This window comes from Rhinichthys klamathensis, unplaced genomic scaffold, assembly GCF_029890125.1.
Source record: "Rhinichthys klamathensis goyatoka isolate OS25496 unplaced genomic scaffold, OSU_Roscu_1.1 h1tg000220l_1, whole genome shotgun sequence".
In the NCBI taxonomy this organism is placed as follows: domain Eukaryota; kingdom Metazoa; phylum Chordata; class Actinopteri; order Cypriniformes; family Leuciscidae; genus Rhinichthys; species Rhinichthys klamathensis.
This window is the reverse complement of record NW_026606744.1, coordinates 1,559,042-1,703,220: the sequence shown is the minus strand read 5'-3', so window position 1 is coordinate 1,703,220 and position 144,179 is coordinate 1,559,042. Positions and strand designations below refer to the sequence as shown.

At 40.2% G+C, this 144,179-nt stretch overlaps 5 protein-coding genes and 1 long non-coding RNA gene across 7 annotated transcripts; 1 reads left to right on the top strand and 5 right to left on the bottom strand.

Moving 5' to 3' along the window:
• Window positions 1–62,945: 62,945 nt before the first annotated feature.
• On the bottom strand, window positions 62,946–65,095 carry LOC130097490 (gap junction beta-3 protein-like). The gene has a single exon (XM_056264353.1). The coding sequence runs from the start codon at window positions 64,991–64,993 to the stop codon at window positions 64,061–64,063; it is 933 nt and encodes a 310-aa protein (XP_056120328.1). The 5' UTR covers window positions 64,994–65,095; the 3' UTR covers window positions 62,946–64,060.
• Window positions 65,096–69,803: 4,708 nt separating this feature from the next.
• Window positions 69,804–72,130, bottom strand: gjb10 (gap junction protein beta 10). Its single transcript, XM_056264352.1, has 2 exons — window positions 72,050–72,130; window positions 69,804–71,249 (listed from the first exon to the last, which is right to left on the bottom strand). Exon 2 carries the CDS (start codon window positions 71,210–71,212, stop codon window positions 70,415–70,417), a length of 798 nt encoding a protein of 265 aa, XP_056120327.1. The 5' UTR covers window positions 71,213–71,249; window positions 72,050–72,130; the 3' UTR covers window positions 69,804–70,414.
• Window positions 72,131–74,171: 2,041 nt separating this feature from the next.
• Window positions 74,172–98,680, bottom strand: wdr43 (WD repeat domain 43). The gene is made up of 18 exons (XM_056264351.1): window positions 98,432–98,680; window positions 96,780–96,914; window positions 89,635–89,756; window positions 89,415–89,535; window positions 89,210–89,328; window positions 84,296–84,398; window positions 84,150–84,214; window positions 83,898–84,060; window positions 83,730–83,816; window positions 78,356–78,481; window positions 78,103–78,246; window positions 77,926–78,012; window positions 77,765–77,796; window positions 77,618–77,681; window positions 77,343–77,456; window positions 77,172–77,238; window positions 75,139–75,197; window positions 74,172–75,052 (listed from the first exon to the last, which is right to left on the bottom strand). The coding sequence occupies exons 1-18, from the start codon at window positions 98,630–98,632 to the stop codon at window positions 74,906–74,908; spliced, it is 1,956 nt and encodes a 651-aa protein (XP_056120326.1). The 5' UTR covers window positions 98,633–98,680; the 3' UTR covers window positions 74,172–74,905.
• A 1,269-nt stretch (window positions 98,681–99,949) lies between these two features.
• On the top strand, window positions 99,950–102,993 carry trmt61b (tRNA methyltransferase 61B). The gene is made up of 7 exons (XM_056264350.1): window positions 99,950–101,035; window positions 101,167–101,269; window positions 101,407–101,597; window positions 101,690–101,781; window positions 102,342–102,526; window positions 102,661–102,744; window positions 102,860–102,993. The coding sequence occupies exons 1-7, from the start codon at window positions 100,367–100,369 to the stop codon at window positions 102,892–102,894; spliced, it is 1,359 nt and encodes a 452-aa protein (XP_056120325.1). The 5' UTR covers window positions 99,950–100,366; the 3' UTR covers window positions 102,895–102,993.
• Window positions 102,994–103,183: 190 nt separating this feature from the next.
• On the bottom strand, window positions 103,184–106,203 carry spdya (speedy/RINGO cell cycle regulator family member A). 2 transcript variants are annotated; one of them, XM_056264253.1, is made up of 7 exons: window positions 106,106–106,203; window positions 105,580–105,826; window positions 105,366–105,424; window positions 105,151–105,236; window positions 104,047–104,218; window positions 103,671–103,956; window positions 103,184–103,490 (listed from the first exon to the last, which is right to left on the bottom strand). In XM_056264253.1, exons 2-7 carry the CDS (start codon window positions 105,785–105,787, stop codon window positions 103,429–103,431), a joined length of 873 nt encoding a protein of 290 aa, XP_056120228.1. In that variant the 5' UTR covers window positions 105,788–105,826; window positions 106,106–106,203; the 3' UTR covers window positions 103,184–103,428. The 2 variants fall into 2 exon arrangements, with proteins under 2 accessions (XP_056120228.1, XP_056120229.1); XM_056264254.1 differs by lacking the exon at window positions 106,106–106,203 and having other exon boundaries at window positions 105,580–105,865.
• Window positions 106,204–120,758: 14,555 nt separating this feature from the next.
• On the bottom strand, window positions 120,759–122,579 carry LOC130097421 (uncharacterized). The gene is made up of 4 exons (XR_008808303.1): window positions 122,421–122,579; window positions 122,182–122,291; window positions 121,981–122,067; window positions 120,759–121,637 (listed from the first exon to the last, which is right to left on the bottom strand). It is a non-coding gene; the product is annotated as an uncharacterized LOC130097421 (long non-coding RNA).
• Window positions 122,580–144,179: the final 21,600 nt, after the last annotated feature.

Below are 144,179 nucleotides of genomic sequence, written 5' to 3'. Positions count from 1 at the left end.
GAAGACTGTGATTGGTTGGTTGTCCAAGAAGGAGAAAAAAAGAGCCATTTTAAGTACTTTACTCACACACACACACACACACACACACACACACGCACATTATATTTATGTATATAAATCCTTTTTTTTACCTTGCTGTTAATTTCCTAAGGTATTTGATTGGCTTAGAATGATAAAAATTGCTCCAATCTTTCCAATTACACTGATTGCTATATTTACAGACTGATCTCATAAAATCGAGTATGACGCGCCAATTCGTATTTCCATTTTTGGCGTGCTATCAACACGCATAATCGCTTTTTAGCGTGTTTATCAATGCCTTGACTTAACGTTACATTACTGTATATATAAATATATGACCTACCCCAACCCTGTCCCTAAACCTACCTGTCACTGGGGTTAATACCATTTATGAGTCTTCCCCTACCATCCTAGGAAAAAAAATATTGCTCCACAGATGTAAATATACATTTTTCTTCGTTTCGCTCGTACATTTAACGGCGTACACATACACACGGAATCACTCGGACATTTAATGGCGTAGACATACACGCAAAAGATGACGGTTCATTTCGGCGTGGACATACACGCGGATAGCTCAAAATGCGTAGGCCTATAGATAACACGCCACTTGACTTGAAAGTGGCGTGTATGTTTACGCAAAGTCATGATGTCATGTTGCTATTTAAGTGGTGGTTTGAATGTTTGTTTTAATATAGCAAACATGAATTAAAAAACAAGAAAGACGAGAAAGCCCAACTGGTCAGAAGAACCGTGTTTACTGTTAGCCCAGTTAGTGGATGAACACTAGGCCATCATTAAAGGAAAATTCGGGCCGGGTGTCACAGCATGGAGCGAGAAGCGGACGTGGGAGCTTATAGCGCAAATGATTAACGGTTCATTCCCCTGCTTGTGCGCACCAGGGAAGCCTGCTATTCATAACTGCAGTTTTTTTGAGCCTGCAAGGTGGGAATGTCCAGTGGAAACTAAATGAACTGCGACACAATAAGAGGTTCTGAAAGTGCTGTTTGTGTGATCACTGCTTACAGAAGGTTGTGACAGACCCAAATCACTGCTGCTTTATTGCATTTTCCCATTTGCCAAATATCTTAATGTAGTGATTATTTTCATTTCTGGCGTTATGGCATTCCTGCGCTGTGTCGGAGATATTAGCGTGTCTCTAATAAGATCAGTCACAAACATGATCTCTGCACGATCTCATCTATAGCGTCTTATTAACTCACTGTCATCTATTGTCTGCATCACATTTCTTCTCCCTCTTCATCGTTCTGTCATTTTCTCCTCTGCTAAAGAAACTCTTAAGCCTCTTAAAAGTCCTCATCCGTACTCCTAACAATTTTGACCTTAAGACCTCTTTTAAGGGTTAAGATGCTTTCTGAATTACTTTTTTCTTTACTAGGATTTTTTCTTTAATTTTAAGAGTAAACGCTCACATTTCGAAGAATTTTCTTAGAGTTGTGTCACTAGGAGCTACTCTTTGCATTAAGATTCTTTATGAATACGGGCCCTGATCTACTTGGTTGGTTAGAAATACAATGGCATGATGGTTTCTATGAGCCCCCCTTCTCTCTGGGCTTTTCTATCCTCAATAAAACCAGTTTGGTTGATTAGAAACACAATGGCATGATGGTTCCTCTGAGCCCCCTTTCTCTCTGGGCGTTGCTATTCTCACACCTGTGAGGTCAAAAGGCTGGATAGCCCCCTGTGTCTCACCTGATTACCCATGCTAACGAGTTCAGAGGCTCTTCCTGACCATTTGCCATGTGGTGTGTGTGCCTTTGTTCCTGCCAGGTATATGCAAATATTCCAGGAGAGAAAATACATGATTGAATAAAAAGAAAACCCACACTATGTCAAAATGAAAAACTAAAATATTAATTTTTCCACAACATAGCCCAGTTGGAAAATTCGGGCCGGGTGTCAATCTATAGCGTCTTATTAACTCACTGTCATCCATTGTCTGCAACACATTTCTTCTCCCTCTTCGTCTTTCTGCCATTTTCTCCTCTGCTAAAGAAACTCTTAAGCCTCTTTAAAGTCCTCATCCGTACTCCTAACAATTTTGACCTTAAGACCTCTTTTAAGGGTTAAGATGCTTTCTGAATTACTTTTTTCTTTACTAGGATTTTTTCTTTAATTTTAAGAGTAAACGCCCACATTTCTAAGAATTTTCTTAGAATTTTGTCACTAGGAGCTACTCTTTGCATTAAGATTCTTTATGAATACGGGCCCTGGAGTTTATAGCGCTTTCTAAATCATATTCCTTTCTCCCGGGTGTCTGCCTTCTGCATTTTTGTTTTGCTTTACCCCCCAAGACTTCTGTGTTTCCACCCCTAATATATATATATATATATAAAAGAGGGTCGCTCTTAAAAAAAAGTTTGAAAACCACTGATGTACATCCTACCACCCACTGTCCAAACAGAAACAAAAATTTCACATATCTTACCAAGCACTCCTTGATAAAGTCGCTATCCTTGAGGTAGTCTCAGCCTCAGACGTCGCGCCCACGGAACGTTGGCTAAACGTCTGATGCATGGAAACACTTCAGGAATGTCGAAGTCGTCATCTGATTGGTTGAATTTTATCGGATTTCCGGGGGGCGCGAGTGTCGCGTTTATTTTCGGTCCACTGGGAAACAAAGCGCAGACGTGTGATTGCGGAAGAAAAACTGTTGTGTTTACATGAGTGACAATGAGCATTTATCAAGATCAGCTGAACGTAGGATTCTCAAAAGTATGCGAGGTTCACGGCATAGACTCTTGAAGTTTTCTTCTCCTTCTTTGATTTTCTATGCTGACTGACTTGTTGCACGCCGGTCTGTTGTTGTGGGGACATTTCCACGCCCCGAAACGTGACGCTGAACGAAACGAACTGTAATTGGTTGTTTGACATGTCGGTCAAACGGCCTTGGGCGGGCCTTGGCCAAAGAAAGCTGCTATTCCAGACCTTCAGCCGTCAGTCTGAAGGTCTGGCTACGCGAGACTATCCTTGAGGTAATCACCAGTGGTGTAGTCTACGTGATACGCAGGTATACGCCGTATACCCACTAGAAAATGTCAAGGATTTCCGTATGCCCACTAGGAAATGTCAAAGATCTCCGTATACCCTCTTTAAAAAGCGTGAGGATTCGTAACAACATCGTTTTGTGAAAGAACTTTCATTCATAAATTCACCCCGCCGCCCGCCGTGACGTCTGTGTTTGCGCAGCGACACGGATCGAATCGCGGAATCCAGCAACAAAATAATGTAACTTAGCTGTAAAGCGTAACGTCACGCAATTTGGCCATTTTTGAATGAACAAATCAAAAGTAATGATACAATGAATCAAATCTCGATATGTACTAAGTGTCTATTAATACTAAAGCATGTTCTGCGTGTTTCGGTGAATGAGCGCTCAATGTGTGCTCTACTACACACTGAAGCGCGCGTGACACGTGACGCGTTGTGTTTTCAGCGTCTATGAGAAGGACATGCACACATTTGAACTTCATCGCAGAGCTTTTATGAGAGTCACATCACAAGAATTTTACCATTTCATTTGATAAAACTATCGTCATTCATTCGTATCATATACACACACTCACAAACTAGTCTTCATGACAACCTGTCAAAATCAAAGTTTTGTATAACTTGATGAAAATATAACAGAAATATATTACTATTGCACAGTAGAGTATACTTCAAGTAGGCCTAATAATAATAATAGTTTATTAAAACACACAGAAGCTCAAATGTCTTTAATTTACAACCCACCAAAATAAAAGTTTGGGCTGGTATATCACAGTATACTCACTACAAAAAACTAGACTACACCACTGGTAATCACACAGGCCTTTAAATCACCACTTCAATGCTGTTGCACTAAAAAAAAAAACATTTTGCTTTCTGCTCTATAGTATTGGAAAGAAAGTCACTGACAGAAAGAAAGGGAGGAGAGAATGAAAAATGTAATTCAGGGAAAAGAGGGCAATGTGGAAAATGTGGATGGAATTGTGGAATCCAGGTATAAAAATGGAATTTAGGAATGAAAGGAGTTTAAAGGGTATGAAACAGTTAAATCTAATATTAGATCAAATTGTCACGGATATGAAGAGAGGACCCAAACGCGAAAGCAGGTAATTGTCTCTTTAATATAACTCAGGGATGCCGCGTGCGTGGGCAATAACAAACAAAAGTATCTCAGACGATACACTTCAACAGAGAACTACAGGCTGGATACAGGTGGTCCAGGTAGAGAGGAGAGAAAACGAGACCAAGGGCGGCTGGCGGTAACACCGGACCGTAGTCAGCTCACATCAGCGGGAAGCTGGGCAAAGCACAAGTTTAGCAACAAACAGCCAGAGTCGACACGTACCAGACAGGACAAGATAGGACAGGAAACCTTGAGGATAGACCGTGGTCGATAACATACATGACTACAAACAATAATCTGGCAGAGGAGAAAGGGAAGAAGGTGACTAGAAACTAGAGAGCCTAATCAGAGGGAATAAGGAACAGGTGAGGGAAAGAGAGGATGATGTGATGGAAGAATGAGGAACAGCTGGGAGTGAATGAGCGAGTGTAATGATGTGTGTGTGTGTGTGTGGGTGTGTGGAAGAGGGTGTGAGCGAGTGTGTGTGAAAAATGACCAGACGGGGGTGAAAAGGAGACAGAGGAAGATACCAGGTTCATTATTAATATATACTGTTAAAAAAATACACAAAAGTTATGAAACAGCTGTTCATGTGTAGAAATTGGATATGCATACTTACATGTGTTTCAGCATAGCTTAAATATAACCTCATCCAACACAGCCAAAATGTTGTGTATTTTTTTTTGAACAACTCCTTTGGCACTGCGGAAGACTTTGGTGAGCCTGTCAGAATGCTGGTCGAGATGCGCAAAGAATGTTGACAGAAGTGGAACTGTAGTAATCCGAGTCAATTCTGCATTTATCTGTAAAGACATGAAAAGACATACAGTTCAAGACAGAGAGATATCTAATGCACCCTATTTACCTCTGTGTGGTACTAACTTCATTCCCCTGGAACAGGGCTGACCATCTTCTTTTGAAATCTGCTATGGTAGGCTCTTGTACCACCTCTTCTATTCTGTAAGAAAATGTGCGCTCCAGTTGTTGCCTTATTACTGCCTCTGTATTTTTCTTTGTCAGGTCACTCAGCATTGAAACCCTGTCCTCTTCAAGACTTTCCTTGGTAATTCCCTTTGGGTGGCATGGAATATAATTGACCTCTGCCCTCCTAGGTTTTTTAATATTTGCAGCAGGCTTGCCTTTGCCACGTTTTTTGTTTTCTGGGAGTTGACAAGGGCCACTGGACATCCAAGTTGAACAAGCTTAGTGCGATAGTTTGCTATCTTCATTTTAAGAGTTTTTCCATCCCCAATGGCCCGAGGAGGATCCTTGCTCTGTCAAACAGGGGTGGGTTAAGATTAACGCTATAGCTGCTTTTTTCAGTTGGGAGTTACTGGGGTAAGCTGAGTACTTCATTCTTCTGCCATGTAGTCCAGGATGACAGATTTGAGCTTGTAGCCAGGAACTAGACAAGTTCCATTTGCTATAAACTCTGTTCCTCTTCTCCAGTTCAACTTCCGCATCATATGAAAATGTAGGTATCAAAAAAGGATCTGGGCAGGAGGTTCTATGAAATGAAGATGGGACTTGTGAGGAAGATGAGGAAAACTGTGTTGATGTGTCATTGCTGTAAAGTGTGGCCAGTGCTGCATTATCTGAGCACTGGTTTGAAACGAGGGAGACTGTCTGTGTGTCTTCCATTTCTTGCACTATAGGAAATAAAGTCTCACTTGGCAAGATAATCACTCTCAAAGTGCTCTTGTCTTTGATCTCATTCATTGAACTCAAATTAATGAATTCATTAAAATCAGGATCAAAATACTGAAGTCTGAACTCCTCTGTAAAATTAAAGCATGTCCTCCAATACGTTGCGCAGTTCATTGACAGACGCAGGAAGTCCTGAGTCAAGGGTAAACTTTCGTGAGTCTTCCGGTCCTCCAAACAGGATACGAAGAGTAACAGGAGATCCCATTGCACTGCTCCTTTAATCTAAAATACAGAAAGAGTTAATAAAATAAACATCCATCATTTTGTTGAGAAACATTCATTGTAGACATTCATGAGACAAAGTAATTAACAATCATATTGACTATGGACAATTTAAGAAACAATAACCGACTGGCATGCTGCAGACTATTTAACCTTTGGGTGGTGGGGACAATTTGTTAAGTGTATTTAAAAGTATTTGAAATTCTATTAAAAAATGTATGACAGTTGAAACTGCCTTGGTTCAACAAACTGGTTGTCATATGTGAACACAGGATTAAATAAGATTAAACATTGTTCATTTATATATACTACAGACACTGAAACAATACAAAGTTGGTTGAAAATCTGCAAACTTACCCTTTCATATTGAGACTGATCTGAATCCATACAGAGTCAACATTAGAATGCAACATGTTAAAGGTGCTAAATGTAACTTTTCTTCTAAAATGAATTGGCTGTGTGTGAAGGGGTTGTAATCACACATTATGATCCACTTGTCGGGTTTTGCTATTACCTCTGAAGGCCAGTATTCCTATTTCTATGTGAAGTCTCCGGGTCGGATTTTCTGCGAAATCCATCGGATGTGACGTGCATGCGCGCTCCCGAACCTCTCTCCTTTTTATATACAGTCTATGCGACGGCACTGCAGCTGACGACATGGAGTCTGATAACACCGAAAAACGACCTGCCTCCAGCACAACACACACTCCAACACAAACTCCGCAAAAATATAAAAACAATACAAAAAATGTATCTGCTGAAGCTCGTCAGGCCAAACGTGAATCGGATCGACTTAGGACGAAAACACGGATCAACATCGGCAGAGCGTTTGAATTATGGAGAGACCTCCGCTATTTTTATTGTGATAAATTACAAGTTTTCAGATATGCTGAAATAATGGTAAACTGTAATAAAATAGCAAGGTAAACTACAAAATATATGAGACATGAAATGAATACAAAAGCATGTTCCAGGATAACAAAAAGTAGGTGCTTTAGGATGTTACTTTTATTTTATGTACTAGATCTACTGTAACGTCACTCATCCCACATCCCATCATATTGTTTATAATACACATTTCCAGACACGTTCAGTACAGTATAATGTTACTTCCTACGATCTTACTGTTACACTGAATTTGTTCAGTCTAGTTCACTAAACGTTTTCCGTTATCATATTATACATTCACCTATGTTGACATTGCTGATTGTGAAAGATACACGAATAGTGAAATGCCTTATTATGCTAACACCACATGTCGGCTAAATGCAGTCAATGTAACGTTATCATGGTACGAGCATGGAGCATTAGTTCAACGTCAAGCTGATAAAAGTAGCCTATTATTGTAACGTTGCAGTGGGAGTTTACATGAGTTTCCAGCATGTGTGATGCTTTCTCCGGTGTGTTGAAAGTGTGGCCGGTACCATGAGTGCTCGCTCTTGTGTTCGAAATTGGTTGCAATCTGAAACATCACCGATAGAGGCCGCTAAAAAATACATATAGCACCTTTAAGTAGGGCTTAGCCTAGAAATCTAGACTCCCCCTAGCGGCTGCAAAAATTATTTTTATCCTGTTTTTTATTAAATTTTTATATTTCTATTAAATATAAATTAAATTAATTATATTTGTATTAAATTATATTTATTTGTATTGATAAAAAATTATTATTATCCTGATGTGGGTCTGGCATGCCAGGCTAGGACTGCACGATATATTGTTTCAACTGCATTTAAATGCGGGAGTGAATCTGTTAAATTATAATTCTGTGTGAGTCACTGCCAAAACGGCAATTTTTTCATTGCTTTTATACTGCTTTTAATATATAATATATATAATAATAATAATAATAATAATATATATATGTGTGTATATATATATATATATATTAGGGCTGTCACTTTACGTTCGAAAATCGATGGCACAATCGATCGGACCAACCAACACAGGGAATGTGAAGGTACGTCACGCAGTGTTGCATTATGGGACGTGGGCGCCATCTTTACAGGCACGATCTCTGTTTACCTTTTGGCGGGCCGTTGCTAATAGTGGGTATGTTTGGCTAAAACGAGGTGAAATTGAAGAAGAACGGAAGAAATGGACAAGTTGAAAGAAAAAAAGAAGGGACCCTACCGGGAGAAACTAAATGCCACTGCCAATAAACGTTATTTGGACAAAATGTCCGCGATAAACAACGTTGATCCACATGATTTAGTTTTGGTGTTCGTTTTAGTAGCCTAGGCTAAGTTGATTACCATTGTGCAGAGCCGGACAGTAACGGAGTACATTTACTTGAGTACAGTACTTAAGTACAATTTTGAGGGATCTGTACTTTACTCGAGTATCATTTTTGGGGAGTACTCATGACTTTACTCAAGTACATTTGAGAGGCAAATATTGTACTCTTTACTCCAATACATTTCTATCCATAACCGTGAGTACCCGAGTAAAAAAAAAAAAAATTCTCGGAAACCCTCAATTTGTTGTTTCCCTCTCAAACGTGATTGGATTGTGCAGGCGCCACTGATTGGGACAGCCTATCAGCAATCACTTTCAGCTTTCCGCCAAAGTCAACTCCATGGTCAGATTTTATATTCCACATTAATGTAAGCCAAGCATTTGGTTTGATGTTCTTGAGTATGTGGTGTGTTTAACACAGTCAGGTTCAAATGTGGCAGTGGCGTAGCCACGAGGGATTTCTGATTTCTTAAAAAAAAAAACTTTAGGAGGCAAAATATATTTTTACTGATTATGTGAATTACACTGCGCAAACCAAAGTAGGCTACTACCCAGCGAATGAAGAAGGGTTGGCGCTCAGTCTCCACAGTACATAAAATATTCTTTTTGTTTTATTTTATTTTTCCGGTTTGTATTTATGAGGAAAAAACAATGTTATGGACGTGTTCTCCGTTACGGACGTGAGCGCTCTGAAAGCGGCATAAAAAATGCTTTAAAACTTTCACAGAGACCTCAAACAGAAAACACAAAACCTTTCTTTAACCTGAATTTCGTTTTGCATTAATTGTATCTTAATTTTAATCAATGTTTCATCAACCAATTGGCTGGGTTTAATAAATTAGAAGTAAATAGCAGACGATAGATAAGAAACGGAGGCGCCGGCCTGTGAACTGGATCTCGTCTCATAAATGAACCGAAACTCAGTGTATAAGGTAGCCTACTTGCCTCTCACAGACATGTCTACTTTTAAACAGAAAAAATCAAAACGAAAGAAAACAGACTACAGACTGCTCTCTGCTTATGTAATCCGTATGAAATGTGCATTTCTCTCTGGCGTGTTCACTACTGAAGATCGCGAGTCAGCATCGTCAACTTCATCTAGCCGACACTGACAAAGAAAACACTTGTTTATTAACAAGTGTTTATTAATAAACAATTAAAATATCTCCTTGCTATATTTTACATATTCATAATCATTCCTTTTGCCGGTTCTATGTGACAGCTTTTAGGTGCTTTATTGGCAGCGCCACCCTTACGTGTGTGTGTGTGTGTGTGTGTGTGTGTGTGTGTGTGTGTGTGTGTTGTCCCCGCATTTAAAGATGGGACCCCCAAAAAATTTAATTAAATTAAATAAAGCAACATGGTAAAAAGATGAAAATGACTTGATTTTACTTTCAATTCCTTTTACATTCTCCAAGGTATTAACATTAACATTTTTCATAACTCCATGTAGGACGTTTCTGTGCATAAATGTAAGCACTGTGGCAGTAGATTAGTAATGCAATATTTAGAAAATCTACTCTTGTACTCTTGATACTCAAGTACTTTTAAAAACAAGTACTTTAGTACTTTTACTTAAGTAGACATCTGAATGTAGTACTTTTACTTGTACTTGAGTAAAATTTAGCAAGGGGTATCTGTACTTTTACTCAAGTAACAAAGCTCTGTACTCTGTCCGCCTCTGCCATTGTGCATAATGTTCTAGCTATTTAACCTGAGAAGCAGCTCTCATAGTTAATGTTAGCTTGCTATTTTCAGCATATGTTAAGTTTTCATAGGTTGTGCAAAAAAAAAAAATTGTTGTTGTACATCACTTTATAATGCCACAAGATGGGGTAACTTGTTCAAAATAACTGTGCCTTATTGTCATCAGTTAATGTTGACATGTAAAAATGAGGGTATTTGGTAGTTGTTACCAGTTGTTGAAATAGTTTGATGTATCTTTGCCTATCCCAGTTTATGTGTACTTAAAGGGTCTTTGTGGATGCAATCAGTACAGAAACAGATAAAAGTCACTTAATGTATTTATTAAGCAGTTATATAAAAACTTGATTTACAAACATTTTAAAAAGGCATGTAAAAAGATGTACAGAATATCAAAGCAAATTGTTCATTGTAAACAAAACAATATATAATTTGATTCATGCAATGTGGCATGGCTTTATCATCTGCTAACATGAACCACAAATTCAACATCATTTATCAACTATCCTACTAACTTAGTCATCAAGGAATATACAATACACAACCCTTTGTACCAACTTTTAACAAATGTAGTAGTGGAGGACAGTAACTAAGTAAAGTTTTTCCTCCTAAATTGCGGCAACCACGCGGTGTCTTCTCGTCAGCTCCTCGACCTGCTTCCCTTGTTGTTTTTTCCAAGAAGGAAAGCTGAAAAACGTATTCCGTTGTTCAGTTTCCTCCCTGAACAATCGTGTGACCTGCTATGGCAGTTCTTGATCTAGCAGCACTGACCAACCATATCGACGTTTATTAAAATCTCGACAGAAAATCCGAACACAACCTCCAACACACGAATTCAAATACAGCGGCAGCGGGGTAGAGCGCGATCGATAGACAGTAAAAGAAATGGACACAGCGACCCCATAGACTTCAACGGAGAAAAGTGAAGTCAATTAGAAGCACTCACTTCCTGATTGCCAAGCGCACTGCGCAGGCTCACACTGAGCTTGATGACGTAGATGTGACGTGAGCAACCTGTCTCACAGTTGTACGTCTTCTAGTAGCTGTGCCAAGAGGAATCTGAATCATTCCCTTCCGAATCTTGCAAAGCCGGAGAGCGTGAGTATTAGCTAGCAGCAGGAGCAACTTTAGGACTCTCTATGGGCTTCTCCCTTGACTTTATGCCTCCACGTCCCCCCGATTGCGCGCAAGCTTCTACTTCTGTCTATATGGTAATTTCTCTACTGTGTGACAGAGAGTCGCGTGTTATGACGCAATCGTTAGCCTATTTTTACAAAAACTGCTTCTACGGGGCCATAACGTAAGATACAAGGTAATGGAGCCTTTTATGCACTGTCGTGTTTCTTTAGAAATAAACAATGGACAAATGGAGTCTTTAAACGCCTCAGATGTAAAGTTATTCACTGTCAATGTGACGCCAAAATGAATGGGAGTCAATGGAATGCTAACACCAGGTGAAGGCTTGTTAGCCAATGGCGGCCCCCGGGGAGACTTCAGTTTCCGGCTGGTGGATTACCCCCTTGGGTGTGACGACCACCATTTGCCTCACGCAGTGCAACACATCTCCTTCGCATAGAGTTGATCAGGTTGTTGATTGTGGCCTGTGGAATGGTGGTCCACTCCTCTTCAATGGCTGTGCGAAGTTGCTGTCTATTGGCAGGACCTGGAACACGCTGTCGTATACACCGATCCAGAGCATCCCAAACATGCTCAATTGGTGACATGTATGGTGAGTATGCTGGCCATGCAAGAACTGGGATGTTTTCAGCTTCCAGGAATTGTGTACAGATCCTTGCAACATGGGGCTGTGCATTATCATGCTGCATCATGAGGTGATGGTAGTGGATGAATGGCACAACAATGGGCCTCAGGATCTCGTCCCGGTATCTCTGTGCATTCAAAATGCCATCAATAAAATGCACCTGTGTTAGTTGTCCATAACATACGCCTGCCCATACCATAACCCCACAGCCACCATGGGCCACTCGATCCACAACGTTGACATCAGCAATCCGCTCACACACACGCCATACACGCTGTCTGCCATCTGCCCTGTACAGCGAAAACCGGGATTCATCCGTGAAGAGAACACCTCTCCAAAGTGCCAGACGACATCGAATGTAAGCATTTGGCGCGATCCTGTAAATTTCGCGGCGGACCCACAATGCAACACGGCGTGCCGTCACCTTCACAGGGAATCGATTTTAACAGCCTTTTTTTTTCTTTTCTTTTTTTTTACCAAAAATTTGTTTTAGTTGGACAGATCAATACAGTACACAGAACATGTAGGATGTTGGAAAATAACAAATGTCTTTTTTGTTAACCAAATGCTTTTTAATAGTAACTATTACCAGAGATATTTATATAGAGACATGCCACTTCCTCAATCCTTAATACAACTATATAGGGAAAACCCGTAACGCCAAAGATGGCGGTTGTATGCACATGTCCCGCCCCTCCCGCTGGAAAGCCAATCGTCTGCTTTTATCAGTCAAGCCGGGAAACATTTAAGCCTATCGTCTGGTTCCACTGACGCATGCGCACAGTTGAGGTTTGGAACAGCGGAAAATACTGTTTGAAAAGGCGGCAGATTTGATATGCAGTGTATGTGTGAGTTGTGTAAATATCAGACATCCCAAGTCTCCCGGAAGTTCCGGGAGTCTCCCGCAGATTGATAGCGGCTCCCTGATGCCTGCAAATTAGTTAAAATCTCCCGGAATCTAGAGCGAGCGAGCAAGAGCGCATACTGTGCTTCAAACTGAGTAGCGCGCGCACGAGAGAGGGAGAGAACCCTTGCGCATGCGTAGTAAAAGTATAACCTGTGGGGAAAAAGGCGATTTAAACCTTATTTTGGGGCAAAGTCATCAAACTTTTTCAGCAATTTTTATCATATTTTACTGCTGTTTCTATACATGCAGTTTTTATGTCCCGGTGACCAGTGAAAGTGCAGTTCTGACTCTCTGCCCATTCATTTAGATAGGAGCCTGGTCTTGTAAGCTGCCCGGAGGCGTTGCCAAGATGGCGGCCGAGTGGCATGACTTGCCTAAAAGGACTTTGCTATTACTTAAATGCAAGTGAACAAGCGTGCCGTTATTTGTTGCTTAGTGACGTGTGTGTTCAAGTAAGCCAGAAATGCGCAGATTCTGCGCAATACGCTGTAATATATCATGAGAACTATTTGTGCTAAATCCGCGAAGATTTGGCTTGCACGAACTTCCAAAGTTCATTTTTACCCGCATTTGGCGGGTTGGAGGGTGTTAATTTCAATCTCTGAATGTTGCACTCCTGTTTGTCATTGTGCACGAAACTTCACGACAATAAATCATGAGAAATATTGCTGACTTGTGCGCGTCTCAAGCGCCTTTACGTTCTTTACGTTCATCCTAATGCCTGTTAGTTGTCCGTGGATTTGCGTATATATTTGGTGTTGAAAATGGAAACGTCTTTAGACATGGAAAATCGATTTTACAATCGATTCAATGAACACTTATTTCTCAAAAATCTAACAGGATTTTTCCACAAAAGTGACAGCCCTAAATATATATATATATATATATATATATAGCAGAAAAGCAAAATATAACAGTGTTTGTTTATTCCAATATTGTGCAGCCCTAATGAAAAATACAAAATGATAATTTGATAATCAAAAACCCAACCTTCGATGATGATGCGTCTCTTCAAGGTAACCATGCGCACTGGGCCAACCATGTAGTCTGCAAGTGGATACACATCAGGTAACTCTCCAAGTTCAACAATGGAAATCTCTCTAGTGTGTGATGCTTTCAATTCAAATGCTCTAAAATGTTCATACCATGCACACCACCCCTTCACAATAAAATACAGCTTGCTACAATGCACATCTGAATGATTTCAGCTAAATCTGGAAGCCCTCCAGTGGACCCATGTGCAAGTACCATTCCATTTCGATAATTCATTCCATTGCTTGTCACATTTTTAGCTAAATGCACTTTTGGGACATTTGGGAATTTTTCCTTGAGGGCTGAAACTACATCCTGGACATCAACAGGAATTTCAGAGACTTTTGTGACCTCTAGTATGGGTTTAGTGACGCTTGAAAAATGCATGTAATATACAATCATCAGTTGATGTTTTGCTGCAAGTGAAAGTGCGATGTTTTTAAAGCAATTTGTGTGTCCAGCAATTTGTTTTAAAAAAGCTATGTTTTGACTCAAAACGCATAGTCCATAATCTAACCAGAGGCCCAAAGCAACAAATCATCTGAGGGTAGTGCTCTAGGTAGTGATGTTTTGGTAAGACACATCCAGGAAACAGTTCAAGGTACTTTTGTCTGTGGTCAGACTGAGATTTTGAAATCTAAAAATGCAAGTGTCTCCTCAGTGTGGACAGGAGCAACTACTAACTCGACAATGTCTTTTAGTTCTAAAATGACTTGCCATGCAAGCTCATCCTCTGGTACGGACAAACCAACCATAAATGGAATTAGTCTCAGCAGGTTCCAATTTTCATGAGCATTTCTGCCGATTGTTTTTTTGGAGGAAAATGTGTGTTGAATAACATTTGGTCTATTGGTTTTGTCACCCTGCTTGTATGGGAAATTCTGGATTAAGGAATTTAGGGAGTCAAGAGTGAAATACCTCATTGAAATAAGAAGATTTAAGCACTTCGCTAGCTCCACCGGAACAATACCCTCAAACAAATCGTGAGCAATATCAGGAGGAAAACCTGTGCTTACATCAAAATGGGCAAGGCTTTCAGAAAGAATACACCTTCTTTTAACTCCACAGTAGTTACTATTGCTCTCCTCTGCAAAGTCAACATGTGCTTTGTGAATATCTCTTGTTCGAAGGGGATAATTACCCGATTTGACATCTTTACACTGAATCTCGGATTTTTGTGCTGTACAAAATCTACATATGTAATGCCCAGAAAACCTCTCAACAAAGCCAGCTAAGCCATGGGCTCCAAGATTGTCTCTACCACAGACTGGACTGTGCCTTTGACAGAGTGACCGAGCTGGGAGATGAAAACACCGAAGTGTTCCAATGTAGCCAAAATCATCCACATAAAGTGTAATTGAAATTCGCAATTCGTCACTACAGAGAAAACTATTCTCTTTAAAGTACTGACCGTCCCTATAAGACTTGTACTGCTGTTGATGGTTTGTGAGATATCCCTCTCTGTCTGTTTTTTGGCCTTTTACAATGTTTTCAAGAATGCAAGTGTTAGACAAAATCTGCAGCAAGGACTGGAGTAAAGGAACGTACTGAAAGGGCCTTTTCTTTTTTGCATCCAGAATAAACTCAACAGGCTCCACAACACGGAAATGTTCTTTGTAATATTGCTTTCACTTGAAGGCTGTAGCCAGAGGACCTTTCTTACCTATAGCTTTACCTAATGGATTTAATTCGCACACAACAGCAGCTCACCAATTGTCACATCATCAATCTGCAAATTGTGTTTAGAGAATACACCAGAAATAATACCTTTGGTCACAGGTACAGATGCAGAGCTCAGTATTTAATTTCATCCAAAACTTCATCAACAGCCACAGATGGAACATGTGAAATATTTTCGAGTCTTAATAAGATGGAAGCAACTCTCTGCTCTATTAATTTGGGCAGGTCCTCAACAATTTCACTATAATTTGCTGTATCTGAAAGTGTATCATAGTCTAAATTTTCTAATTCTTCTGTAAAAACAGCAACCTCATCAGTAGCACAACTTTCTGAGGGCTCTGTCAAGTTATCAGTAAACGTAATAACGTTTAAGGTTTAACTGCTGTGTTTCCTGTTTCTGTGTGAGTTATAAGTGCCGTACACATTAGTTTGAAATGTACATCCTGCAAATGCACAAGGCACAGTCTCATGTCGCTTCAGAAGAGCACGAATATGACGGAAATACTCTCTTTCTGTTGATAATTCCTTACATTTACAAAGCTGACACTGGAAATTAGATAAATCAGATGACTTTCGAGTAGCTTTTTTTGCATGGGCTTTATAAGTGTGATTAGACTCTTCCATGATGTGAACGTACATGGGCAGTCTGTGTATGTACAAGGATATCTACATTTGCGCCCATAATGACCATGAATTAATCTCAAATGTTTTAGTAACTCGTACCTACTTCCCACTGATATATCGCAATCTGTGCAGGTCCACATTCACATATCTGCAAAACAAGGAAAAAAACGTTTATACAAATAAAGGAAATAACAAAAATAATTAATATTCTAGTAATCAATGAGTGTCAAAACCTGAACACTAAGGCCTTGTCCACACGGACACGGGTATTTTTATAACCGTGACTTTTTTTTACGCGGTTTGGCTGTTCGTCCAAACGGAAACGCAGTATCAGGACACTGAAACCGAACATTTTTGAAAACCCCTGCCAGGGTGAGGATTTTCAGAAACGCCGGTTACAGTGTTGTCGTGTAGACAGCAAAACCAGGGTTTTAGCCTTGTGTCCGCCCGCGCTGCGCTGTTATCCGCCTACCGGAACCTGTAATAACTTTTTGTTAGGCTTCTGATTGGCCAACGTGGCTTTACGGTTAGGGTTATATCGCTGCCTGCTGGTGTGGCATGCTCTTGACAGCGCTTGATAGCGTGTTTTTGCGTTTTCATGTGGACGGCATTTTTTTTTTTAAATGCAGGAGGAAAAACGTACTCTGTTACTAACGTAACCTAGGTTCTCTCTAGAAGAGGAAACGAGTACTGCGTAATATCTTACGCTAGGGGTAAACCTCTTTTCCACGAGATATTGATGCCAGAAAAATTATCCTTAATTTTGAATTAATGTAAAACGCGTTGCGGCAGCATACAGACATAGGCAAAGGTGGCTTGCGTGCCTATTGGCTGTCCTGCGGCAACTGCAGCAGACTATCGAGAGAGGCCCTTTGGTGACGGTCCAATGGGGGCGCTTTGCGCCCACTGCGTCACCTTCCCGTCGAAGTAGGCGTGGCCTAGCCCTATAAATATAGCTCGATGGGCTGATATCACTGGTTTTTCATCGCCGAAGCGAACCAGAGTGTGTTGCAGGCACGGCAAGATACGCAGTACTCGTTTCCTCTTCTAGAGAGAACCGAGGTTACGTTAGTAACCGAGTACGTTCTCTTATGAGAGGTTCTCTCGTACTGCGTAATATCTTACGCTAGGGGAACACAGTGTAAAACGCCGTGCGGGCTGGGATCCAACACCAAAGTCCCAAGGGCAGGTGCCCGGGGCTCATATAGTGCACAATCACCAGGGACTCACAGAGAGTCTGAGAAGAGAGGCTAACAGCGTCATTCCCAATAAGCTAGCATCCAAAGGGAGCTAATCACTGTTGCAGTGTTTCACACAGTCAGGGTGAAAACAATCGGCCTGAACTGTGTAACAGTATGGGTCTTACTTTTGCCCATGGGGTAATTTTAATATCTTGTAAGGTAATCCCGCTAGACCAAGCCCACGACGAGGCCATGCCTCTTGTGGAGTGCGCTCTAACACCTAAAGGGCATTTAAGGCCTTTCGACGTGTATGCCAGCGCTATGGTGTCAACTATCCATCTGGATAGGCTCTGTTTCGACACGGCTAGTCCCTTAGCACGGCCGCTGAACGAAACGAAAAGCTGCTCAGTCTGTCTGAAAACGGACGAGCGAGACACATAAGCTCTTAATGCTCTGACTGGGCAAAGGAAGCTCGCGTCCATCTCCTCGTTATAAACCAGCAGGGCGGACAGGGAAATAACCTGGGCCCTAAACGGTGTGTTGAGGGATTTAGGCACATATCCGTGTCTTGGTTTGTGTATGACTTTCGAGTCATTTGGCCCAAATTCCAAACACGTCGCCCTCACTGAGAGCGCTTGCAAATCCCCTATGCACTTCACTGAAGCGAGAGCCATAAGAAACGCTGTCTTGAACGACAGGTGTTTCATGTCCGACGGATGGATCGGCTCAAACGGGGGACATTTCATGGCTTCCAGAACCGTGGAAAGGTCCCACATGGGGATTGGAGGATTTAGTCTCTTAGCTCCTTTTAGGAAGCGGATGACCAGATCATTTTTCCCAAGTGACTGGCCAGTCGCGGGTTTTGTAAACGCAGCTATAGCCGCCACATAAACTTTGAGCGTGGATGGGGTTCTACCCTTATCCAGCAGCTCCTGAAGGAAGGAAAGCACTTCCGTAATCCCGCAGTCTGGGGGTGAAAAGCCTCAGGCTCTGCACCAGCCAGCAAACACTGACCATTTCGAGGCATAGAGTCGTCTAGTAGACGGCGCCCTAGCCTGTGTGATCGTGTTTAATACTCCCTCTGGGAGGTTTGCGGGTACCCGTTGATGGCCCATGCCTGAGAGAGGAGGTCTTTCCTCTTCGGTATTGGCCATGGGGCAGTGCTCGTCAACTGCATCAGGACTGGGAACCAAGCTTGGTTCGTCCAGAGCGGAGCCACAAGGAGCACTGAGCATCCGTTTTCCCTGATTCGTTCCAGCACCTGAGGCAGGAGCAAAACTTGGGGAAAAGCATAGAGCGGGCAGTGGGGCCAGACGTGGGCCAACGGATCCCTGCTCTTGGAGAAAAACTTCGGACAGTGAGCGTTCTCTCAGGACGCAAATAGGTCTACCTGCACTCTGCCGAATGTCTCCCACAGCAGAAGGACCGTCTGCGGGTGCAGAGACCATTCTCCTGCTGGAACATTGTTTCTGGACAGTCTGTCTGGCCCCAAATTCAGGCGACCAGGCACATATGCTGCTCTCAGTGGCCCTCATTTATCAAAAGTGCGTACACCAAATTTCCAGCGTACACCTGGCGTACACCCAAAACCACGGTGACTTTGAGATTTATCAATATGGACGGTGGCGTAGGGCACACTCAAATCCTACACCAGCTCAGGAGGTGGTGTACGCACGTTTTGAGTTAGTGCGGAAATGCGCAGAAAAACAATTCCTAACACCACAAAACGCACTGACAAACTTAGGGGCGGTTTCCCGGACAGAGATTAAGCCTAGTCCTAGAATAAAATGGCCCTTTAAACCAGATTAACAGAAATCTGCTTTCTCTGTCATGGCTTTAAATAGTCCTAGATTTAGTTTAGTCCAGAGTTTAATAAACTGATTTCCTGAAGGAAGACTACAGTTACTCCAGGACTAAATTGAGTCTTAAATTAAACCTACCAAGAGGCAGGTTTAACTTCAGATTAACTTTGTGTTTCAAAGAAGACACCTGCATTACTTGGATACACACATACAGTACATATATTAATATATAATTTAAACATGTAATTTTGTTTTAACACCATTGTATCGGGTTTCTTGTTCAAATGTGATTAGTTCATGTTAAACTGACTTGAAATGGTCACTCTTTGACTTCACTTGATGTTTTCATTTTGAAATCTGTTTCAATCTAATAACCCAGTCATACAGGATATTGACTTCCCATCATGCTTTGCACAGGGCTGAAATGTAAATTTTCAAATAAAGTGATATTTTATGCAATTATTTTAGTAAGATGAGAAAACGGAGAGACTTGTTAATGTTTAATGTTCTATTATTATGTTGATATTTAAACGTTTATGTTATGTTAGTATTTTGGGGGGTTACCATTGTGGTGAATTGTTGAGCCTGTGCTTGGACCGAGGACCTGCTACCAAGAATTCTAGTTGTATAATTAATAAAGCAACCATGGTAGTACTCTAGTTGAAAGTATTGCTTCTAGACTGTCAAATTTGAACACCACATGTGTAAAGAGATGTTTTAGTAAGTTTGTTGTGTACACCACAGGAATAAACAAGAAGCATTAATTATCGAGTTGTTTGAATAATTCATTTTAAATGAAAACCATTCATTTTTAAAGAACACCATTGATTCTAGTTGTACATTGTTGATTTTATTTGTATATATATATATATATATACAAACAAACAGATTTCCCGGCATTTCTTTTCTTTTATTCCATAGCTGGTGTGTGCAGATTATTTAGCTTGCTTAAAAATAATTGTCTCTTGTTAGTAAATGTTTTTTGATTGCCATTGTTTTCCTTGGATTTGCTTCTCAGTTCCATGCAATTTTAAGCTTTTCCTGGTTCATTCCATGTTTTATAGGCAACCTCTGTCATGCTAATTCAGATTAGCACAGTTGGTTTTAATTTAATCTGATTTATTTTAGTTCAGGACTCCATAGTCCAAGTGTAACTAATCTGTACTTAATCTGTGTTACAGAAAGCCATTTTTTAAGACACGATTAACTATTCTAGATTAAGGCCTACTCCAGGCTTAATTTAAACCCTGTCCGGGAAACCGCCCCTAAAAGATATTATATATTATGACCCACTGTAAAACAAAAAAACAACAACATAGTAATTATAAACTTCAGTGTTTATTTTTGTGCAACATGGACTTCAGTGTTTAATTTGTGTGACTTTACCAAAGCATTTGATTTGTAGCCATATGTATTCCTTCAGTTGCGAGCCTGTGCGCTTTACCATGACGTTTCAGGGTTTGGCCCGGCAGGTGCGCACGGACTGGGTTCGGTAAAAAAAGGCTTTCAATGACCAAAAAATAATTCAGACTGACAAAATAATAAAAAATACATTCTTCTTCTTTTAAATAATAATAATAATAATGTAAATAATAATAATGACATTCTTCTTCTAAATAACAATAAGCGTCATTAATAATACAAATCATACTAATAATAAGAAGAATATTACAAATTGTCATGCAATTATTAATGTGAATGAATAGTACTCCACATCACATCATCATCATCACTATTGTACACCCCAATACATGTAACGTGATTCGAAATTGAATGCTAATTCAAAAGACGTGCTGTAAAACAATGCATTGTGATAGGTCATTTCGGCTCCACGTCAGAGAAGTATCTCTTCTGTGCCGTCTTCCGTGTGTCCATGGCGTAAAATGAGGGCGTGGGGGAAGCGGAGACTTGAATATATAGGGGCGTGCTATTCTAATGACGATCGTTTTCAGCCGCGGGATTTATCAAGGGCAGGTATTGCGTACACCTGGATTTCAAAGGTACGCACAGCTTCATAAATCAGGCGGTGAGAGGAGTGTAAGCATAATCCAACGCCAACATATACACCCGTTTCTACGCAAGAATGATAAATGAGGGCCAGTGAGCGCAGATTGTGCTGAGCCCAGACCAGGAGGCGTTCTGTCAGCCTGGAAAAGTTTCAGGATCTGACGCCGCCCTGGTGATTTATGTAGGCCACCACCGACATGTTGTCCGAGCGGACTAAGACGTGGTTTCCTTTTATTCGGGGACAAAAGCACCTCAGCGCATTGTCGACTGCAATCATTTCCAGACAGTTTATGTGTAGGAGCTTCTCTCGTTCTGACCACAGGCCAAAGAACGGTCTGCCCTCGTGCAGCGCTCCCCATCCCGAGGTGGAGGCGTCCGTGGACACCACCTGCACACTCGTGGAAGTCCCCAGGCTTACACCTGACTGGTACCAGTCGGTCGCTCTCCAAGGTATCAGAGCTGTGACGCATTTCTGATCGACCTTGAGGCGAAACAGACCGGACGCCCAAGCTCGAGGCGGTACTCGTGCTATTAGCCATAACTGCAGTAGGCGCATGCAATTGACTGAGACCCAGATTCTCAGGGTGCTCGAGTAATATGGCCCTGTGTTCTATGAGCTCTGAATGAGATCGAGCTAGAATCAGCCAATCGTCCAAGTAGTTCAAAACTCACATGCCCCGAAGTCTCAGGGGTGCGAGAGCCGCGTCCATGCACATTGTAAATGTACGGGGTGCAAGAGACAGGCCGAACGTTAGGACTGTGTATTGACATGCCTGGCCCTCGAAGGCGAATCTCAAGAATCGCCTGTGACGTGACGCTACTTGTATCTGGAAGTAGGCATCCTTCAGATCTATTGACATAAACCAGTCCCCTTGGTGAATTTGCACGAGGATTTTCCTGGTTGTGAGCATTCTGAACTGGCGTTTCATAAGCACTTTGTTCAGCTGTCTTAGATCTAGAATGAGTCTGATACCCCCCTCTTTTTGCGGTACCAGAAAATATCTGCTGTACAGACACCCTTCACTCTGAGCTTGAGATAAAGGCTCTATTGCCCCTTTGCTCAATAGGGTCGCTTTTTCGGCTCGAAGTAGATGGGCTACTTCGGTTTTTACCGTAGATTCGACGCGCGCCGTGTAGCGGCGGGGGCGGCGAGCGAACTGTAGCAAATAGCCTCTTTTTATAGTGTTCAGCACCCATTCTGATACCCCGGGAAGCTGTGCCCACGCGTTTGCATGAATAGCTAGGGGTAGAAATTGTAGAATGAGATCTGGGCTCTGGTCGCGACATAGTGGCGACAAGGGAGCTCTGGTGTGCTGTGCTGTAAGGCAGGGGGCGCGCCGATCGCGGCGGGCAGCCTGGCTGTGCTCGTTTCCCTTATAGCAGTTTGCTGAGGGAGAGCGAGCGGGGCGAGCCCCGTGGGGCTTAATATGTCTGTGAGTGAATGTGGGCGCGGGACAGCGGGCACATTTACTGCACTGAAAACACCGTCGGCCAGAGCTGACTGTATGTGTGTTGGTTTCGTTTTTTCGTTCAGAAACCGTGGGACATGTGGTGTGTAGTGTTTGTGGGCACTGAGTCGTGGGCACGTTCACTACATTTAATGCACAATTGACATGAGTCGATTTTATTTGTGCAAGCCCTACACTGTGGCGGGCTGTGTTTGTGTGTAGAAATTAACACTGGGCTGTGGGCATTTTTATTACACTCATAACACCATCGGCTGTGGCCGGAATACCAGAAAATACACTGCTTCTGTGATTTATCTGGGTCACCGTGGAAACGGCATTTGTGTGCAGGCAAGCAGGCCGTGGTACCAGCTTGCTTACTGCAAAATACACTGGAACAGTTGCATTTTCTGGAACTGAACGAGCGAAAAGTTTCGGTGGGAGTCTGGCCACGGCGAGACTTAAACACCGTTGTTTTCCTAGGAGGCTAGGAAGACTTGTGTTGGTTTCGTTTTACAGAAACCGTGGTACATGCAGTGTGTAGTGTTTGTGGGCACATTCACTACATTTAATGCACAATTGATACTGTGTGTGTTTGTGTGTAGAAATGAACACCGTTGTTTCGCGCTGGGCGCGAAGCGCCCCCTGCGAACCGTCACCAAAGGCTGCTGCAGTTGCCGCAGGACAGCCAATAGGCACGCAAGCCACCTTTGCCTATGTCTGTATGCTGCCGCAACACGTTTTACATTAATTCAAAATTAAGGATAATTTTTCTGGCATCAATATCTCGTGGAAAAGAGGTTTTCCCCTAGCGTAAGATATTACGCAGTACGAGAGAACCTCTCGTAAGAGAACTCCGGTTATAAAAATTAGGGATGCAACGATACCGCTTTTTCAAAACCGATCCGATCCGATACCAAAATTCTGAGTATTGGCCGATACCGATACCAATCCGATACCAGTGCAGTTTTTTTTTTATATCAAGTAAAATTTCTATAACTCTGTGTTTAACAGACAAAAGAGTGATTATCAGTTCAACACACAATCTACTTAATATACAGACAACTTAATTTTATTAAAGAAAAACAACAAATCCAAAAAATATATGATCATAATCTGTGACAAAAATGCTATTATAAACTAGATTAGTGGATAATTCAGCAGTAAAATTTAGTCTAGAAAAATCACGAGTGCACAATAATTGTATAAAATCTGAACATTTAGTGAAAAAAAATTAGGGGAACAAATAAGAGACAATAAGTGTAACACTAAATCTGGTCAAACGTTACAAATTGCTCTTTGTATTGTTGTAAAATACATTCATGAAAAACAAGATAACAAAAATCTAAAAGATAAATTATTATATATAGCCTATATAGGCTACTATAAAATTGAGACATGTTTTAAATGTATAGCACAGCTGTTTAATGAGGCAGCAACATATGATAGATAGGACAGAACAAGAAAGGCTATTAATAATCTTTCATTGCGCAAAAGTAGTATGATATGATTATGAAAGACTCCAATACAGTGCGGCACACATCGCTTATGCGCATCCCGAGCGCAGAATGATGTGCTTGAAGCAACACGGAGTCACAGCGCGTCGAGTCCGCATTGAAAAGTTCAAAGCACAAAGGAAAGACAAATCGATGCGTAGTGTTTTTTTTTTTGTTTTTTTTTTTTTTTTTTTTTACAAAAATATCAACATACAAACTCTTGTAGGGAAAGGAAAATATACATGGGTATATACAAATGTTGTCAATATACAAAAGTATTAACCAAGCAGAAAACAATAAAAACAAACCAAAAAAGGGGGGAGCTATTTCAAAATACACAAGTCAAAAGCAAAAAAAGGCTAAAGAAAATAAAAATAACTTTTGGAGCGGCACACAAGGGGAGATTAATCAAAAAAGTAATTTCCTAGATATGTCTCTACACATTATTCTTGCGATTTTAGTAGATTTTATCTTTTTCAGTGAGGTAAAAAAACAATTTAAAATCATTTATAAACCAAACAAAGGAAGGCTTAGAACATCTCCACTTACTGCAATGAATATGATATTTACCCATAAGAATAATCATATTGACTAAATCTGATACTGATGAATCTACATTATCCATATAAAAGAGGATGTGTGGCAAGATGAGAGTAGGGATATTATCAATCTTAAGTGACAGCCAATTATGTAGCTCGGACCAAAAGCTGTTGGACACGGGGCAAAAAAAAAAAAGGTGTTCCAGAGTCTCATCAGCCATCTCACAAAATACACAAGGGTCTACATCAAATTTAAATCTTTTTCTAAGAAAGTCAGCGACCGGATATATTTTATATATTATTTTAAAGTGAGTCTCCTTGACTTTTGGGAAAATGGGCCATTTAATGAATTTAAAATGTTTTTTTTCTATGGACAATGCAGCCATATTTGGAATCTGTACACACAATCCTCTGTTATAATCAAAAAAAAATTTAGATTTTAAAGCATCATTAATATATTTATTATTACATTTTTTGTCAACTAAAGTACAATCATTAATAACTATATTTGGTAAAGTTGGTAAGGGTCTTATTGTTGTATATAACAATGTGTTCTGAATTAACTGTAATAAAGGTACAGGTATTGCTTTACAAATCTTATTGTATTCTCTATATGTGCAGTTTAAATTATATTTGTCTAAGAAAGCTTTATATTCCAAAAAGTTACCATTATCATCTATAACATCATTCACAAACACAATGCCCTTTTCATACCAATCAAACCTGAACAATGATTTCCTATTGATTATAATGACTCTGTTGTTCCATAAGGTGGATCCATGCGGAGAAAAGTTATGGGTGAATATCATTTTCCAATATTGGAGAATTTGTTTGTGGAATTTTGATAATTTAACCGGAATTTTGGTCACCTCAAAATCACATTGCAAAAGAAAATCAAGCCCCCCTACTTTTTTAAATAGATGCCTAGGTATGTGAAACCACATAGAATCTGGTTGTGATAGATATGTTTTCAACCAGTTAATCTTAAAGGTTCCAAACATTGATTCAAAGTCCAAGGCTTTGATACCACCCATATCATACTCTTTAACGAGCTGTGATTTCTTAATATAATGGGTTTTATTTTTCCACAGGAATTGGAAAATAATTGAGTTGGCTTTCTTAATATTACCAGAAGAAACATACAGGGAATGACATGGATAAATTACTTTGGAAATACCTTCTGTTTTAGATAGAGTAACTCTACCAAAAATAGTGAGGTCTCTGGTAAGCCAGCGACTCAGAGATTTCTTCATATCCATTAATCGGTCAGAAAAATTAACATCTTCCCTTCTGATGGCATTTTTAGATAAAACTATTCCTAGATATTTCACTTCAGATTTAACCTCGATTGAAGAGATGATGGAATCCGTTGATGAGTGAATGGGAAGTAGCTCACATTTTTTAATATTGAGGGTTAATCCTGAAGCTTTAGAGAAAATCGAGACTGAATCAAGGGCAACATCAACCATGAATTTATTCCTTAAAAGGATTGCTGTGTCATCTGCAAATTGACTAATTTTAAATTCCTTATCAAATATTGAGATCCCATGCAAATTGGGGTTGTGATTAATGAGCATGGGGTGGCTAGAATAAACAGTTTGGGAGAAATCGGGCACCCTTGTCTAATACCGCGGAGCACCTCAAATCTAGGAGTCATACCAGGATTCAGGGACACAGAACTATATATGTCAGTATAAAACATCTTAATTATTTTACAAAAATTGTTCCCAAAACCTAAAAAATCTAAGATTTCAAATAAAAAGGCATGTTCAACAGTGTCAAATGCCTTATAAAAATCGAGAAATAAAATTAAGGCATCCGTATCAATGAGATCTCGATAGTCAAGCATATCTAGTAACAATCTGGTATGATTATGTATATTTCTGCCCCTCATGAAAGCTGATTGACACTCATCAATAATATGTGATAATCCCTCATTCAGACGATTGGCATAGACAAGTGCCAGTAATTTATAATCGTTACATAACAAGGTAATTGGTCTCCAATTATCCAATAAAAGATTATCTTTGTTAGGTTTGGGAATTAGAGTGATGAGACCATGTTTCATAGTGGGAGAAAGATTCCCTTTTGAGATACAATCTAAATAGGCATTATAGAGCATTTCCCTGATATCACTCCAAAAAAAAGATAAAAACTCCACAGTTATCCCATCTATTCCAGGTGATTTCCCCTTAGACATCTGTCGAACTGCCAAGTCTAGCTCCTCAATTCTTAGCTCATCTTCCATAAGTTGTTTAAAGTTATCATCCATTGTCTTTTTAAACCCCTGAATCTCATTTAGGAATAAACAACAATCTTCTTTAGAAAAAAGGGATTTATACAAATTACTATAAAAAGCGTTAATTTTTTCGTTTACTTCTTCTTGATTTTCAACAATAATGTCATTGCAATTTAACTTCAATTTTTTTTTTTTCGTCTGTCTTTGTTTTTCCAGACTAAAAAAATAAGAAGAGTTTTTTTCCCCTTCTTCAATCCAACGAGCTCTTGAACGAATAAATGCTCCCTTGGCCTTTTCCAGATATATATTATCAAGATGGGACTGTAGATTGTTTAATTCAGTCTGCTCTTCCATTGTCAAATCATCTTTACAGCATAGCGTATTAATGTGACTGATGATGTCCCTTTGTCTTATCTTTTTAAGTGTTGATGCTTGCTTACTTGTCCTAATAGCAATTTGTCTAACTTTGAACTTGAACCATTCCCATTTACTCAGAAAACACATTTCCAATTCACCTACTTCTTTAACCAGTTGTTTAACTACATTACAAAACTCAGTATCTTCCAAAAGGGTATTGTTAAATTTCCATATGGAGTTAATGTTATTCTCTCTTCCATCCGGAGAAAGAGTCAAAAATATTACACAGTGATCAGTTAGGGGTGATGCTGAGATTTCACATCTATTTACCTCATTAATTAGATTGTCTGAGATTAACCAATAATCCAATCTTGAGCACTGGCCATTATTAGATGAGTTAAACCAGGTAAATTGTTTTCTGAGTGGGTTTTTCATTCTCCAATAATCTATTAGATTGGCCTTTGTGATCAATTCAACTATTGTTTCATCAAATGTGTGGCAGTGTCTCTTTGATGGAATACGGTCTAACCAAAGATCAGGGGCCAGGTTAAAATGTCCCCCAATTATTACTCTATCCGTTGAGAAAAGTATTTTCCATTCTTCTAAGCAATTACTTAAGGATGAGAAGAGATTTTTGTTCTGTGCTCTTTTGTTATAACCATACACACATAGTAAAATGTAGTTTATACCATTAATTTCTGTTGCGACCATTAACCAATAGCCGGTAGAGTCACTTTTATGGTCAATAATTTTCCCAGGAAATCTATTTAATAAAATCATAACTCCTGCCGAATGTGACGTTCCATGACTGAAAAAGATAGAGTCTCCCCATTGCAGTTTCCAAAATTTTGTGTCAGCCTCAGCTGAGTGGGTTTCTTGCAAAAAAACGACTCGGTTGCTAACGTAACCTCGGTTCCCTGAGAGGAGGGAACGAGTATTGCGTAAGCTTACGCTATGGGAAAACTCCTTTTCTCGAGAAATATTGAAGTCTTTATGTAAAACGCATTGCAGCTGCACAGCATACAGCAATGAGCGAGGCAGCTCGGTCATTGGCTGTGCTGCGGCAACTTGCACGAACCAATGACGGGGCGACTCTGAACCCGCTTCCAATGAGCGTGCTTCGCGCCCACGCGCGTCAGAACCCGCCGAGATGGGCGTGGCCAAGGGCTATATATTGGGCGCCCCGTCGTCTGAGTTCTTCAGGTTCAATTCGACTGAAGCAAACTGACCAAGCACAAGCACGGCAGATTACGCAATACTCGTTCCCTCCTCTCAGGGAACCGAGGTTACGTTAGTAACCGAGTCGTTCCCTTTCGAGAGGTTCCTCCTATTGCGTAAGCTTACGCAATGGGAACGCCATGTAAAACGCCGTGCGTGCTGACTTCGCTTCTATTAAGCCGGAGGCCGGAGCCTGAGCCTTTGAGCAAAGTAATTATCCAACGAGCCAGCCGAAGGCGGGTTTTATAAAGGACAACGTGGAACGGCCCGATGGGCGTCCAGAGACACACACAAGCACATTTTCATGTACTGTCATGTATGAAAAATCCTCCACATCAGTTTCAAGATGTGATTCTATGAGGGAGGAGACAATGCTCAGCATGTACACACCCCAGCCTATGATGGTTAGACCGACAGTATGTTAGAATGCAATGAGGGGACCTGTAGGTTATAAAACCTGATAAATGTGGACGGTGAGGCCCAGCCTGCAGCCGCACAAATATCTTGAATGGGTATCCCACTCGACCACGCCCACGAGGAGGCCATGCCTCTCGTAGAGTGAGCTCTGATGCCCAAGGGGCACTGAAGGCCCTTGGCTTCATAAGCCAGCGCTATAGCATCAACTATCCAGCGCGATATTCTTTGCTTTGACACAGCCAGACCTTTAGTGCGGCCGCCAAAGCATACGAACAACTGCTCTGTCTGTCTGAACAGGGCAGAGCGTTCCAAATATACTCTGAGTGCCCTGACCGGGCAGAGTAAATTAGCGTCACTTTCGTCTGCTGGGGACGATAGCGCGGCCAAAGATATCACCTGTGCTCTGAAAGGAGTAGAGAGCACCTTAGGAATATACCCGTGTTTTGGCCTGAGGACAACCCTGCTGTCGTTAGGTCCAAACTCCAGGCAGTTAGCGCTTGAAGACAGCGCGTGCAGATCGCCCACTCTCTTGACCGAGGCGAGAGCCAGCAAGAGAGCAGTTTTGAGCGAGAGCTGTTTAAGGTGCACAGTTCGGAGGGGTTCGAACGGGGCACGCTTAAGTGCGTCCAGGACCGTGGCCAGGTCCCAAATCGGCACCGAGGGGGGGCGTGGGGGATTCATCCTCCTGGCGCCCCTCAGGAAACGAACAACTAGGTAGTTTTTCCCTAGTGTGCGTCCTTCGACCGGTTCATGTGATGCCGCTATGGCAGCCACATATACTTTGAGCGTGGAGGGGGTGCGGCCTGCCTCCAACAGCTCTTGTAAGAAAACGAGCACACTCGGTACTTCGCATGTCTCAGGGTTCAGGTTCCTGGGTTTACACCAGTCACTGAACACCTTCCATTTCTGGGCATATAAGCGCCTCGTAGAGGGCGCTCGCGCCTCAGTGATGGTTCTCAACACTCCACTGGGGAGGTTCCCGGGAATCCGTTGAGGGGCCACGCATGGAGGGCCCACAGATCGGGGCGGGGATGGAGGATCATCCCGTCGGCCTGCCTGAGGAGATCTAGCCTCAGTGGAATCGGCCATGGGGCAGATTGCATCATCTGCATCAGTTCTGGAAACCACGTCTGGTTCTTCCAGAGTGGGGCTACCAGGAGCACTGCACATTTCTCCTCCCTGATCCGACTGATGACCTGAGGTAGCATCGCGACCGGAGGGAAGGCGTACAGCGGGCGGCTCGGCCAGACTTGGGCGAGCGCGTCTGTGCTCTTTGAAAAGAAGAGAGGGCAGTGCGCATTTTCCTTGGAGGCAAAGAGGTCGACCTCTGCTCTGCCAAAGGTTTGCCATAACCACTGAATCGTCAGGGGGTGGAGAGACCATTCTCCTGGGAGAACTTTGTCTCTGGACAGCATGTCCGCTCCCTGGTTCAGAACGCCTGGCACATGCGCTGCTCTCAGTGAGCGCAGGTTGCGCTGGGACCATAGGAGGAGCTCCCTGGCCATCGAGTGCAGGGAGCTCGATCTGAGTCCACCCTGACGATTTATATGCGAGACTACCGTCATGTTGTCCGTTCGGACTAGAACGTGCTCGTCCTTCAGGTACGGGAGCAGGGCTCTGAGAGCCAAAGCGACCGCTTTCAATTCCAGACAGTTTATATGTAGGCGCTTCTCCGGGTTTGACCACAAGCCGGAGACAGGCCTGCCCTCGTAAAGGGCCCCCCAGCCTATTTTGGAGGCATCTGTCGTGATCATTTTTCTCCTTGTGTTCACGCCCAAACTCACACCGGACTGATACCAGTCGACAGCTTTCCAGGGCGTCAGGGCTTTTATGCAGCCGTGATTTGCTCTGATTAAAAAGTGGCCTGAGCGCCACGTGTGAGTGGGGACACGGCTTTTGAGCCAGCGTTGGAGAGGACGCATGTGCAACAATCCTAGCTGGAGTACAGCTGATGCTGAGGCCATGAGACCGAGCATCCTCTGAAATCGCTTGACGGGGGCGCGCGCACCCGCTCTGAACGATGTTGCAAGGCGCCGGATAGTGAGCGCGCGCTCTGATGAGAGGCGCGCCGTCATCTGCACTGAGTCTAGCACTATTCCCAGAAAAGAAATATTCTGGCTGGGGGATAGCATGCTCTTTGCAAAATTTATTTTTAGACCCAGGCACTCTAGATGACTGATAATCCAAGACCTGTGTGTCACTAACTGGCTCTCTGATTGTGCTAGGATTAGCCAATCGTCGAGATAATTCAGTATTCGCACTCCCCGCTGTCTCAGGGGGGAAAGTGCTGCATCCATACATTTCGTAAATGTACGGGGTGCCAGTGACAGGCCGAATGGTAGTACTGTGTACTGGTATGACTGTCCCTCGAAAGCGAATCTCAGAAATGGCCTGTGATGAGGCGCTATTGGAATGTGAAAGTAAGCGTCTTTCAGATCCACTGACAGAAACCAATCCCCCGGGCGAACTTGCGCGAGGATATGCTTGGTTGTTAACATTCTGAACGAGCGAATCATTAAAGCTTTGTTCAGATGTCTGAGATCTAGGATGGGGCGGAGACCGCCATCCTTTTTCAGGACGAGAAAATAGCGGCTGTAAAAACCTGCCTCGCTCATAGAGGGGGGCACTGTTTCTATAGCGCCTTTCTCTATCAGTTTGAGCATCTCGGTGCGTAGAACATGTGAAACATCTTTTCTCACTTTCGTCTCTACCACTGCTGTGAAGCGGGGCGGTCTGCGAGCGAATTGGAGCGAGTAACCGTGTTTTATTATGTTCAAAACCCATTTCGGCATGTCGGGGATATTTTCCCAAGCTTTCGCTCGCACAGATATGGGCTGAATGCTGGCCGGGGGCGTGTCGCAGTGACGTATGGCTCCCGCCAGCGAATCGTTCTGTGTAAATACCGAGCTCACAGCTGTCAGCGGCGCGGGCGCGCGCTGAGCAGCTTTGTTGAATGCCGAGTGCAGGGGTGCGTGTGAGATTACAGGCACGCTCGCTGTAACGCTCACAGAGTGAGATGGGGAAATGTTTAACACTGTGTGTATAGTGCTTATGGGTGGGGGTGCATAGACTGTGGTAGGCACGCGCGCCACTTTCATAAAACTTCCCGCTCGTGGCGGGAGGTTTTTGGCCATATAAACAGTGTTTGTGAGATGGGGTGCGTGCATAACAGCGGGCACACGCGCTACTCTTATACAACTTCCCGCTTTTACTGGGGAAGTGTTTATAACTGTGGGAACAGTGCTTGTGTGTAGTGGTGCATACGTAACAGTTGGCACACAATCTACATTTATGGGGCGTCCAGCCTGAGCTGGGAAAACATTTGGCACTGAGTTTACAGTTTTGATATGTGGGAATGCGCACTTTGGTGTGGACACGTGACCCTTTAATGACACAGGCAGAAAATAGCTCTTTATGTGATTTCTGTGTGTCGCCGTAAAAACGGCGTTTGTTTGCAGGTGGGCGAGCTGTGTGGCTGGCACATTGGCTGCTGTATAGACATTTCCAGCCGCCTGTAAGGGGACTGGGTAATGCTTTAAACGTTTTGGAGAGAACGGTCCGGCTCTTGCGAGACACGCGCTCTCCCTTTTCCTCCCTGTAGCTAGGAGGACTTACGAGGCTCTGGGTTCAGCACAATCCTGGGCCGAGGTCCCCGTCGCTCGGGCGGCTGTTTCCTGTTGGCGGAGCGCGAGCGGCGTCGAAAATCCGTTTCAGGTTTGGGCTGAGAAACGGGGGGCGCCGTCTTAGCTCGCTGCTGCTGAGGCGGCCGTTGGCGGCTCTGCGATGAGCTAGATCGCTTGGGCAGGAAGTGACGCATAGCCTGTGAGTCCTTACGGGCTTCGGTGAAGCGCTCGGCGAACTCCTTCACCGCTGGTCCAAACAGGCCGCTTTGGGAGATAGGCGCGTCGAGAAATGACGCCTTATCTGCATCCTTCATTTCTGTTAGCGTCAGCCACAGATGGCTCTCAAGGACAGTCAGGTTAGCCATAGCACGGCCGATTGATTGGGCGGTGGCTTTTGTAGCTCGCAGCACTATGTCAGTGGCGCTGCGTAGGTCCTTAAATGCCTCAGGATCGGGTCCAGACTCGTCCATACTGCGGAGAAGTTTGGCTTGAAATACCTGGAGGACAGCCATAGAGTGAAGCGCTGATGCAGCTTGGCCGGCGGCGGCGTATGCGCGACCGGCGAGAGCTGAAGTAGATCGGCAAGGCTTCGAGGGATGAGAAGCTTTAGCTTTCCATCCAGCGTTGGAGGGTGGACACAGATGATTGGCCACAGCTTCCTCGAGGGGCGGAGTCCCCTCATAGCCTCTTTCTTTTGCGCCGTCCACAGAGGAGAGCGACAAAGAAAAAGAAGGTTTCAGGCGAGCGGAGTGCGGGGCTTTCCACGACTTCGTGAGTTCGTCGTGAACTTCCGGGAAGAAGGGGGAGGGTCTTTGTCGAGGGGCCTGTCGGCGCCCCTGCAGGAACCACTCGTCCAGTCGGCTGCGGGCGGGTTCTTCCGGGGAAGACCAATCGAGCCCGAGGTCTTCCACGGCCTTAGAGAGAATGCGGACGATCTCAGAGTCCATGCTGGAGCCCGCGCTCGTGCCCGCTAATGTCGATGGCGCGGGGTCGAAGGACGAGCCCGGCCAATCGTCGGATGCAGCATCACAGGAAAAACTGTCATCCTTATCATCGTCATCCCCTGACGCGCCAAACGAGACGAGCCCCATCGCTCCGCTGGAGGGGTGCTGGTCCGCCTGTGTGAACTGGACTGGCGGCGGGGAGTCTTCGGGTGGTGGTGAAGCACGCGGGGATTGGCCCGGCGTGACATCACTGTAAACCGCGTGCTCCGGCGGCCTCTGTGAGCGGCGTTTTTTCTTTCGCGGCTCGACTAGAGGAGATGGCAGCACGGAAGAGGTGGGCTCTTTCGCGGTGAAAACGGCGAAGCGAGCGCGCAGCTCGGTGAGGCCCAGGGCGTCACACTCTTGACATCCGCCTCGAGTAAGGGCAGCCTCTGCGTGGTCCGGTCCCAAGCAGCGGGCGCAGATGATGTGACGATCCCCGTCCTGAAGAGGGCCTCGACACGAGGCGCAGGAAGGCATTTGAAACAACGCCTTGAGAAATTTGACTCTTTTAGAAAAAGTGTCGCGGGGGCGAACACTGATAGCTTTGAAAAAGGATATAGATGGTGCGCGCCGGATGGCTTAGCAGAAGGGCGATCGAAGGCGGCGTCCTCAAAGCAGTCCTGCTGTAGGCTTGTCGACGGCGGCGGCGAAAAGACTCCAACAAATCCAGAGGATCCAGCGAAGAGAAGGTTCTTTGCTGAAGGAGATTAAATCTAAAGAACTCAGACGACGGGGCGCCCAATATATAGCCCTTGGCCACGCCCATCTCGGCGGGTTCTGACGCGCGTGGGCGCGAAGCACGCTCATTGGAAGCGGGTTCAGAGTCGCCCCGTCATTGGTTCGTGCAAGTTGCCGCAGCACAGCCAATGACCGAGCTGCCTCGCTCATTGCTGTATGCTGTGCAGCTGCAATGCGTTTTACATAAAGACTTCAATATTTCTCGAGAAAAGGAGTTTTCCCATAGCGTAAGCTTACGCAATAGGAGGAACCTCTCGAAAGGGAACACAATTAGCCCTTTGCTCCTTACAGAAAAGAAAAATAGCCTTACGTTTAACATTATCTTTCAACCCCCTAGTATTTAAAGAAATAAAGGACAACATTTAGGTGATAAGTAGATAACCAACAAACAATGCACAAAAGAGTGTAACGATGCGCAGGAATGAGTAATTAGTCCTAAATCTACATGTCTATAGTAACTAACCCTCTAACGTTATATAGGGAGAAAATGAAAACTCCAAAACGAACAGTAGCAAAGGTCTATTTAAACATGAAATCAACTTCACCTACTTTATTGTAATTTTCTTAATTTTGGCAGCCATAAAGCTATTATTAGCGGACCATAACAAGTATCATTAAAGGATAACACGTTTTAAAAGCATTTACACAGCTAAACAAAGTAAACATTCAGTATATGCCATATTCTGGCGTGCAAAAAATAAAAGTCATCAACATTATTGCTCCCAACATCAAAACATCGGATTATTTAACCCTGAATGTTCATTGATGCATTAACAAGCAAAGTGTCGGTGTTGATACTTACATATCAGAGCGTTTATGTCAAGCAAACAATAAAGGTAAAATTTCTCAGTCAAACGTGAATGCAGGCTGAAATTCTGACAGCCATTCAAATGCAAGCAAAACAAGTGTTCAATTAGGGTCTACTCTCCGGTTATCGATCAGAGCGTATCCTTCCTTTAAGAATGCCCTTTTACCTGTCTTTCTGGCTTCTTGGACCAGCGGCCACAGCTTTGCACGCGCCTCCCGGTCTTCTTTCGAGAAGTCTTCTTTGAAACGTATGTGCATGTCCCTACACACTCGCGCATCCTTCGACTTCTTCCACACATCATCCCGCACCGTTCTCATCCCGAACTGAATGATGATTGCTCTCGGTGTGTTGTTTGAGGTAGCGGCGTCGCCTTTCCTTCCCAGCCGGTGAACGGTGTCCACGGTGTCTCGCAGCCGCTCCACAGACATTGGCAAAACTCTGGTCAGTATCCCGATTACAACTTCTCTCGTGTCCTCTCCATCCTTTTCAGGTAGACCAATCATCCTCAAATTCCACCTTCTTTTGTATCGGGTTTGCTCTGCACATGCTTCTTTTAACAGGCTGTTTTCTCTCTGAAGGCCTCCTATTTTTTTCTGAAGCACGCCGATTTCTTCTCGATTTTCTTTAGTTGCGGTTGTGTTAGCTTCAATACGTCTGTCGAAACTTTTCAAAAGTTCCGTCTGCTCGTCCATTTTTCTGGTCAGAGCTTGTACTGTGTGTAAAATTGCAGCGCCAGTATTCACGTCCTCAACTTCTCTTTGGTGTCTCTGTTTCTTTGGATTCGGCTGTTTAATTGGTGTATGTTCTTTGTTAATTTTGTCTTCTTTGGATGAATGTTGCTCCGCTTCTATTTCTTCCTCAATGTCAAAATCTTCGCATGCCTCGTGGAGAGCAGCCAAGTTGTAGTTGTGATCGACGGACATGATTCCAAAAAAACCTCCAGAATGTTATGATAACTTATTTTTGTCCCTTAATTTAGACACTACGTTATATGTCTGTTTAGTAGAAGGGTTGTTACACTAGTTTATCACATTTCAAGGACAAAAAAAAAGCTTTTTACCGGAGCCTGCAAAAGTGCTACCACTCACTCCGCCATCTTAACAACTCCCTCCGATGCGTAGTGTAGTGTAGGCTACACAGTATCTATCTACGCAATCGTTTATTGAGCCTTTTCTTTTAACAGTTTTAAATGTCAGTTACTGTGCGCGTGAAGAACTATATAGTGCTCTGACTCTAGTGTTGCGATCTAACAGACGCCCGGTAGAAAGTAACATGATTTAGTTACAGCAATAAAGTCCAGCAATATAAAGTTGTTTTATGCAAAACCATAGACCTTTATCTACAGATCAAGCATAATAATAGTAACATTGAATCATCTGAAACTCTCCAAGAATCTTGGAGAGTTTCATGTTGACTCGAACGCGACGGGCGTTTGAATGCTGAATGAAGAATGACTGACAGCCGCAGCGGAGGGAAAAAGTTTACGTGGTCTTGAATTTAATGACTTAAATATTAATTTATATCTCACATTATACTATATAATGGCTTCAGAACACTTAGATACGGTGGCGCTGCAACTGAAGCAAACACATGCAAATAGAAAAAAACGCGTGCAAATAGAAAAAAACATCTTGCATCAGTTTCACAACACATGTGTGCTCCAAATCCAGAAACGCGCTGCAAAAGTTCACAACACAACCAAATACATAAACGCGCTGCAAATAACACAGACCACAACGGAAATGTTTCCAGGGGAACCAAATAAGTGACGAACCCGGCTGGGACGTGCTTGCGTGCTTACGCCGGTTTCACACTGCACGCGTTAGCAGAGCGTAAGCAGCGCAGGAGCAGTGCGTACGGTGAGCGGAAGCAGGACACACGCGTTTTGCTTTGACCCCTCATTTAAGGCCAATTTATACTTCTGCGTCGAGTGTACGCCGTAGTGTACGGCGTAGGCTACGCACGTAGGCAACGCCGTCATGAGCATTTATACTTCTGCGTTTAGGTCTGCGTTGCTCTGCAGTACAGCGCCGAAACGCTAGTTGGCGGCGGAGGGTTTTAATGTTCCACTGTGTTTAGATTCCTCGCGGCAAGAAGAAGAAGATTCCTCGCGGCTGTTTTGAGTTTAGGTTACTACAAGCAATGGCGACTGAAAGAGAGCAGATCATCTTGGAGTTGGAGCTTATCGAGGTGGAAAAGGTAAATTTTTAGTTTTTTTAACAGTTTCGCTGTACTTAGAATTGAAAAATGGCGGGCGGTGCAGAAGAACACGCCGGAAATGCATAGGAGGAAACGCGATGCTACCAAGCCGACCAATCACAGATCTTGCGGTCCGCGTCGTCGCGACGTGTAGTTACATTTTTGAGGAGGTGCGCGTCAGGTTACGGCGAAGGGTACGGCGAAGGGTACGGCGTATGGTACGCGTCTGTGCGTATGCTACGCCGTAACTACTGCGCGGACCCGACGCAGAAGTATAAATTGGCCTTTACACTGCACACGTCTGCAGCGCATTACGGCTGCGACACGGCTACCGGAGCTGATCGCGGCCATTCTAGTCAATGCGTGTGTTTACACCGGCCGCGAAGCGGCGCGTTTCAGAAGCTTCCCAGAAGCGGCTCTCCGCGCCGCTTCGCTAAATATAGGCGCCTAGTCTATTTTTGACGGACGCCGCGTTTAAGCCTCACGTCAATACAAAATAAAAGTCAAAAAACACTGTCAATTTCATAATAAACACCCTGTGCAGAATCCCAATTGTATTGCACACCAATATATCCTTGGTAAAATCCATAGACTGTAGGTAGACACACAAAAATCAAGAAAAACCACGCCGGACAGGCAAATCACGTGGTCTCGCGCATCCAGTCGCTTCGTGTCTGAAATGCTCCTGGTGTGAGTTGGCACTGTGTGAAGGACGGAATAAAACCGTGTCGCAGCCGTAATGCGCCGCAGACGTGTGCAGTGTAAATGAGGGGTCACTGCTCGTGAGGGTCTCTGTGCCCTACTCCCTTCGAAGGGCAGACGGCAGAGGCCTTAAAGTGGGACTTTGGAGTGAGCAGGGCTCTAGTGTGCCATTATAGCCGTGTGGAACGCACTTGATGAAGGAGCAACTAAAGACAACGTAATTCCTCATTATTCTCACCTGGGATGTTCCCATGACAACGCAGCACGGCGTCCATCAGCTGAAGAGCTGGGCTTACGACAGAAATATAATGCTGTTAACATAACGGTTGCAAATATTTGTATTTTTACTTTTTTTTTTAAATATGCGTTATATATCTGTGTGTCTCAACTTTAAAATTTTGGACCCTACATTACCTAACATTTCTTACGAAACTTTTCTTTATGAAAATGTAAACATAACATGAAACAATTTGTCCAGTGTAACTGATGTATAGATAAATATCTTTCCTTCATGTTTTTCTTCTTTATCTTTTTTATTTATTTATTTTAGTTTCCAATTCATTGTTCTTTTCTCATTTGTATTCTGATGACATTGAACATATTGTTAATACATTTTGTACATTGTATACAAGTTGTATGTCATAAAAAAATTAATCTCTGTATGTTTTGCACAAATAAATAAATAAAGTAGAATTTTAAGCTGTAAGCACCAGCACGCATAGATTTATGGATATCTATGCCACCACGTCCCAGCCGGGTTCGTCACTTATTTGGTTCCCCTGGAAACATTTCCGTTGTGGTCCGTGTTTTTTGCAGCGTGTTTATGTATTTCTGTTGTGAGCTTTTGCAGCGCGTTTCTGTATTTGGTGGTGTTGTGAGTATTTGGAGGCTGGAGCACACCTAGCTGTGTTGTGAAACTGATGTTTCAGATGTTTTCTTAATTTGTGGGTGTTTTTTTTATTTGCATGTGTTTTTTTCTATTTGCACACGTTTTTTTCTATTTGCATGCGTTTTTTTTCTATTTGTATGTGTTCTCTTCTGTTGCAGCGTGTTGAGCTCTCTCGGCCACCGTACCTTAGAAGATAGTGCATGAAAACTTTATGGTGCTTTATAATGTTTTTGTGTCTTTTGTGGGGCTTAACAATAACACAGAATAATATGCACAATATCGGATTTGGATCGGCCTCGTCTGACCGATACCCGATCCGGCAAAAATGGCTGTATCTGTATACTGAGTATCGGATCGATGCATCCCTAATAAAAATACCCGTGTCCGTGTGGACAAGGCCCAAAGGTGATGATACACAGGGCAACTTTTTGAGCAATGTTGCCGTCCACGGGCAAATTTTGTAAATCCTAAAAGATGTCTTTGACAATTATTTTGATATGTTTACCGACAGCCGATTAATGACCATTGCCAGAATTTCATCTGAGGTAAAATTTGATTGCAGTGTCAGAAGATTTGAAGCACAGTCCTGTAATGTGACGGTACGAAGATGGCGAGTTGAGCAGTCGTGTTTTCTGAAGCTCGTTATAGTTGTTCCCAAAAGTTTGCCTGAAGTAACTCCAACTGACTTGTCACGCGATGACTTCACAAAAACGAATTAAACCTGCCAAACTAAAACTAGACCCCAAAGGAAAAGATCTGTCGCCTAATATTGAAAAGAAAGTTGAGGCCAGAGGAACGGAGCACGACCACGCAATGGAGATCTCTGTAAACAGCAAAAGAGGACGCGGTGAGGCCTCTCTTCCTGCAACGTCAAGTAAAAATCCTGCAGAAAAAAGGGTCAAGGCAACAGCTGACAGTGAGAAGGTGGAAATCTGCAACGAAACCATTTTGGAGGCAATTTTAAAACTTGAAAGGAAGGTGGATGAGAAGCTGTCGGATTTAAGCGAACAAAGCAGCTCTTAACAAAGATTGCAAGCTTAACAAAGGCAATTCAGTTCAACACAGAATAGAGCAAGAAAAGAGTCAAGGACTTGGAGATACAAAATGAGCTTCTTCGCAAGGATAACGATGATCTTAAAGGAGAACTCCGGTGCAAAATGAACCTTTGGTCTAATAAAACATTGGTACCTTAGTCAACCGTTCTCTGAGATTTGTTTTCATGATAATCGAATGTAAAGAGTTTTATCTCTAAAAACTGTTTAGCGTATAACGCTAGTAATGGGGGCATATAATAAGCAAAAAGAAATCGCTAGTTTATACCACTAACAAGGCTCAAAATAGCCCCACACGAACACAGTAACATAATGAAGGTCCCTACATGCAAAACGAAGCATTGAGAACTTTGTAAGTGTACAGACCGTTTAATAAGAAGATAAAGATAAAGACATTCCACTTCGTGTATAGACCAATTTCCAGCCGACGTCACAGTTACGTCACAGCGCTAGCTGGTGGCAGAACAAAGGGAAAACTGGAGGCGGTGAATACAAACCAGCACAGATTCGGCTACAAAATAAGGATCTTAAATTATTCTTATTATTATTAAATGTCATCTTGTTGTGTTGTTGGGTGCAAGAATCAATGAAACATTAATATGCTTTATCTGCAATTTTTTATTTCTAGAAAATATTCACCTCATTAAAATTGCACCGTAATGTCACTCTTTACATTGTCGTCTTCATGGCGCTGGCTAGGCAGAACTGCGGATCGTACACACACGTCTTGCACATCACCATTCAGCACATAGTTATAGGCATCTAAAGATTTATTTGCCCTCCGTTTCTCTATCAGGTTGGTGTAGATGTCAGGCCACTCAACCGGAGGTAGCGTTAACGTTAATCCTGTCAGATCCTCAATGAGTGTACGGGTCAGCCAATCTGGTTCCGTCCGTTAAAATTAACTTTTGCAAATAACAATCGCGGTCCTGGACAGTGAGTGACCTTGCACATTAAGATAAAATCGGATTTTCTCCAGTCATTGTTAAAAACAAGCTAACAAAACTTGCAGACTTTACGTTAGTGAAGCGGCCAGAGGGATCGTTCTGCCACCACCTAAGCTCCGCCCACATAAAAACGTCACCATGTTTACCAACTGAAAATTGGTCTATACAGACAGGAGCCATCTTTGGAAAACAGTCTCGACTAATCAAACCACGAACGCCATTCATACAGTTCAGCTCACTTAGCACGTCGTTCGTGGTTTGATTAGTCGAGACTGTTTTCCAAAGATGGCTCCTGTCTGTTTACACGAAGTGGACTGTCTTTATCTTTATCTTCTTATTAAACGGTCTGTACACTTACAAAGTTCTCAATGCTTGCATGTAGGGACCCTCATTATGTTACTGTGTTCGTGTGGGGCTATTTTGAGCCTTGTTATTGGTATAAACTAGCGATTTCTTTTTACTTATTATATGCCCCCATTACTAGCGTTATACACTAAACAGTTTTTAGAGATAAAACTCTTTACATTCGATTATCATGAAAACAAATCTCAGAGAACGGTTGACTAGGTACCAATGTTTTATTAGACCAAAGGTTCATTTTGCGACGGAGTTCTCCTTTAAGCAGAGGGTGAGAGAACAGGAAAGATATAGAATGAGGTGGTGTCTTCGTATCAAAGGCATTGAAGAAAAAAAGATGAAGATATCAGATCACGTCATTCAGATTCTCAGCAAGTTTGCACCTGAGATGGAGGGAAAGATGGAATAGGCTGTTGACATTGTCCATAGGCTGGGAAGAAGGATAGACAATAAAAACAGGAATGTCATCGTGCTGTTCACTCAAAGACGGGTGAAGGATGGAATCTGGCGTCGAAGCAAAAATTCTCTTATTTGCAATACGGAAGGAGTTTGTTTCGCGGAGATGCTTCCTCGAGAGGATTTGGAAGACAGACGAAAGCTTTGCCCTCAAATTGATCAAGCAAGGAGGGCAGGAAAGGTCGCTTTCTTTCGCGGTCCATATGGCTTCATTGAAGGACGACGGATCGACGTTGACGGGTGAAATTATACATTTCTAAGTGTCAATCAGGTAACTTAGTTGGAAACTTTTCAATGGGACACTAGAGCTCTATTTGAAAGTCGCGGTTCATATAGTGACTGAGTGAGCTTACAAGTGGTGGTTCGATTTTTGGTTTTATCTATAGTTCTCTAATTTTCGTTTATGTTTTTTTTTTTTTTTAGCGTAATGATTAAGGACAAAAAAAATAATTTTTGGTTCTTTGAATGTTAGGGGCTTAAAGGACATTGTTAAAAGGAAAGCAGTTTTTTTTATTTTGTAAAGGGCAGAAAGCTAATTGTGTGTTTCTACAAGAGACTCATTCTTCGGACTCGGATGCATCTTTCTGGACTAATCAATGGGGGGAGAAGATTTTTTTCAGCCATGGGTCTAACCGTTCTGGAGGAGTGGCAATATATTTCAACAAAATAATGTCCTGGGGAAGTCATCGTTCATAAAGCTGATGGAAGTGGTCACTGGTTGATGGTGGTACTGAAAATTTATGGTATTTTTTTCATTCTAATTAATTTTTATGGATTTAACAATGCAGCACAAAACCAGAAATTATTAGGAGATATTTCTAATATGATCTCCGAAACTAAAGTGAGGTACCCATCTGATAATATTTTAATAGGAGGGGACTGGAATTTGGTTCCTGACGAGTGGAAAGATAGATGGCCTCCCAGACTTAACAAGGGGCGGCTTAATGTGTTGATTTTTTGATGACAGAAAATAATTTGAGTGATGTTTGGCGATATTTAAATCCTGAGGTTGAATGCTTTTCATGGTTTAAAACAAATGGGGAGAGCAAATCTAGAATTGATTATTGGATGGTCAGCGACAACATTCTAAAATATGCTTTAAAATCTACAATTTCTAAAGCTCCGTTAACGGATCATTGTTTCATAGATCTCGTTTTAGAACCCACCACTAAGCAATTTAGAAACAAAGGTTATTGGAAGTTCAATGCCTTCCTCTTACAAAATTAAGAATTTTGCAATAAAATTAAGGAATTAATAAGAGATATTAGAGATAAATGATTCTTTTGATTTTAATATAAGTAAATGGGAATTTCTAAAATTTAAAATTCGAGAATTTTCCATTGGTTTCTCTAAGAAACTAATAAAAGAAAAAAGAGAATATGAAAGGAATTTAATTTGTGAAATAAGTCAGTGTTGTAACAAACCTGTTTTAAATAATTATGAAAATGATAAGGTGATGGAGCTGCAAAGTAAATTAGATAATTTGTATCTTGAGAGGGCACAGGGTGCTTATATAAGATCGCGCGCCAAGTGGATTGAGGAAGGTGAAAAGAACTCTTCATACTTCAGTAATTTAGAAAAAAATAGACAGCAAAGGAACTCTGTCAGTAGTTTAATAAGGAGAGGAATGCAAAGATTCTAAAATAATTGAAAAAGAAGTGTTTCAGTTCTATTCTAAATTATATTCCTCAGATTTCTCCTCCTATGAGTCAGATCTTTTTTTTTGTTGCTCAAATTCAGAACAATATTCCACGTATTGAGGACTCTTTCAAAGTTTTATGTGATTCGGATCTTAAAATAGAAGAATTGGATTCAGTTGTTGAGAAGATGCCTTTAAACAAATCCCCAGGGACAGATGGGGTCACTAATAATTTTTTTTTAATTTTTTTGGGGAGATTTGAGAAATCTATTATTCTGTGCCCTGTAGGATTACAAATTTATTAAAATGTTTAATTTAAATTTATAGTATATAAACTGAGGAAGTTTATTAGTGTGAATTTTGTAACTAAGGTACAGTGCCTTGCGAAAGTATTCGCCCCCCTTGAACTTTTCGACCTTTTGCCACATTTCAGGCTTCGAACATAAAGATATAAAACTGTAATTTTTTGTGAAGAATCAACAACAAGTGGGACACAATCATGAAGTGGAAAGAAATTTATTGGATATTTCAAACTTTAACAAATAAAATACTGAAAAATTGGGCGTGCAAAATTATTCAGCCCCCTCAAGTTAATACTTTGTAGCGCCACCTTTTGCTGCGATTACAGCTGTAAGTCGCTTGGGGTATGTCTCTATCAGTTTTGCACATCGAGAGACTGAAATTTTTGCCCATTCCTCCTTGCAAAACAGCTCGAGCTCAGTGAGGTTGGATGGAGAGCGTTTGTGAACAGCAGTTTTCAGTTCTTTCCACAGATTCTCGATTGGATTCAGGTCTGGACTTTGACTTGGCCATTCTAACACCTGGATATGTTTATTTGTAAACCATTCCATTGTAGATTTTGCTTTATGTTTTGGATCATTGTCTTGTTGGAAGACAAATCTCTGTCCCAGTCTCAGGTCTTTTGCAGACTCCATCAGGTTTTCTTCCAGAATGGTCCTGTATTTGGCTCCATCCATCTTCCCATCAATTTTAACCATCTTCCTTGTCCCTGCTGAAGAAAAGCAGGCCCAAACCATGATGCTGCCACCACCATGTTTGACAGTGGGGATGGTGTGTTCAGCGTGATGAGCTGTGTTGCTTTTACGCCAAACATAACGTTTTGCATTGTTGCCAAAAAGTTTGATTTTGGTTTCATCTGACCAGAGCACCTTCTTCCACATGTTTGGTGTGTCTCCCAGGTGGCTTGTGGCAAACTTTAAACGACACTTTTTATGGATATCTTTAAGAAATGGCTTCCTTCTTGCCACTCTTCCATAAAGGCCAGATTTGTGCTGTATACGACGGATTGTTGTCCTATGGACAGAGTCTCCCACCTCAGCTGTAGATCTCTGCAGTTCATCCAGAGTGATCATGGGCCTCTTGGCTGCATCTCTGATCAGTCTTCTCCTTGTATGAGCTGAAAGTTTAGAGGGACGGCCGGGTCTTGGTAGATTTGCAGTGGTCTAATACTCCTTCCATTTCAACATTATCGCTTGCACAGTGCTCCTTGGGATGTTTAAAGCTTGGGAAATCTTTCTGTATCCAAATCCGGCTTTAAACTTCTCCACAACAGTATCCCGGACCTGCCTAGTGTGTTCCTTGTTCTTCATGATGCTCTCTGTGCTTTAAACGGACCTCTGAGACTATCACAGAGCAGGTGCATTTATACAGAGACTTGATTACACACAGGTTGATTCTATTTATCATCATTAGTCATTTAGGTCAACATTGGATCATTCAGAGATCCTCACTGAACTTCTGGAGAGCGTTTGCTGCACTGAAAGTAAAGAGGCTGAATAATTTTGCTCGCCCAATTTTTCAGTTTTGTATTTGTTAAAAATATCCAATAAATTTCGTTCCACTTCATGATTGTGTCCCACCAGTGGCGGCTCCAGACAATTTTGATTGGGGGGGCAATGGGGGGTCCTGGTCGTTTCAAGGGGGGTCTCATGAAAACCAACAAAAAATTCAGTGGACACGGCTAATAACTTCATATTACTGCTACTTAACAACAAAAACAACACAGCATATCAACTACTTTGTTTTTAATGAATTAATCAATTGCATTTTGCAAACAATATGCTTGAATTTTAATTGCCATAGCCACACCCATGACAGAAAACATATTTACAAAATAGTATCTATTATTGTCATGCTCTCACTACCTTTTGATTGCCCTACTTCTGTCCAGTCTCCTCCTGTCTTCTTCTCTGACATTTGCCATCACAGGAATAAATTACTTTTTTTAAATATATTAAAATATAATTATTTTAAATTTCGTTATAATATTTTATAATATTACAGTTTTTTATCAAATAAATGCATCCTTGGTGATACATACCCCAAACTTTTGAACGGTAATGTACCTACTACCTAACAGTGTTTAATCTGTGTCATAAAACAGATCATCTCTCATTCCTTTTTTCAAGCGTCTCTCTGTCTAATTGATGTCTCAGCCATTTCGTAAATTTTGTCTTGTGCCTGCTGAAGTTGTAGCTGTAATTACAGAATTGACTTGAATCAGGATTGAAATAGGCTACTTTTTGATAGCCTACTCACAAAAAAACTAAAGTTTAAAGGGGTTGGTATAATGCCCTTTTCATACGATGTAAAATAAGTCTTTGGTGTCCCCAGAGTGTGTATAGTTTTAGCTCAAAATAGGCTACGTAGCCGGTACCCCACAGATAATTTTATATAGCATGTTAAAATTAACACTTTTTGAGGAGACTGGATATAATGAGTGACCACCAGATCCATGCACACTGTGAAAAAAAATTACGACAGGCAAAACAAAAAGCCGCGTCTTTTTTGACACAGAATAGCCTATTCAAGCCACTGGTACTGTTTGAATCACAAGCAACTAAAACCCCTGGATGCTAGCTGCCCCTGCGATCCAAAAGAACGACGCGGGTATGATTTTAGTTGAGGCTGTCTTGGTTTCTTGGCTGGGCCATGGCTTAAATCCCCCGTTAAATCCACTCAGCCGCCAGGATTCCCACCATCCATGCCCGCTGTAGCGTAGCAGCTCTTGGGGCGTCGCAGTGATTCTATGTTTATATTTTTTTATATGTCGAATAAATTATTAATTTCTATTGTTCTGCGTAGTTTGAAGAGAAACATTTTAAAATCTTTATATATTTTTTAATCAGGAAGGGAGTGGGGGGTCAAAGCGTTTTTTGGGAGGGTCTTGAGACCCCCCAAGACCCCCCCTGGGGCCGCCACTGTGTCCCACCTGTTGTTGATTCTTCACAAAAAATTACAGTTTTATATCTTTATGTTTGAAGCCTGAAATGTGGCAAAAGGGCGAAAAGTTCAAGGGGGCCGAATACTTTCGCAAGGCACTGTAAATGTCACAAACCTGCCTTTTCCTGTCTGTCCTGATCTTTCTATTGCAAGTTAAATGCAAACCATTTGTTGTGGGATTCCTGTCTCAGTGCGGGAAGCCCTGCTGAGCAGGTATACGAGAAGGACAGCCTTTCCTGTTCTCGTGTCTCACCGGGTGAAGACAACATGCTGAGCAGGTTCCAAAACCTGTATACCTCATTTACATGTATTGTTACAGAGTGTCTCCACCTCTATGTAATCCCACCCCCTTGAAATGTATATAAACTACAATGTTTACTGCCTTAGTTAGACTTGGCTAAGATTTTTGAACGAAGCAGACTACAGCGATGCAACAGCAATAAAGAATCCTGCTTAGAAAAGATACACCGAGTCTCCTGGTCTTCGCTTCTGAGTTTCCTACACTTTAGAAGAAATAAGTTCTCTACAGTCCTAAAAGAAGGTATTGAAAAAAAAGAGTTGATTGAAAGTATGAAGCAAGGTTTGATTACATTGATTCCAAAAGCTGATAAAGATAAAAGAGTCTTAGACAATCTGTGTCACAGTCATCGTCTGCACCATCATGTCTTCGTCTTCACTACACTTCCCAGAATCCCTCGTGTCTCCACACCTGAACTCACTCCCTCATTATTACCCACCTGTTCATCGTCATCATCATCTGTGTCACCTGTCCTCACCTCGTTAGTGTTCATTTGTATCTGTATTTAGTTTCCCCAAAGCCTGTCTACGAAAAGCCTGGCCACTCCCTATTAAGTCCTATTGTACCGAATTTTGGTTGTAGTTCCACCAGAGTTCCACTGGGGGCGATCGTCCGAGTGCAAAATGAATAGGAGTCTATGGAGCTAGATGGCTAAATTTGTCTCTTTCACCCGATTGCCGTTGAGAAATCTCAGATTTGATTCTAGGTTTTGCAAGTTCAACGTGGGTTATAGGTCGAAAGTTGAATGAACGAGTATGTCCTTTCGATTTCTTACAGGTTGAGTTGTTGTTGCCCATAACACGCTAGCATTCTGCTAATGGACGCTGATTGGTCAGTGAAGGACTGATTACAACCAGAGACACCGCTTGATGGCATCGGAGCATCCGAAGCGGGACCAATGTTAAGGCGGACTTAACTCTTCTAACACATTTATTTATTTACCATGGTATTTACCTGTGTCAGCTGTGTTGTCGATGCCTCGAGAGAAAAGAAAGTGCAGAGCGCAAAAGCATAGACATAATAAATAGACGCCCTATTGGCCGCTTTGGAACGTTGCTGCGATAGTTTTCTTATTGTGGAAAAAGCATTTTCTGTGATTGACCCGATTTTAGCAATAACAAAGATAACTGATGGATCCTTTATCTATGGTAATATACGATATGGTACAACTACAGTGCAATGCAAATAGTAAATATAAGATAAAGTGAGAAGTAATAGTAAATAGTTTAGTCAAGAAAATAAACAAACAGTACACAGCAAATAAAATAGTAATGAAAAGGCTAGGCTATATAAAATATAGGCTATATAAAATAAAATGACACAACCCTGTCTATTTTTGTTAAAGGGGTCATATGTACAAGCTAATATGATTCTTTAGGGTCTAAATTAAAAGTTTGTAATATACTTTAATTAAAAATTCTCATTAGTATTGTAAGAAAACACTTATTTTACCTGGTCAAAAACAGCTCTATTTTCAGCGTGCCGTTTCAGTGCATATGACTTTAAATGATAATGAGCTTTGCTCACCCCGCCTCCTCGATTAAAAAAAAACACTGGATGGATTTTTATTTATGATGGTTGTGTACAGGCACTGCCAACACACATTTCAGTACAATCAACTTGTAAAAGTGCATGTACCATATATGACCCCTTTAAATTTCAGTTTTATTGATCAGTAATAGACATTATAACAGTATAAGAAGCCTAAAAGGTATAAGTTATACAAAACAAGAAATAAAGTAAACGATTCAGAAAAACATACAGCAGGATACAACGTTAAAATAGCCTAAATATTAAGTTATGAAACTTCACTTTGCCCTCAGCTAAAACGATTTGCCAGGGAACAAATGATAGATTAATGAGACCAAAGATCGCCCGTTAGATATAGCCTACACAAGACGAATTATATCTCATGTTTAACCACTACAGACATCAGAGCCCAGCGGCAAACGTCAGAAGCTCTAGGCGAGGTACGGCTGTTCCAGGCGGGGTGCAGAGCGCTGAGCGCCCGGTTACCGCCTGGATCACACAACTCCAAAAACGTCAGATAAAATTTTTAAATAGGCGCTATCTTTATAAATAAACCACAGATTTGAGCTTTAAACAACTACATTGTCGACTGAAAAAATATTAAAACTACATTTCGTGACACAATAACAGTAGTATTTTTAAATTTCGCGGCTTTCTCGTCTGTCTATGCGCGAAAGCTCCAAAGTGACTGAAGGATTGCCGTAAAGCAGGTCTCTGGTCGTAAGATGTGTGTGACGTCATTGACATTTTAAAAGACTTTTTAAAGCAAATAAGTGACTCTAAAAAATCTAACACACAGTAATGTGCAATTTCTTTGCATCTCCTTTCAAATACAACATTCAAATTACTAGACAAAAAATTATATCCTGAGAAAAGTGGATTTTTAGGGGTATAGCTATACCCCTAAACCCCTTAACTCCATAGACCTCCATTCATTCTGCACTCGTCCTGTGAGCGCCCTCATATGGAACCAGAGTGAAACTGCAACCAGTTCAGAACCCGGAAGTTTAATGTGAGTGGGAGTTCTCCCCATATTAGACTTTCTCTGGTTTCCCTCTGTTCAGTCAGTCCTTGTGATTGTTACCTTTGTGTGTGTACCCTCTGCCTGTCAGCCTGCCTGTACCTTTTTGTTATTAGTAAAAGTTTGTATTGGAGCCTTTTGACTTTTGAGTCTTCTTAAACCCACACCACACCGTGACAGAAGAATCGACCAAACAAGAAGCATGGAAGTTACCTGCTTCCTTCTAACCCCAGCCAATCGTCTGGTCCATTGTTTTCAGGATGGCCTCCCAATTGAGGAATATGTGGCCAAATTCCTCAATTTCCCACCTCACGGACTGGGCTAACAATGTTTTGAAGACCCTATTCTGGTGGGGACTGGATGAATTGTTGTACCAGCAAGCTCCAGCGGCGGCAACCCCAGGCTCGTTTGCCCGGTACCTGGATCATGTACTGGTTGAGTGGCTCAACCTTCACCGTTGGTGAGGCTGATGTTGGTGTCTTTTAATTTTGTAGTTCTGTGAAGCACTTTGGTCAGTCAGTGGCTGTTATAAAATGTGCTATATAAATAAAATGAACTTGAACTTGATGACATCGCCACTCAACCACCATCTCCAGCCATCACCACGCCTCCTGTCCTCATCCCCGGTCCTGAGTCTCATTCCGCTGAGACCTCCCGTCCAGTGTCTCTTGTTCCTGTCCTCGTCCAGAGTCCGGACGAGAAGGACTTAATTGACTTTTTCACAGAGTGCTTTCACCGGAAAAGAGTTTACCCTACTTCCGGTTTCGGCGGCCATTTTTTTTATTTTTTTTATTTTTTATTCTTCAACAACAAAAACAAACAAGGTAGATTAACAAATCTCTGAAAATAACCTCAATTGTTCAGGTTGAGCATAGCTAGTACAAAGAACAGAAAACACACTATAGAACAAACAAATAATTAAATAAAAAGCAATACAAAAATAAATAAAATGAAAAATAAATAAAAAGGGACTTTTAAATTAATTTAAACGTATCCAAAAGAGAAATCAATTTAAGGGCTTTCTGATTTTTAACTAATTTTAAAGATTTGCACAAGAGTTTAACCTCATTCATCCAGTGATTAAAGTTAGGTTTAGATTTAAACCATCTGCATAAATGTGAATGAAAAACTTTCCAAAACATAAGAAATTAATAACAAAATCACAATCTTTGTTATCCAGACAAACACCAAACCTAATCAACTTCAACGTGAGAGGTGGGAGTTCAACCGGCAAGCCGGTAGGGGCGGCAGTGGCTCAGTGGTTCATGTAGGTTGTCTACAAACCAGAAGATTGGTGGTTCCACCTGACCAAGTGTAGACACCTAACCCCAGCTGCTCCTGACGAGCTGGGTAGCGCCTTGCGTCCGCTATAAGATCATCATGTTTGTAGCATGATCCAGGGGATTAAAACGTACAAAATATATTTCAGGCCTATTGGAGTTGGTAACTAATAATAGTAGTAAATGTGTAAAGTTGCATGAAATGGAAATACTCACTAATGCAAGAATGTCTCGTTCCTTGCCTTTCAGGGAACCGAGGTTACGAAAGTAACCGGAGACGTTCCCTATCAAGGCTACGGAACTCGACATTACGGATGTCGTATATGGGAACTGTATAGAATCCCGCCGTGGCAGCAAACAACCACTGACAACAGACCCAATACCAAAACCGCCCCTCCCCAGTATGCAAGCGTCTGATAGGCCGAGATTGACCAATAGCGAACCTCTAACCTCTGATTGGCCCAAGGGGACCAATCACAAGCTCACAAACACTGCCAGAATTTGCATATCCCAAGCAGTATAACCGGGGGAAGTTTGCACTGTCGAAAAACAGGGCAATAACAACAGTAAGAGAAGGTCAACGCATAGCGGAGACAACAGTACAAACACACAAATAGCACACAGAACAACTCATAAGCAAAGCGCAGAGCAGCTCTATCCAGTGCTGTGTGCGCAATCAACTCACCGAAAGCACTTGAGACGCTACAGAGGGCAAATCCAACTTGTAAAACCTGGCAAACGTGTTCTGAGAAGACCAGCCAGCCGCAAGACAAATCCTGAATAGACATACCCTTAGTCCAAGCCCACGAGGAGGCAATCGCTCTAGTCGAATGGGCCTTGACGTTAAAGGAGAACTCCGGCGCAAAATGAACCTTTGGTCTAATTACACATTGGTACCTAGTCAACCGTTATCTGAGATTTGTTTTCATGATTATCGAATGTAAATAGTTTTATCTCTAAAAACAGTTTAGCCTATAAAGCTAGTATAACGCTAGTATATTGGGCATAGATCAATGAGTCAACCAGTCGATCTACGAACGCCGATCCAAGCCTGCTGTTCGCGCTCACCTTATCACAACTTATAGCTCGTTCACATCTCACCAGCGCACTTGGATCGGCGTTCGTAGATTGACTGGTAGAGACTGTATTTCAAAGATGGCTCCTGCCTGTATACGCGAAGTTGACTGTATGTATTAAATATCTTCTTATTAAACTGTCTGGACACTGACAAAGTTCTCAATGCTTCGGTTTGAAGGTAGGGACCCTCATTATGCTACCGTGTTAGTGTGGGGCTATTTTGAGCCTTGTTAGTGGTATTAACAAGCGATTTTTATTTGTCATTGATCTATGCCCAATATACTAGCGTTATACTAGCTTTATAGGCTAAACTGTTTTTAGAGATAAAACTATTTACATTCGATAATCATGAAAACAAATCTCAGATAACGGTTGACTAGGTAACAATGTGTAATTAGACCAAAGGTTCATTTTGCGCCGGAGTTCTCCTTTAAGGGGGCATTCCTGCCCCAGGCAATCATAAGCCAAAACAATAGCGTCCACAATCCAGTGAGCAAGCCTCTGTTTAGAGACCCCCCGTCCCTTGTTGCACCCACCAAAGCACACAAACAGCTGGTCCGATTGTCGAAAAGCTGCCGAGCGAGAAATGTATTCCCTGAGCGCTCTGACTGGGCAAATAGCACTCTGAGCAACCGGATCCTGAGAGGTTGATGGCTCAGTGGACAGGGCAGGCAGAGAAACAATCTGCGCTCTGAACGGGGTATCGTGCAGCGTGTCCTGTCCGCTCAGCGACCCTGCAGCGGCCACACATGGATGTTCCACAGCCCGGGGTTGGGATGCCAGATCGTTCCTCTTGCCTGAGACAGAAGGTCCTTCCTGAGCGGAATCTCCCATGGCTGTCCTGCCAGTAACTCTACCAGATCCGCGAACCAGGGCTGATTCGGCCAGTTCGGGGCTACCAGAGTGACAGCTGCCTTCTCCTCCCTGATTTTGCACAACACCATGGGCAAAATTTTCACCGGAGGAAAAGCATAGAGGCGGACTCTCGGCCATCGCGCGGTCAGCGCGTTTACCTCCCGGGGGGAACGAGACAGCGAGAAGAACATCTGACAATGCGCATTCTCGCTCGTCGCAAAGAGGTCGACCTCCGCTCTGCCGAAACGATTCTATATCAGCTGAATTATCCCGGGGTGAAGCCTCCACTCCGCTTGGGGAATCCCGCTTCTCGAGAGCATATCCGCCCCGCGATTCAGAACGCCGGGGATGTGAGCCGCTCTCAGCGAGAGGAAAAATCGGTCCGCCCACAGCAGAAGGGATTCCGCCTGCCTGAAAAGGGCTCTGGAATGTACCCCGCCTTGGCGATTTATGTACGAGACCACGGAAGTGTTGTCGGTCCGAATCAACACATGCTGATGCTTCAGCCGAAACCGGAAGGCTTTTAGAGCTAGAGAGACCGCTTCTAGTTCCAAACGATTTATGTGCCACTCCATCTGCTTCCCTAACCACCGACCCGAGGCGGGCTTTCCCAAGCAGACGGCTCTCCATCCGGTGGACAAAGCGTCCGTCAGGACCTCCACGCGCCGCGTCACTATGCCCATAGGGACGCCTGAGCTGAAGGGATCTGGATTCCTCCACGGGGCCAGGGCGCGGGCGCATCCGCGGGTGATTATAATGCGCTTGTGGCCAGAAAACCACTCGCTCGGGCGGACGCGCGCTTTCAGCCAGTGTTGCAGCGGTCTCATATGCAGCAGCCCCAGGTGACACACCGAAGAAGCCGCTGCCATCCGTCCCAGTAGCCTTTGAAACTCTTTCAGTGGGACGAGTCTGCCAGGTTTGAAGAGACCGAGAGAGGAGCTCAGAGTCTCCGCTCGCTAGGGGGAAAGGCGCGCTCTCATTCTCACTGAATCCAAGCACACTCCCAGGAATGTTGTAGTCTGGCTCGGTGTGAGCACACTTTTCTGGACGTTCACCCTCAAACCGAGCATCTCCAGGTGTCGAAGGAGGGCTTCCACATGGCTGACCAGCGTTTCTCTCGACTGCACGAGAACCAGCCAGTCGTCCAGATAATTCAAAACGCGCATCCCGCTCGATCTGAGGGGTGAAAGTGCCGCGTCCACGCATTTCGAAAACGTTCGGGGGGCTAGGGCTAGTCCAAACGGGAGCACCGTATATTGATACACCGAATTTTCGAACGCAAACCTCAGGAATCGCCTGTGATGCTTTACTATCTGGATATGAAAGTAAGCGTCCTTTAAATCCACTGAAGCGAACCAATCCCCGGGGCGAATTTGCGCCAGGATTTGCTTCAGAGTAGTCATCCTGAAGCCGCGCTTGTGAAGCGCTCTGTTGACCGGTCTCAGATCCAGAATGGGGCGGAGACCCCCTCCTTTCTTCGGTACAACGAAGTAGCGGCTGTAGAATCCGTCCTCCCACTCTTTCGGGGGAACCGGTTCTATAGCCTTTTTTTCGAGCAAGCTGCACACTTCTTGCCTCAGCACGTGAGCGTTTTGGGGCAAAGTTAATGACTGAATTACGCCGCAGAAGCGGGGTGGTCTGCGTTTGAACTGAAGTGTGTATCCGCGCCGAATTATATTCAACACCCACGGCGAAATGCCCGGAATAGCTTCCCACGCTGCCTGAAAACGACTGAGTGTGGGCTGATCTAAACCTGCGGTCATCGCCGCTGCGGTCATCGCCGCTATGTGAGGGCTGGGAATATTTATTGACCGTGACTCTGCGCTGCTCGAAGGCAGGGCGGTTAACACAGTGTGTGGTGCAAGAGGAGAAAAAAGCTCTGTTTGTGAAGTAGTGATCTGCTTTATTTTTGAACAAGAAACAACATTGACAACATTCACAAAACAACTGCACGCATCGCTCGCAGAACGCCGAGGGACCAAGTGCATTAGATCGCGCCGCTTGGACGCGGGGCCAACCTGGCGCTCTCTTCTCCTCTTGCCCGAGCGGTCAGGACGACTGCTTAGGCCTCGCAGGGGACGCGGTGGGCTTTCTGCGCGGGCTCCTCTGCGTCCTCTTGCTGCCCGCTCCATGCCACTGGCCGCTACGGCCTCTACGGGCATCCGGTCCCGGGCGGGGCGCTGCCTGTCTTCTAACCGCGGCCTGAGGTTGGCGGCCCGAGGCGGAAGACGAACGAGAGCGAGGCTGCGGCTGCGGCGGCGGCGCCCTCGAGGAATCACGTGGCTCATGGCTTTCGCTTTCTTCTGCGTCTCGGAGTAACGCTCAGTGACTTTCTCCACGGCGTCTCCGAACAGGCCTGCAGGGGAGATCGGTGCGTTCAGCAGCGTCTTCCTATCGGCCTCCTGTACGTCCGACAGGGTGAGCCACAGGTGTCTGTGGAGGACCACCAGGAACCCCATCGAACGGCCAATTGCTTGGGCCGAACGCTTCGTGGCCAGGAGCGCGAGGTCCGTGGCCGAACGGAGATCTCGGATGGCGTCAGCGTCGATAGAGGCGGCGTCATCCAGAGACTTGAGTTGCTTAGCCTGCAGCACTTGGAGAACGGCCATGGCATGCAACGCAGAAACCGCCTCCCCCGCGGCACCGTAGGCCTTGTTTGCTTGGTGGGCCGTAAATCTGCAGCCTCGGGACGGCAGGCTGCGGTCCGAGCCCAGGGCGGGAGCCGACGGGCAGAGGTGCGCGGCGACGGTCTCCTCGACGGGGGGGATGCGGAGGTAGCCGTGGTCCCCCGCCTCGTCCACAGGGGCAAACATGGTTTGGGTGGAAGTGAGGGTGCGCGCCGATTGCGGGGCCACCCACGACTTCACCACGTGCTCATGCACTTCAGGAAAAAACGGTGTTCCTCTTTTCGAAGCGGCCTGACGGCGGCTCGATTGGAGGAACCACGTATCCAGTTTGCTCTTTGAAGGTTCGTCGGGAGCCTTCCACGACAGGTCCAGTTCCTCGACGGCCTTCGAGAGGATACGGAAGAGCTCGTCCTGCAGGTCCGCCGGGGTCTCTTGCTCCGCGGCCGTCCGCGATGCGGCCTGCTCCGCACCCCAGTCGTTCCCGGAGGCAGACAGAGACATGGAGTCGTCTTCCTCACTCGCCCCGAAGGAAACGAAGTCAGCGACCTCGCGAGGGGGCTGAAAGGTGGGGTCGGGAAAGTTCACCGGGGGACGAACCTCGACTCCGCGGTTGGGGGGGGGCTACCAGCGGCTCAGTGGCGGCGGTAGGCCCGATCCCCGCTGCTGCGCGAGCCTCTTCCCTCCTAGCTTTGAGAGCTCGAAGAGACATGTACGCGCAGTGGTCGCAGGACCCTCCGTCCCTGAGGGCTGACTCGGCGTGGGCCAGCCCCATACACGCGACGCAGAATAGGTGCGTGTCGGGGGGCAAGATATGGCCCGAGCACAAGTTGCAGTTAGTTGCCATCGGATGCAGGAGACAGTGCAAGTATCTCGGCGCAACTTCAACGACGGCGAAATAATCCAAGTTGTAGTGTAGTATCAGCTTTCTAGCACACGATTTGAGCGTGAAGAGAGAGATTCTGAAGGGAATTGACGCTGCACTTGCTTATTACTGCTACGAAGTTCAGTATTTGCATAGTTGCGTCAATTGGCCAGCTCTGCTGGCGTTAGCCTATAAGATTTCAGCGGAAGTGAAGGATGAGAGGAGTTCCCATATACGACATCCGTAATGTCGAGTTCCGTAGCCTTGATAGGGAACTGTTATCTGTGCTGTCGTCCAGTAACTCCAGTTGGAATTTTCACCCCAAATGCACTTTTATTTATTATTATTAACTGTTGGCAAATTAAAATAGTTTGTAGAAGTTGTTTTCTGTAACTTTCTTTCCCTTTTTTCTTTTTACCTGGGTGCGTTTTGCCAGGCCTGCTGTTTACTTGTGCAAGCAAGGGCAGCTGGAACATTTATTAAACGTGTAGAATACTTTCCTAACCGTTACATAGCCTATAGTGTTATAAATTCAGACGTTCATGATATAAAAAAAATAAACATTAGAATAACTTTTAAAATTGAGTGAACAGTACACGGAGCAGTTTTTCCCGTGGGTTCACACCGGACGCTGAAGCGACGCGGAACGGAGGCCGCTTCCTTTCGGCGCCCATGTTAACCTATGGTGTCGCAGCAGGCACGCACCGTGAAGCGCCAGTTTCGGCGTCTGGTCTATTTTTTCCGCGAGCCGCGAGTGATCCGCGTCAATTCCGGCAGGAAGTTACACCAAGAAACACTCGACCATCCGGTCAATTGTCAAAATATAAGCAATTTTCAAATTAAAATACCCTATAATACCCTATAATCAAAAGATATAGGGCAAGGGCTCTCCTCCTGTCTACTCGCACTGGGAAACAGGAAGAGTAAAAATAGATTTAATAAATTTGAAGAGAGGATGTATATTTCAACGGTATATATATACACTACTGTCTCTCTCTCTGGCTGCGGTGTCTCGACAACGGATTAATAAAAGAAGTGTACAAACTTCTTGGTTACAGAAACATGGTGTATATTATGAGGTTATTTACTTACCCATGATGTAAAAAAATAGCTCTGAATAAATAACAACTGAGCAGAAGCGCTTGTCGACCTCCGCGAAGAATATACGTCTGGTGTGAACAGGCAGGCGCCGGACCGCGCGTGAATTTCCGTTCCGCGTCGCTTCCGCGTCCGGTGTGAACCCGGCGTGTCTGGAAGGGGCGTGATGACAGAACGCTAAGGCTGATTTATACTTCTGCGTCGGACCTACGCCATTACTTCTGCGTCGTTGTCCGCGTTGACGCGCAATTACACATGCAGAGGGAGCATGTGAAACCCGGGAGCGGTTCTAGCAGACCAATCACAGCGCATGCGTCCGCATAGAATTGACACGTTGTTACATTTTTGGAGAGGTGCAGGTCAGGGTAAGGCCCGCCCACAGAAAAGACTGGGCCCCTGAAAAGGTCTCTCTCTCTCTCTCTCTCTCTCTCTCTCTCTCTTTCTCCTACATTTAACATACATTTAACTGAGAGAGAGACTTACTCAGTGATCGGGACAACATAGGTACACACACACACACACACACACACACCAAGGTTAACAAACAACGATCTCCAACACATACACATTTCTCATAAGGAAATCCAGAAATGCAGTTTCTTACCTTATGGTATATTTGCCTCTTATACAGCCATCTTCCTTGTATTTCTGGATGCAAAGTCCTTTATAATGTCTATAAAGTCATTAGCTGTTACATTCGGCTCCTGGATATCGTTAGCCTGGGAGTGCAGCTTTCTGAGCTGACTTAAAAAAGTTGGTCAATACATTATTATTTGGGTCTAAAGCCCTTGCCAGCTCCCTCTTTTTCTTCTCCTTTTTTTTCTGGCACCCTGATTTATGTGCAGGCCCTGGCATAGCAAGTAAATTTACTCCAACATTAGCTATTTTTTTCAGGTCACTTGCGCTGCTGACCGCGAACCCGCGAATTGGCGCGATGCACTGGTGTTTTGACGTTGCATTACGTACAACAAAAAATAGCCTACTCAGACCATTTTCAGGAGAGGGGTGTTTCATTATGACACAGGCTACATTTTACTCAAGCAACATGAAATAAAAAGCATTTTTTTTCCTCACTTTCAACAATTAATGGTGCTATTTTGGTTCAAAATAAAATATGGTAGGCTAAGTTCTAACCTTTGCTTATTTAGGATGAACATAATTATTGCTGGACTGCATGGGCCCCCCCTAGCGGCTGGGCTCTAGAAAATGTTCCCCTTTATCCCCCCTTTATGGACGGTCTTGAGCATATAGACATAATAATACATAGACGCCCTATTGGCCGCTTTGGAACGTTGCTGCGATACGTCAACGGGTCCGCCATTTTGCGGAGGGCAAGACTGCACTGTAATCTAATGCAAGTAAACGGTGAGCTGCGTTTTTTCTGGATAAAAACAAAAACTGTTTTTACATTTATCAACCGATTTCAGTGGTTTGTATGTGGTGTACAAAAAGTTCCATCTCTAGTTATTTAAAATCTCGATAGTTGTAAAATATTTTTTTTTAATAAAGAATGGTCAAAGCTCAGGCTGACAATTGTCATGCATCTGGCTTTTTATTCATGGATAAGAATGGTGAAGACCCCCATACTGAGATATAATTTAAGTTTTCTTATTGTGGAAAAAGCATTATCTGTGATTGACCAGATTTTAGCAATAACAAAGATAACTGATGGATCCTTTATGATAATACATTATGTTATGGTACAGTACAACTACAGTGCAGTGCAAATAGTAAATATAACATAAAATGAGAAGTAATAGTAAATAGTTTAGTCAATAAAATAAACAAATAGTATACAGCAAATAAAATAGTAATGAATAGTATAATTATATAATATCATAAGTACAATAATACAATCATAAAAATATTGATAATAGCATATAGTTTATTAATAATAGCAATAGAATAATAAATATCAATTACAGAATATACACAGTAAAAAATAAGTTAAATAGTGACTTATATTTAATATTGAACTCTTTTTGTTAAATTTCAGTTTTATTGATCATTAAATAGCCATTATAACAGAAGTAGCTTCAGTCAAACATACAGCAGGATACAACGTTAAAATAGCCTAAATATAAAGTTATGAAACTTCACTTTGCCCTCAGCCAAAACGATTTACCAGGGAACCATTTATAGATTAATGAGACCAAAGATCGCCCGTTAGATATACACAAAACGAATTATATCTCACGTTTAACCACTAGACTAGAGACATCCGAGCCAGCTGCAAACTTCAGAAGCACTGGCCGAGGTAGGGCTGTTCCAGGCGGGGTGCAGAGCGCTGGGCGCCCGGTGAACGGATCTTACAACTCCGAAAACGTCAGATAAAATTTTTAAATAGGCGCTATCTTTATAAACAAACCACATATTTGAGCTTTAAACAACTACATTGTCGACTGAAAAATTATTAAAACTACATTTCGTGACACAATAACAGTAGTATTTTTAAATTTATCCTCTGAACGTTACTATTACTAATTAAATCATGACCAAATACAACAAAAAACAAACGTTCAGTCTTGCTTGTGAAAGGTAATTCCTCGAAAGCTGTTTTCAATAGTGTGGCGATGTGTACAGCCCCAAGCAGCGCACAAAACAGGCATTTTTCTCAATTCAGAGGTATGGGAAAGTTCCCATCCCCAATATGGCGGCGCCGTTGACGTACGCTCCAGCGGCCAATAGGGCGTCTATGTATTTATTATGTCTATGGCCTTGAGGGTACGCGCGCTACACACAGCCTACGACGTAGCTTTGGCGTGAGTTCGACGCAGAAGTATAAATTGGACTTTAGAGTGCAGAGAGGAACGTGCTTTTGCTCCACTCCAGGCTTTGATCACATCCCCCTAAGCAGGGTGAACACATCGTCCTTCCTTAATTTAAGACCCATTCAAACTAAAATTAAGACATTTATTACACTATTTGAGAAATGTAAGCATATTTACGGCCTTAAAATTATGAAAAGTAAATTTAAGACATAAGGACAGGGGGCAACCCTCATATTGACGGAAATCTGTCGTATACTCTCTCATAGCGATGGAGATCTTTAATCCCTGTATATATATGAAGTGTATTACTGAATATAAAATTACATACATTATATATTAGTAAATATATTGTCTCGCATTTTTAAATATATAAAAATACCTTATGTATACAATACATTGTAATTAACACCATATATTATTCTGTATATTTTCAAATACACTCACCTAAAGGATTATTAGGAACACCATACTTATACTGTGTTTGACCCCCTTTCGCCTTCAGAACTGCCTTAATTCTATGTGGCATTGATTCAACAAGGTGCTGAAAGCATTCTTTAGAAATGTTGGCCCATATTGATAGGATAGCATCTTGCAGTTGATGGAGATTTGTGGGATGCACATCCAGGGCTCGAAGCTCCCGTTCCACCACATCCCAAAGATACTCTATTGGGTTGAGATCTGGTGACTGTGGGGGCCATTTTAATACAGTGAACTCATTGTCATGTTCAAGAAACCAATTTGAAATGATTCGAGCTTTGTGACATGGTGCATTATCCTGCTGGAAGTAGCCATCAGAGGATGGGTACATGGTGGCCATAAAGGGATGGACATGGTCAGAAACAATGCTCAGGTAGGCCGTTGCATTTAAACGATGCCCAATTGGCACTAAGGGGCCTCAAGTGTGCCAAGAAAACATCCCCCACACCATTACACCACCACCACCAGCCTGCACAGTGGTAACAAGGCATGATGGATCCATGTTCTCATTCTGTTTACACCAAATTCTGACTCTACCATCTGAATGTCTCAACAGAAATCGAGACTCATCAGACCAGGCAACATTTTTCCAGTCTTCAACTGTCCAATTTTGGTGAGCTCTTGCAAATTGTAGCCTGTTTTTCCTATTTGTAGTGGAGATGAGTGGTACCCGGTGGGGTCTTCTGCTGTTGTAGCCCATCCGCCTCAAGGTTGTGTGTGTTGTGGCTTCACAAATGCTTTGCTGCATACCTCGGTTGTAACGAGTGGTTATTTCACTCAAAGTTGCTCTTCTATCAGCTTGAATCAGTCGGCCCATTCTCCTCTGACCTCTAGCATCAACAAGGCATTTTCGCCCACAGGACTGCCGCATACTGGATGTTTTTCCCTTTTCACACCATTCTTTGTAAATACAGAGTTTTTATTTCTAATAAATTAATTCAGTGTTTTATGTACTGCTGAAGTAAGATCAATTTATGATGCCTAAAGCAATTAATGCTATAAAGGGACCTAATTTGACTTTGCAGAATATTGTTAATAATATAGGTGCAAATGTCTTGCTGGTTAGACTGCATCACATTACTAATGTTGATTAGTATTATAACTAATGCCTCATGGAATGAGGCGTCACACATGGTTTTATGTCTAACATCCCCAGATATGTGTCTGCGAATGCCAATTTGGCTCATTTTAAAACGGAAGTATCTGTTATTACCAGTAAAATGCATTACAACACTGGTAGTCATAACAAACCCATTACAATGAAAAGACTCTCAGGGAGTGGAATTGATGCACCAATATGATAACTGATTACTGATGAATTTTGTTCCTCTCCAGGAAAAGACTTGAATAATTTGAGGGAAATTATTGAAGGAAAATCCCTTTACATAAGCAGTGTTTGTTACAGGCAGAAATCAAGCTGAAGCTCTGCAGGTTTGCTGAATGCCTGTAGGTTTTTAGACATGTCTTGTGGGTGAAACGGCTTATTATTGTTTCTCTTTGTGTTGTTAACTGACATTTTGTGATTTTATTTTTTTATTTTTTGGTCACAATTTATGATGTTTAATTGATGTAATTCATTTTATTGATTAAAACCAAGATAATGAAAAAAGTGAATTCATGAGTCCTTATGCAATGTGGCAAACTTATCTTTAGACTAAAAAACCGGTTAGGCTGACAGCTGAACTCTGTTTACAACTGTGACAAACAAAAAACTGGAATCATCTTGCTGGTTAGGCTGACAGGCAGCTGAACTCTTTTTACAACTGTAACAAACTGGAATCTTCTTGGCAAGAGGAAAGAATGTACTTATCTGTTGAAGGTTGATGTACTGGATCAACAACTCTTGCACATTTACGCATTTTGTTTGACATCATAGACGCACCCTCAAAAACATATTTTAGAGTTCATGTATTACTAAGGTTTGAAGAGTTCATCAGCAGTAAAAACTTGATCAAATCGTTCTCGTACTTTCATCAGTAAGTGGCGTAAATGTATGGCTGGGGGCTGCATATACATGTGATTATTCTGAAGAATGACTTTATAAAAAAACGTTCTCTATATATTAATGTCACTATATGAAACACATTTTTTTTTTGATGGTGTTTATATGTCCAAACATTCATAATAAAGGTACCTATACATTGGGTAGGCATTATATGTTCCAGAGATTTTGATCCATTAAAATTCTGACTTTAAGAGCAAGTAAACTTTTTTAAAGCAGTCAAAACAATTGAAATTTTGTGAAATTTTATTACAATTTAAAATCGCTTTTATATTTGAATATTTTAAAATGTAATTTATTCCTGTGATTGCAAAGCTGAATTTTCAGCGTCATTACTCCAGTCTTCAGTGTCACATGATCTTTCAGAAATCATTCTGATATGCTGTTGAATAACAGTATTCATTTCTTTTCTTTCTTTTTTTTTATCTTACTGACCCTAAACATTTGAATGCTATTTTAAATAGATAATCATAAATGTATTACTATTACAATAAGTTCCCATTTTATAATGTGCAACTTCTGACAAAGGATAATGAATAACAATGTTCATGTTCTGTGAAAATGAATTGAAGTTGTTTATCCACTTCCTTTATAGTTTCCTCTTTGATTCAAATGTCTGTTCATGATTTCAGCTATTGCAATTTCACACTGTTAATCTTTTAAAAATGTGACAAAATGGTTCTTTTATACTTTATTTACAGAGTATCAAAATGAATACATTTTCAAAACTTCCTCAATTTACAAAACCATCTCATATTGTCACAAAAGCTATTTAAACAATAACCTGAAGATATTTCATAAAATAATATGTCAGTGCATTGATTGAAATTTTTTTTTATACAAAGGCAGGGTATGCAGCATGAAACATCTCAGCAAAAATATGTAACACGATCATAACAGCAAGTCTGAACAAAGTCAGATTCTTACAAATGCTTGCCAAGTGTAGATCAGAAGAGGTTAGTCCACAGTCTTTTACAACACATAGTAGAAGAAAAACTTTCCATTGTTGTCCATCTTTAGACACTGTGGTTTATTTTATATACCACTCATTTTTCCAGCATAAGAATTTGAGTTCAGATAGAGTTCAGGAGTCTTCGCACATAAACATCAACTATGATCTCTCTGAAACTGTGATAGTCAAAACAGCTTCAACTATGAAACTTGGTTCTGATCTTTACTACAAATCCAGGACATTGAGAAATGATAGTAAACAATCAATGACCCATGAGTCATTTTCATTACATCTCACATACAAGGTTTCACACTCTTCCTCCTATCGTTCTTTGTGCGTGTGAAGGCGGAGGTGGGTTTTGTAAGGTGTGTTCTCCATGAATGCCTTCCTGGTTATTTGATTACTCTTTTGCTTTTTCGTGAGTTTTCGCCTTTGTTCTTTCTAAGAAATGAATGAGAAGAATGAATCAGAAGAAAAGGAATGATTTCGTCAGCACTAGTTCTTAGGATCATGGTGATAATGCAGTCATTTGAGCTGTTATTGAAGCCTAAAGGAACTAGGCTGTTATTCCAGGTTTGAACCCAGGTAGCAGTGAAATCACAATACTGATTAATCCCCACTTCACCATAAGGCAAAACATTGTATCCCTGCTATTTTCAAGGGAAATGTATCTGGCATACAGAATTTCACGAACCTTCTGCAAAATGACAAACACCCAAGACTGGCAGTTCAAAAGGTCTTGATGGACAATGAAAGACTTTGGGAATCTCCAGACCTTCAAAGCCTGTTTTATAACTCTGGGTGACTTTGTAAATACTTGACGCAGAGGGAAACATGTTCTTTAGAGGATATCAGACTGTAACTTGTACATAGGTACTGAGAGATTTGGAGCAGAAGCTCTCATGTCCACGCTCAACCTGTAGGCTGGCTTAAATGTTGGCTTGACTTCAGATTTAAACTGCGGTTTAGACCCAGGTTTATACTCATTCTTAAAGTCTGGTTTAGACTCCGTCTTATAATGGGGTTTGCTGTCCAACTCATGCATAGGAAGGGTGCAGTTGGTGTCCTCGTCTCGGTATCGTCCATCAAGTGGTGTGCTACTTCTGTGGGGTCTCTTAAACTTGTTGGCACAGCGAATGACTCGTTTGGAGATCAGATAGATGATCTCACAGACACTGAGCACTATGCAGAGTGCCGAAGCTCCGACCATGAAGTAGGTGAAGACTCTTTTCTCTGTGGGTCGGCCAATGTAACAGTCCACAATGTTGGGACACGGCTGGACTTCACACTTCACCAGCCGTGGCAGGTAGAAACTGTCGTAGATGTGATGGAGGATGTACAAGAAGGTGATCTCGATGGCGGTCTTGACAAAAAGGCTGATCAGGTACGTCCACCACAGCCCACCGTGCTTCTTCCCCGTGTTGTCGTAGAGCTTGGCTTTAGCTCCATGCTTCACACAATACTTGCGTTCGCGCTCATCACGGTACTTCACGTGCATGACGACCATCAACGACGGACAAGTGACGAAGATGAGCTGCAGAGCCCACAGTCGGATGTGGGAAATGGGGAAGAAGTAGTCGTAGCAGACATTCGAGCAGCCCGGCTGCTTGGTGTTGCAGTCAAAGTCCTTCTGCTCATCGCCCCAAACTTTCTCGGCCGCTACAACGTAAACCATCACTCTGAACACAAAAACCACAGAGAGCCAGATCCGGCCGAACGCGGTGGAATATCTATTGACCCCACTGAGAAGGCCTTGAAAAGTCTTCCAGTCCATGGCTCAGAGCAAAGACAACTCACTCTTCTCTTCTCTGAATTCTTCCTCTGATCCTCTTCGACACTGAATCTGTCTGATAGAAAAAAACTGGAGGAAAAAAAATCACAATGAGTGAACTCATTCAAAACAACGTATTGTAATAAAAAGCAATATGGTGGGATAGTTCAAGCTAAAATTCTGTCATCATTTAGGCCTACTCGCCCTCACATTATTCCAACACACTAAGGGCATCTTTGCACAACAATGATGTCCTAAAAACTGAAAAAATGTCCTTTGCGTTTCTCGTGTACAGACAACAACGTTGTCAAAAACATCCCTGTTCACACGGATCCGGGGAAAAACAACTAAAAAACGCTATATTATTCATGCCAGGCCAGTAGTTGGCGATGTAAAGAAAAACTACGCGCCTGTAGTCTAAACATGTAGGCTACTTTTGAAATCGGGTTTCAAAGTGCAAGTTTTTGAAAACATTACTCTTTGTAAAGAACAAAAAACACACTTTTGTGAAAATGGTGGCATGCGTAGGCTATAATACGCATGCCACCATTTTCACAAAAGTGTGTTTTTTGTTCTTTACAAAGAGTCATGTTTTCAAACACGTGCACTTTGAAACCCGATTTCAAAAGTTTGCATTTTCAGGCCCCCAAAACGCAGTTGGCGTGTAAATAACCGGCCAAAACACATAAAAAGTTTTCCGGTTTTAGTTGAAAATGGTTTTGTGTAAACGGCCCCCAAAGGTAATTTTTTAAGAATATCAATGAATATCAACTCAATGATCTGATCTTCACTAGTGGGAGAATTAACAGTGAATAATGACTTAATTTTGAATCTGTTATTCACAGAATGCTATTGTATGACTTCAGAAGGCTAAGGCTACAGAGTAATGATACTTTTATGGTGTTCTTTTGTTATTTGGAAACTTGACAGACCCATAACATTTTTCTCTCAACCGAAAGAATGTGCTTTAACATTTGATGATATTTAAGTATGTAGTAGCTACACATGTGTTGAATCTGAGGCTGATATCTATTGTTGTTGTTTTTTTGTTTTTTTAGTCAAAGTAAAACGAGTGCCGCTCTCTTTCTTGCTACTTTATGTCCAGAATTTCTATGCTATGGCTGTCGGCGGTTTTCGTTTTTAATTGTCATTCGCGGTTTTGTAACACTGATTATAACAATATTTAGTTTTGTAAAGGCAGGCATATTTATTATAATAAGATAATTATAACAGCGCTTCTAAAGATAGATTTCAGTTAAAACATTCAACCGACTAAAATCGTAAGCGAAAGTTTAATTGCTATAGGCCTACTTTTAAAAAGTTCAACCTCTTTGCCTTCAATTCCAGATGAATAAAATCGCTTTGATCAAGCAGAAATGACATATCAAGGTAAATGAACGGAAACGAGGAAATTATAGTGATGAAAACATTTTTAGCGCAGATGATTGTCATTTGAACAAATTGCACAAAAACAAAGTTTACTACTTACGTTGGGTGTTTCAGTTCTCTTATAATTCAACTGCTGTTAAACTCTTCTCTTCTCTTTCTTCCTTGTGGATCTGGTTTAGTTAACACGCCTCACTGAGGGTGGAGTTCAGTATCCAGACTAGAGGACACTGTATAATAAACCTCTTACTTTAAAGACATAGTATGCTAATTAAATACATAGCATATAATGTGTGTGTGTGTGTGTGTGTGTGTGTGTGTGTGTGTGTGTGTGTGTGTGTAAAATGCTCGTAAAATCATCATGCATTCCCGTGTATTATCTTAAATGTCCAATGTGGGGAACAAAGCATTGTTCTTACTCTTAAGTTACAGTGTCTAAATTTACTTGGTAATATGACTCCATAAAGGTTTTGTTGTTGTTTTGGATAGCCCTACTGTTAACATGATGATACTGCATTGTGTTTTTGTGGCGACAAATAGGAAACCCTTGCCTGTGAAGCCTAGTAACATTTTCCATCTTATTGCTCAATAAATAAGACTCCCTTTGTTTGGACAGCTCTGTCAACCAAACACTGTTTGTTAGTGGTTTGTGGAGTTGCCAACGTCTGCAGGCTTCTCTATGTTCAAACTTGTCCATGAATGTCTGTGCTCCCTAGTCACGTAAAGGACCACACCTCGTCCTGAACAATAGCTTTAAATGCCTTTTTATTGCCTAGAAACTTGTGCAGTGGGTCTCTGGAGGCATACTTTTAATATTTTTTCAGACACCCTTTTAGTGTCGTGCTGAGAATACGGTATACTAATTATCTTGGGTAATTATTGTTTATGTATTCCAAGCAACTCTTGCATTAGGTCTATGGCAAATCCTTGGCAAAAGCCCTTCATTTGGTTTGGATGTGAGTTTATTTATAGTTTTAGCTGGTGGCGGGAGCCTAATGGTTAAGGATTTGGGATGGTAATACAAAAGACTGCAGGTTTGATTCCAAGAAAGCCAGAAGTTGAGTTTTCCACAGGAAAAGTCTCTGTGGTTTTGTCATCAAAGCAAAGAGAAATTCTGTTCGGTCACACGTGTGAAGCCCTCTGACTCACTGCTAAAACATCCACAAGACGATGATTCATTCTCTGCTTTGGGCATAAAATAAGCTCTAGTTAAAAAAAAAAAAAACTATCTATAAGTTTCTTACAGGACTGCCAGTCTTCCTTTTAATGTGTTTTCAAAGTATTAAAGGAAATCATGCCTGCTTTGAGTTATTCAGGCCATGTGAGCTGTCCGAACTTGTTTGTTCAGCAAGAGGAAACATTATGAAACATTGCAGAAGAAACACTGAACCAGATCGGTCAGGTCTGTTTTAAAGTTTTTCAAATGGTTTACACTTCTTGTTTATGTGGGGAAATGATTAACCTCGTTTGGATTTGCATTTGTATATGGAATTGAACCTCTAAATTGGATTTTTACCAACAAAAACATTAGTTAAACATGCACCAAGCTTGCTAAGTGCATATACAGATTATGTATGGTTAGCAAATGTTGGTATTTATGAATTAAAGCATTAACGATGATGAAAAGAGATGGAGGAAGTAAAGCAAGAGCACAGTCAACAGGGAGTGGAATGTCGGTTGTGTTAAAAAAGGAAAGAGACTCGTTGGATCGGTTTCTACGCCTTACAAAACCTGCTTCAACATGAAGTTAACTACATCTACCCTTTCACTGTACAGAGGTTATGAAGATATCAAGAATAATAGAGAGAGACAGGCTGAGGTACACTGGTAGTGAAACAGGGAGGGACATTTTTTTTGTCTTGGGGTAATGTTATCTACTAAAAGGTGTGGATACTGAATGGTGTTAGCGGAATACAGTTGAAATACAATCTAGTTACAAAACGGCCTTAAGATTCATTTAAGAAAAGTGGTTTGTTATTCCACAGTGTGACAGGCATTTGCAAAATCTCTCTCTCTCTCTCTCTATATATATATATATATACACACACACACACACAACATCTCTCAATTGGCCATTTCTGGCTTTAGATTTGAAAATGTATATATGAAGAATTATATTTTCCTTGAAAGTACATTAAAAATTAAACTAGATTTCTTTCTCATTCTGTCTTGCCATTTTGCAGCTTGATGCAGAAAATGAAATGTCATGTCGACACAGCACATGATGTTTATCTCTGTGTATTTTCATACTTGACATTTTTTTGCTCCACAGCACACTCACAAGCAGAACAACTGGTTATAAAAGTTAAATCAAATCTGCAAACAGCAAAGTCACAGCTTTCATCTGCATCCTCTAAAGTCAGACATCACTGATTTAAATGGGCAACAGATTGTAAGAAAATAAAAAGCAGATTTTAATGTATCTCAAATGTAAACAACTCTAAACACAGCAATGAGGAAAGAATCCTGAAAGGTTACCATACAAACAGAGGAACCTCAGAGAATGTTTACTTTTATGGATACATGTTCTCATTGAATGAAGAACTCTCTCTCACACACACACACAGGCTAAACAGCCTCTTTTGAATTTGCTCATCTTGGCAGTGTTGAAAGTCTTTATCAATAAATTCTTGAAATTTTAAATACTGCAAATTCTTGGAAGACATTAGATTGAAGCACCACAGTTTATGCACACATTAGCATAAACACACACACACACACACACCAGCTAATATACAAAAAAACCTCAGCAAAAATTACAAAATATTGAATAGTAATAATAAAAAATAAAATGCACAAATTTGTAAACAAATTTACATTCAAATTTAAGTATAAATTAGGGCTCACTTTCTAGGTTTACAAAATAATGGATTTGGGGATGTATTTGTAAAAATGTGTTGAGTTTAACAGCATGTGCTTTATGTGATGACTGTAAATAGATGGAGAAGAAATGTAGACATGCTGTTCTTACATCCAACAGAATAAATACATTTTACAAGTAAAAGCCGATTGAAGATAATTATGGAAGCCTGTTTCCGCCTCAAAGAAAGAAATAGAAAAGGTAATTATGAGATGAGTTTAAACTAAAATAAGAAATAAGGCCACATTGTGACATATAAAGTCACACTGTGAGTCAGAATTCTGATATTCAAAGGGATAGTCAACTCAAAAATTTAAATTTATAAAAATGCGGTGATCATTTACTCACTGCCATGTCATTCTAAACCTGTCTGACTTTCTTTCTTCTGTGGAACACAAAAGAAGTAAAAAAAAAAAAAAAAATCCTCAGTGTTTTTTGTTCATACAATGGAAGTCAAAGGGGTGCAATGTTGTTTTGGATCCCATTTACCTTCATTATATGGACAAAAACATTTAAAACCTTCTTCTGAAGTCTTTTATATTCTACAGAAGAAAGAAAGTCAAATGGGTTCAGAATGACAGGAGGGTGAGTAAATGATGACAGATTTTTCAAATTGTGAAATATTAAGATGGAAACAGGTTTTCATAGATAATGGCCTTTTTTGTTTCCTGCACACAAAAAAATTAGTACAATCGAACAATTATTAAAATATGTGAACGGAAGAGTTCTTTAGCATCATTTGCAGTCACGTTTTGCTTGTTAGTGTCAATTTAAAAACTGGCAAATATGTAGTATTTAATAGTAATTATCTGGTCTTATACCAAGTGTTTTGTATTTGTTATTTGATCAAAGTGCCCGTTGGTGTTCTGGAGCTTGGCCTAACAGAAGCCACACCACACCCAAAACCCTGAACTGACTTGCTTAAGTCAGACTAAAGACAGTGTCATCCTGAATGATGGCGTTTTTCAAATATACAATGTTTTTTATCAGGCCACAACTTTTTTTTCCAGCAAAAAGATCCAGTGGATATAGTGTAAGCATACAAGCAGCTTCCTCTATTGCCAACCGTCCATTGAGTCAGTCTGGTTCGAGTTCACATCGTGGTGAACGTGAAGAACATTTTCCATCTCTTGGAGTCCCACATTGGGCCAAAGTTTTTTTTTTTTTTCATGTTTTCTTTAGGATGAGATGACCACACTGTATGCTGGCGCTGGCTGGTCATTCCTCACCAGTTTCTTGCTGTTTGTCTCTAAAAGAGTATTTGAGCCCCTCATGTTTGCAATGGACCTTGCCTTGTTTACCTGCCGTGACCCTTGCACCCTGTGGACACACTCAAAGCAGCGTTTGCCCACCAGGTAGAGTGTCTCGATGAGCGAGAGCAGGATGCACACCAGACTTGACACCACCATGAAGATGGTGAATATTCGTTTCTCTGTGGGCCGAGAGATGAAGCAGTCGACCACATTGGGGCAGGGAGACTCAGAACACTTCACCATGGTGGGGAAGTCATAGCCCTCATAGATGTGATATAGCAGATACACGAAGGTCACATCCACTCCTATCTTAAATACCAGCGAGAGGACGTACGTCCACCAAAGACCACCGCGCTTCTTTCCGGTGTTGATGTACAACCGCTGACAGTCGTCACCGTATTTCAGGCAGTGCTTGCGTTCACGTTCGTCACGGTACGCCACATGCAGGACCACGAGGAATGACGGGCAGGTGACGAAGATGAGCTGCAGCGCCCACAGTCGTATGTGGGACACCGGGAAGAAGTGGTCGTAGCAGACGTTGTGGCAGCCAGGCTGAGCAGTGTTACATGCAAAGTCTTTCTGCTCGTCGCCCCACACCTTCTCTGCAGCAACAACGAAGACCATGATCCTGAAAAGGAAGACTATGGACAGCCAGACCCGACCGAAAGCGGTGGAGTACTTGTTGACCCCGCTCAAGAGATCCTGAAGAAAAGCCCAATTCATGGCACCTGCGAGCGATCAGGTTATCTCACCTGAATACCTTTCACCTGGAAGGGAGGGGTGCAGAGAGAGAGAGAGAAAGAGAGAGAGTTAGACAAAACATCTCAAAGAAACTTGCCATTATCACACATTACAATTTATTTGGGTAGTTTTTGTTATATAATGTTAAACTACACATCATCTGTAATAATTCAAAATTTGCTATTAAAGCAGGGGGTATTTCATCTTTTAGAAAGTTATATTTAAACAAGTTATATTGAATGCAACTGAGTGTTGAATTTGAAGGCAGGCTTATAATTACAAGCAGTACCTTATTAATACATTTACTTATTTTATGTCGCTTTTAAAATAATTGCTAGTGATGTACAGTCATTTATATTACTATATAATGATACTACATCTGAATGAAGGAGGCGCATAAGCATTTATCTAAACTTTCACTTAAGCAGCGTTTGCCCACCAAAAAAAGTTCACTTAACACTGCATGCTTTATTTCTTTTATCATAAAATGAGTTATGATCAAACAATTATAAGAATAAACAAGACAATGGTAAAAAGAAAAATCCCCTTGTGTTTCACTATTCAGGCAAGTAGTTTAGAAATGCCTTTATATTTCCACTTTATAGGATGTTAAACGAAAAAAATAGAGACGGGTATTATTTTAAACTGGCGAGTCGGTTCACAAATAGGCTATGTATCTACAAAAGCCATCTACAAAAGTTTTTGACTGTTTAAAAAAAACTTACGGAATGTGTAGATGAGACTTGATAATCTCTATATATGAACACCAAATGTATTAGTAAAACCAACGGAGGATTATTTAGTGTATAGCCTACTTACAGTCTGAGAATTCACAGTCGTCTTCACTGTAGTCGCAGCGCCGTGATTGTGTTGTATGTACAGGGTCGGGCTGGCGAGCTGCGGGCGTTAAACCAAACACAACCGTAAAGGCAAGCGTGTGATGAAGTGTACACATCGACGCCACCTAGTGGAGAACTCCTTGAGCGACGCTTTGATCCCACCAACTGATGTGTCTCAAAAAAACAAAAAGTAATAATATATTTAAAAGAAAAAGTAATAATATATTTAATAATATTTGTAATACATTTATATTCTAGACTCATCATAACGTAGCCTAAACTAAGATGTTTCAAGCAACATTTTTATTTTCAATGTCGATACGGCCAAGAGTCTCAAAATATTAAAATATTTCATTTTAAGTTTGATGATAACATTAACATACAGTAGGGTAGGATGGGGGAAGAGGCCCCTCTTAAGAACAATCTGGATTTACTTTTAAATTGTAACATATTGAGATATGTTTAGCATGTGCATGATGATGATGCGTCAGCTATTGTGACATTTGACATTTAGTTAGTACAACATTTCAAATATTAAAGAGGGGTAAGATGGGGTAAAATCTTACCCCAAGGGTCTAATTTTATATTTTTTTCTTCAAAATAAAAACTATAACTTTTACCCCACAAATCTAAAAACATCAGTGTGTCCACAAATAAAAAAACGTTGATATTCAACATGATACAATGTTATAAATCCCTATTCTTCAGAGACACAAAATTAGACCAATTAACCTCAACTGTTTCAGATGAAATGACAAAATTAAAAATAAAAATTTTGCGCCATCTATGGTCAGGAGAAAACAGTAAGGTGTGTGTAAATGTACCTGATATAAAATACCAGTATCTTTAGTTCTAGTTTAGCACATGCAACCACACTCATGGGGAAGACTGCTGACTTGACAGTTGTCCAGAAGACGATCATCGCCAAGCATATTCATGGAAAGTTGATTGGAAGGAAGAAGTGTGGCAGGAAAGGTGCACAAGTAACAGGGATGATAGCAGCCTTGAGAAGACTGTCAAGCAGAGTGGACTGGAGCTGGAATCAGTGCATCAAGAGCCACCACACACAGACGTCTTCAGGAAATGCCCTACAACCGTCACATTCATAGAACCAAGCCACTCCTGAACCAGTCAGAAGCGTCTAACCTGGACTAGAAGAAATAACTAGACTGTTGCACAGTGGTCCAAAATCCTCTTTTAAGATGGAAGTAAATTTTGCATTTCTTTTGGAAATCAAGGTCCCAGAGTCTGGAGAAAGAGTGGAGATGCCCAGAATCCTCCAGTAGCACCTCATTGCAGTACACTAGACACAGGGGGCGGAGTTGGATCCAGATCTAAGGGGTGGAGATGGGTAGGATTAGGGGTGGGGTTAGGGATCAGGGGGCGGAGATGGTATAGGTTTAGGTAGCCTATATGTAACGTGGGAGGAGTTGGATCTGGATCCAACTCCTCCCCCTTGATTTCGTGTTCGGCAGTGAGGACCTTGAACATTTCTGTATTGTAAATCATTTGATTGATCTTAGGACATATTCTAATATTTCGCTATACTGGATTTTTGATGAGCTGGAAGCTGTAATCATCCAAATAAAAAAATGCTAGAAATATTTTTCTTTACATGCAATAAATCTAAAATATATGAAAGTTTCACTTGTATTAAATTACCAACAAAAAAAATGAACTTCATATTCAAACCTTTTTTAGATGTACCTATACACAGAGCACCTGAGAAGAGCAACTGTATCCTAAAAACTGTAAATCACTTGTGCTGACTAGATAAAAACCATTATTGACCCAATAATTTCTTTTGGTAATGACCCAGGAATTTTCATCTTTTACATATTTTTTCAGTCATTTTTGACTACTGAATAAGCATTTATAAAAAACTATTAACATAGATTGCAATAACAAACAGAAATTTATAGCTGATGAAATCGTTTAGAGCAAAGCATAAAATTTTACAAATTCCCATTACTTTTGTAGAGCTAGAGAAATAATATATATGTATTTATTTACATGCATACAGACAGTCTTCAGGTTGATACATTTCACATCATTGCTGTCATTTAGAGCTGAGATGAGATGAAATGAATCCAAACAAGAGATGAGAACAAAGCTGTATTTATTTCATTTAAACTGTACAACAGTCGCCGATATATTGTTTGCATGAAAGGTTTTGGTTGACGCTAACTGCAACCACTGTATAATTAACGTACAACGCCTCTGGTTTTGTGTTTTTTTATATTCATGTTGTAATGGGAGAGGTTCACATTTTTTGTTCTCAAGACCAAGAACTGGGTTATGACTGCAGAGGGTGTAAAAAACCTCATCTGAAATCACACACAGGACACAGAAATCAAACATGAGAAATGACCGTGACAGAGAGAGCAATGACGACAGATAAATCAAGGATGTGAACAGAGGACAAATGTTGATGAGCATAATCATGATAAGCTCATATGCTCGGACCACCGGGACATCGGACGTCTGTTTAAGGATGCAATCGAGCAGGGGGATCGAGGGGGATTTGGTTTGGGAAACCCACAGTATCCCATTGTAGCTGGGCAACAAAACAGAGGCAGTTAGGAGGTCACAGGAAAAGTGACACGAATGGACCTCAAATGTGTGTGCTCTCTCTCCACGAGGAGCTGTCAGTCACCCAGACTGAGGGTCACATGCCCTTTATGACTGTTCTGAGAAAGACAACCACAAGTCCAGGCTGCATTGGCTATCGGAATTCTATAAAACATAACCTTTTGTTTCGTTACAATAAAATTCAACAAAATGAAAAATAAAATGAAATCATATATAAATGCAAGGGTGCTTTTTTGGGGGGGTATTATTCCTCTTCGCTTTCATTTTCAGGGTCCAGATCTGAATCACCATTTGCTTTTGATTCATCTTTCATATCTTCCTCTTCATCCTCCTCTTTGTGGTTCTTTTTGTCTTCTGTCAATTCCATTGCCGTCTCATCCTCCTCCCAGTTCTGAAAAGACAAGTCAACATGAGAGCAATCCCATAATGCCACTCTCCAAACACCCCAGAAGGAAAACCTGTGAGAGAGCATCTTACATCAGAGTCATCCTCAGGACGCCCTTCATCTCCTGAACCTTCATCCTCATCTGAAGACTCTAGAAAAAAAGGAAGTGTTTATTTATTTTTGCCATGTCAATATTCAATGCCATTTTGATGGTTAAATCAGTCGAAATGGGTACACTAATAACACTTAAAAAGGAATTAAGATTAAACTGAATACACAGAATGATAAAATATATTAAGATATTTTAGTCAGCTACTCAATAGAGGGTATGCGCATGACATCACCGTTGACCGGAATGACTGCAATTTTGCCAACTGAGTGGCAAAAAGACTGAGCAGCAGCAGTGTTTCCCCTATCATTGTTTTGGGGGGGCAGCCCGCCCCCCCAAAACGACCCCCCGCCCCCCTAAATTGCTGACGAAATCCAGTCATAAAAAGAAATTTACTGTATAACGCGGAATTTCGTGGAATTTGTCGACCTTTTGAGTAATAAATAGAAAGCAGTTCAGTATACACTTGAAATCAAATCGCGATGTAGACAAGTGTGTGTGGATATTAAACCACAAAGACAATTTAAATACGAATCCTGCTTGTTCTGTGTGAATGAATGGTGCAGCCGACGCGCAGTTTCATTTACCACACACACACACACACACTGAAGCACGTGTGACGCTTGCGCTGTTTTTTGCCTATATGAAGACACAAATGCATAAACTTCCTCTCCAGGCTCTAGATCCACTCCGAAAGTCACTTCGTGATCATTTAACCGCTTCATTTGAGAAAAACTATCATCATGACATAAACACACAAACTCAAAAGGTCTTCACGGCAACCCGTCAAAATAAAAGTTCGGTTTAACTTGACAGAAATATAACCGTTGTACAGTAGAATTTAAATATGTCCCAATGTAATAATACTAACACTAATCCAAATAAATTATCATCAAAACTGAATTTAAGGAATAATCCATGTTTTAATTTTAACAGTAAAGCTCATTGTGCAGCACGTTATTTGACAAAAAGTTTATTTAATTTCATATGATTAAAATTGATGATAAATGATAAAATTTGTGTTTTATGTCTTCATTTTATTACCAGAAAAAACACAACACAGAATTAGTGTGAAATTTTTTCATATTTTTTTTTTAAATGTTGTATACGTTTAATGATTCATAATACACTATTTCAATTAATTAGACATGCTTTTTGATTGCTAAAAAATTTACAACACGTATCCGTAACGCCCGCTCCGCAACACTAGCAGTCCCCCCCCTGAAAAAAAATCCTAGGGGAAACACTGAGCAGCATTGGTTTTCAGCGTGAATGCTGCGAAAAACACAAACCACATCTAAACCAGGAAAGAGCTTTGACAATTGACTGTATAAATAGATTAGACACAAAATCTGAGGTATTTTACAGACTGCCGAAAGCTACTGAAAAAAGCAAATGGATCAATGCAATTCACAGAAACAACTGGACTGCAACTGGACTAAATATTTATCATCTTATACTCCGCATAATTGGATGCTTTTAAATAAATACTGGGTGAAAAAAAAAACGACACAAGTTTTAGAGCTGGACAACATAATGTATATAACATTGATATAAGCGATCACCCAGACTTAGACCTACATATATTAACAAAGCGTTCACAGACAAATTTGTTTTATTTCCCCAGTGTCAAAATCAGGCACATATAAATGTCAGGAAACAATTCCTGGCTGCATGGCAATATCCATGGATCACTGAATCCTGGGTAAGTTGTAAGGAACACTATATCGAGTCCAACCTTTAGTTTAAACTGATAATCATACGTTTTCGCTGTTTCCCCTATAAATTGCAGTCACACAGCTGTTCTTTTGTCACTCAGTCCAGCTGAGGGCCGTGTTCCGGTGGGAAAGTGATGTCAATGCATACCCTCTATTAGTCTTGATTAAACTACTAATCAAGAACTATTTAAACTTCTTAAGTGATTAAACTACAATTTTATTGGTTCATTATATTTGAGTGTATTTTATTACAAAAACAAACTGCTAATGGTTACTAAAAAATAAAAGAGCTCATTACCTTCTTCATAAACCAGTTTTGCTGTGCGATCGACATCAGTTTTCTGAGAGCTGGTGCTGGTCGCCACCTAGTGGAAAAATATGCAAAAGTGAGAAAAATTTGTGTTTTCCTTCTCAGGTGAACTATCCCTTTAAGCCATTTGTTCTGGTTGCTTGTGTTTGAGCAGCTCACCTGTGACATAAGCAGGAACAATTTGCCATGAAGCCTGCTGAGTTGATGATATAACTTTACCCTGCTCTCAATCATATGGTAGATCAAGCCCAACTGAGACACTAGATCCGGCAGCTATGGGGCACAACAAGACGAACAGATCAAATGAGGAACCCCCCAAAAATGTGAGAAATATTATCTACCGTGGATACAAGACTAAATAAGCACTGGCTCAACCATTAAGATCTGGATTATGCAAATCTATTTGACAGGTATAGATGTACACACACACTTACCGAAGACAAGTATGATGCGTGTTGTGTAAGTACAGCCTTAAACCACTGAACTATAAGCAAGGCCCTGCACACAGTAAAAGAATCATGTTACAAAAAGTTGAATGCCTTAAAAACCTTAAAAAGAACCAAAAGTAAAAATATACTCACGCGAACGGATGCCCCTGCAGTCTTCTGGACAGCTAAAGAAACAACCATAAAATAATTTAAATGTATATAATATACACTAATCAAAAGTTTAGGGGTCTTTTTTTAAGATTTTTGTAGTTTGTTTAAATACCTAATACTATTTAACAGTGTCGACGACATACCTCTTCCAGCAATGGCAGGATAGCTGGGGGTGGTAACCGGGAAACAGTGTTCTTTATCAATATCTCTTTTTTGGTTTGAAATATTTTCTGTTAGAATGAATCAAATCAGAATGAGAACATGAACAGCGGTCATTGACAAAGGGCCTATGAACAGACAACAATCTGAGTGTTAATTACATTAAGGATCTTCTCGTCTTTGCTCTCTAGGCCTTGAACAAGCAGTACAGCAAAGCTGTCCGTCTGCAGGGAGGACGAGCCTTTAGCAGCACCCTTCCTGCCGCCACTCAACTCAATCTGCTCCAACCGCTCCTCGATAGACAACTAGAGTAGGATGGAGAGGTTTTTTCATATATTCAATTGAAGGAATTCCTTAATTTAATTCTTGGGTGATATAATTTAAGCATTTTACACAAATTGTCTGGAGTCTTACCTCTGTGGTACTGGCCTCTTTTTTCCTTTTCTCTGCTTCATTGGGAGTTAATTTGATTGGTGCTTTGTGTCCTGTTAGTCCTGGCATTAAAACTTTGCTCTTTTGATTAACAACTGGTGTCTTCACCTAGAAGATGATGTTCAAATTAATGCACAGTCAAACCGTTTTAAACCATTACCGTACCAGTGTTACAGAGGAAATGGGTAGTTGATTTAGTAATTTGACCATGAACTTATTTAACAATTTGATTTGAGGTTTTATTTTTCTTTACATATACACTACTGTTCAAAAGTTTGGGTTCAGGAACTTCTCTTTAAAAAAATAACAGTTTTATTCAAAGATGCATTAGTTTGAGTGACAGTAAAGACATTTACATTGTTACATAAGATTTCCCTTTCAAGTAAATGCTGTTTTTTTAAATTTCTATTCAAAGAATCTTGAAAAAAAAATGCATCCATTTCCAAAAAAATTACTGTTTTTAACACAGATAATAACAGTAAGAAATGTTTCTTGAGCAGCAAATCAGCAAAATAAAAAGATTTCTGAAGGATCATGTGACACTGGGGACTGGAGTAATGGCTGCTGAAAAGGGAGCTTTTAAATGATTAAAATGATTATATTTTAAAAGAACTATTTTTGATTAAACAAACACAGCCTTAGTGAGTATGAGACTTTTCCTTTTAAATCTTGTCGACTTTGAACTGTAGTGTACATTCATATGCTGTAACCGGATACCATTTCTTCTAAATCAGGGGTGTCCAATCCTGCTCCTGGAGCGCCACTGTCCAGCAAAGTTTAACTTTAACTCCAACTAAACACACCTGAACCAGCTAATCAAGGTTTTTCTAGGCATACTAGAAACTTCAGGCAGGTGAGTTGAGGCAAGTTAGAGCTAAGGCCCTCCAGGACCGAGATTGGACACCCCTGTTCAAAATATTTTAAAATCACCCTTTTCTTTCTTTCTTTCTTTTTGCGGTTCACTTAAATTGTTCTGCAGTGTGACAAATGTTACAAATATCTCAGGTAGACAGATTAAAGACAGGAATGTGTAATTATACAGAATCAGAAACAAAGCAGTTTTTAACCCTTTCAAATGCGAGTTTAAAATGTTCTAGCTAAGCCCCCAGAGTTAACGTATCATCTTATTTCCATGGCGCCGCGTCATGATTGTCACGAGACACTGCAGCCACAATAGCGCTGTATGACAGATGTATCGCTTTTATTCCCTTTTTCCCTCAGAATATTCACAAACCTGTAAGCCATTTTATCACCTACCTGATATTCTGATTCTCAAATACGTGCAAGTAAATGTATTTTGTCATTTAAAAACCTTTATAAGGATCATTTTAGTTGATCTATAACGAGCGATGGGCACCGCCATGTTAATTTGTGCCACAATTCAGAGAATCGGATGGGTCAGATTTACAACACGTAAATTCATCCACTTCTCCAGAAATACATGAAAGTAAGTGGCTGGTGAAGTGGGAGAATAATAGTAAACGTTATAGTTTCCTACAGGGTTCGTACACCTTTTCCAAGGTGAAATTCAAGCACTTTTCAAGCAAGTTCAAGGTCTATTTTAAAGCTTTTTCCAGCACCTTACGCCACCGTAAATTACATACCAATGCATAGTCACAAAATTATTATTTAGTGTTTTTATCACATTAAAAGAGATAATGCAATAAACAGCCAAAATGGTGTTTTGTAATAGCAGAAGGATCAGATATTTAAGCAAATCATAAGCTTTATTTTTCAAAATGTATCACTAAGTAGATAATGCTTATGAATAATACTTTTCAACTTTTTAATAATTCCATTTTAACCTAGAAGACTCAGAAAATAAATAAACTGTCTGCACACTTGAATCCTTTAAAGCAATTTTAATCGCCAAGCTTTCGGTCACAAGACCATCCTCAGGGCATGTAACCTAGAAGACTCTGACAGTGCACAGACACCTGCCTGATAAATAATTTACATTGCCAAGCCTACATTTATCTACTGGAATAGAGCAGTGTAAATATTGTGCAGTGTAAACAACCTTACAGTTGGCTACTTGTATGTAATGCACTGGGCAAACGTTTGCAGGTTTTAATTTGCGGGTAGTTAACGTTACAGTTACTGTGCTGTAACTTTGGCTATGTTCACTGCATATTCCACAAATGAAGGTGCCATAACGAACATGCAATACTAACATTACGTTATCACACCAAGTACTCTGTCACTAATGGCCCTTTCAGACAGAATATGGAATGCGCTGCGCTAAGAAACCCATTTATTTCAATGGCTTGCGCCGCGCGAGGATGTTTTGTTGCTGCGTCGACCAAAGCGGAGCGCAGCATAGGCGAGCTTGCACGCACGCTGCGGTCAAAGTAAGAATAGTTCAACTTTTGCCACTGCGCTCTGTGACGATTACTCGCGCGTCAAATAAAAACGGGGTATCCAAACAAGCGCGGAAACCGAAATGAAAATTCCGCCTACTTTTGCTCTGGGCAGTGTAGCGCAAATCACTCTGTATCTGAAGGGCTACATTTTATTTCTCTATTTAATAAACAAACTATTCAGTCAGATAGGTATTTGTTGTGAAAGAAAGTGTTAAAATTAAGCATAATCAAATTTAAGCACTTTTCAAACACAACATCAACAGGGACCAGCCAAGACCGATCACACCAGTGTGCTCGTTAGGGATGGGAGATATGGACTAAAAATGATAATCACAATATTTGTGCAAGTCGGGCACCTCACACTAGTGTTTACTGTGCGTCAAATACACTGTGCATTCATTGAGATGAACTGAAATAGTGCGCTTTACAGACCGCTTGACGGAGAGTGAAACTCAAACGCTCAGTCAGTGATCGGCGAGAGAAAATATATCTGTGTACCTACTAGGGCTGGGCGGTATGACGGTATATATCGTTACCGCGGTAGAAAATGTCAACCGTAACAGATTTTTTTATTCCGTGTATACCGCGACATGCAAATAAGTGGGCGTGGTTAACTCGCGTGCAACGTGCCTGAGACTGAAACACAGCGAATTGTAAAAAGAAACGCGTAGAAAGCAGATCAAGAGGATCCACAAAGGAATTACATTTTCTAAAGGGTTGTTGTTGTTGTTGTTAACGTGATATTTTCGGGGGGAAAGGCGCAGGCAGTCACTATAGAGCAGTGCAGCACCCAGGCTACAGATAGAGGAGTGCACGCTCGCAACGGGGAAAGCTGGACAACAACAGTTCATATATCAATATCGTAACGAATAGAAATAACCTTAAATAATGCATAGTTATCTGCATCTTTCCTTCTCTTATGTATAGTTTTTAAACACGCAAACAGTTTGCCGCCCGTGGTAATGAACATCCTGCTTGTTAAAGTGAATGTATAATCCTGTAGCCTATCTGAGGCAAAATTACTAAATATGCATTGCGAGTTATATATTTCTAACTCCAAACAATTGGCCACCGAACCAGCTGATAAAATCTTCCTTTGATTCGAAACGTGATTACAATTTGACACTCAAATTAACCGATCGCATTTTACTGATGCAGAAGACGCGCGCGTGCACACGCACTGAGTCTGAGGGAGCGCGGTGTTCACCGGGCTATGCTCAAATAATGACGCAGTTACAAGGTGTGTATAATTTAATCTAGGCTACTTTGTCAACACTAACAGTAGCTGCTGTTCGGTTTTCAAACTGCTGCTCTCCTTCTAGTCACTTCTGAACTTCTATTGATTAAAGCGCAGGGTGACAGGTTGCCAGATATCACAAAAAGAGCAAAACAAGCCCCTTAAAAACGCAGTGCAGCCTAAGCAGACATGGCAAAATGTACCGGGGAACACATTTAAACATAACTAGTATTACTATCCTACAAAATTAAAAGGAAATAACTAATTTATCATGAATAGAATAGTTCAATATAAAATATTCAGAAACTGATTGATGAAGTAAAGCATAACATGAGATTGAAAAATTATTCAGAAACACTTTGTTTAAAGTTTAATTGCACCTATGATTTGTATTTAATATCAATCAGTTGGGGGCAGTTCATCTAAAAGTTGATGAGTGTGTTTTGTTTATATTTAGCTATCTAAATAGTTTACCAAAGAAATAATTTATCAAATAAGAGAAACAGAAAACAATGTGAAGTACTTTTCATTTCTAAAGTATTTGGGTTTATTTATTATACAAAGCCCTTTTTGTCGATTTTTCTACATATATAAATAACTATATCGTGAAATATATCGTTACCGTGAAATAAAATTAGTCATACCGTGAAATAGAATTTTGGTCATACCGCCCACCCCTAGTACCTACCAGTCCCATATATTAGAGGTAGTTCCTCGTTTAGCGATAAACTCCGCCTCAGCTTCACGTAGGGGTGGGCGATTTGGCAAAAATATCATATGACGATTTTATCACGATTCTTTTTCATGTTGGTTTTACTATTTTGCAAGTGACTCTGCATTACAGCCAAACTAATGTCCCTATTTTAAAAACAAAGCCTTATAGGTAACAAAATATAAAATAAAAAAAGAATGGCAGACATTTAGGCCAAAGTGGTGAAGATAAAAATCTTGTGTACACATACACAACTTAATATACAAATGAAATAAACAGTGCTTTATTTTTTCAGCTACAGTAGGTGTATTTAACAGTAGCATTGAAGAAAGTAATTAGGCTAAATGAACAAATATGAAAATAAAACACAACATAGACTTCACTTTATAAATTATACATTTATTCTTATTAAAGCTACTATTAAAGTTCTCAGTCAAGAGTAATGTTGTTTTATTAACATTAAAGGGGTAGTTCTCCCAAAAATTAATTGTCATCATTTACTCTCAAGTTGTTTTAAACCCGAATAAGTTTGCTCAGAAAGCGCACGTTAGAACAGCGCATCAGCACGTTAATTACATGTTTAACCAGCAAGGCTTTAAAGCTCATGCAAATAATGAACTTTTGTGAACTGCAGTGTCCCGTTCCTCTGCGTTAACATTTGATGTGAATATACATCGTGTTGTACAGTATGTTGAGACGGAGGTGCCAGAACTGCAACTGATAGAAGGCACAATACTACGATATTTCTTCAAAAGCAGATCGTGGAGACATTTTAATCGTCCACGATCAAACACCGCGATATTGCACACCCCTAGCTTCACGTCTACCTTCCACCATAGTTGTTTTCACTCTGCATATGAGCTGCGAATGGGTCCCAAACAGAAATACATCATCAAGAAGGCTTTATCGCTATTATCACGAGAAGACTAATTCTTGTCGTGAGGAGAATTTTTACCGGTATATCGCAAACAATAATATATCCCCTATTCCTTGTGATCGTATGCATTTGAACATGTAACAAAGCATTTATTGATGGCGTCTTACCTTGGAGACAGCCATGTCTACAGAGAGAGAAAGTGTGGAAAGTACATCTCGGACTAAGCACGCATGTCTTTCTGACGTGTTAAATGGCTGTGGGAAGAGACGGAATGTTAGAAAATTGACCAATTGAATAACCCACTTAAATCAATGATCAATTTCTGCTGAACTTACAGTTTTCTCCATGACAGGCTGCAGGTGATGTCCGTATGCCAGCTTTAGGTTCTGTCTGTCTGCACACAAAGCTGCTGCGAGCAGAGGCACTGGGACAGGTGAGTCTCCCTTCATAGTGGACACCTGCAGTGAGCACACTGGTGACAGTGGCTTCTTACATATCCTGAGGAAGAAAAATATGAACATGAGCTTCACAGAACTGGTTTAAAGCATAACCATTCACAATGATAAATAGAGGATGGACAGACTCACCCATTCAGAAAGTGCTCAAAGAGATGAAGCTGACCATCCTTACACACCACTGCTAACCTCATAGCCTGAGAAACATACAGAGAGGTGTCAAAACCCAAGCACATAACTCCAATCATGGATAATGATTAAGCCCATTAAATCCTCACCTCCTCTTTGTGGCTGGATGTCTGAAGATCTATGTGTTGCGGTTCATCTGTCAGAGTAAATGACACCACAGAGTTCTTGTCCTTGCCATCTGACCTCACCTGCCTGAGGAGCACAGAAGGAACTAAATCAGACATCATTTTATTGAGCCTCAGATTTCTATGAGCTTTTTTTTTTTTTTACAATATCATGAATCAGCTGTCTTAATTGTATTGTTTTGGTTGAAGGGTTAGTTCACCCAAAAATGAAAATTTGCCCATGATTTACACACCCTGAAGCCATCCTAGGTGTTTATGACATTCTTCTTTCAGACGAAATCAATCGGAGTTATATTAAAAAATGTCCTGTCTCCAAGCTTTATAATGGGAGTGAATGGCTGGTGAAAATTTGAAGCCTAAAAAAAGTGCATCGATGCATTATATAAAAGTAATCAATATGGCTCCAGGGGATTAATTAAGGCCTTCTGAAGTGAAGCCATTGTTTGTGTAAGGAAAACACCCATATTTAAAACTTTATAAACTATAATCACTGGCTTCCGACAGACGGCCGTACGCATCGATTTATGGTGGAAGACCAACTCCTGACCCGACGCACTACGTAATGACAAACGCAGAAGCTCAGAGGAAAGAGCAAAACAAAACCCCAGTCGCGAATTCGAAATTTTGAAGATAATATATAATCAGACCTGCAAACTCCTCAGAGTAAGAAAGGTGACAGTGTTGGGGGGGGGGGACATTGTTCTCAACAACAATGTCTTAACGATGTTGTGGAGCTGCAATATGGCTTCTATATGTTGCAATATGGTTGCTGGGTAGCTTTAAACGGTTGCTAGGGTGACGTGGTTACACAGTTACATGTTGTTCTGGATGAACACTATACTGTATATATAATTATCATAGGATTGGCAAAGGAGAAAAGGCAGTAAAATATAAATGAAACATGATGAGCAATACATTTGTTACTGTATTTATTCTTTGTTAATAAAAATACAGCTGTTCGTTGTTTGTTCATATTACTTCACAGTGCATTAGGCTAACTAATGTTAACAAATAGAACTTTTAATTGTAATAAGGCTAATAGTAAATAGTGAAATTAACATTACCAAAGATTAATAAATGCTATTTATTTATAAAGATTAAGAAGTGCAGTTTATGAATAGTTAATATTAACTAGTGTGGTGTTATCAATTTGTTATACACCGATTCAGATCTCTTTTGAAGAGACAGATGTTGGACAGATCAGTTATTTTAACCATTCATAAAAGTAAATCGGTTCAAATGAGTCATAGTTCGCGAATCGGACGTGCCATTAGCTGACACACACGGCACGCGTTGTGTGATTATCCCAGCAGATAAGGACATCGCACAAGATTTGTCTCAACTCTCAACACAGAAAACATTTAATCACTGGATAGGTTTTTTGTTTATTGAAAATGTGGTTTATGTCAGCTGAATGTGCGGAACGCTTTTCAGAGAGGATAGGGCAATTTTAGCAGGCTGCAATTCACACCCAGCGGTAATTCAGGAAAAAAAATCTCCACGTGAAACTTTGGTCTTTTGATCTTTTACTATCGTGTCAATTCTCAATAGATTTTGATTAATATGCGCGATGGAGGGAGAGCAAGGCAGTTTGAATACAGTGAGAGTGTACGCGTCTCTCTCTCTCTCTCTCTCTCTCTCTCTCTCTCTCTCTCTCTCTCTCTCTCTCTCTCTCTCTACGAGCGCAGCATAACAAAGCGGTAGCTAACGTTAATTGAATCAAGCAAACAACTAGCTGTTGTTTTTGCTCCAAAAAAGCTTGATTTACCTCGAATTTCACATAAGATTCCTTCACGTTATGAGTTTCCATCAGACTCGCGTGGTAGCCAGGTGTCTCATCCAATGGCGATTCTGACGCAAGTGCTAAGATTCCGATTGGCCAAGAGAAAAAGTACTAAGATTCCAATTGGCCCAGAGAAATGTCAATTATAAGAATTATCCAATAATGTTTCGCAATTCTAGCCTGGGTGCAGATTTAGGTGCAGCCTACACCAACACCCCCCACCCCACACAAAAAAAAAACTCTCCGGTTCTACGCGATTCACGTGAATGACCCAATTGACCAAGAAAACGGCGATTATCGCCGAAAAGCGACAAGTTTGCAGGTCTGATAATTGTATATAATAGAAGAGGAGCTTCAGTTTGTTGCACAGCCCTATTTGTTTAAACCGCGAGAGCCGCCTAAGCTTACGATACTCCTATGTCATACGCATCACTGGTTACTCTTGTGACGCAAGTCGACTTGCGTAGTATGCTTACAGTCGTCTGGCGGAAGCTAGTTATTTTAGATTATAAAGTTATAAATATGGGTATTTTTCTTACAAAAACATGGCTCCTCTTCATAAGGCCTTTATTAACTACCACTAGCCGTGTGGAGTATTTTTGTATAATGGATAGATTAAGTTTTTTTGGGCTTCAAATTTTCACCAGCCATTCACTCCCATTTTAAAGCTTGGATTAGCCCATTTTTTTTATATAACTATTTGTCTGAAAGAAGAATGTCATGTACACCTGGGATGGCTTGAGGGTGAGCAAATTATGAGGTAATTTAACATTTTTGGGTAAACTATCCCTTTAATATTGTAATCACAATATTAAAATCCCACTATTATTAGTAGGGATGCACCGACACCATTTTTTCAGAACAGATACCAAAAATTCTGAGTACTGTGATAAAAAAAAAGGTAGAATTTCAATACCCGTGTGTTGAACTGATAATTACTGTTTTGGGTGTTAAACATTATTATAAAGAAAAACAACAAATAAAAAAATTATGATCATAATCAATGACAAAATACGATTATAAACTAGATTAGTGGAAAATTCAGCAACAAAAGTTACTCTAGAAAAATCCTGAGTGCACAATAATTGTATTAAATCTAAACATTTAGTGGAGATGGAGAACAAATAAAAGTGAATAAGTGTAGCACTAAATCTGGTCAAATGTTACATTGTAATTGTATTGTTGTAAAATACATTCATGAAAACCAAGTAAATATATTTATATATAATATATCTTTCATTGCACAAAAGTGTTATAATATGAAAGGAGCAAGATCAAGTAATTTTATGCAAAACCATAGACCTTTATCTACAGATCAAGTATAATAGGAACACTGAATCATCTTAGGGAGAGTTTCATCATGGTGACCATCATAACCGAACGCGACACGCTGTTTTGAGTGCTGAATGGAGAATGACAGCCGCAGCGGAGTGAGGGAAGCACTGACCTGAACTTGAATTTAACGACTTCAATATTCATCTCTATGTCACATTAAACTATGGAATGGCTTAACATAATATAGTGCACAAAAAGTTGATGGTGCTTTATAACGTTTTTGTGCCTTTTGTGAGGCTTAACACAGAATAGTATACGCACAATATCGTATTTGGATCGGTCCCATCTGGGGTGCGTTTCCCAAAAGCATCATTAGCCAACTATGGTCGCAAGTTCCGTTGTTATCAGCATAGTTCAACAAGTCAGTGTTTCCCGAAACCAGTTCCAGCGAACATTCGAAAACAGCATCGCAAAGTTGTGTGGTTGGAACGACAGCTCTCGACCTGTGGTTAGAAGCATTGTTTCTTGTTTGCATGACATGTGGACTCAATAAAACCTTATCTTGAGCACAATAAGCAAGCTGACATTCAGTACAATCGGTGTCTTTTATTTAGAATACAAATGTCATTTACGTCTTAGTTTGTCAAGAGATTTAAATTGTCGTTTTTTTACGTGCTTTACTACGCAAGAATGAGCCTAGATAGAACCTGGAAATAAATCAAAATAACTGAGAAAAATTAGAAAAAGTCCTCAGATGCCATGTCCGTAATTTATAGCAAAACATCTAGCATTAATTCGATCTGAAACATTCATTAAAAGTAGTTCCTTACTTCCTTACAGAGCATGCCACACAACTCCTTGTCCAAGCACTTGTTTTATCCAGACTGGACTATTGTAATGCTCTCCTGGCTGGTCTTCCAGCTTGCTCTGTCAAACCTCTACAATTGATCCAGAATGCTGCAGCCAGAGTAGTCTTCAATGAGCCGAAGAGAGCACACGTCACTCCTCTCCTCACACAATTGCACTGGTTGCCAGTTGCCGCTCGCATTAAATTCAAGGCACTGACGTTTGCCTACAGAACAACCACTGGCACTGCTCCCTCTTACCTAAACTCATTACTCCAGACTTATGTGCCATCCAGAAACCTGCGCTCTGCTAGCGAATGTCGTCTTGTGGTACCATCTCAAAGAGGCACAAAATCTCTTTCTCGGACCTTTACCATGGCTGTTCCCTGTTGGTGGAATGATCTGCCTAACTCAACCAGAGCTTCTGAGTCAGTAGCCACTTTCAAGAAACTGCTGAAGACATATCTTTTTCGGCAGCACTTGATTCAGTAGAATTAACACTTTCTCTTCTATTCTATATAAAAAAAAAAAAAAAACGCACTAAAATTAAACTGAGAGGGGTTATAGCACTTACGTATTGTTGTCCTACTGTTAGTTTAACTGCTTCTATTGTTCTCATTTGTAAGTCGCTTTGGATAAAAGCGTCTGCTAAATGAATAAATGTAAATGTAAATGTAGTTATTACTCCACCACCTGTGTGACATCATTAACCAATGTGGTTGAACGACGATCCGGTTTCGGGAATCAGTCGTGACTAGCTAGTTGATTTCTTCAACGATGCATCGTACTATGGTAGTTAAATAGCGAGTTACCTCGTTGTACGGGAAACGCACCCCTGTGTCGAATGTCGAAATTGGGATCGGCGCATCCCTAATTATTAGATAGGCCAAATTGTAATAACTGTACACCAACCATAAATGATCATTATGGGTTTATCTCTGTGTGCTATGGTTAGCTAGTAAAGGTGTAACGTACCACACACTCAGGAGCCTGTCGTGAGCAGCTCCTGACAGAAAGTACATCCCATTGCTGTCTGGGGGTCGTGTTGTGGCGAAGCAGAGAGTTGTTACCATGGTAGAGTGACCTGTGAATTTCTGCAAATTTGGGAGGTATTGTTAAATCCGAAACTTTTCTGTTTTTATTTACCCGTGGCTGCTAATAGCATAGAGGTCAGACTCACCCTGTACACTTCCTTAGTCTCCAGGTTCCACATCTTGATGATCATTCCTGCCGAGAGCAGCAGCTTTCCATCTGGACTTATACACAGGCTGCTGACGGCTGATCTGTCTGCCTTCCATTTGCTGAACACAGAACATGTTTGCTTGTAAATTAGATGCACAAAATTATTACATTGAATAAAACCAGAGGAACATCCAACACAAATAACTGCACACACTTACCAACTAACTTTTCCTTTCTGCAGGTCCCATTCGGCTATGTGCGTGTCATCTGAGCCACTGTATAACACAGAGTCCTCTGGATGCCACTGGACGCTGTTGACTGGTCCACTGTGTTCTCCATCCTGAAAGGATAAGACACCATTAAACATTCTTAATTTCACCTAAATTAACAGAAATCACTCGTGTCTTTTTTAGTTAGGTGAACTACTTTCTCCCCTGGGTATTACAAACCTATGGAAGTAACGTGTGCTGTTTGCTTGCCATTTTCAAGTCCACTGTAGTTCACCAAACTTCCCTTAAAGGGATAGTTCACCCATAAATTAAAAATTATCATCAACTACTCACACTCATGTCATTCCAAACCTATAAGACTTATTTACCTTTGGAACACAAATTAAGATATTTTTAATAAAATGACAGTCTATTCGCCCAAAATTCTGATGCTTAAAACATTTATAAAGACATAAAATAAATCCATATGAATCAAGTGGTTTAATGGAAGTCTTCTAAAGAGACACAATTGCTTTGTGAATGAGTCTAAATTTAATCTATTCATCATATAATCACATATAAACTTTGATCAGCGAAAAAATACATAGATCACTCAAAAGTGGCAAACGGAAGCTCAACTAAATTTTCTATAGTTTATGATTTGAAGTAGGGCTGCACGATATATATAGAAAAATAATCGTTATCGCGATAATAGTATATGCGATATCCGTATCGCAGAGAGGTCTGATAAATTACATGTGCCAAGCATTTGTGTGTTGCGTGCATGCATAGGTTGTTTATCCAAATTCGACCAATCAAATGGGGCCTTACAATCTTTATACCCGCCTCCCCAGTAGGTGCTGTTATGCTATTGGCTAGATCGGGCCCAAAGGGGAACCTAGTGGCTCAGAGCAGAGAGTGGAAAATAAAAACTAATGGCGAGAGTAGAGACAAGTGAGGAAAATGACAACACCAAAGAACCTGTGCCTAAAAAGAACTGTACGTCTGAAATATGGCAATATTTTGGCTTCAATAGAGAAGTGTCACAAATGCAGGTACTGTGTAAGGGGTCGTTCACATATCGCGTCTAAAAACGACTGGAAAGCGCAGCCGCACCGCTATCTCCTTTCCACAAGCGCTTGCGTCTGTCGTTGCTATGCAACCATGAGCTGCGCTGAGGGCTTTCCATGATGACGAATAAGTATCAGCAAAGGATTAGTTGATTTCTAGCCCTTGTATTAGCTTTACTTCTAGATATATTTATGGAGATGAGAAACAAAAACCCGCCCTGTACAGCTATGATCAGCTGTTCGGGCCGAGCTTTCGATGTTGTTACGAAACGGCCGAAGCTGATCGTTGGTTTTTGTCACATGACCTGCGGTAAGCTTGCGGCATTCTGAAAAGTTAAGATGTTCTCATCTCGTCGCGGCATAGGCGGGCCTGCAAAAATGTGCTTCCATTGAGCGTGCTTGCCGCGCGCCTGTATTTGAAATAACGAATTTGCACGCACAAAAAGCGCGAGGTGAACATAAGTGACGTGTCACTAAGTCGTGCGGAAAAAATTCTGCCCACGTCGAGAGGAAACTAATCTCCAGTCATCTGAAACGCAACCTCAGGGAGCTATATGAAGACTTCAAAAAGTGTAAGCCCACATCTACCAAAACTGCTAACGAAATGCCAAGTAACAATAACAGAGTCTCACAGACAACCATTACCGTATTTTCCGCAATATAAGGCGCACTTAAAAGCCTTTAACTTTCTCAAAAAACGGCAGTGCGCCTTATAATCCGGAGCGCCTTATATATGGATGGTGAACACACGTTCACCAAGACGGGGAGACAGCGCCGGGCGACTTACGCCACTATCTGCCAATGGATCGTGGATGCCTGGGCTGATATATCAGTCTCAACTGTGATCCGAGCTTTCACGAAGGCAGGAATAATCTCTTTATTCAACCAGCTCACATACCCGTATTTACTTCCTGTTTTCGGTCGAAGTCCACAGTAGTTGATTGTCGAGTTCGCGTGCGCGATCAAACCTCCTCCGTGTGTTCAACATCTGATTCGGATGAACTATCCATTTGAGCTGATATTCTCAGAACACCACACAGCACCGTCATCGGCTGACAGCTGACAGTCTGAGTCTCCACTGTTGCTTAGTTACCAATGATCGCGCGCGCACTCGACAATCGCCTACTGTGGACTTCGACCGAAAACGTGAAGAAAATACGGGTATGTGAGCTGGCTGAATAAACATCATTTTTATTCATATCTTTCACATTTACTGCAGTCAGATTCACCGTGTTCACTCACATGGCTGTGCAGTTGTAATGACACATTAAGGTTGTTAAAAGGCTAAAAGCAGGTTTAAAACTTGTCCCGTTTAAGTCAACAGGGTGCGAATTTTAAAAAGAGGATAACACTGTCGGTTTTTGTCGTTGTTATCTGTAACTGACAGCACTCCAAATTTACAAAAAAAATGAGCTTAATGTTAAAATTGACCGGAGTTCTCCTTCAACGTTTGAACAACGTTACCATGGGAGTGAACGGAGTTGTCAGAACGCTTAATAAAGTTTGACTTTGTCTGACTGTTTTGTTGACATTCCCTTTAGCACATCTAGTGGATGCATAATGTAAACCCAGTCAAACGTTTGACTGCAGTATTTTATGCGCCTTATAATCCGGTGCGCCCTATATATGAAAAATGTTCTAAAATAGGTCATTCATTGAAGGTGCACCTTATAATACGGTGCACCTTATAGTGTGGAAAATACGGTAATCAAAGTTTTGCAAGTGTAAACTGATATTCTTCGGAAGATCAGAAGAATATCTTTTAGCCTACTTGTTTATTTTAGTATGATCATTACATATATAAATGATTTTTTTTTTTTAAAAGCTTAATAAAAATAGCATTTCTCTAGGGAAATGTTATATCGCAAGAAATATCGTTATCGCAACACTCATCGCATATCACATATTTTCCCAGTATCGTGGAGCCCTAATTTGAAGCAAGTTTTGGTTGAATAGACTTTCAATGGATTGACAGGAATCTCTCGGATTTCATTGAAAATATCTTCATCTGTGTTCCAAAGAACGAAAGTCTTATGGATTTGGAATAGGGATGTCAATTTACACAAATTCCCATGTTCGATCGTCGTTTAAATTAAAGGTGCATTGCGCAACATTATATGTTAAAAATACCCGTTTTTCTAACCCATCCATGCTTAAACAATTGCCTGATGGGCTGAATGAGCCCTTCTCTTATCACTGCGATTGCCTCTATAATCCTGTACAGTAAAATAAATAAGAGGGATTCGGGCCGGAACGTGAGACTTGGCGTGACGTCATGCGCGTTCACGCTCCCCTGGCTATGTCTGGCAGGTTTGTGTATTCGCCGCCATTCTCCGTATTAGCGAAGACAACTCGAGCGACAAAACTTCAGTCAACTTTCGACAAAAGTAGAAGATGGATTCAAAGAGACCGGCTTGTAGTTCATAAACCCCAACACAAACTCCACGCAAAAAGACAGTAAGGCCGTGTGTCCACCAAAGCGTTTTTAGGCAGCTGAAAACGCTTGACGCTCTGCTGAAAACGCCTAGCTGTGGGCGCTTGAGCATTTGGCAGCACAGCGTTTTTTCCGTTGAGACGTTTCGTTGCTATGATACAGAATATCCGCAGCACAGTTTACTTGAAACTGATTTCGCAGATAATTTGTTTCATGCTGAAAATTTATTTTTCATCCATTTTGTTCGGTTAGCTCTCTTGGTTGATGTCGTTGTACAGAAAGAATGTTGTGACAGTTGGTCGGTGTGGTAGTAGTCCCGCCCCTCCTCCACTGTGATTGGACGGCTGCGTTTTATCCAAAGTTGAACATTTTTCAACTCGGGCATGTCGGAGAATAGCACGCACACGCATAAAAAACACACCGCGAGCAGGCATGTGGAGAATACGCGGACACGCGCTTCACACTGTGAGCGTGCTGCGGGCACCCAAAAGATTGTTTGACTATCAATAATCCCTAACATCACTCATTTTTTAAAATTATTTTATAGGTGAAAACAGACTTAAGGAACAGGCTCCAGGGGTACCATTTAGCAGCATATATGCTCAGCATCAGGGGTGTGTGTTGTTTGGACAGACCTGCCCCCACTGCTAAAAACATCCTAAAAGAAACACTGTAACTCTTCTCATTTTAACTTTTCTGAAACATTAACCAAGATGGCCTAGTATTGTTGTTGATATGAGTCTGTGTTGTCTAGTATTTTCACCGTTTTCTTAAAAGTTAACATAATCTGACTGAGGAATCTTAGACAAGTAAATATTGTTGTGGTCAAATGTAAATTAACTTGTGCCTATTTAACTTTATTCAAAAATTATTATTTAATTCTGCAATTTTCCTTCATTAGCGATTATCATCAATTTGATTACACAGATAGGCTACTAATTAAACTAAACAGCTAGACAATGGCATCTCTGAATTCAATAATGACATGCCTTTAACTGAAAATTGAATGTTTAATCTTATTATTATACATTACTGACACTATCCTCCAATTTGATACTGTTAAGTGCTTTTTTGTTACAGTATATTTTAGTCTTTGATAACAGTAGGTAATAAAAATACAACGGATCATGTTAGCTCTGGTCCAATTAAAAAATAAACAAATAGAACTCAGGACATTTTTGTTCATGTAAAATATACCTCATTGTCATGTTCTAGACTTGTTATATTTAGCTTTAAATACAAAAAATACCCCCTTAATATTGTGGCAATTTTTTTCTCTGTGGTATCGAAAATCGATATTTTTCAAGGTATCGTATTAAAGTTAGAAATTCTAGTATCGTGACAACACTAGCATGCACTGAATGAAAAAACGGTAAACTGAAGCCCTTTGCTAGCACGTTACTGAAGCCCTTTGCTAGCACGTTACTTAAAGAAATGAATCCTACAAGAGACAATCAGATACATACAAAATAAACATATTACAATTTATATCTGCACAAAATGACACGAATGTACAAGTGAACTTGAACTAATTTACATTCTATTCAGAATGTGTGACTCATGTTGTGGCGCTCTTGGAGCAACGCGATGAAACACGGCAAGTAAACCCAAAAAATTAAATAACCCAAATGTTTTATTACAATATTGTTCTCTTTAAAATGTAATACGATGTAATAATTATGTAATACGACAGTTCCAATCATAGTCATTAGTTGTGCATTGCTGTTTGAGCAGCATGCCCTGAAATGGATCACCGGTGCTTTTTATACAGCGTTAATTCTCAACCAAATGCACCCTATATGAGATAAATCAGATATAGATAGGCCTACACAAAATAAACAATATTACAACTTACATTTGCACAAAACAAAAGGACAAAAGGCTGCGAATGAACACGCAAACTTAGTCGTGATGAAGATGTATCTAGTTGTAAACTGGTCCCAAACATAACTCTGTACTGCTCGCTTAATTTTTCCTCGTGTCTGCTATAAAAGATTCGAGGTTGAGCAGCACACGCACAAACCTGCTTAATCGACGATCGTTTTATTGATTTAACGTATTAACAACAATTAATCGATCGTTGATTAATCGTTAACATCCCTAGTTTGGAAGGACATGAGGCTGAGTAATTGATGACAATTCTCATTTTTGGGTGAACTAACTAGAGATGCATCAATTACAATTTTCTAGGCCGATTACGATTTCCAATTCTTCAGAGTTTGACGTGCCGATACCGATTTTAGCCGATTCCGATTTCATTTTTTCTAACCACTTCACAGCACAAACAAATATTTATTTTCTCTCTTTTCTTTAGTAGAACATTTTACATAGAACATTTTTGATAAAAATAGGACTATATAAATTACTCCTGGTGTGGGAAATTCACACATCTAAAGTGCAGTGTTATGGAAGAACCATTTCCTTCTTTTCACATCCAATATCCAACTAAAAAAATGTGTTCATTTCAAAAAGAAAATTCATTTTCTTTTCTGACATAGGCTATACTCCAGTTCTTGTTAAAACACACCAGACATGCAAATTCTGTGTATTTTGGGAACTTTTGTGTGAAATCATATTTATTTTGTCCATCAAAAGTGTGCTTTCAGTTTAATGGAGCGTGAGCAGTGCAGCAAAAATAGATTCTGCACCGAAACCCACGTTTCACCGCTGCTCCCGGTGTGAATGCACTCATTGATTTACATGCATGCCGGGAATAATATGCGCTGCATGTGCACGTGTGATTTGATGCATTTGACCGGCATATGTCAGACTGACCGGCCGGTCGCCGATCATGTGAAAATCGGCGAATTCCGTAGCCTGACTTCGTCATACTCATATTCTAGTCAGAATGTGAGTCTGATACTGCTCCATAGGGCTTTGATTATGAGGTGTGTCTTAACCGAACCAGGAAAAAAAAAAACTCTGCACTCAATTGGATAGACCTACAACCAATCAGAGCAACGCAGTAAGTGTTTTTTTTATGAGCTACGCAAAGTTGTCAACAGAACTACACGCACGCTGGAAGAAGTAGTAAAATAACGAGTGTTGCTTCTTTAACTTGGTCCTCCATGAGTGCGACCAAAGGAGAAACCACAACGACCACAGGGTTTTCATTGCGTCCCATCTTCTTAGCGACCATCGGAGCCAGCTGATAAAATAAACTTTTGCCGAATCCCGAAGGAAGGACGGCAAACATCTTTCCGATCGACAAATGCCTTGATTGCAGTTCTCTGTTCGTCTTTTAAAATGAATGCGCTGTCGATTTCTTTTACAACAGACGCGATGGCGGAATCTATACATCTCAATTCTCCAGCTGCAGTCATCTTTGAGGGAAACCAGTTCAACCCAAGCGCTCTTTGATAACGTGATGATTACGTAACTGCAGATCATCTGTCCATCATCGTATAAAGCCCACCCTGGCAATTTGATTGGCCCGACTAATTCTGAACCGATCATAATTACTCCTCAATGGATCGAGTGCAGACCGAACTTCCCGACCAAAAAATGTTGTGGGCGGGGATCGGGCTGGTATCCAGGCTACCAATTCCGGTCACCAGCCGATCAATCGGTGCATCTCTAGAACTAACCCTTTAAATCTTTGAGATGCATTGGCCAAATATCATAATGACCAGCTGTTGGTGAATTCTTACCAGAGTGCAATGCAGGTCTCCCTTCACTGTGCTGTAGATGAGGACAGACCCAACAGCAGTGCCCAGAGCCAACAGATCTGTCTGCTCAACTGCCGACCCGGCCTCACATTTCCTCCTCTTCCTCTGTGGAACATCCTAAAGTGCACACACATAAAAAGAAAAAGAAAATTATTACCATTAATTCTGCCTTTTAGGAAAGTCCAACAGGAAAAAAAATTCATTTGTTATTTAATTATGAATAATATTTAAACATTTCTTACTGGACATTGTTTACCCAGTCATTTCCATTAAAAAGACTTTAATGTATGTAACCTATCGAGAGCTGTTTTAACATTACTAGCAAATAATCAAAATACTAGTGACAAGTTCTCAATTTCACTAGAAAATTCATTTGATACTGGTAAATAAAAACTAGCCTGTTTTGTTACTGGTGACAAACTATTTATTAAGTTTTAATAAGGACTATTTATTAAGTATTAAAAATGATATCTAGCTACCAGTAATGGGCTATTATCCATTATATAGGTACTAGGATCCATGTGCACTAGGAAACTGGAGCAGTTATGAATAACCACTTGCAGTTACAACTAAAGTACTATTAATAGTTAATAAGTAGTAAACCCACAGGTACAAAGCTAAAAAAGAAAACATACTATCAATCAATCAATCAACTTTTATGTATATAGCACAATAAAAGCAACAGTAGCTTGCCATTGTGCTGTACAACAAGATGCATATCTAAAAAACAAGACAGACCGCAAAACAGATGATAAAGGGAGTGTACATCGAAAACACCAATCAGAAAATTCAACATTAAAATCAAGGACAGTTGTAAGCCTGTGAGTACTAGTAAGTTAGTGTTTGATATCTGAATCACAAACAGAAAAGAACTTCAAGTCAAACATTTAACATTTGTTACTAGTAACAATGGAAGAGTTACTTGTCAAAGATGTTTAAGCCCAACTTTCTCCAACACTAGCTAGAATCAACTACCCTGACGGTCCGCGTGTTACTATATATATCAGTTTGACAGAAAGACTGATTTCTGATAGACACTTTACAAACAGCATCAAGAGAAAGTTCACGAGTGAGGGTTGTGCAGCCATGTGACCATGTGCTAGATTGCTAAAGTACATTTACATACAACACTGGTCATTTAAACTACACAAAAATAAGTAACACACTAAAAGAGATGTTGACATGTTTTTTTTAGTTATAAAATAAATAGCAGGGAATCATCACTTTAGCCAACATCAACTTATTAGCCTACGTTACGTTATTAGCCACAGACAACCAACCGAAGACTATAACAATGTTTACGAGCCCCAATATGCGCATGTAGCTGAACTTCTGGAATCAGTGTAGTGATTTTAAAGGTTTTATGTTGAGAACATATGTGAGTTTAGTGTTGCATCTGCGCGTCTCGCGGCCTGCGTCTGAACATGTGCCACACGCAACATGTGCGCAGCGCACTCCACGAGCGCAGCTCTAAAGCACCCAGTAAATTACATTGTCAAATTATCAGTGTTCAGTTTTATGATCATATGCTGGGTAAATACAGTCAAAGCGACCCGAAGACTCTGCAACGGTGCACTGCGATCCAACAGGCCGCATCCCCCGACTGAACCCCGAACACTGTGTGTTAACGTTACCTGAACTGCTCGGCACGGTCCCCATGTCACACAGGTACAGGCTGCGCTCAGGTGCGCGGAAGGCACGTATTCCTGTTGTAGAGTTTTGCTCTCGGTATTCCAAATCCGTAGTCTCCCGTCCTGTGCGCAGAGAGCCAGAAACTGTTGTGATTTGGGGCTAAAGGCGCAGGGAAGCGCAGATCGGCCTCCGTCCGCCGCCATCTTAGCAGTCCGCGTGTGTCCGTCTGCTTCACGGGAAACACGTGTGAGAGAAAATTCCAAAGTGCACATGCGCAGCTGCACAGGCGCTACGAAAACGCTAATTGGCCCTCCTGGGTTCTGTGGGCGTGCCATTGTTTTTACCCAACCACAGACGGACGCGGAAGTTTCATACTCGAATTTTGTTATAGTGGAAGTTGAATTATCTTCTTTGTTATCATCAAATGCAATTTTCATTTGCTTTCTATAACTGAAATGAATGCGCGTTACTACATAGTGCCTAAGTTAAGTATATTTCATTTTAAATTGTATTTATATGTATTTACTAACTGTAACAGAAAATATAAAAACTATAACTGTTACAGAAAAAATAGACATCTAATCAAAATTCTCATTCTGTAACATATAATGGAAACGGTTACACATTTATTTTGTACATGTAATTATTCTAAATAATTATGGGTCATATCATGTCATGTGTCTTCATGTATAGGCTATTTAGCATTTAAATAGCCTATACTAACATGTATGTGCATTTAACAAATAATTCCAATAACGTTCTATTTAAAAAAGCTTAATTTATTTTATTGAAATATGATACATGTACGTTTATAAACGAGTACAATAATTTGTTTATGTTGCTGCAAAGATTTTTTTTTGTATTACCTGGTAACACTTTACGATAAGGTTTCATTAGGTAACATTAGTTAACTACTTTAGTTAACATGAACTAAGAATTAACAATTCTTCTACAGCATTAATAATCTTAGTTCATGTTAATTTCAACATTTATTAATTGCCTACTTCAAAATCAAATTAGTATTTGTTAACATTAGTTTATGTACTGTGAATTAACATGAACAATCAATGACCAGCTAGATTTTTATTAACTAACGTTATCAAAGATTAATAAATAGGCCTACTGTAACACATGCATTGCTCATTGTTCGTTAATGCTAGATAATACATTAACTAATTTAACACATTTAACTAAGTTAACAAATGAGACCTTATTGTAAAGTGTTACCATTTACTTATTTATTTTGTATAAAGAAATGTATTGTTTCAACAGTAAAAACAGATTTAAACCTAACAGTAGCGAATAAGGTGATTAAGATTTATAATAAAGAAAACATTCACATAGACTATATTATATAGGCTTTAAGAAAATAATTCCCTTGACCTAATCATACAACCCTCGTAAATTGCTATATTTTATATTTTAAAGATATTTATTATTAGGGAAACTGAATCAGGACAATAACAGACAAATCTGAACAAGTTTAAGAGAAAGAAACCATCTACCGGTGACCAGATGGTACTGCATCTGTCAGTGACGTCTTTTCCATCATGGCGGCGCCCTTTGAGAATCATGCTGGATTGTTTTTTCTTCTAACATAATGGACACAGGTTAAGTTGCCATTTACGCTAGTATCCTGCCAGTAAATAATTATATAGCGAATTATTTAGGTATTATTACAGGTCGTTTGAAATGATCCATTTACTACAAATTTGTTTGACTTTATTTTTTTGTCAAAGCAAAGGTTATTGTGTAGAGGTATAACTTATTGTAGTGAATTATATAATGCATGATTTGCGAGTTCCTACCAGTACGTCTATTCTGGTCTGTGTAGAAGCGCTCAATAGCTGCTGTGTGTGATTTTTCTGATCTCTGTGTGGTGAGAAGAACGTGTACCATCTTCATCCTTCAAGTTATTCTTTCTTCAGCTCAAAACCATGACAGTTTTATTGCATTTGGGTCTCTCATTCATGACTCGTAAATTTGTCAAAGTCCATGTCATGTGTTTGGATAGACATCATGTGGTTCGGATTAAACCGTTTCTCTGTGGCCTGAGGAGTTTTGGGACTGACCAAAATGATTCTGACAAGGGTTCAGATGCACCCGTGTCCACTTTCCCACCGTTCTCTCAAAGATCTTCTTTGTCTGGAAGACGTCGACCTCTGTCCCCACTGGAGAGAGTCAGTCAACTGCTGCCTGAAGACAGTCTGAGTCAAGAGGTTTGTGAACTACGAGACACTCGAAACAATGAGGTTGAACATGACACTCAGAGTCTGGGGAAGGAACGAGAAGAGGCAACAGAGGAACCTCAATCTTTTGCTCCACATCATGTGTGTGTTCCTGGGGAAAGGCCAATATGTTTCGGAGAGACTCTACTGTCCGAGTTCAGTCGAAAGAGACGTTTAGAGTTTCGGAAGATGTTCCAGCTAAAGGAAGGCATGAAGCTCCATAGTAACTGGGGATTCATAGCTCATGAGGACATGGAGGGACATCCTGCTGGAAGCATCATACGCACTTCAATGGGAATCCCGATTCTCATTCGCCGACCCAGCCTGGATGAGTTCACTCTCTTCATGAAGAGAGGGCCAGCTATTGCATACCCTAAAGTAAGAAATGATCGTCATCACAAAACAGCAGTCAGTCATCTACACATCAGTGAATCTGTAATATCTGCACTGTTTGCATACGGGTCAGTGATGTGACGATTATTAAATCTGGTAATTTATTCCCTCTGCAGGACGCCAGTGCGATGTTGACAATGATGGATGTGACCGAAGGAGATTGTGTTCTGGAATCAGGCTCTGGATCTGGTGCTATGAGCCTTTTCCTGTCCAGGGCAGGTGTGCGAGTCTTCTTCCATCTTTTAAGTGTTCATTAAAAGCAATGTAATGAGTCGCCTGATTATGAGGGTATTGTAGATGTGGGTATACTATTGCAGTACAGTATATCACTTATTAATTTATGCTTGTGTCATCAGTGGGTTATAAAGGAAGTGTTTTGAGTGTGGAGATAAGAGAGGACCATCACAGAGTTGCTGTATTAAACTACAAGCGTTGGCGGTCCACGTGGAGTCTTCGGCGAGGGGAGGAATGGCCTGATAATGTTCACTTTCACCATGGAGACCTCATATCTGCCGCTCCTCTTCTAGCTGGGCGGGGTTTTAACTCGGTGAGGAGCCACACCCTGTGATGTGTTTTATGTTTTTATCATAATATAAGAATCATTTGCTGTCTGTATATTCAAGACTTCTTGTGTGTTAGATCGCTCTGGATATGGTTAATCCATATTTGGCCTTACCTGCTGTGGTTCCTCACCTCCATCCTGGATCTGTGTGTGCTGTTTATCAAGCAAAGTAATACAAAATTCTGTTCATACACAAAGCAACAATGTAAACCTTATCTGACACTACCATTTAAAATTTGGGGGTCAATAAGATTTTGTTTAAAGTCTCTTATGCTCACCAAGGCTGCGTCTTTTTAATCAAAGTACAGTAAAAACAGTAATATTGTGAAATTCTATTACAATTTAAAAACTGTTTTCTATTTGAATACATTTTAAAAGGTACTTTATTCCTGTGATGGCAAAGCTGAATTTTCAGCATAATTACTCCAGTCTTCAGTCACATGATCCTTCAGAAATCATTCTAATTTGCTGCTCAAGTAACATTTCTTATTATATCCACTTTGATAACAGTTGTGCCATATATTTTTGTGGAAACCATAGTTTTTTTATATAGAAAGTTCAAAAGAACAGTATTTATTTTAAACTTTTTTAAAATCAATTTAATTAATATTACATTTATTTTTTTATTTATACCTTTATTCATAAAAGTGTTCATTTCTTTAAAAAAATAAAAAATTGAACATTAGTGTATAGAATGTATAAATAATGTTTTCCTGATTTTGTTGCCAGTATCACACAGGTCATTGATCTGATGGAGGGTCTGCGATGCTCCGCCCTTCCTCTGGTGTGTGAACGCATTGTTGAGGTTCAGTACAGGGATTGGCTTGTTGGCCCGTCACTCAAAAAGGATGGAACATTTAACAAACGAAAAGCTCCACATGAAGATGAATGTGAACCAAGTGAAGACACGGCAGGTGATTTATAACATGGTCTTTCTCGTATCATACAAATCAAAGATTCTGCATTGCTTATATTACAGTACACAAAACTTCAAACATCAGCACAAATCATTCCTGGTTAGAATCATGCTAACCTGTCTGTGTTTAAGGGGATTTGAATTGTCAAGATCCGGTGCCGTTTGGAGATGTCCCGTACATTGCACGTCCTCATCCTGAACAGACTGGTCATACAGGTGAGTTACAGCTCTCCATTGTTGCATTTAACAGAAATAGTAGTAGTGGTATACCTTCTCTAGGTATTTTGTATGTGATTGAAATGTACCTGATTTTTAATGTGTTTCTTTTCAGCTTTCCTCATAAAACTACGAAAGGTCTTGAAATAGATGCACTACTTATGTGAATACAAGAGTACAACAAAGCTGCAGTGTCTCATATATATGCTTTATCAATAAACTTGTCCAATAAAAGTCTTTTATTGTACATTTTTCTTTCATGCTCTTGAGTATTTAAGACAAGAGTATATTGAATCTAAATATCTGCTCAATTTATTTCATAGGTGTTCGTTCACATTCATATTTATATTAGGCAAATGTTATACTTGTTTCATTAAGACACAGACTCTCTGACAGTAAGTGCACAATACAACAATAACAAATAAATAAATAAATAAATAGTCATGAGGATTATGATACAGTAAAATACATGTACAAACCTTCACATAGTGAGAGGATTTTTTGACATATTCTTTAGATCTTATATGAACAATGTACATGACCATTACTCTTTTCACACCAATGCTGTACATTTCTTTTAAGGTCAGTTTAGAGACTGAAATTCTGTTCTGCCCCTTAGACAGCTGAAGTGCCTCTAATATAGACAAGAGGCAAATATGATCGGTTTAATGTTATGCAATCGAGCTACTCCTCATTGATCCAGTCCATCGAATGATCTTGACACATTTCGCTGACCCCATCACTTCCTGAAAATATGCATAAGAGAAGAAAAGCCAATTGTAAATATTTCTACAGAGGGATTAGTACAGATCAAATGCAAGAATTTCAGCTGCAGTGGCCAAAGTAAAACCCATCAGTCATAAAAAGTAGTGGTGCACACCATAAATTTCCTTTACACCGCTAGAGGGCGTCACACACTCATTTACCTGCTGTAGTTGTGCAGTTAAAGGTGTACTGAGCTTTGGCCATCTTACTGGGCCTTTGTGAAGCTTTGGTCTTCGGGGGTACAGACGAAGAACAAGCCACAGTAGAGGATGGGCGAGGCACAGGAACAGCAGAGGTCTTGGCACAGAGAGAACAAGGCTCTGGAGAAGCAGAAGGCCCGCGGGGAATGTGGATCCCCTCACAGTTTTGGTACAACCTCTGAGCACCACTGTGATGCTCTGCACGCTCACGCTGCCAGATGAAATGAGATGGCACAATAGCCATCACCTGCAATCAAGCACAAAGTGATTTAGAGCTATATTTCAGAACCAGCAACTTCAAAAATGATTTACAGTGCATGTTTAGTGAGCTGCGTACCTCCTCGCAGCATCGTCTGCTGACAGCAGCTCGGTACTCTATGCGTGCCCACAGGTGGTCTCTTTGCTTTAGGAATCGTGGGAAATTTTTCCTCCAGCTTTTTCCCAGAGCCCATGGGAAGATCTCATATTTGGTCTCTTCCTCATCCTCTTCCATTGTGTTTGCCAGATAGCTAGAGTTTGAAAAATGTAACAAACAGACTCTAGGAATTAAGGTTGTACCCATAAATAGGACTTCTCTGTTGTGCACATAATAACATATTGCAGTTCTATTGAAAAACTTTAACATCAAGTACAACCCTACATACTGTAAATACAGAAAAATGCTAGAGTAAAAACCAACTAACAGGTTTTTACTCTAGCATTTTTCTGTATTTACAGTATGTAGGGTTGTACTTGATGTTAAAGTTTTTCAATAGAACTGCAATGTTTACTGCAAAATTCTGCAAATTTTACAATTTTTCATGGTAAATGGTAAGGTAACTTACAGTTACCTTACCATTTACCATGAAAAATTGTAAATGGTTAACCACATATGTAAAAATGTTTGGCTTCTGGAAGTAAAAAACATGAATTGCAAAATTAATTACCAAATAATTTACAGTTAAAAACAGTAAAAGACAAAGTCCCTGCATTACATTTTTTAGTTTTGTCTCCTCCAATCTATGTTATCAGTAATGTATTAGGTGTACTATGCTACATTTTCTGTTATTTAGTTAATATTTTATGCATTATTATTTTAAGTGTTAGCCTGACTGTTTTGTCTGACCCTATGCACCATCTAATGAGTTTCGACCATGTTTTATGGACACTTACGATGAACTCTGATTCATCATGTGGCTTTCAATTGTACAACCATTGTTATTATGGTTGTTAGTACACTTAAGGTAAAAATGCAGATTTGGGTAGTTCAAAATAGGTATATTAACATTCTATAAAATAAAATAAAATGGTGATAGGTTGTAAAATATACATGCATCTTGTAAAACACTGTCACAGTATTTTTACAGTGCATTTCTGACAACCACAGCTGCCATTTTGTAATGATAAATGTAACAGGACATTTTTTACAGTGTACAGAACATGCACAGAATGATCAACTCACAGGGCAAGGAAGAAGTTCATTCTGTTGTGTTCAGTGATACTGAAACGAGCCCTCCTGAAGTACACAAATGTCATAGCCAACAAATACTATAATAGAAAGACATACACAACTGGGTTTAGAGACAGCTGAATATATTCAATTTTTCTAAATTCAACAATGAAAACAATCTATAAACCACTCAATATTAATAAATACACCAAAATACGTCTTGCTACCTTGTCCGAAAGTTTGCAGCAGCAGTCCATCCACAGAAAGTCCTGTATTAGATCATCATCTGAGCAGACAGCAAATCAAAGCGTTATTATTCTACAGAATTATATATATAGATCTTGATTTACATTTTTGATTTAAACTAGAAATAAACCTGATGTAAAAGTGACCAGTGTGGCACAGAGGTTTCATTTTGTTAAGAAGGATTCCTGAACCCACCGAACAGTCTGAAGAAGGCGGCCATCTCCTGCCTCTGGATCAGCAGGGTCGGGCCGGTCGTCTTCCTGCGAGGCTGCTGAGATGAAGAGTCCGACTGGTTCCGACCCGCTGGGGTCGGCCTCGTTCTCCGCGGGCCTCGCCGGATCTGCAGACCGTGAGTAGGTCCAGATGGGGCGGTTTCGGCCCATGGTAGGCTCAGTTTAATCATGTTTCAATGATTAAATCAGCCGATATTACCGAACTGCCACTGTGTAAATAGTATCATTATATGATTATTCGATATTTATTTTAGATGGCATATTGAATTCCTGTTAGTTTATAAATCACAGACTTTTGCTAAATACAATTCAAAGTAACGTTAGCGTATTGTCCTAAAGACAATAACTATCACCTAAAGAAAGATAAAAAAAATTACTTCTCACCATTCCTATCGGACTAAGATATAAATACAAATGTTTATATGCTGAATTTTATGTGGTTATTGTGATTTTATATAAGCGAGTTTTCAATTGTAAACCAGATTTACCTCAGTTTAAAAAACCGCGGCTCAGTAATGGCACGCGCATGGTGCCACGCGCTCTCAGGTATGTGTTTAGATAGACTACTGGAATAGGTAAGATTTAATTTTTGATGTTGTGTTTAGCATTAATAATAAATGTGCATTAATAATAGCATTAATAATAAATGTTTCTAAATGTGAGTTAAAACAAAATCAACATTTAATAAATATTTCAAAATGGAAGACACGCTATTCGCGCGAGCGCGCACGTGCACCTGCTCTTCCTTGGGCAGCGCGGGAATCATGTCAGCAGTCACATGGTCAAATATTCTTCAATCAGAGGTCAGAACACTTACATGGATATATAAAAGATCAAGTTGGGAATATTTTGGAAAGGCTTTATTTGCATTTAAAAACGTGCACATATATTTATAAAATAGTTTTTGAAATAGTTTGATAACTCAACAACAAAGATCTAATTCAAGTGGTAAGTGAACAAAATATACAAATGAAAAGCAGTAGCCTAAATGATCCAGTAAACAAATTTATTGCATTGTTGCTATTAGATTTACCTTATGATGGTTTATACAGTGAATAATGCACAAATATTTTTAAAAGAGTAGCCAAACACTAGACATTTCCTGGATTTTGTAGAACATGCTCAGGAAATTAGAGCACATAGCCAATAACTCAAACAGACCACAGGCTGATTTATTCAGATATTTCAAATTACCATGTTCATTAAGTCAGATCAATAACATTTATTTACACATGCTCAAATGCTGACAGGTTTGTTCGCTATTACCAGGAAACAGTAGGTGAAATATCAGGAATTGGTATTTATATGCATATTTCTCGCAGATGTGTTCGAGGACTTTCATTGCTTTGCAAACAGCCTTTATTTCCTAAAACAAAAACACATTTAATTAAAGCCTCGGAAGGTATTTTCAAGCAAAATATCTAATCAATTTATAGGTCAAAGTATTAGTTTACCTTTTTAATCTCATGGAGAATTATGCCCTTGATCTCATGAATTGACTTCTTGCAAACCCAGCACGTAATGACATTCATATCAGACTTCAAGAAAAAAGTGTTTGAACATTAGTAACTTTATATCTGTTTTATTGTATTGCATTACATAGTGCGTCAGTTTACCTCGATGCTTAATTCATGACTCTTTTTGTCTTCTTCGGGAAAGTTCAGTTCATTTCTCTCCAGCATGCTCTTCCAATGTGCTTGGTTAGTAGTGCTGCTGCACTCAACAAGAACTGAGCCACAAAAACAGACAACGTTTATGTGCAGAATTGAATGAATATGATTGTAAAAAATTAATAAGAGCAAATGTAGAAGTTTGAAGTTAAATTCATAGTCCTTCAGTCTCACCTGAGCACATGATAAGCAGTCCCACATGAATGACAGGTGACATGATTCTGCAAATCTTCTCCTTAGAAAAGAGCTGCTTGGCTTCTACACGTCTGGGTGATTTTCAGTTGAAGGGATACTTCTGACACTCTCTTCTGTGTTTGTCATGTGCTCCTCTTTTCTCACAGTTATGTGTATAACGTTGCAGATAATAAATGTCTACGCAAGTCTTTTAAAGTGATGATGTTCAGGGCACCAAAACCACAGTGGACCAAAGTGTCAAGTTTTAATGGAGCTCCTGTCAGCATTTTCTAACACTGTATGTCTGTTCAGTTCACCACCTAACCATCAGTAATACATACTTAATCAAAGCAGATGTGCAGATTAAACGCTAGATTACACTATAAGTAAAATAGTGTAAATGGCTAAATAACCATCAGCATTATTAGGTTATTACTTTTGTGTTTCAGATGTGAATGTGCTTCCTGTATTTAAAAAAAAAAAAAAATGAATCATCAACTCACACTGCTTTTGCATTTAAAATATTTATTAATGCTTTTGACAAAACAGCAATCTTCTCTAAACAGCTGATATTTTGATTGACTTAATTAATCAATACTTAATCAATCCTTTACTTTGCACATTTTGTACTTAATGCAGGACCTTAGAGGACTTCCTGGGAAATATCCTTTGATGACCATATTTTTCCCTATTCTGCCAAGTTGTCTACACATTCTCCAGAAGAATAGGGTGGGACTGCATACAGAATTTATTTTCTAAGACAGAAAACAAAAAAATAAGATTTTAATAAAAAGTAAACTTTTCATCATCAGTGTAGACAATGTAAGACACATAAATACATTTCTTCACATTTTCTGGGAATAGTTTCATAAACAAAGTAAATAACAGAGCTGTAACCATAATATGGCTAATAATACCAAGATATATCCCAGGAGGGGTTAGCAAACACATTTATAAACATTATTTTATCTTCCCTTTTAAATGAATAGGAGTTTAAATTCATTGTGTTTTCAACAAACAAAAATAAAAAAACAGGAATTCAGGAATAAAAGTAATATTTACCTTGTCAATTACAGCGTTTATAATGGGTATATATGTCTTTATCATTTTCAAACATATACAACATTTTATGGCCATCTAGGAGGAGAAATAATAAGGGATGGTTATTAAGAAAATCCTTGATAGAATGTATACTCCACACTAATGTCCTCCGAACTTCACCACAGGATTATTTTGTACATAATTTTTACTTTTAGCGTGAGAGATGACAACATTCTTATAGATATATCCATTTTATTACCTTGGCATTACACAGATCTTCCCTGTTGTCATAGAAGGTGATTGGCTGTAACGTCTCACGACTGGCCTCATATGGAGAACTTTCAGCAGCAGCTGCACAAAATATAACATCATAAATGTATATAATATAACTACTGTACATTATAATCTTACAAAATGCTGACAAAATGAGATTCTGATTTAACATTCCACTGAAGTTAATCAGATCAGATAAATGAGTCAAAGCAGTACTAAAATATTACCAATATCTTACCAAAGAGAATCAAGAAAGATCCAACGATACAGGCTAGATACATTGTTCTATAAGAGCACTCTAACCTCGTTTTTTTCCTTCTTGGTTTTTCTGATATGAGCACAGACAAAGCTGCTAAATGTAGGTGTTAAGCAAAGTAAGTTGAACCCTCCTCTAACCCTGGACCAACCGTTCATTTGTTCTAGCGATGTAACAAAAGTATTCAGTTGCTTCTTGTTGCTGATCTCTATCATTGAATACAAGTTTACAAGTCAATTTCTGTGTTAAACCTCATGGGTCTGGAACCGCAGTCCTGATAGTTCAATGCTAATTACCCAAGGTCAGAAACTTCAACAGTGTTCAAAGTGCATTTTATATTAGCATCCTATACACCCAAAAGTTCTATTCACTACTTTTTTTTTCCTTTTCTTTTTTTAAAGCTTGACAGCCCTCTGGTCCCCATTTTCATTCATTGAATGGAAAAGAGCAGCGTTCAGATCCTGACTAACATCTCATAAATAGTAAATGTCAGATTTTTTTTGCTAAATTGACTACATTTTAAACTATTCTAAACAGCAGCTGAAAAACTCTCTAGGGCTGATAAAGCATTACAATGTCCAGTTACCTGAGGGCAACTGTTTGACTAAGAATGGTGAGGAAACAAAAATGATCAAGTCTAAATTAGTATTTAAAAATATTTTTACTGAATTTATTTGGTAACACTATCATAACTTTAATAAATCATTAAACATTATATAATGCTTAACAGATATTTAGTTATATATTCACATAAATATGTGATAATGCTCTTGTTAATGTGCACTAATTAACTTCAACATTAAATGATGATCTGTTAATCATTATGTAATGTAAATTGAAATGCTTACAAATGTCATTAAACTTTCCATTCATAATATGATCATGCACATTTTTAAATCTACAAATTATTTTGACAGATGGTTTACAATTTGTCACTGAAGGCGAGTTGCTGAACCCATGTGGAGTTTATTAAACAAAATACGTGAACAAAACAACCAAGGACAGGACAGGACAGGACAGGACTTGACTTGACTTGACTTGACTTAAGGTGGGCATAGGCTACACTGTGCGTTTTTCGTCCGATTTTGAGCCGAATTCTGACTCGTGCGACTCTTTTTCGGATCGGGCCGATTATCAGCTTTGGCGTGCGTCGTTTGTTGTACAGTGTACAGGGAGAAACGAGAGGCGACTAACCTCTGCCGACCAGCAATCGGATGGTCGGATAAATTTCTGGCATGTCAGAAATTTTGGTCACTCCTTGTGACTATATGAGCCATTCCAAAAGGGTGACATTTCTGACCCCAGGACATATATGTATAAAAATGCATGAAAATTAACTCTACATTTTATTATTAATCAAAATGTCCTGCACATAAAGCTAACTACAAATTTAAAATGTATAATTAAAAACATTAATAAAAACTACATAGAACACAAAAAAATAGCATTTTCTGCATGACCCCCCTCTCTATCTCTAAACTTTACTATGAAACATAATGATTAAAATCCTTCAGAAAAATTAAAAAAAATTGCATTGTGTGACTTTATATCCAACCTATGCTTTAAAATGTTTTTTTTTTTCATGAGAAAAAATATTTTATCTAATATTTTAGATAAAATACAAATTTTAGTTGTGTCCCCGGGTTTTCACTCAGTCCTGTTACCCTAACACATCCCCCTCTGAAAAACTTGGAATATTCCACAAGACACATTTTCAACAGGAAGTCATCTGGATCTTCTGAAGGCAATGGGGAGACCATAAGTAAGTCCTCACAATTTAATTTTTGGATATTTGATTAAATTGTAACTATGACTGAGAAGGTCAATCTCAACATGCTGTACTGTTACCTAAATTATTTCTTAGATTTTATTAATTTATTTTAAAAATATTAACTTTTGGTAAGTCACTTGCAATGTGTCCTTATGGCCACATACTAGCATACATGCTAATAGCATATGTCATGTATTTGATAAACTTTTGCTTAACTCAATCCTGTTACTTATATGAAAAATAACAGAAGTGAGTTAAAGTAACAGGAGGGAGTAGAGTCCTCTGTTTTGTTGATTTAATACTGTAAATATTAGTTGATACAATACTATTCACCTGAATTATGAGGTTTAATGTTGCAATTTATAGACATTAGCATTAGTTTTACAATGTGAACACCATACTTCAGGAAGCCAGTCCACCACAAAGTGACTTAAACGTTTTGTCTTTGTCTTTCTTATATTTTGTAGAAGATGGATAAACCCCATACTATGCAGGTGCCAGAAACACCCACCTATGGCATGCTGCACTGGGAAGAAGCAAGACACACCCGCAACCCTCTCTTTTCTCCCTTTTTTGTCTTAACTTCCCTCTTTCTCCCTCCCTCTCTTCTTCTCTCTCTCCTTTTTTCTCTTTCCACCTCCTTCGCTGTGAAGTACTACTAGCACATAGTAAATCACTTAAACAAAAATCTTATGCACACATAGTCATGTACAGTCTCTCTCATACACACTCATATAGACACTCATTCCTGTTACCCAATGTTCATTCCTGTTACTATTTTTTTTTTTATTATTATTATTTTTTTTTTTATAAATAATATTAAACCACTGTTTTTATTTTTTTTGGTCCATCATTTATACAATTGTTTAATAAATTAAATTATTTAAAAATATATAAACTTGAGGCTTCTGTCTTTAAAATGAAAAAAATTGCTTTGTGTTTTTTATTAAAATACACCTTGCCTTAATAGTGATTTTTTTTGTCACAAATATCAATTATTTGAACATATAACCAACAATTTCTTTAAAATAAACACTTTCTTGTGGGGAAAACAAAGGAATTAGACATGCTTTTAAACATGCTTTTTAAATGGCACATGAGTTTCGGTAACAGGACTGAGAAAACATGCATCCATCTTCTGCTTAGAAACAAACCTTTAAATAAAAAATTAAATAAAGTTGCCTGAGATTGACCAATGCACATTTTGAATAGTTAAATATGTGTAGTAATAGTTTCAATGTTGAAAATTATTTTAATTAAGTTTAATTTTGAAGAGTTACAACAAGCAAATGTCACCCATTCGGTGGAATGGCTCACATCGCACAGTTGAAGCAAAGCTACGAACCAATTGCCCTAAACTCAGTGTTCTCTTACGAGAGGTTCTCTCGTATTGCGTAAGTTGCTTACGTTACGGGTAAAGTCATCTTTTCTCGAGATCTGAAGCCAAAAAATTATCCTTCATTTTGTATTTGTCAACGCAGTGCAGAGGACAGCAGACCATAGCAGGCTGTATAAGCGTGCTCATTGGCTGTCCTGCAGCAACTGCAGCAGCCTATCAGTGAGCCCCGCGTGATGTCACGCCCAATGAGGGCCCTCTACGCGTCACAGCCTGCCAGAATGAGAGTGGCTAGCGTATAAAAGAGGGGCTCAACAGGCTGAACTCTGATTTTCATCTCTTCAGCGAAACTCTTCGCATCGCTGGATCTTGAGAAGCTGCCGCCATCGAAGCAAGCGACCAGCAAGCTTAGGAAGCGTCTGGAGAAGCCTGCCTTCTTCGCCGCCTTCAGCCATCCGTGCCTGCTACGCTATCCGGCGACAAAAGTATCCTTTTTTCTTCTCCACTGTGTGTGCTCGCCGCTGCGACACACACACATATATATCTAAAAGAGCACGAGGCGTTTTTATCAATTCAATTTGTCAATGAACGCCATTAGGAACAGACTTCCTGGCACTCGCTGGTGAATTACTAGACGCGAGTCAAAGGTTAAAAGCTTTTCAACTGTAGATTTGAATGAGTCCCAACTGACACAGTCCAGATACCCTACATCACTAAGGCCGTCGACCAACTTGGCCTCGAGTGGTCAACGCCTGAAGAGCCCGCGCCGAACAGACTCGATGGCTATTTCCTCCATCGCCGCCGCCAAACACCCGCATCCAGGACTGCACCCTTCCTGACGGAGCTCCACGCTGAACTTTCCAAATCGTGGAGCGCTCCTTTCTCCGCGAGAGTCCACTCTATGTCTCCTCAACGCTCTCACAGGTTGACGGCGCCGCAGAGAAGGGGTATAATTCCATCCCCCCAGTGGAAGAAGCGGTTGTAGCGCACCTTTGCCCGCCCTCTGGATGGCATTCAAAGGCTGCCCTCCCATCTAAAGCCTGCAGGACTACATCAGCCCTTGTCGGCTGCGCTTTAGCTGCAGCCGGACAAGCCGCCTCAGCCTTGCACTCCATGGCAGTCTTACAGATCCTCTAAGCCGATCTCCTCCGTGAGCTGGATGAGAAGAGCTCGGATTCTGCCTCCATCACGGATTTGCACAGCGCGACAGACCTCTCTCTTCGCGCTAATAAATCCGCTGCCCAGGCCCTTGGAAGGTGCATGTCTTCTCTGACTGTCACAGAAAGGCACCTCTGGCTGACGCTCGCCGACATGAGGGAATCTGAGCGGGCTGTTTTCCTCAACGCCCCGCTCTCCCCCACCGGCCTCTTCGGCCCAGCGGTTAGCGGGATCGTGGACCGCTTCTCGGAGGTACAAAAGACCACGCAGGCCATTAATCTTTTCCTGCCTCGTCGATCGAGCTCTGCTGCACGCCGTCCTCGGGACCAGCCTGCACGAAGCTCCGCCCAGCGTCCAGCTCAGCCTCCGTCTTCGCAGCGACGACAGGGCGGCCGCCCTAGATTGCGCTCGGCCAGCCGTCACAGGCCGCCTCCACCCACCCCCACGGGGACCCCGGCCTAAAATTGCGTTGAAACCCAAGCCCGCGAAGTCCTCCTAGCAGTTCAAAGGAGGAAAAGACGGTCAAGCCCGCTGCGGCCGGACCACCGTCAAAACTCTCCGCTCTGTCAGTCCGTAGTCTCGGCTACTGCAGATTTGTATTTTGCAGCCAACGAGCCGGTGATACAACCCGCTCGCCTGCACACAACCGCCGTTGTCACGGCGACCCAGAGAAATCTCAAAAAGAGCATTATGTCTGGTTATCCGGCTCACGCCGCATGTGTTTTAAGTGTAGAAAATGTGCCCACGTCTCAGTGTTCACCCCTGCACACAAGCACTATACCCCCCGTGTCTCTCACAGAGCCCACTCTCATAAAGCTGGCAAAAGCCGCTCAAGTGTTAGATGTAGAACATGTGCTCACGACCCCGTGCCCACACCTACTCACTGCCCGCTCTGTCTCACGGCCACCCCCCACCGGTCGCTTTGCAGATGTAAGTCTTGTCACGAGCACTCACACTTACTAAAAAGCACTTTAACCTCGGCGACGCTCTCGTGCCCCGTTCCTCGCACGATATGCTCCCCGTCCAAAGCCACCGGAACTTCATGTATAAAACGGCCAGCCATCGCTGTCGGCGAGCCGCCGTATTCCAGCACCGAGAGGATGCACCCGCGCCTCCAAATCAGGATCTCGAGCCCGCAGTATACGGCGATCAGAACCCAGAGGCCATTCTGCCCCTAGCCCTGCATGCAAAAGCATGGGAAGCTATTCCGGGCGCTTCAAAATGGGTGCTGAGCACAGTCAAGCAGGGCTATGCATTGCAGTTCGCTCGCCATCCCCCGTGAAACGAAACGAGAGTGAATGGGGAAGTAGCACACCTACTTCGTGCAGAAATAGCGAAACTTCTGTGCAAGGGGTCCATAGAACCAGTACCTCCTTCTTTGAGCGAGTCAGGCTTTTACAGCCGTTACTTCCTCGTACCCAAGAAGGACGGAGATCTGAGATCTGAGATATTTGAACAAAGCTCTTATGAGAAGACCGTTCAAAATACTCACGACCAGACAGATCCTCGGGCAAATTCGCCCCGGGGACTGGTTTATTTCCCTCGACCTGAAAGACGCATACTTTCAGATTCAGATAATACCCTGTCACAGGCCATTCTTGAGATTCGCCTTTGACGGTCAGGTATATCAGTACACCGTCCTGCTGTTCGGCCTGTCCTTAGCACCCCGTACTTTCACGAAGTGCATGGACACGGTTCTCGCTCCCCTGAGATGTCAGGGCATGCGAATTTTGAACTATTTGGACGATTGGCTGATTCTAGCACAATCAGAGGAGGAACTCGTTTCTCACAGAACGGTGCTTCTCAGCCACCTGGAAAGCCTGGGTCTCACGGTCAACTGGACCAAGAGCTCATTACTGCCCAGCCAGTCAGCCTCTTTTCTGGGCATAGAACTGGACTCTGTGGCAATGATGGCCCGGCTGTCGACACAGCGCGTGCGCCGTGTTCGGCTCCTGGCCGCATCTTTCCAGAAAGGCAGCATCGCACCTCTAAAGACATTTCAGAGAATGCTGGGTTATATGGCTTCAGCTGCAGCGGTACTTCAGCTGGGTCAGCTGCGCATGCGCATGCGCCCGCTGCAACGCTGGTTGAACGCTCGAGTGCCTCACCGAGCCTGGGAGTCCGGCGGCATTCGAATCAGAGTAACTCAGAGCTGTGTTTCACCACTGAGACCCTGGGTAGCGGCCGACTGGTACCAGCGGGGAGTGACAATCGGAGCTTTCTCACACTGACAGGTTATCTCGACGGACGCCTCCAACTTAGGTTGGGGCGCTCTTTTCAAGGGCAGACCGGTCTTTGGCCTGTGGTCAGACCAGGAGAAATGCCTTCATATAAACTGTCTGGAGATGATAGCGGTCGAGAATTTTGAGCCTTGTTAGTGGTATTAACTAGCGATTTCTTTTTACTTAATAGATGCCCCCATTACTAGCGTTATACGCTAAACAGTTTTTAGAGATAAAACTCTTTACATTCGATCATCATGAAAACAAATCTCAGAGAACGGTTGACTAGGTACCAATGTTTTATTAGACCAAAGGTTCATTTTGCGCCGGAGTTCTCCTTTAAAATAGCTTGAATGTAAATCTACACTCTTGCCTCATTTAGTAGCAATTCTCTGAATATGCAAATTGGCCCCTACTCCACTCACTCACACCAGGTGAGAGTTTTTGTCGGTTCATCCCAGATAAAAAGTTGCAAAGCGTTAGTGCGTTGAACACCCTGTTCTGATGACGCAAGAGTTGCAGCTGAGAAGGCCATTCTTTGTGTTCTTTTTGAAGAATTTTCGCAGCCTGATGAAACCGGTATAAATAAGTGTTTAATACTGCAAAATAGGCTCGATGTTACAGTCACTGCCCTTGCCATCCAGAATAAAAGAGAACATTCCAATTTAGTGAAAGGATTTGTGGAAACTTATTGTGATCCAACATTTGCCTCGCATTTCAGGATGAAAAGACAAACATTTCAGGTGAAGGATAATCCACTTCTCACCTCCGAGACTGTGTTATGATCTATATGACCTTATTATTTTTATTATGAGTTGGCTTATCATTATTGCTGATCACTGTTGATATGCTATATGTTTACTATAAAACTCTTACGACAAACATGTCTTCTAATATTTTAAATTGTTGCATATTCCGAGTTGCAGCGGACACATTTGTAAACGACTTTACTTGGACACTTAATCTTAGTCACCACATGGGGACTTTAAACACTTCACACACTATTCATCTTAACACATTATTAATTAATTCATAACATTACCATAGTCTGTGAAGGTCGTGGTCTTCATTTGTTGTGGTGTGTATTTTTTATTTATATTTTTACAAATCATGTATTAATACATTTTTCATGTTTTTGCAGTACCCAATCTAAAGTTGAAACTATTCATCATTTGTAAATGTTTATACATGTTTACAATTAATCATTTAGTACCTTTATGTGCATTGGACTTTTTGCTACTGTAACAATGTTTGTGTAGATGGCTGTTATAGTTAAGTTTAGCCAAATGATTGTGACAGACATAACAACACCACATCATTTTAATTTAGGTGCAAAACATGTTTTTATTGCCTTAACAGATGCACTATATCCTTAGGATATTCCTTGAATCTTACATCAACAGGAGAAAACAAATACATTTTATTGAAAATAGATAGTTGTTAATTTATCAAAACAATGTAATATAAATGGTTTAAACAATGTTCCCTTACAGTAATCAAACTGACCCCTGTACACCATTGACCCCTTAACCAACCCGTAAACCTACCCGTACCACCAAACCTGTCCCTAACCTTACCCGTATCACACCTCAATAGCTGCAAGAGTATTTTGCAATAGAACATGAACACAATACGTACTACCTAACAATTTATGTATTTATTCATTGAGGTAAATGCATGGTTAAGACACCTTACATAAAATGGGACCAGTCATTCTTATATTGTTACACTTTCTGTTGAACATCTGGATCACTCATAGCTACCAAACAACTTTTTGCATTTGTACATAAATGTAAAAAAAAAAAAGTGCATTAGGTAATAATACAGTATGTACTGAAGTTTTAAAGGCATTTGTAGATTTTCAAGAAGTGCATGATCAAATGATTTGAAAGTTTAATGACATTTACATGAAATAATGATCTGTTAATAATCAACATGCAATGTTTAATAAGTTCATTAAAAATTAGTAAACTGTCATGATGTGGGTTTTGTGTCTTGTCCTTTCATGTTCTGTGGTTCCCTGACCTGTCTATTAGTTTTCCCAGGAGTTTCTGATTTCCAACGCCCCCTTGTTTAGCTCGTTTGTCCCTGATTATTTAAGCCCTGTGTTTCTGCCCTGTCTTTGTGAGTTGTTATATGTTTCAGGATTAACGTGAGTGTTGGTCGTTCCTGTGTAAAGATTCCTGTTCCAAGTTCTGAGTCTCTGTTTAAGTTTATAGTTTGTTTAAATAAAGCGTGTACACTGCGTTTGGATCCAGCCTCCTCTCTGCCTTCACCGCATCACGTTACAGATCGTCACATAAACATTAACAAGCACACTACGCCTATCTCATATTTCTAGCTTTGTGAATGAACTAATGATCTGTTAAGCATTATATAATGTTTGTTAATTATAAATTAATTAAAGTTATTATAAAGTGTGACCATATCTGAGCAATAACATTTATTTACACATGCTCAAATGCTGACAGGTTTGTTCGCTATTACCAGGAAACAGTAGGTGAAATATCAGGAATTGATATTTATGTGTGTATTTCTTGCAGATGTGTTCAAGGACTTTCATTGCTTTGCAAACAGCCTTTATTTCCTAAAACAAAAACACATTTAATTAAAGCCTCGGGAGGTATTTTCAAGCAAAATATCTGTAATCAATTTAGGTGGAAGAAAGTTTTAGTTTACCTTTTTAATCTCATGGAGAATTATGCCCTTGATTTCATGAATTGACTTCTTGCAAACCCAGCACGTAATGACGCTCATAACAGACTTCTGAGGAATGCAAGGAAAAAATGTTTGGACATTAGTAACTTTATATCTGTTTTATTGTATTGCATTACATAGTGTGTCAGTTTACCTCTATGCTTAATTCATGACTGTTTTTGTCTTCTTCGGGAAAGTTCAGTTCATTTCTCTCCAGCATGCTCTTCCAATGTGCTTGGTTAGTAGTGCTGCTGCACTCAACAAGAACTGAGCCACAAAAACAGACAACGTTTATGTGCAGAATTGAATGAATATGATTGTAAAAAATTAATAAGAGCAAATGTAGAAGTTTGAAGTTAAATTCATAGTCCTTCAGTCTCACCTGAGCACATGATAAGCAGTCCCACATGAATGACAGGTGACATGATTCTGCAAATCTTCTCCTTAGAAAAGAGCTGCTTGGCTTCTACACGTCTGGGTGATTTTCAGTTGAAGGGATACTTCTGACACTCTCTTCTGTGTTTGTCATGTGCTCCTCTTTTCTCACAGTTATGTGTATAACGTTGAAGATAATAAATGTCTACGCAAGTCTTTTAAAGTGATGATGTTCAGGGCACCAAAACCACAGTGGACCAAAGTGTCAAGTTTTAATGGAGCTCCTGTCAGCATTTTCTAACACTGTATGTCTGTTCAGTTCACCACCTAACCATCAGTAATACATACTTAATCAAAGCAGATGTGCAGATTAAACGCTAGATTACACTTTAAGTAAAATAGTGTAAATGGCTAAATAAACATCAGCATTATTAGGTTATTACTTTTGTGTCAGATGTGAATTTATGTGCTTCCTTTTTGGCATTTTAGATGTATATAAAAAAAAAAAAAAGAATCATCAACTCACACTTTTGCATTTAAAACATTTATTACCTTTTGACAAAACAAAGGAAACAAACTTCTCTAAACAGCTGATATTTGATTTACTTTAGGTTTAGGTTTAATCATCAATCCTTTACTTTGCACATTTTGTACTTAAAACAGGACTTTAGAGGATTTAGATATACATTTAAGACCTTAATTTTCAACTTTATGGCAAGTTCTTTACATTTTTTTCTGAGAAATATGTTGGCCTTGCATACAGAACGCATATTCTGAGAGAGAAAACAAAAAATAAGATGGTTTTAATAAAAAGTAAACTTACATCACTGTAAGACAATGTAAGACACACAAATACATTTCATAATCAATACTTTCATAAACAAAGTAACAGAGCTGTAACCATATGGCTAATAATACCAAGATATATCCCAGGAGGGCTTAGCAAACCCATTTATAAACATTATTTTATCTTCCCTTTTAAATGAATATATGAGTTTAAGTTCACAAATAGTGTGTTTTCAACAAACAAACAAAAAATTAAAAACAGGAATTCAGGAATAAAAGTAATATTTACCTTGTCAATTACAGCGTATATAATGGGTATATATGTATTTATCATTTTCAAACATATACAACATTTTATGGCCATCTAGGAAGAGAAATAATATGGTTATTAAGAAAATCCTTGATAGAATGTATACTCCACACTAATGTCCTCCGAACTTCACCACAGGATTTTTTTGTAAATGTTTTTTTTTTTTTTTTTTTTACTTTAATCTAAGCGTGAGAGATGATAACATTCTTAGATATATCCATTTTATTACCTTGGCATTACACAGATCTTCCTTGTTGTCATAGAAGGTGATTGTCTGTAACGTCTCACGACTGGCCTCATATGGAGAACTTTCAGCAGCAGCTGCACAAAATATAACATCATAAATGTATATAATGTAACTACTTTACATTATAATCTTACAAAATGCTATTCTGATTTAACATTCCACTGAAGTTAATCAGATCAAATAAATGAGTCAAAGCAGTACTAAAATATTACCAATATCTTACCAAAGAGAATCAAGAAAGATCCAACGATACAGGCTAGATACATTGTTCTATAAGAGCACTCTAACCTCGTTTTTTTTTCCTTCTTGTTTTTTCTGATATGAGCACAAAGCTGCTAAATTAAGCAAAGTAAGTTGAACCCTCCTCTAACCCTGGACCAACTGTTCATTTGTTCTAATGATGTAACAAAAGTATTCAGTTGCTTCTTGTTGCTGATCTCTATCATTGAATACAAGTTTACAAGTCAATTTCTGTGTTAAACCTCATGGGTCTGGAACCGCAGTCCTGATAGTTCAATGCTATTACCCAAGGTCAGAAACTTCAACAGTGTTCAAAGTTTATTCACTTTATTTGTTATTTTTGAGTTACATTTACTTTCATTGAATGGAAATTATCAGTGTTCAAATCCTGACTACCATTATAATAAATTATGTCATAATGTTTTATATTCTACTTAATTGACTACATTTTAAACTATTCTACAGCACCTAAAAAATTCTCTATAGGGTTGATAAAGCACCATAAACTCCAATGTGCAGTAACCCGAGTTCAACTGTTTGACTATGAATGGAGCAAACAAAAATGATAAAGTTTAAAGTCTAAAGCACCTTTTGAAAAAATATTTATTTCACAGAATTGTTTATTTTACATTGATTTTTTAAACTGCATTGATGTGAATTATTGGGTATTACTGCTTGGTATGTCTTGGGGAGAGACAACAACTTTAATGAAAAAACAATGAAATGCATTATTACTATCAACAGAAAATAACCAAATAGAAAGTCACATGAATATTATTTGATTTTTAATGTGTAATTTTTGTAAAACATAAGGCAATCTTATACCACAGGATCCGCAAAAAAAGCATCTTCAGTACAATAAACATCCATCTATTAGATTATATTTTAAAGGGGTTAAACATAACTTTTAACTGCATTTGTTGATCTTATCATCTCTGTAATCACATAACCTCATCACTCTGCAGGTGGCTATAGGAGTACCTCCAGGAAAAAAGGTCCTCATTATGGAATTTTTGTATCCGTTGGCTACAGAATAGCAGAAAGAACGCACAAGGGGAGTCCGTTTACCACATGTTTTATTGATTTTCTGAAAAGCATAAAGGAAAACAGAAGACTCTATAGATGGCAAACATTCAAGTTGATGACAAAAAAATGTGTATGCACATTGAAAATACACATGGCTGGACTGATATTCAACTAACAATTTTCTCTCAAATAATGAAAAACAGCTTTGATCATTTAAAAAACAGATTACAGTGAAGTTAGCTAGTAACAGTCAATGTAAATGTATCCCTTCTACAGCCATTGTCACAGTTGTTAGCATAACTTTATCTTCAAACATGTGCCCCTTGCACTCCCACCAGGGAAGAGTTTGTGCAGTATGATGTCCCGATATCTCCCTGCACGCTGCAAGCAGATCTTTCGAAAACCCTCTATGAATTTGTAACAGACATTGTTTATCTTCTGTAAAATAACAGGGAAAAAATGTATACAAAATAGAACTTTATGATTAAACGGAAACAACTGTTAGCTAAAAAGCTTATTTTCCTTTTCATTATTAATTAAATGTCCTTGTGTGACACAAGCTGTCCAATGAATAAATTCACATTGAAGTTACTTGTCACTATTCATATAATACTCATTTGATTAAATTGGATAATCACAAATAGCCAAATAACTACTATAGCCAAATAACTCAGACTAAGTTAAATTTGAGCTTTTTCTCAATTATTGTAAAGTTTGTGAATTGCTATTATGTTAACCTGTCATTAGAGCCATAAATTGTTCTGAGACAACTGAACATTACCTTTGAAATCTTTTGATTAACTGCTGTCCTAGCTCGTCTTACAGCCTCTTGGCATACGCAACAGAAGATGATGTTCGGCCGCTTTCTCTGAATGCGAGGAATGGGGAATGAGGTCAACAAATCAGAATAATGAAATGAATGAGTCTTATGCAAAGTGGCCGTAGTAATGTACGAGTATAAATGACAAAGTATTGTACGTACTGATAAGTCATTTCCATAGCCGTCCGTGAAACTGTGTAAGTTTTCAGAATGTGAAGGCATCTCTGGCTCCCACCAAACTGAAAGAGCTTCATTTTCACTCTCTGCTAGGGCTTTCCATTAAATGAAAATGATAAAATCATTATTTTAATTCACATAAACTGAATGATTGTATGATCCCATAGTAAATAAATCAATTCAAATCAATATTGTCAGGAATATCAACAATTCATATATCTTACCTGAGCAAGAGATCAGAAAAACAAAATAAACGATTGAAAACATTGTATCAGATTCACGTACTGATTCCCTCTCACTTTCCTTTTTGCTTATTATAAGCTTACCAGCCTCTCTCTCTCTCTCTCTCTCTCTCTCTCTCTCTCTCTCTCTCTCTCTCTCTCTCTCTCTCTCTCTCTCTCTCTCTCTCTCTCTCTCTCTCTCTCTTGGTCATTGGAGTCACTGCAATGTGATTAGGATGAACATTCTTGGATGTGCAACAGTATTAATATCACACACAGAAAATTAAAAGACATGCACTAGGAAGTCAATTTTTTTTTTTTTTTTACCGAAACTGTTTTAGCAGTTTTTTTTTCTTCTGGAGAGTTAAAACTGTTTACTCATGTCCTGTAAAGAAGCTGACAGAAATGTAAAAAATACCACAACACCACAGTGCTAAACGGTTGCTGTATCTTTTGTTGCTTTGTTTGAGAGGCACTAAATTTACTGTTTTTCTTTTAGCAAGCATGAGAATAACACATGAGAAATTTTGTTTACTGCACAATATACAGTTTTTTCTGTAACTACATGCTCTGGATGCTGTGTTCTCCATTTTTGATGTAGTGTCTAATGAGTGATCTGTAGTGTTTATATATTGACTGACTGGGTGTATGATTTGAAAGCTTTGTTTGATTTTGAGAACAGTTGAAATGGGTTTGAGCCGATTGTTTGATTTTGTCAGAAGAGTCAGGGGCTTGGTGAAAGTAGTTTAACGATATGGTTTTGTGTTTAATGTTGTATGAAAATTGGTGAAGGTTTCAAGAAATGTGTCTTAGTGATGGTTAAAAATTGGAAGTAGCAAAACTGATGACACACCAATCAGAATCTCAGGACAATATAAATAGGGCCACAGGTGATTATGTGCTTTAGAAAATGCATCCTAACACTGGAGAGAGAGAGAGCTGAAAGATTAATCTATGGGTTCCTATACTTCCACATACAGTATAATTATTAACAGTAACTTTATAAGGGAAATTTCGGTAACACTTCAGTATGGGGAACGCGTATTCCCTATTAATACAAATTTTGCCTCAATAAACTCTTAATTTACTGCTCATTAATAGTTATTAAATTTTGTAGCGTTTAAGTTTCGGTATTGAGGGATGTAGAATAGCCATGCAAAATAAGGCATTAATATGCACTTTATAATAAACAGCCAATATCCTATATGCATGCTAGTAATAAGCAACTGGATAATAGCGAGAATTGAGCCCTAAAATACCGAAATGTCACTAATTCTATATACAGTAAACTGTAGCACATGTTCTACACCCTCAAACTTGTGACTGTCAAATTTATTTGCATTAAATTATTTACACACATACTGTATTTTTTTTACAGACCCATTTCAAATCTTGCATTTATTGTCTAAAATACTAAAAAAAAAGTTGTGTCCGTTCAATATTGTGCTCATTCCTGCAAAAAAATATATAGCCTATCTATGAATAATTTCAGTGCGGATTCCAGCCCCATAGCACAGAAACTGCAGTCGTTAAATTTACAAATGACTTGCTTCTGACCAAGGCTGTAGGCCTATCTGTAGGCTGTATCTTTACTTGATCTTGGTGCTGCATTCAACACTATCATACTCTTAGATCAACTACAAAATTACACTGGTTCTCAGGGACAGGAATTATAGTAAATAAACATAAAATGTCCAAAAATGGGGGAAATAAAGTGTTAAAACAAAAGGGGATCTGGTGTCCTCGATGAGAAATGTGTCTTTGTTTTGAGAACTGAATGAATGGTTTGGGAAATTGTGCCAAATCTATCAGTTAAGTGTGTTAGCAATCAGGAAAAACTGTAATCCAATGGGACAAACAGTACAAGAGGTACTGTATCTTTCTATTTCAAATAAATGTTATTTTAAAAATTCTAAGGATCCTGAAAAATATCAAACAAAATAATATAGCTGCGAGCAGCGATTACGGGCCCAAGCCGGTGGCACCGCAACCCCGGTGCCTTTAGTTACCTAAAGGCACCGGAGTGGCGGTGCCGCCGGCTTTGGCCCTTCATCGCTGCTCGCAGCTATATTTATATATATATATATATATATATAAACAAGCCGGTGGCACCGCCACCCTGGTGCCTTAAGGGTTACTGTGCATGACGGGTAATAACTTAACCCCGCTTTGACTGTTGAGAAGATGTGTGCTGTAGAGCTTGCATTGGTGTGGGCTCTGCAAAAGTGTGCATTGAGGGCACATATCATATGCGTGAGCAAACTTCTGAATCCTAAAATGAAAAATGAGACACCCTACGGTCTCATGGACTTAATGGACACATGAAATAAGTACACAAGATTGAAAGTTATATGAAGTGTGCCAAGACAGAATATTACTTGCCTGATCTGATTAGAAAAATTGTTTGTTTGTGTGTGTGTGTGTGTGTGTGTGTGTGTGTGTGTGTGTGTGAGACGTGATTGAACAATGTAGACATAAAAACATACTCCGTCCTTTTGTTCATACAGGACATTATTCAAACTGCAAACTGTTTACTTATATTTGTGTACAATCGCAATAAAACACAACATTGTGCTTTTGTCAAACTGTAAACTACAAATGTCACCCAACCAAAATCTCTTACACACACACACACACACACACACACACACACACACACACACACACACACACACACACACACACACACACACACACACACACACACACACACACACACACACACACACACACACACACACACAACACACACACACACACACACACACACACACACACACACACACACACACACACACACATACACGTAGTTTAAAAGCAAAAAAAATCTTTTGGACATTCAGCATATTGCATTGGTTTTCATTTCTTGTTCTCGAACAGAGCCCTAATCTGTTTATTTTTTCAGTTACACATTCTACATTGATTAAAAAAGAAAAATCAAATGTGTTTTTATTATATACAGAAATAAATAATCTATCATTCAGATGAGAATAAAGTTAGTGTTAGTTTAAATTTTAAGGAAAACAAATATATGATCTGATATATAGCACATTCATTTAAAATTCATTCAGGTTCAATTACCAAACATACAAATCTTAATGTAATTTAAAGCAAACAATACATTTAAAATATATGGGTTGTATGCCTATTTTTTTTATATAAAAAGATATATATCCAAAAAGACAAGGCCTAAACTTTAACAAGGGTTAAACAATCACTGTAACAGACACAATCACACACACACACACACACACACACACACACACAAGTCAAATCACTTACATTTTAGATGCAATATTGACTTTTTTCTGTTTCAGCAGCGAAAATAGTTAAACAAAGATCACAGCAGAACCATCGAGCATCTCACAGCAACGCGTTCTCATTACTGAATGATTCAGCATTTTGAACGAATCGGTTGACTCAAAGATTCAATGACCAATCCATAATCTGTCTCATTCATGAATGACTCAGCTGTTCGAACGAATTGTTTGAACGAATGAATCAATGACTCGCTCATTAAGACGGTCGCCTGGCGACACCTAATGATGGTTTAGTGTTATGTTTAAAAGTATCATTCTTCCCAACGATTTTTAATTGACTTATATTTAAAACAATCTCATAACATTATTTAATGCATTGTTATTTTTCAGTGTAAACGATTTAATTTGATCAGCCCTACCTAGGGTAAAAGCCATATAGTGTCTTATCATTCTAAATAATTGAATTTATTGATCAAATTTACAAATTAAAAATGAAAGATGAAGCATACATTTAATAAGACTGGACCGGGGTGCCCTGCATATATTACAATTTGCTGATTTAAATATACCATTGCCCCCCACTGTCAATTTGATGTGTGTGTTTGTGTGTGTGTGTGTGTTTAATAAAATCATTTAGTCACTACAATTAAAACCTGAACGGGTTTGCTTACTAAATTGTGAGCTGAACGAAAGTTGCAGCAAAGATCAGCAACCGGAGTCAAATTTCATTAATCACGAGTTGAGAGTGCGCGTCTCTCTCTGCTGTGTTATGCTGCATCACACGGGCATTCATAACGCTGCGCGTCCACGACGATGAGCGAGCAGAACAGAGTGAACGTTTTTTAGTTCATTCCTACTTCCATAGGAATTCCCTCGAGCGCTCTGCACGCGCCACCATTATCAATGTCCGTGTGGACGTCCGCGATCGAACAGTGGGCTACTCCGTCATTTTATTCAAGAAGATCATTCAAACTGCAAAGTGTTTACTTATTTTTGGATACTCGCAATCAAACACAACAATGTGATTTTGTAAAATACATTCAAGAAATCCGCCCCCGAAATGGGGCTTCTTTTAAAATGAAACGAAAATGCTCACAGCTGCACGTCTTGTGGAGACGTCCGTTACTTTCGCTTTCAAGTTAGCGATTTTAAAGCCCCCAGCGGAGTCACGGTGGGAAAATATTCCCATAGTAGCATCCCTACAATTTAATGCAATTGGCCTACCTGATTTTGAACACAAGAGGGCAGTAAAGCACTATAAATGATTTTTATTTTTTTATTTTTTTGGCTAAAGAATAGAATATAACTTTATTTGTCATTGTAGTTTATACAACGAAATTTGTTTGGTAACTCACAGAGGACAGCAGCCATAAAAGACATAACACACATGATATAATAAATGTAATAAAAGTATAAAATATAAAATACAAGAATAAATAATAATAAGTCAATAATGTCAACATTAATGTCCAATAAGAATGTTTTTGTGCATTATCAGCGAACATAAGAGAGGAAGGGTTCAACTTTATGTGTTGGAGGGATGGCACAGGCTACAGCTCTGGGGAAAAAGCTGTTCTTCAGTCTGTTTGTGCGGGTCCTAAGTGTTCTATATCTTTTCCCTGATGGAAGGGATACAAAAAGACTATGTCCAGGATGAGTTGAATCCTTGATAATATTGCTAGCTCGCTTTCGTAGGCGGCTATCATAAATCATATCAAGGGTAGGCAGCTCTGATCCTATGATCCTCTGAGCAGTTTTAACTATCCGAGTCAAAGCTCGCCGGTCTTCTGTAGTGCAGCTGGAATACCACACTGTGATGCAGTAACAGAGGATGCTCTCTATTGTGCTCCTATAAAAATTTACTAAAAGCTGGGTAGGCACTTTTGTTTTTTTGAGTTTTCTTAGGAAAAAGAGTCTCTGCTGCGCTTTCTTCACTAAGTATGATGTGTTTGTGGCCCATGTGAGATCTTTTGTTATGTGTATACCCAGGAATGTAATGTCATTCACCATTTCAACTTCCTCACCGTTTATGTAGAGGGGTGGTGGTGTTGTTTTCTTGACTCTCCTGTAGTCTACAACGATCTCCTTTGTTTTGGCAGTGTTCAGAACCAAACCGTTATTCACACACCATTTGATTAGATGTTGGACATCCTCTCTGTAGGGAGACTCGTTGTTTCCTGATATCCTTCCCACTATAGTGGTGTCATCCGCGAACTTCACTATGGTGTTACAAGAGGAATGGATGGGTTTGCAGTCGTGTGTGAATAGGGTAAAAAGAGCTGGACTAAGAACGCATCCCTGCGGTGCTCCTGTGTTCGTGATGATAACAGATGAAGTATGACTGCCTATCCTGACATTCTGTGATCTGTTTGTGAGGAAATCCAAAATCCATGAACAGAGTGTGGTGTTTAGACCCAGGTCAATCAGCTTATTTACAAGTTTGTAGGGCACGATGGTATTAAAAGCCGAGCTGAAATCTACAAATAGCATCCTAACATATGTATTTGGGTGCTCCAAATGAGTAAGACTGGTGTGAAGTGCGATTGAGATTGCATCCTCTGTAGATCTGTTCTTACAGTAAGCAAACTGTAGGTTGTCCAGGTCAGCAGGGATGTTGGCTTTGATGTATGAAAGAACCAATCTCTCGAAGCACTTCGTGATAATTGGAGTCAGAGCGACTGGGCGATAGTCATTCAGACATTTTACTGACCGTTTTTTTGGCACAGGAATAATTGTAGTTGATTTTAGGCATGTTGGGACTACAGCCTGCTGCAGAGACAGATTGAAGATGCTGGTGAACACCCCCGCCAATTGGTCAGCACATGACTTGAGTGTGCGACCTGGAACTTTATCTGGTCCTGCTGCTTTATTGACATTAATCCTCCTTAGTGTGGATCTCACTTGATGGCATTTGAGGACAGGAACCGGCTCTGCTGTGGGTGATGGTGCTGTCTGGATTTCCATGCTGTTGGAGTGACTTTCAAAGCGTGCAAAGAAGGAAGTGTGGCATCCTGGCTGGGCAAGGAGGGGCTGTTCTTGTAGTCCGTTAGAGTTTTAATACCTGTCCACATACTGCGGGGGTTATTGTCTTTAAAATGGCCCTCAATGCGTTGTTGATACCTGTGTTTTGCTGCTTTTATGCCCTTCTTGAGGTCTCTTCGAGCATTACTGTAAGCCAACCTGTCCCCTGACCTGTAGGCAGCATTCCGTACTTTCATTAATGAGTGTACCTTCCCATCAAACCATGGTTTTTGATTTGGGTACACCATTCTGGTCTTAGTCGCTACCCCAACGTCAGTGCAGAAGGCTATGTATGCTAGAACAGATGAGCTATATTCTTCCAGGTCCGTGCTTGCAAACAGATCCCAGTCTGTATTTTCGAAACAGTCCTGCAAGCGTGCAGTAGATTCCTCATTCCAGACCTGGATTGTTTTGACAGTTGGTCTTGTCCTGCAGATCAAAGGTCTGTACGATGGCATCAGATCTATAGAGATGTGGTCTGATGAGCCCAGGTGTGGAGATGGGACCGCTTTATAAGCTCTTGGTATGTTGGTGTATACTTGATCCAATATATTATTATCTCTAGTCGGAAAATGTATGCTGGTGTATAATTTAGGCATCACAGTTTTTAAATCCACATGATTGAAGTCCCCTGCTACAATTACAGCTCCCTCCGGGTATGCATCCAGCTGGCTGTTGATAGCTTCATGCAGCTCTTCTAGCACTAGCTTAGCATTAGCCCGTGGAGGTATATAAACAGCTGTGATAACAATAGCAGAAAACTCTCTCGGGGAATAAAAAGGTCTACATTTCAATGACAAATATTCAATGTCCAAGGAGCAATGTGACCTAATAACGTCCACCGATGTACACCAGTCATTATTTATGTATATGCACACTCCGCCACCTTTGTTCTTACCAGAGTCGGCCGTTCTATCTGCTCTGTATACGGAGCGGCCCGCTAGCTCGATAGCTGCATCAGGAACAGTGTTATTCAGCCAAGTCTCTGTGATTACCATAACACAGTTATCAAGTTGATGTGAAATAATCCTAAGTCTCATTTCGTCCATCTTGTTTACAAGTGACCGGGCATTTGTAAGAAAGAGACTCGGGAGCGCTGGTCTGTGTGGGTTAGCTTGTAGCCTAGCTCGTACTCTGGCTCTCTTTCCCCGCTTTTGCTTCCGGTCTCTTCGCCGTCTCCGACGCCTCAAGGGTGGTATGATGAGCATTCCGCCACGCTTCCCGGAGCGCAGAATCTCCGGTGAAATGAGATTTAAGTTTCCAAGTGAGTAATCCTGATACTGATTCCCGATTTTAAGGAGTTCAGCTCGTCCATAGCATAATTGTTGAGTTTGTGCCTGATAAAATAAGCTAAAAATACTTAAACAAACAAAAACGCTGCTGTATATCTGGGAGCTCCGAGCCGCTGCGTCTGAACGCGCCGCCATCATGATATCATGTAAACAACCATTCTGGCTGTTTTTAAACTTAAACATAAATCTTAAATTGAAAAAAAGGAATACAATGGGTTTAGTTCTAATATTAGTATAATTTTATAGAAAAATAAATGGTGTATAATTACATTTTAGAAAGATATGAGACATGTCCTGATTCTTTTTTTGACATAATCCCTCGCCATAGCAAAACCGTTTGAGATATTCAATATCCGTTCACAATTTAGCATCTTTAATGTATTTTCATCAAGTTGAAAAAGTTTTGTAACTGTAGATGAAACTAACCCCCCCACACACACTTTTGTCACAAAAGGTGGCGCTACTGAGCCCCTGCACCACGCCCGTTTCTGAAACTTTGCACATGTCTACTGGCTAATAAATGTGATCTGTCTGTCGAGTTTCATGCAATTTTAAGCAATTTCAGGCATGCTAAGAGTCTCAAAAGCATCCAAAAAGAATATTAAAGTTTGATGCGTTGCCATGGCAACAGTATCTAAGATATCAATAATCCTTTCACAGGTCTACATCTGGCGAGTGTCTACATTATACACATCAAGTTTGAAGCAAATCGGGTAAAAATAAGAGGGTGATTTCAAAGCATTTTGAAAGTGACACACTTCCTGCTGCCAGTTGGTGGCGCTATTGAATGTTCTGACAGCAGCTCACTTTATTTTTAAAAAGCATATATTATTTGGCAGATGTAAAGCATACATGTGTATGTTTTTGGTTAGTCTATTTTTTTGCACTGGACTTTTTTTCACGGTGAATTTGCACTGTCAGTTCTGTTTTTTAATAAAGGATTGGAAATTAATGCTTTTTTTTATTATCCGATTCATCGATTAATCGTAAAAATAATCGACAGATTAATCGATTATTAAAATAATCGTTAGTTGCAGCCCTACTAACTTTATTCTCATCTGAATTATAAAGAATTTATTTCTGTATAAAATAAAAAATCCCGAATAATCCAGACCAACCAGAGCGCACTATTTCTACAACATCATCAGTGCTGAAGCGAAACTACCAGAGCCGTTCGGCAGATAGCAAGCAGATATTTTGTGTCACGTCGTGCACAATAACCCTAAAGGCACCAGGGTGGCGGTGCCACCGGCTTTATATATATATATATATATATATATATATATATATATATATAAACAAGCCGGTGGCACCGCCACCCTGGTGCCTTTAGGGTTACTGTGCATGACGGGCAATAACTTAACCCCGCTTTGACTGTTGAGAAGATGTGTGCTGTAGAGCTTGCATTGGTGTGGGCTCTGCAAAAGTGTGCATTGAGGGCACATATCATATGCGTGAGCAACCTTCTGAAACCTAAAATGAAAAATGAGACACCCTACGGTCTCATGGACTTAATGGACACATGAAATAAGTACACAAGATTGAAAGTTAAATCAAGTGTGCCAAGACAGAATATTACTTGCCTGATCTGATTAGAAAAAAGTTTGTGTGTGTGTATGTGTGTGTGTGTGTGTGAAACGTGATTGAACAATGTAGACATTAAAACATACTCCGTCCTTTTGTTCATACAGGACATTATTCAAACTGCAAAGTGTTTACTTATATTTGTGTACAATCGCAATAAAACACAACATTGTGCTTTTGTCAAACTGTAAACTACAACTGTCACCCAACCAAAATCTCTTTTTTATTTTATACAAAAATAAATAGTCTATCATTCAGATGAGAATAAAGTTAGTTCAAATTTTAAGGAAAACTCTGAAATATAGCACATTCATTTAAAATTCATTCAGGTTCAATTACCAAACATACAAATCTTAATGTAATTTAAAGCAAACAATACATTTAAAATATATGGGTTGTATGCCTATTTTTTTTATATAAAAAGATATATATCCAAAAAGACAAGGCCTAAACTTTAACAAGGGTTAAACAATCACTGTAACAGACACAATCATACACACACACACACACACACACACACACACACAGACACAGACACAGACACAGACACAGACACAGACACAGACACAGACACACACAAGTCAAATCACTTACATTTTAGATGCAATATTGACTTTTTTCTGTTTCAGCAGCGAAAATAGTTAAACAAAGATCACAGCAGAACCATCGAGCATCTCACAGCAACGCGTTCTCATTACTGAATGATTCAGCATTTTGAACGAATCGGTTGACTCAAAGATTCAATGACCAATCCATAATCTGTCTCATTCATGAATGACTCAGCCGTTCGAACGAATCGTTCGAACAAATGAATCAATGACTCGCTCATTAAGACGGTCGCCTGGCGACACCTAATGACGGTTTAGTGATATGTTTAAAAGTATCATTCTTTCAAACGATTGTTAATTAACTCATATTTGAAACATAAGCTATATATATATATATACACACACATATATATATACACAAAAATAAAATAAAAACACATTTGAAGCGTGTTTGCTTACTAAATTGTGAGCGGAACGAAAGTTGCAGCAAATATCAGCAATAAATTTCATTAATCACGAGAGTGAAGTGCTGACTGAAAAGATGATGACGGAATAGGCTATTTTATGTAAAAGCGCCTATTTAAGCGAATCTGTCATTGTACTCTTTTGTTGTTGTGTTTTCCGTGAAAAATAATAGACTATTGAACTCACAATTCAAGCAATTGGCCCCCGATATTGCACTAATTTTAAAGTGACACTAAAAAGTATGCGGCTGCAGTGGCATTCATTACAGTGCGCATCCATGGCGACGAGCGAGCAAAACAGAGCGAACGTTTTTTCATTTCTACTTCCATAGAAATTCATTCGAGCGCACTGCGAGCGCCACCACTATAAATGTCCTTACTTTACTTTCACTTTTAACTTAGCGATATAAAAGCCCCCGGTGTTACACGTCAAATAACCGGTGAGAAAAAATTCTCGGAGTCACATAGCAGCTACCTATATTTAAATACAACAGGCCTACCTGATTTTGAACACAAGAGGGCAGTATAGCCCTATGTATTATTTGATATATTTATTTTTTAACTGAATAGTGCATCCTGGCTGTTTTTAAACTTGTACATTATTCTTAAATTGAAAACAAGAATAAAATGGGTTTAGTTCTGATATTTGTATAATTTTATCTAGAAATAAATGGTGTATAATTACATTTTTAGAAGATATGAAGCTTTTAGTGTTTTTTTTTTTTTTTACATGACTTTAATCCCTCGCCATAGCAAAACAATTAGAGATATTCAATAGATATTCACAATTATGCTTCTTTAATGTATTTTCATCATGTTGAAAAAGTTTGGTGGGAATAAAATAAACCACTTAAGAGGAGTGATGCATATTTTGTCATTTAAAAAAAAATACAAAAATTGTTATGCGAAAAGACAAGGACTTAGAGATTTCTTTATCCTTTAATGCAGGAAAAATCATACAGCCAGCCACACACACACACACACACACATAAACACAGACACCAACCCTCCCTCCCTCCCCTCCCCTCTGCTCCCCTCCCCACACAGACACACACACAAACAGAATGGCAGGGGGACAAGAAATCCATTCAAACTACAATATCTGACTTTCTGTTGCTCTGAGCTAATGACTTTAAATTAGAAAGTCGATTGGCTTGATGAGAACAATATGCGTGGCAAGTTTTGTAACTGTAGGTAAAACGAGCAAAGTTATAACACACTTTATGTGTCCTTTTTTAGTCATAAAATTAATTTCCTCGCCACGGCCAAACCGTTCGAGATATCAAAAATCCCTCCGGAATTTAGCATCATCAATGTCTTGACGTCATGCTGACCGAGTTTGCTTGAAATCCGATCAATTCCCAAGGAGAATTAAATAGAATTTCAGGGGTATGCGTTTCCAAACAAACCATGATAGCCGGCTTCCTGTTGGGATGTCGTAAAACTTAGAGCACGAAAGTTGTTTAACCCAATGAGATCTATAAGTGTACACAGTTTCATATTATTACATGCAAGTGTCTTTGATTTATGGACAAGTGTTCGAATCCCAGTCCAGGGGGCGCTGTCGGTCCGCCCTGCCACGCCCGGGTACCAGTTTCAGTCCGGCCCTGATGGCCACGGGTTCTGACCCGTGTGCAAAGTTTCAAGAGTTTTAGAGGATGTTAAGGGCCCCAAAAGCCCCCGAAACCTTGATCAACAATAATTAAAAGCTTTGTCACTCAAACAGACACATCCCCCTCCCCCCACAGACACAGAGGTATGCAGAGAGAGGGAGAGAGGGACAGAGATTACTCCAAAACATCCCATTCAAACCAAAATATCTGACTTCCTGTTGTTCGGAACCAAAAACTGTAAATTAGAAAGTTGTCCGGCTTGATCTGAACAATATGCCTACCGAGTTTTAAGATTGCAGGTAAAACTATGAAACTAACCCTCTCACTTTTGTCAAAAGGTGGCGCTACTGAGTCCCTGCACCACGCCCGTTCCTGAAACTTTGCACATGTCTACTGGCTAATATATGTGACATGTCTGTCGAGTTTCATGCAATTTCAAGCATGCTAAGAGTCTCAAAAGCATCAAAAAAGAATTTTAAAGTTTGATGTGTTGCCACGGCAACAGTATCAAAGATATCAAGAATCCATTCACAGGTCTACATCTGGCGTATGTTTACATTATACAGCTGAAGTTTGAAGCAAATTGGGTTAAAATAAGAGGGTGATTTCGAAGCATTTTGAAAGTGACACACTTCCTGCTGCCAGTTGGTGGCGCTATAACTTTGACTCACAATAGTCACATCCATGTGATCGGCCTCTTACAGCGAACACACTGGTGAAGTTTCATCAAGATCAGTTAATGTATGCAGAAGTTATAACACACTTCCTGTTTCACGTTTCTCGCCATAATTTCGTTTCCCCGCCACGGCCAAACCGTTCGAGATATCAAAAATCCCCTCGCAATTTTTCATCCTCAATGTCTTGACTTCATGCTGACCGAGTTTCGTGGCATTTCTTTGAATTCTCTAGGAGAAGTACTTTAAATTCCATTGCATGCGTTTTACAAACAACCCTAAATAGCCGACTTCCTGTTGGGCTGGGGTAAAAAGTAAGAGCATGAAGTATATATGAACCGATGAGATCTATATGTGTACCGAGTTTCATATTCTTACATACAAGCGTGTTTGATTTATGGACCAAGTTTTCGGACCCCGTTCCAGGGGGCGCTGTCGAGCCCCCCTGCCACGCCCGGGTACCATCTTCACCCCGACCCTGATGGCCGCGGGTTCTGACCCGCGTGCAAAGTTTCAAGAGTTTTCGTGCACGTTAAGAGCCCCAAAAGTGCCCGAATAGTCGTAAGAAAAATAAAAGAGGAGAAAAAAAAAAAAAAATATATAGCTGCGAGCAGCGATTACGGGCCCAAGCCGGTGGCACCGCAACCCCGGTGCCTTTAGTTACCTAAAGGCACCGGGGTGACGGTACCACCGGCTTTGGCCCTTCATCGCTGCTCGCAGCTATATTTATTTATATATATATATATATATATATATATATATATATATATATATATATATATATATATATATATATATAAAGCCGGTGGCACCGCCACCCTGGTGCCTTTAGGGTTATTGTGCACGACGTGCAAAAACGTAACCCTGCTTTGACTGTCGAAAAGAAGTGTGCTGTAGAGCTTGTATCAGTGTGGGCTCTGCAAAAGTGTGCATTGAGGGCACATGTCAACCACAAAGTATGCGAGAGCAACCTTCTGAAAGGTCAGGTCTACATCCAGGTCTACATCTGCCGTGTGTTTACATCATAGTAGTGAAGTTTGAAGCAATCAGGTGATTTCAAAGCTTTTTGAAAGTGACAGACTTCCTGCTGCCAGTTGGTGGCGCTATAACCGGGGTGGCGGTGCCGCCGGCTTTGGCCCTTTCATCGCTGCTCGCAGCTATATTTATATATATATATATATACACACACACACACACACACATATATATATATATATATATACATAAATATATATATATTGTTTTTTTAAGAGACAAGACAGAATATTACTTGCCTGATCTGATTAGAAAAATAGTGTTTGTGTGTGTGTGTGTGTGTGTGTGTGGCGTAATTGAACAATGTAGACAAAGACATACTCCGTCCTTTTGTTCATACAGGACATTATTCAAACTGCAAAGTGTTTACTTATATTTGTGTACACTCGTAATAAAACACAACATTGTGCTTTTGTCAAACTATAAACTCTTGTCAAACTGTAAACTACAACTGTCACCCAACCAAAATCTCTTACACACACACACACAGTTTAAAAGCAAAAAATATCAAACAATCCTATTTAAAAACAGTCTGTGGGAGCCATCTTTTGGACATTCATCATATCGCATTGTTTTTCATTTCTTGTCATCAAACAGAGCCCTAATCTGTTTATTTTTTCAGTTACACATTCTACATTGATTAAAAAAGAAAAATCAAAGGTGTTTTTATTTTATACAGAAATAAATAATCTATCATTCAGATGAGAATAAAGTTAGTGTTAGTTCAAATTTTAAGGAAAACAAATATATGATCTGAAATATAGCACATTCATTTAAAATTAATTCAGGTTCGATTACCAAACATACAATCTTAATGTAATTTAAAGCAAACAATACATTTAAAATATATGGGTTGTATGACTATTTTTTTATATAAAAAGATATATATCCAAAAAGACAAGGCCTAAAGTTTAACAAGGGTTAAACTCTTATCACTGTAACAGACACAATCACACACACAATCACACACACACACGTCAAATCACTTACATTTTAGATGCAATATTGACTTTTTTTCTGTTTCAGCAGCGAAAATAGTTAAACAAAGATCACAGCAGAACCATCGCGCATCTCACAGCAACGTGTTCTCATTACTGAATGATTCAGCATTTTGAACGAATCGGTTGACTCAAAGATTCAATGACCAATCAATCCATAAACATCTATCTCATTCATGAATGACTCAGTCGTTCAAACGAATGAATCAATGACTCGCTCATTAAGACGGTCGCCTGGCGACACCTAATGACGGTTTAGTGTTATGTTTAAAAGTATCATTCTTTCCAACGATTGTTAATTAACTCATATTTGAAACATAAGATATATTTATATATATATACATACATATACACACACATACACAAAAATAAAATAAAAACACATTTGAAACGTGTTTGCTTACTAAATTGTGAGCTGAACGAAAGTTGCAGCAAATATCAGCAACAGGAGTCAAATTTCATTAATCACGAGAGTGAAGAGCTAACTAAAAAGATGATGACGGAATAGGCTATTTTATGTAAAAGCGCCTATTTAAGCGAATCTGTCATTGTACTCTTTTATTGTTGTGTTTTCCGTGAAAAATAATAGACTATTGAACTCACAATTCAAGCAATCGGCCCCCGAAATTGCACTAATTTTAGTGACACTAAAAAGTATGCGGCTGCACTGGCATTCATAACGGTGCGCGTCCATGGCGACGAGCGAGCAGAACAGAGCGAACGTTTAGTTAATTTCTACTTCCATAGGAATTCATTCGAGCGCCACCATTTCAATGTCCGTGCGGACGTCCATATTATACTTTCGCTTTCAAGTTAGTGTTTTTAAACCCCCCCAGCGGGAGGTTTACACAATTGGTTTACACAATCACACGTTGATTAACCGGTGGGAAAATATTCCCATAGTAACATCCCTAATATATAAATATATATAAATTCAATAGGCCTACCTGATTTTGAACACAAGAGGGCAGTATAGCACTATATATGATTTGGATTATTATTATTTTTGACTAAACAACCATTCTGGCTGTTTTTAAACTTAAAAATAATTCTTAAATTGAAAAAAAGGAATAAAATGGGTTTAGTTCTAATATTTGTATAATTTTATATAAAAATAAATGGTGTATAATTACATTTTAGAAAGATATGAGACATGCCCTGATTCTTTTTTTGACATTACTTGAATCCCTCAACCATAGCAAAACCGTTTGAGATATTCAATATCTGTTCACAATTTAGCATCTTCAATGTATTTTCATCATGTTGAAAAAGTTTGGCATGAATAAAATAAACTACTTAGGAGGAGTAGCTAAAAACTCAGAATCTGAAATCCACATTCAAACCAAAATATCTGACTTCCTGTTGGTCGTAGCTAATTACGATAAATTAGAAAGTTGTCCGGCTCGAAGAGTACAATATACATATCGAGTTTTGTTACTGTAGATAAAACTAACCCCCCCACTTTTGTCAAAAGCATTTAGAAAGTGACACACTTCCTGCTGCCAGTTGGTGGCGCTATAACTTTGACTCACAATAGTCACATCCATGTGATCGGCCTCTTACAGCGAACACACTGCTGAAGTTTCATCGAGATCAGTTAATGTATGCAGAAGTTATAACACACTTCCTGTTTCCATTATTCGCCATAAATTCGTTTCCTCGTCACGGCCAAACCGTTCGAGATATCAGAAATCCCCTGGCAATTTTTCATCCTCAATGTCTTGACATCATGCGGACCGAGTTTCGTTGCGATTGGTTGAATTCTCTAGGAGGAGTATATCGAATTCCAGGGGCATACGCTTCCAAACAAACCATAATAGCCGACTTCCTGTTGGGCTGGGGTAAAAAGTAAAAGTACAAAGGATATATGAACCGATGAGATCTATATGTGTACCGAGTTTCATATTATTACATGGAAGCGTGCTTGATTTATGGACCAAGTTTTCGGACCCCGTTCCAGGGGGCGCTGTCGAGCCCCCCTGCCACGCCCGGGTACCAGCTTCAGCCCGCCCCTGATGGCCGCGGGTTCTGACCAGTGTGCAAAGTTTCAAGAGTTTTCGTGCACGTTAAGAGCCCCAAAAGTGCCCGAATAGTCGATAAAATAATAATAATAATAATAATAATAATAATAATCCTAAGGAAAACAATAGGGCCTTCGCCTTTTCAAGGCTTGGGCCCTAAAAAAAAATAATCCTAAGGAAAACAATAGGGCCTTCGCCTTTTCAAGGCTTGGGCCCTAAAAATAATCCTAAGGAAAACAATAGGGCCTTCGCCTTTTCAAGGCTTGGGCCCTAATAATTAGGGCCCAAGCCCAAAGGGCGAAGGCCCTATTGTTTTCCTTAGGATTATTTTTAACTGTACTGTCTGTGTAAAGTATCTTCTTATTAAACTGTCTATACACTTACAAAGTTCTCAATGCTTCGGTTTGCATGCAAGGACACTCATTATGCTGCCGTGTTAGTGTGGGGCTAATTTGAGCCTTGTTAATGGTATTAACTAGCGATCTCTTTTTGCTTACTCGATGCCCAATATACTAGCGTTATAAGCTAAATTGTTTTTAGAGATAAAACTCTTTATATTCGATTATCATGAAAACAAATCTCAGGGAACGATTTTCTGTACCAATGTGTTATTACACCCGAGGTTCATTTTGCGCCGGAGTTGTCCTTTAAGTACTAGTACTTATACATTAGCGACTAGTGCTCATTCTGTTTAGAATATTCAAAGTGCTTATTCAATTTTTAAGCTTATTTATATTTTCAGAGCAGAAAATCCGATTTTTCTGCTTATTCAATATTGCATCTAAAATGTAAGTGACTTGACGTGTGTGTGTGTGTGTGTGTGTGTGTGTGTGTGTGTGAGAGAGAGATTGTGTCTGTTACAGTGACAAGAGTTTAACCCTTTAAGACCTTGTCTTTTTGGATATATATCTTTTTTTTTTATAAAAAAAAAGTGCATACAAGCCATATATTTTTAATATATAGTTTGCTTTAAATTAAATTAAGATTGTATGTTTGGTAATTGAACCTAAATAAATTTAAAACTAATGTGCTATATTTCAGATAAATATATTTGTTTTCCTTCATTTTAATCAACACTAACTTTATTCTCATCTGAATTATAAATAACTTATTTCTGTATAAAATACAAAATCCCGAATAATCCAGACCAACCAGAGCGCACTATTTCTACAACATCATCAGTGCTGAAGCGGAACTACCAGAGCCGTTCGGCAGATAGCGAGCAGATATTTTGTGTCACGTCGTGCACAATAACCCTAAAGGCACCAGGGTGGCGGTGCCACCGGCTTTTTTATATATATATATATATATATATATATATATATATATATATATATAAATATAGCTGCGAGCAGCGATGAAGGGCCAAAGCCGGCGGCACCGCCACCCCGGTGCCTTTAGGTAACTAAAGGCACCAGGGTTGCGGTGCCACCGGCTTGGGCCCGTAATCGCTGCTCGCAGCTATATTTATTATTATTATTATTATTTTATCGACTATTCGGGCACTTTTGGGGCTCTTAACGTGCACGAAAACTCTTGAAACTTTGCACACTGGTCAGAACCCGCGGCCATCAGGGCCGGGCTGAAGCTGGTACCCGGGCGTGGCAGGGGGGCTCGACAGCGCCCCCTGGAACGGGGTCCGAAAACTTGGTCCATAAATCAAACACGCTTCCATGTAATAATATGAAACTCGGTACACATATAGATCTCATCGGTTCATATATCCTTTGTACTTTTACTTTTTACCCCAGCCCAACAGGAAGTCGGCTATTATGGTTTGTTTGGAAGCGTATGCCCCTGGAATTCGATATACTCCTCCTAGAGAATTCAACCAATCGCAAGGAAACTCGGTCAGCATGATGTCAAGACATTGAGGATGAAAAATTGCCAGGGGATTTTTCATATCTCGAACGGTTTGGCCGTGGCGAGGAAACGAATTTATGGCGAATAATGGAAACAGGAAGTGTGTTATAACTTCTGCATACATTAACTGATCTTGATGAAACTTCAACAGTGTGTTCGCTGTAAGAGGCCGATCACATGGATGTGACTATTGTGAGTCAAAGTTATAGCGCCACCAACTGGCAGCAGGAAGTGTGTCACTTTCTAAATGCTTTTGACAAAAGTGGGGGGGTTAGTTTTATCTACAGTTACAAAACTCAGCGTGTATATTCTTCTCCTCAAGCCAAACGACTTTCTAATTTAAAGTAATTAGCTCCGACCCTCAGAAAGTCAGATATTGTGGTTTGAATAGGGTCATTTTCTCTCTCTCTCTCTCTGAGCCAATATGGCAAGACACTTTAACATTTAATCATTTTAACCTACTAGTCTCTATTTTCATGCTACTAGTACTTATTTTTAGATACTAGTATCTATTCCATTAAGTACTGGTACTTATTCATTAGCGACTAGTCCTTATTCTTTAGTACTAGTGCCTATTCTTTAGATACTAGTGCTTATTCTTTAGATATTCTTTTGAATACGTATTAGTAGCTAATGAATAAGTACTGGTATCTATTTAATAGGTACTAGTATCTAATGACTTAGTACTAGTATTTATTGAATAAATACTAGTATCTATTAATAGGTACTAGTATCTAAAAGGTCATTTTCTCTTTCTCTCTCTCTGAGCCAATATGGCAAGCCGTTTTAACATTTAATCATTTTAACCTACTAGTCTCTATTTTCATGCTACTAGTACTTATTTTTTAGATACTAGTATCTATTCCATTAAGTACTAGTACTTATTCATTAGCGACTAGTGCTTATTCTGTTTAGAATATTCAAAGTGCTTATTCAATTTTTTTGCTTATTTATATTTTCAGAGCAGAAAATCCGATTTTTCTGCTTATTCAATATTGCATCTAAAAATGTAAGTGACTTGACGTGTGTGTGTGTGTGTGTGTGTGTGAGAGAGAGAGATGTGTCTGTTACAGTGACAAGAGTTTAACCCTTTAAGGCCTTGTCTTTTTGGATATATATTTTTTTTATTTAAAAAAATGTGCATACAACCCATATATTTTAAATGTATTGTTTGCTTTAAATTAAATTAAGATTGTATGTTTGGTAATTGAACCTAAATAAATTTTAAATTAATGTGCTATATTTCAGATCAATATATTTGTTTTCCTTCATTTTAATCAACACTAACTTTATTCTCATCTGAATTATAAAGAATTTATTTCTGTATAAAATAAAAAATCCCGAATAATCCAGACCAACCAGAGCGCACTATTTCTACAACATCATCAGTGCTGAAGCGAAACTACCAGAGCCGTTCGGCAGATAGCAAGCAGATATTTCGTGTCACGTCGTGCACAATAACCCTAAAGGCACCAGGGTGGCGGTGCCACCAGCTTTATATATATATATATATATATATATATATATATATATATATATATATATATAAATATAGCTGCGAGCAGCGATGAAGGGCCCAAGCCGGCGGCACCGCCACCCTGGTGCCTTTAGGTAACTAAAGGCACCGGGGTTGCGGTGCCACCGGCTTGGGCCCGTAATCGCTGCTCGCAGCTATATTTTTTTTTTTTTTTTTCTCTTTTATTTTTCTTACGACTATTCGGGCACTTTTGGGGCTCTTAACGTGCACGAAAACTCTTGAAACTTTGCACGCGGGTCAGAACCCGCGGCCATCAGGGTCGGGGTGAAGATGGTACCCGGGCGTGGCAGGGGGGCTCGACAGCGCCCCCTGGAACGGGGTCCGAAAACTTGGTCCATAAATCAAACACGCTTGTATGTAAGAATATGAAACTCGGTACACATATAGATCTCATCGGTTCATATATACTTCATGCTCTTACTTTTTACCCCAGCCCAACAGGAAGTCGGCTATTTAGGGTTGTTTGTAAAACGCATGCAATGGAATTTAAAGTACTTCTCCTAGAGAATTCAAAGAAATGCCTCGAAACTCGGTCAGCATGAAGTCAAGACATTGAGGATGAAAAATTGCGAGGGGATTTTTGATATCTCGAACGGTTTGGCCGTGGCGGGGAAACGAAATTATGGCGAGAAACGTGAAACAGGAAGTGTGTTATAACTTCTGCATACATTAACTGATCTTGATGAAACTTCACCAGTGTGTTCGCTGTAAGAGGCCGATCACATGGATGTGACTATTGTGAGTCAAAGTTATAGCGCCACCAACTGGCAGCAGGAAGTGTGTCACTTTCAAAATGCTTCGAAATCACCCTCTTATTTTAACCCAATTTGCTTCAAACTTCATCTGTATAATGTAAACATACGCCAGATGTAGACCTGTGAATGGATTCTTGATATCTTTGATACTGTTGCCGTGGCAACACATCAAACTTTAAAATTCTTTTTTGATGCTTTTGAGACTCTTAGCATGCTTGAAATTGCATGAAACTCGACAGACATGTCACATATATTAGCCAGTAGACATGTGCAAAGTTTCAGGAACGGGCGTGGTGCAGGGTCTCAGTAGCGCCACCTTTTGACAAAAGTGAGAGGGTTAGTTTCATAGTTTTACCTGCAATCTTAAAACTCGGTAGGCATATTGTTCAGATCAAGCCGGACAACTTTCTAATTTACAGTTTTTGGTTCCGAACAACAGCAAGTCAGATATTTTGGTTTGAATGGGATGTTTTGGAGTAATCTCTGTCCCTCTCTCCCTCTCTCTGCATACCTCTGTGTCTGTGGGGGGAGGGGGATGTGTCTGTTTGAGTGACAAAGCTTTTAATTATTGTTGATCAAGGTTTCGGGGGCTTTTGGGGCCCTTAACATCCTCTAAAACTCTTGAAACTTTGCACACGGGTCAGAACCCGTGGCCATCAGGGCCGGACTGAAGCTGGTACCCGGGCGTGGCAGGGCGGACCGACAGCGCCCCCTGGACTGGGATTCGAACACTTGTCCATAAATCAAAGACACTTGCATGTAATAATATGAAACTGTGTACACTTATAGATCTCATTGGGTTAAACAACTTTCGTGCTCTAAGTTTTACGACATCCCAACAGGAAGCCGGCTATCATGGTTTGTTTGGAAACGCATACCCCTGAAATTCTATTTAATTCTCCTTGGGAATTGATCGGATTTCAAGCAAACTCGGTCAGCATGACGTCAAGACATTGATGATGCTAAATTCCGGAGGGATTTTTGATATCTCGAACGGTTTGGCCGTGGCGAGGAAATTAATTTTATGACTAAAAAAGGACACATAAAGTGTGTTATAACTTTGCTCGTTTTACCTACAGTTACAAAACTTGCCACGC

Bases quoted from the DNA above. Each gene is read 5' to 3' on its own strand.
- gjb10 (XM_056264352.1), bottom strand. From the start codon at position 71,212: ATGAATTGGGCTTTTCTTCAGGATCTCTTGAGCGGGGTCAACAAGTAC.
- wdr43 (XM_056264351.1), bottom strand. From the start codon at position 98,632: ATGGCGGCGGACGGAGGCCGATCTGCGCTTCCCTGCGCCTTTAGCCCC. The intron at 89,757-96,779 runs GTAAGAATTCAC...TTATCCTTTCAG, and splicing joins GAGACCTGCATTGCACTCTG to GATGGAGAACACAGTGGACC. The intron at 84,061-84,149 runs GTGAGTCTGTCC...TTTCTTCCTCAG, and splicing joins TTTGAGCACTTTCTGAATGG to GATATGTAAGAAGCCACTGT.
- trmt61b (XM_056264350.1), top strand. From the start codon at position 100,367: ATGACAGTTTTATTGCATTTGGGTCTCTCATTCATGACTCGTAAATTT. The intron at 101,036-101,166 runs GTAAGAAATGAT...TTCCCTCTGCAG, and splicing joins CAGCTATTGCATACCCTAAA to GACGCCAGTGCGATGTTGAC. The intron at 102,745-102,859 runs GTGAGTTACAGC...GTTTCTTTTCAG, and splicing joins TGAACAGACTGGTCATACAG to CTTTCCTCATAAAACTACGA.
- spdya (XM_056264253.1), bottom strand. From the start codon at position 105,787: ATGATTAAACTGAGCCTACCATGGGCCGAAACCGCCCCATCTGGACCT. The intron at 104,219-105,150 runs GTGAGTTGATCA...TTCAAACTCTAG, and splicing joins ATGAACTTCTTCCTTGCCCT to CTATCTGGCAAACACAATGG. The intron at 103,957-104,046 runs GTACGCAGCTCA...GCTTGATTGCAG, and splicing joins GCAGACGATGCTGCGAGGAG to GTGATGGCTATTGTGCCATC.
- LOC130097490 (XM_056264353.1), bottom strand. From the start codon at position 64,993: ATGGACTGGAAGACTTTTCAAGGCCTTCTCAGTGGGGTCAATAGATAT.